The 144,179-nt window shown below is 37.6% G+C and overlaps 4 protein-coding genes across 7 annotated transcripts in view; 2 read left to right on the top strand and 2 right to left on the bottom strand.

The window, feature by feature from the left end:
- The first annotated feature begins 1,521 nt into the window (after positions 1 to 1,521).
- Positions 1,522 to 3,877, top strand: LOC149839755 (actin-depolymerizing factor 2). Of its 3 annotated transcripts, XM_090002806.1 has the most exons (4): positions 1,539 to 1,757; positions 1,856 to 2,149; positions 3,063 to 3,328; positions 3,500 to 3,877. In XM_090002806.1, exons 2-4 carry the CDS (start codon positions 2,147 to 2,149, stop codon positions 3,648 to 3,650), a joined length of 420 nt encoding a protein of 139 aa, XP_089858932.1. In that variant the 5' UTR covers positions 1,539 to 1,757; positions 1,856 to 2,146; the 3' UTR covers positions 3,651 to 3,877. The 3 variants fall into 3 exon arrangements, with proteins under 3 accessions (XP_089858931.1, XP_089858932.1, XP_089858933.1); XM_090002805.1 differs by lacking the exon at positions 1,856 to 2,149 and having other exon boundaries at positions 1,522 to 1,757; XM_090002807.1 differs by lacking the exons at positions 1,539 to 1,757; positions 1,856 to 2,149 and adding an exon at positions 2,617 to 2,696.
- A 10,047-nt stretch (positions 3,878 to 13,924) lies between these two features.
- On the bottom strand, positions 13,925 to 14,613 carry LOC149839754 (histone H2B). Its single transcript, XM_090002796.1, has one exon. It carries the CDS (start codon positions 14,516 to 14,518, stop codon positions 14,075 to 14,077), a length of 444 nt encoding a protein of 147 aa, XP_089858922.1. The 5' UTR covers positions 14,519 to 14,613; the 3' UTR covers positions 13,925 to 14,074.
- Positions 14,614 to 27,207: 12,594 nt separating this feature from the next.
- On the top strand, positions 27,208 to 140,268 carry LOC149839753 (Major facilitator superfamily protein). Of its 2 annotated transcripts, none has more exons than XM_090002803.1 (10): positions 27,208 to 27,498; positions 41,289 to 41,452; positions 63,278 to 63,341; positions 63,438 to 63,551; positions 64,122 to 64,166; positions 91,959 to 92,203; positions 92,355 to 92,445; positions 107,641 to 107,753; positions 107,905 to 108,028; positions 139,971 to 140,268. In XM_090002803.1, the coding sequence occupies exons 1-10, from the start codon at positions 27,325 to 27,327 to the stop codon at positions 140,151 to 140,153; spliced, it is 1,317 nt and encodes a 438-aa protein (XP_089858929.1). In that variant the 5' UTR covers positions 27,208 to 27,324; the 3' UTR covers positions 140,154 to 140,268. The 2 variants fall into 2 exon arrangements, with proteins under 2 accessions (XP_089858929.1, XP_089858930.1); XM_090002804.1 differs by having other exon boundaries at positions 139,930 to 140,124.
- A 1,606-nt stretch (positions 140,269 to 141,874) lies between these two features.
- Positions 141,875 to 144,179, bottom strand: part of LOC149839752 (short-chain dehydrogenase TIC 32 B, chloroplastic-like) — a 7,948-nt gene continuing 5,643 nt past the window's right edge. The window contains exons 4-8 of the mRNA XM_090002802.1: positions 143,896 to 144,049; positions 143,731 to 143,809; positions 143,349 to 143,433; positions 143,218 to 143,264; positions 141,875 to 142,225 (exon numbers count right to left, since the gene is read on the bottom strand). Of these exons, the coding sequence (XP_089858928.1) occupies positions 142,061 to 142,225; positions 143,218 to 143,264; positions 143,349 to 143,433; positions 143,731 to 143,809; positions 143,896 to 144,049 (530 nt within the window). The 3' untranslated portion in view covers positions 141,875 to 142,060. The remainder of the gene's footprint in view (positions 142,226 to 143,217; positions 143,265 to 143,348; positions 143,434 to 143,730; positions 143,810 to 143,895; positions 144,050 to 144,179) is intronic.

Here is a 144,179-nt window from a genome sequence, read left to right as displayed (position 1 = left end):
ATGTTGAAGTTTTATGTTAATGTTGGTAGTACGATTTCATATTGAGATTTGCAGAAAAAAAAGTATAATATGTATTTTTTTTTGTGTTTCTAATTGTGTTATTCGGGTTAGACAGGTTACTCGGGTCGGTTATCCTGTCTATGTTATCGGGTCGACCCGTTTAATAAACGGGTCACCGTGTCGTGTAATCGGGTCGTGTCAACCCAACCCGTTTATTAAACGGGTTAACCGTGTTGTGTCGGGTTACCCGTTTAATAAATGGGTCATGTTTGTGTTTGCCACATCTGACCAGTTTAATAAACGGGTCATGTCCGGGTTGAGGTATTCTGACCCGACCCGATTGCCATCCCTAGTCTCAAATCTTGCGAAATATTAAAACTTCTTTGTTTTCCGGGAAAATAGCAACAAGTGTCATAGTGACAAAACTTTTTTTTCTTTGGGGGGGGTTAAGTATCAATAGCCAAACTCTTGTGATAAATTGAAATATTTATTTTTCTCACTTTTTTGTAAAAAAATAGAAAAAAATTCAAAACTAATAAAAAACTAAATTTTCATATTTGTTATAAAGAAAAAAAATTTATGGGCCGCCAAATTCTCCCATTTATTTAAGGAAAAAACGAATATATTTGTCACTATGACAAGTATATACTTGAAACAATATAAATAATAGAAACGAAAATATAAGAAATTTAAAAGGTTTAACAAAAGTAGCTTAATTTGGAAAGATGTTTGACTGACATCATGATATTTTCAAAAAATAGATGTTATTTTGAAGCCTCTCTTTAATATCGTGATAACTTTAAAGTAGTGTTATTTTAAAATCGTCACGATACTATCAGCGTCTGGAAATATCACGATAAAAATATTGGCATTATTCGTGGCGTACCCACATACCGCGAGCCTTACGCAATCCCGGCGAAGAAAACTCACCCAAGATAAGGTGAGCACGAACCTCATACCATCGCTTCCCGCAATTCCCCGCCCAGTAAAATTACACCGTGTAGCGATGAGCGGTGACCGGTGGGAAAAAAATGTGGAGCGGTGGGAACACGCGGTGAGTTTATTAGGGATGGCAGTGGATCCGGAGGGAAATGGAGCTCCGCCTTGCCTTGTTTGGATCGGGGATAGAGGACATGATACGAGAATGAAGGTATGAACTTACGCTTTTTTCGCCTTGCCGCACTTCACCCCATCTCCGATACTACTCGTTAGTAAAACTTCTTCTTCTTCTTTAGGAATGGCAGTGGACTGAGGGGAAATGGGTCTCGCCCCGCTTCGCTCCGTATGAACAGGAACGGAGATGGAAACGGGTAGGGAGGTTAAAATCAAAATCCGTGAGTAGATGGAGGGTAGGATTTTGAGACTTCCCTGGCCCGGTCCACTGGTGTACCTCTCTCCACCACGTGGCAGGTTTTCATTCGTGGGCTTGTTGGCTGCGGGTCCTGCTCCAGAGTGGGGCATGAGATATTTTAAGAGAAGAAGACGTGTGAGCCCCATCCGCAGACTCTGGTATTTTAGAGATAGAGAGAGAGAGGGGAAAAGAGAGAAAAGGGAAGCCGGAAAAAATTATAAAAAATCTGGAGATTTTTTAGGGTTTGTTGTTGCCGTCGTGATCTCCGTTTCTGAGCCCTAGATTTTCTGCAGGAACGAGAGAGAGAGAGAGAGAGTCTCTCATTCTTCTTCACAATCTACGCCGGAAAATCACCGATCTTTCGTCCGGAAGACTATCTGAAGGACTGAGAAACGAGAACGAGATGGTGAGTTTCGCGGACTCGTTGTAAGGTTTCGATTTTCATTTTCTCCATTGGCCCCCCTCTCTCTCTCTCTCATTCCGTGTTTTTAAGTCGATCTGTAGATGATGATTTCGATTATGATCTTTGGGGGATCCGATTCATATGATCGATCGATCGCGTCGTCTTCATCGCGGCACGGTTTCGTGTGGATATGATTTGATCGGTTGGGGTTTTATGATGAGATCTCGCTGTTGATCCCTTGGCGGCGCTCGATTGAATGATGTTTTACGGATCGAATTTTCGTTTTTTTGTTGGTGATCTGTTTTCTAGGGTCAGGTTCTCGCGATATCAAAAGAGTTTTGTTGCTGTTGCCAGATCTAGTCGTACTGGATGTTGCTTTGGTCGAAATTGAAATGGTTTGCTCTCTCTTGGGTTTTTGCTCTTTGCATGGTTGGTTCATACAATCTTCGTCTTTCCATTATTTGGAGGGGATTTTGTTTTCCTTAGCTTCTGGCCCTGCTTTCACCGATGGCTGGTGCAGATCATTTCTTTTGTGTTTCGTGTCCTGTTATATTTTTGGAAGATAATTCGGATTGGTTCGTGATTATGTGGATGACGAAAATAATCGTGAAATGTCAACAATTTGTCTTCGTTTTATTTGACGGCCTAAACTTTCAGTGTGCTTATGTTTTAGTCCTTGCTTGAGGTTGAACGGGAGATTCTTTTGCGGATGACAAATTGTGTAAAAATTTATAGGATGTCTGTTCATTTTCTGTATGAGGAATGTCGTTGATTCGACATATCCCCACATTATGCATTTTTTGCACGCTTTCATTTCTCAATTTTGATCTTGCGTTGTTCAATCTGTCTCCCACTAGATGATGCAGGCTAGCACACTGCAAGATGCACGTACTTTTTGGACATTATTCTGGATCTTCTGTTGTATGTTTCCAGTGAATCTCGGTAATTTGATTAAACCTTGGTTTGTAGAGATGGTTATTTTGCTGTAAAAAAGGTGGGTCGGTTATGGTTTTTGTGTTCCTTCCTCGACTTTGTTTTTGTCCTTGGTGCATGGTTTATTGGTTTGTTCTGGAAATGGTTAAAGCTGCTTGCAACAATAAATTTGTCCTGAAGTAGGTTGGTGCCTTGGCATTCACATTGTCTTTTCACCATTGTTGTTCTTTCTCTGCCAAAATTAACTTATTGTATATATTTTGTGCTTGAGGATGCTTATGAATGCTTTCTCTTGATGCTATTAATTTATTTAGTAATTCTTCTTTCTATAAATACCGTGGTTCTCAATCTTGATTGTTCCTTTTTACAATGTAGGCCAATGCACCATCAGGAATGGCAGTCAGTGATGACTGCAAACTGAAATTCTTGGAATTGAAGGCTAAAAGAACTTACCGCTTCATAGTTTTCAAGATTGAGGAGAAACAAAAACAGGTTATTGTTGAAAAGCTTGGAGAGCCATCCCAAAGTTACGAGGATTTCACTGCAAGCCTCCCAGCAGATGAGTGTCGATATGCTGTTTATGATTTTGACTTTGTAACCGAAGAGAATTGCCAGAAGAGCAAGATATTCTTCATTGCGTGGTAATATAATTTTATTATTCTGAAAAAAATCCAAAATCAGACATGCATCTTTCTGCCAACAAATGCAACTTGAATAGCTGTTAATTGTTTTATGTTGAATGAGCTTAGCGTCTCAATTTGACATGTTCAGTGTTAAAATATGTTGTTGTGGTTTAACCATTTATTTTGCAGGTCTCCAGATACGTCGAGAGTAAGGAGTAAGATGCTGTATGCTAGCTCAAAGGAAAGATTCAAGAGAGAACTTGATGGGATCCAGGTTGAATTGCAAGCAACAGATCCCACTGAGATGGGCCTTGATGTTATTAGAGGTCGAGCCAATTAGACTTGTCGCAGTGGCTGCTCACTATGTACTGTAGGCCACGCAGTGGTGGCCTTCGTACATTTTGGATGTTTTAAGTGAAATGTCAATAGCTTTGTGGGACGTGGATTCACTGGATATGTTTTATTGTTGGTCAGATTTAAATTACAGTTCTTCTTGTGTATGTTTCTAAACTATGTTGACAATTCTCATACATCTTATGATTTAGTATTTGTGGCTCATACATGAAAGTCGGCCTCCCTTGTGAAATGCCACTTTTACTTGGTTGTTAGAACTTGATGGTCTGTAGTTCTTTGTGGACCTGGACGCACCTATAGTTTGTTTTTTCAGGGTTCAAATGGATGTTTGAGCGATTTATTCTTCTTTTATTTTGAATTTGGATTGGGAATCATATTTAAATTTTTCTATTTCTTTTTTGGATTATTTGCAGAGCTCTAAGTTGCAATTAGTAATTGCTATGGCACCCTGTTTTTTAGTTATGACACTTAAAATCTAGTTAGCATTGGAGTTCATGCTGAATCAAAAGGTTATGATGATGTGGATTCAAGGTTACCTACATTGTAAGCGACAAATGTTTCTTTTGTTTTCTTTGGTTATTACTGTGTGATGCTGACCTTTTACACGATGGTTAGTTGTCTGCAGCAACGATGTGCTCAGTTATATTTATTGTTCCAAGTCGCTTGCAATGAATCCTTCTTGTTTCCCACTGCCTTCTCTGAGTTAACATTCTCCTCTACACCTTATGAAAAATCCTGCATAAACTGTGTCACATAGAATTTGGGTGTATGGTATGCTTTCTACTTCTCAAGGCTAGCAGAATCTTTTCCTTTTAGGGCTTCTTATGTTGAATACCCTTTGTACATTCTGAACTTTTCTATTTATAATCGATTCCATTTAATTGAATCATCATCATTCCTACAAACATATTTTTAATCTGTAGTAGTGTGAAGTCACCCAAATTTTTATTTCCCCTTTTCTCTTCTTTTGTTAGCTCATAAATGTTTTGACAACTTCAGAATTCGTTAACTTGCAAACTTTATAATTCCACTAGTTTTGTAGGCAGCAACCACCTGCATGATATGCTGATACCGATACAGCAGAATCAAGGATACTTGGGAAGTTCAAGTGAAGGTTGAAATGATGGCTTTAACATCTATCCGATATCTTTACATTGGAAAACTTGTTAATTGTAGTCTCGTTGCATGATCCTTGGTTATTCGTCTAATGACTAACCTTTGCCATTTTATGTGCTTTCATCTTTTTATTCTTATGATCTGGTCATTTGGCAGTCTGTGTCAAGCTTTTTTGTTATGGAATTAGCCTTTTAGATGTTATAAGGTGTGCTTCCCACTTATGCAGGCACTTTAATGGGCGACTTATGCATTAACTTTATATACTTAGTATTATTTTCCCTCTAGGTTCTCCTAGCAATATATCTTCAGGTACATGAAGTCATCCTAACATGCATATATCTATGCATCCTTAGGAAAGGTGCCAACGTTCAAGGAAAGTGTTATTCTATATGAACAGGGGAAGGTGGGGAACTACAGACTAGTGGTTTGTTCTACAGCTAGTTAGTGTCAACACTATTCCTTGAGTACAAAGTGCAATTATGAGTTGGCCCAAATATCCTCTCCTATGATAATATGATCTCATCAAACTATTTCATCTAAATCACCTATAGGTAAATAGGGTTCTCTCTCCAGTCTGATCTGCATGGGAAAAGCATACTAGGTCACTATAGGGGCAAAAATTTATATAAATATGGTCACCAAGATCGCAAGCTCTAAGAGAGCAATAGGATTCTCTGTACGGATACATCTACACTAGAAAATCATCAAAAAGAACACGGGCTTAGGACAGAATTAGGAATTCTGGGAAGTAACCAGGAGATTACAAAGTTATAGCCTATTAGATAGCTATATAGAGGCTTTTCAGTTTCTTTTTGGAGGACGGTGGCATTTTAGTTTGTGTAGTGTGTGCAAGCAATCAGTGTTTTTTGGGACTCTTAGTGTGGAGTGTACAGGCTGGTTGGTATCAGAAAAATAATGTATACAGTCTGACCTGAATAAAATTGTTGCATGAATTTAGCAGCCATGGGACTGGGCTGTATTTTTGGCTAGGCACCTCTAAACTGAATTCATATTTGAAAAGCAACAATTGTACAACTGTCGTGGGAAGTACTCTGTTATTTGGACACAGAGTTTATCTGGCATTGGTCAGCCATTTTCCAAAAAAAATCTTAATTTTTATAAATTTAGACTTTGAGTACTCTATCCTATGATATAAATTTGGCTTTGAAGAACAACATAAATATGCTTCAGTACTATATTGGAAAGGTGTTTCTGTTGCTTAGTAGGTTTTCTGCATGTTAGGATTCTTGGCTTCACCCTCATGATTTAGTATTTGTCAAGGATTGGGTTCTTTGAATCTGTTGCTTAGTCGATAAGCATATTAAATTTGTTATAGTATCAAGTGTGTGCCTAGATATTTTAGTCCAGTGTGGTATCCATAGTATAGGAAGCATTGTGAATGTTTGTTCAGTTGCCATATGTGCAGATGTGGATAACATGTGTGGATTAGGAAGCAATCCAATCATTGTTTGGTGTCATTGCTGATAGGTATGTCTTGCACTACCTTGAATGCTCTTGGATTGGTGTTTGTTCCTTTTTTTGTTTTCTCTCTGTTCTGTAGTAATAGTCCTATGGCACAAGAATGATTAGCGCAGGCCTTATGGTGTCCATATTCAAGTTGATGATCATGATAATGGAACTGGAGCGTTTATAGATATAAGCATATTTAAAGTTTGCCAATGCGCAGAGAGGCTCTCTGCTTGAAGTGGTTGCGCTTTATTTCCAATTTTATTTGATCAGTTTCACACACACACACACACGCTCGCGCATGCCCACTCTACACACAATCCTGTACCCACTAAGCGTTTGATCAGCATTGTTGATGTTTATATTGGTCTCGATGTATTCAGGTTTATTTGCACTGGCTTTAGTACTGAAAGCAAAGGCCAGAGCTTTCCAGACTATTTACAGTTGCTTTTGTCTGCAAGTATATAATGCTAGATTCTTGTGGCCGCTCCTGACATCTTTATGGCATCCCTTGAGGCATCAAGATGATGGTTTTATGTTCATTACTGTGTGTAGTAGTGTATAGAAATTTTTGTGGCTTGCTTAAAGCATTAGAATAGATAACAAAAGAGTGTTCCCCAGCTAATTTTTCCAATGCGGCTCACTAATAACGAGCCTTTTGTTCCTACAGATTTTCCTTTTTCACTAAATGTTCAATCCAGTCAATGTATCAGCACTTGCAATAGGAGTAGGTGATAGGTATATTTAGCCTTTAGTGTCATTTATGGATGAATAAGCAATAAAGTGTAATTGGAAGTCTAAAGCAAACGATTGAGTAGGTGGTGAAGTTGATGCGGCCATTCGTGTGGCTGCTTATTTGCTTGCCTGACTTGTATGGTCAGAGGATCCATTATTTTCTTCTGTGGTTTCATTAATAGACCCACTACTCTCCTTTCACAACAAGTATTGATGTCTCCAAATTAATATTTTTGTCCAAGGCCTTTTTGTTTCATTCCACTTACATGGGAAAGTTCGGAGCTGGCAACCCTGATGTAATCCTTTTCGTCAATTGGCAATATGACGATGAAAAAAGGCATCCCAGTAGTATCCCCTCAACACATCAAATGCAGTCTACATGTGTGGCTAGGGTAGCACTGTGAATTGATAGGAGACGCCAAGCTTGAAGGAAAAACAATGGGTAACTTAACCATGTCTATGACTAGGGCTGCAGAACGAGGCTCGACTGGTTTAAACCCAGCTCGAACACGTCCGAGTATGTAAATGATCTGAGCTTAATCAGGTGTTCGAGCTTACCCAATTAAGCTCTAGCTAGTTTTAGGATAAGTAGAGAATGGGCCCAAATAAGAAAAAAAAGGAATGGAATTGACTTTATCATTGTGAAAGGAGTCAGGAAGGAAAGGAAGGACTAGAAGCCCAGCCCGAGTTATGGCTTTTTCCTGTACAGGCAGGAGAGCAATAAATTGCTAATCACAAAAACAGGTTTCAGCCAAATGGAAAGGGTTTTCAACTAGCAATTGGTGGGTCTCATTTACCTCATTATATGTGTAAAAGCATCAGCAGAGAGAAGAAAACGTCTTTTTCTTGTATTGCATTGGGAGATAGCCACGTGAGGCTATTTATAAGCTGAACAACGTACAGTAGTTTACATTCCTGAAAAACAGATAACTCTGTGATTTTGCTTTCTTTGTTGACCGGACTCTTTACACGTTAAACTGTGTTAGTTCATTATTGACCGGATTCTTAATATTCTGGATACAAGAGAGGTTCACTGTGTTTAGATGCTTATGGGCGTCGACTGTATCTTTATCATGCCCCTACGAGCTCAATGTGGGGTCAATGACGTTGAGCTTGTCAAGAAAAAAGATGAACCTTGTGAACGAAAGAGGCTTCCTGAGCCCATCAGCTAGTTGATCAGATGAAGAGAGAAATTGAACTTGAATATGACCTTTTTGCACATGATCTTATACGAAGTAAAAGTCAATATCAACATGTTTAGTGTGAGCATGAAAGACTAGATTTACAGCAAGGTAAAGTTCACAAATATTATCACACCAAAGTATGGGTGGCGAAGAGGGGGTGCGACCAAGATCAATCAGAAGACTGTATCCAGAGAAGCTCTGACGCAACACAAGCTAGCGACTTGTACTCGGCTTCAGTGTTGGAGCGGGCTATGATCCTTTGCTTGCCGGAAGACTAAGAGATCAGATCGGTGCCCAGAAACACATCAAAGCTACTTGTGGATTTGTGATCATCAAGACTCCCGGCCCAGTTGGCGTCTGAATAGGCTGTAAGTTAAAACGAGGAGGACCGAGAGAAAAAGAGATCATCTTGAATGGTACTTTTAACATACCGAAGAATACGTTTGACTGCCTACCAGTGAGTCACCGTGGGATGATGCATGAATTGACACACCTTGTTGACAGCAAAAGCAATACCAGGCTGAGTGATGGTGAGATATTGAAGGCCACCGACTATACTCCGGTATAGTGTCGGGTCATGAAACGTGGAGGCATCATCTTTAAGTAGCCGATTAGTGGAGCTCAAGGGAGTAGAGACGGGCTTTGCATCTACCATAAAAGCACGATTAAGGAGATTCACGGCATAAGTATGTTGGCACAAATGAAGACCTGAGGAAGCGTAAAGTACTTTAATGCCCCAAAAATAATTTAGACATCAAGGTCTTTGACGAAGAAGGCTTGGCTAAGTTGTTGAATTAATTGGTTGATGGCATTGTGTGAACTTTCTGTAATTATGATATCATCAACATAGACGAGAACATACATAATCAAAGCGCGGTCTCGAAAGACAAAGAAAGAAGCATCAGAGAGAAACATCCGGAATCCACATGACTGAAGATAAGAGTTGAGGCGATGATAACAGTTATGTGGAGCATGTTTGAGACCATACAAAGTATGGTCCAACTTACAAATATAATGAGGATGAGAATTGTCTTTAAAACTGAGAGGTTGTGCCATATAAACATCTTCTGAGAGAAGATCGTTGAAAAATGCATTGTTAAAATTCAATTGATGTAGAGGCCATGCGAACGAGACTGCAAGGGAAATAACCACTCGGATGGTGGTAGGTTTTACCACGAGGCTGAAAGTCTCAGAAAAATCAATACCTTCTTCTTGATGAAACCCCTTGGCAACAAATCAGGCTTTATATCGAGCAACGGAGCCATCGGTGTGGCGTTTAATTCGAAAGACCCATTTGGAGCCAACAACATTATATTGAGGAAGGGGAGGAACAAGGTGTCACCTATGATTGAGTTGTAAAGCATTAAACTCTTCTTGCATGAATGAGCGCCACTTAAGATCAGGATCGGCCTGTTTGAAGGTGGGTTCAAGTGTGAGTAAAATCAGGCTAAAGAGAGCAAGAGAAAACGGATAGCGAGAAGAATAGAAGGTATGCTGTTTAAGGGAGTTGGTCATGGACCGAGTAACCATAGGATGAACATGATCAGGGGGGCGATTTGGAACGAGTTCGGGAGAGTCAATGATAGGTAGAGAGGGAGGTGGTGAGACATGTTCAGAGAGGCCAGCAATAGGAACAGGACGCATATCATTAGTGGGGGACAAAGGGGGAAGAGAAGAATCGGGTGAAGGTGGTGGTTCAGAAACAGGCAAGGGTAGGAAAACTGGGGGAGGAAGAAGAACGAGTGGGGAGAGACCCGAAGCAGAGAAGGAAGGTGAAGGGGAGCAGGGTTCAGAACATATGGGTCCAAGAGTGGACTCATCAAAGTAAACGTGACAGGAGACATAGGTGTGATTACAAGACGGGTCAAGACATAGATAGCTCTTGTGGCGAGGGGCATATCCAAGAAAGATGCAGGGGATGGTCTTGGGATAAAATTTGGTGGAGAGATATGATGTTACAGGGGGTAGCAGCGGGCACCAAAAATGCGAAGATGATCATAGGTAGGTTGGTTATTAAAAAGTAGCTTGTAAGGTGTTTTACGATGAAGGACTAAGGTGGGGAGATAGATAATAATATAGACAGCAGTACAAAAAGCTTCGACCCAGAAATTGTGTGGTAAAAATGGGATAGAAAGCAGGCACAGGCCGATTTCAACATGTCGATGTTTCCGTTCAACGAGACCGTTTTGCTCAGGAGTGTGCAAGTATAAAAATCGATGTAGTATGTCATGATCTTGTAAGAAGTGTTCAAACTCACGATTGGTGAACTCTCCTCCATTATCAGATTGAAAAGTATGGATGGAGGTTTACAGTTGTTTTTTAATAACAAACTTAAAGGCTTTGAAGCATTCAAAAACTTGTGACTTAGTGCGCAAAGGAAAAAGCCATGAAAACCGAGAAAATTTATCTATAATAAGACGATACAGGCGAAAATCTTCACGTGAGTTGACTGGAGCGGGCCCCCAGACATCAGCGTAAAGAAGTTCAAGAGGAGAATTTGTGGATGAAGCCGAGTATCCAAAAGGCAGTTTATGAGCTTTGCCAATAAGACAACTTTCACACACCTTTGTTTTGTTATTGTTATTAACAAAAATAACATGACTAGAATGTAAATGAGAGATAATCTTCTTATTTGCATGACCGAGACGTTTGTGCCAAATGTCAAATAAAGCTATTGTGTTTGCATATGCCGCCACCTGTGTATGGTGATTCGGTTTAATTGGGTAGAGTCCCGCACGAGATTTTGGTTCTTGTAGACGAATCTTGCCTATTTGACGATCCTTGACAAAAAATTCAAAGTGAGTAAATTCAAAAATATAGTCATTATCTTCAGTATACTTTCCCACGAATAAGAAATTCTTCGTAATAGCTGAAACGTGAAGAACATTTTTTAGGCAAAAAGTGGAGCCTTGAGAATTTAAAATAAGATTACCAGTGTAGGAGATAAAGTGCATCTTACCATTACCCACCATAACCTGCTCACCACCATGATATGGCGATTTTTAGAAAATTGTTGGTCATCCATGGTTAGATGATTTGTAGCACCAGTATCAGGATATCAGTAATCATCATTGGATTGCTGAAGAGTCATGGCTGAAAAGGCTTTAGGAATGTCCCAACAGGTCTTAGCAGTGTGGCCTCGTTTTCTGCAAAACTGACAGGTTATGGTGTCACGCCCGCCTTGATAATCGGGGTTGTTATTATTTGTCGTGTTGGGAGAGGGATTTTTTCCTTGACCGCTCCCACGACCTCTATTAAAATTATAACAGCGTCCTCAGCCTCTGAAAGTGGTGAAGGTCGTTTGTTGAGATTCAGATGTTTTAGGAATCTTGATATGAGATAAGAGCACATGTTTTTCCTGATTGAGAAGAAGATCATATAAATTTGTAAAAGAGTATGGTATTGAATGGGTTGTGACAGATGTCACAAAGCTCTTTTATTCATGAGGTAGGTCATTCAGCGTAATTTGGATTAATTCTTCATTATTTACAGGTTGATTTGCGGCGGCGAGTGAGTTGGCTAAAAAATTGATGTAATCCAAATAGGACAACATATTCATATTTTCTTTCTTAATGAAAGTTAAGTCCTTCAAAATCATGAGCCTTAAAAGAGAATGAGACCCGTATAATTTTTCTAAAGTCAAGCCTCACGTGTTGTCTTGATTCTTATAATTTGACCAATAACAATTTCTGAAACGGTAGCTTTTATCCAACTAAGTGTCAATTGGTCGGAGTGAGTCCAAATAGGATAATTTGGATTCTATCTTACCTCCATCTGACGTGGTAATAAAAAGCTTTGGTTGAGGAGATGACCAATCAACAAATTTAAAAAGGTTCTGATTGATCATGATAGACTCAAGTTGAGATCTCCATAATAAATAGTTGTCTCGATTAAGCTTAATCGAGGCTTGCAATAGCGTTTCACTGGGTCATAGGGCTGAAAAGAGACAATGATGAAGCCATCTCAAGCTCGATAAAGAGTCGTAACTTTGATACCATGTAAAAGCTTCAGCAGAGAAAAGAGAACGTCTTTTTTTTGTATTGCATTGAAAGATATCCACGTGAGGCTATTTATAAGCTGAACAACTTTCAAAAGTTTACATTCTTAAAAAATGATAACTCTGTAATTATTGTTTTTTATAATGATTATCAAAAACAATAGTCAGCAACCTTTAATTGCATTCTTTGTTGATCAGACTCTTCACACGTTAAACTGTGTGAGTTCGTTATTGACCGGACTCTTGCTGTGCTGGAGTATTATGGACACAGGAGGGGATGTTTATGGGTGTGGATTGTATCATATCCCGCCTCTACACACTTTAACCCTTTTTATTAAGTGGTCGTCATTGCGGTTCGAGCTTAGCTGAGCCAGGCTCGAGATCTTGTACACGGTTCTTTCAAGCTCGACTCGTTTCAAGCTGAGCTTTTTGAGTCTGAGCCCGGCTCGTGTGCATCCCTATCTATGACTTCAAACGGTTATATGCCCATTAGGGTTATGATGTTTCTGTATTTTAGGGCACGTTTGCTTCACTGGACAAACGCCGCCTGGACATGCCAGGTGGCATTTCTCCAAAACCAGTGAACTCCATCCCATCCCTTTTAGTTACAAAAGGGGTGGGAAGCCACAGGTTCCAGCCGGACCAGTTGCTTCCCGCGTATCAAACATGAGATGCCACTCAGGCAGGAACCGGTCAGTCCCTGCTCAGGTGTATCCCGTGATTCAAACACATCCTCAGGTCACCGTCTTGCAGGGACCCTTTTAAATCCGCCATCAGTTGTTTCCCTTGGTGTCTGAGTATATCTGCTTCCACTGCCTTCTTCTTGACTTGGGCGATGAAATCATGTTGAGTACAGCCATGTCTGTTGGCATATGACTGAAGACCCGGTGGTAACCCATAAAACAACTTCAGCTAGGATCACCATGTTTAAGTTGAATAGGTTGGTTTGATATGTGAATTTTAGGGAGTGTGCATAATATGAAGACGATTTTGGGCTAGCCTTGTTGTCTTCCTTTCCCCCTTTCCACATGCAATGCAACATGGGTTACCAGTATGCTTTTGTAGCATGGCCCGCTATTGATTATGGTTTTGCATCGTTAGCATTAACGTTGATGGCAGGGCAACATGATCTTTGAAGTCTATGAAAATGTATAATGGGGTTTACTTTTTCGGCATTCAAAGCCTTTGAATTACATGTATTTTTTTTTTTTTTGAAAGGCAAGCTGGGGTCAGGCAGACTCCTACCCATTATATACAACGATACCATTGGGATTTGAACTTGCGATGATGAATAGGCAGCTTCTAAGATGAGTCCCACAACTATAGCTCAAGAAATGAACGGCTGAAACAAAAGAAACCAGATGGCGTTATGGCTGCCGTTCATCAAATGGAAGAACGGCATCCAAGGCAGCTCTGACAGTATACCGTCAGAACTGCCTGACTTGTTACCCGGATTTAATCAAGAGCGTGTTTTGAGCTTCATGTAGCTGAAAATTGAAGACCACTAACAAAACAGTTTTTTTTTCATTGACGGAAAAAAAAAACCTCCAATTTGAGGGGGTTCTATTCTGGCAAATCGCAAGAATTCAAAAATATTGCCCGCCAATTTGAAGGGAGGAATAAAAATAATCGTTTAAGCAATAGTTTGGGTCGTCTAACCAAGTATTGCTGAAGCAAGAACATAGATGATATTCGAACTCACTGCTAGTTGCATGTGCGAACCCAACCCACGTAAAAAGAAACATCAACACATGAACACAATTTCAGCAGATAACAAGGTCATTCCTTTACATTACTTCAAGACCAAATACGAAGACAAATTAACAAGAAAAGAAACAAGCCAAGGATGATATTCTCAATAAGTTCGAAAACCTAAAGAAAACTCTAGTCAAGAAGAAGCCCCAGGAAACCCTAAGAGCTCGTGAACTTGGTCACCGCCTTGGTGCCCTCGGAGACGGCGTGCTTGGCGAGCTCGCCGGGGAGGACCAGCCGGACGGAGGTCTGGATCTCCCGTGAAGTGATCGTAGGCTTTTTGTTGTAGCGAGCGAGACGAGAGGACTCCTGGGCGATCTTCTCGAAGATGTCGTTAATGAAAGAGTTCATGATCCCCATGGCCTTGCTCGATATGCCGATATCGGGGTGGACCTGCTTCAGCACCTTGAAGATGTAGATCTTGTAGGTCTCTCCGCTCTTTTTCACCCTCTTCTTCTTCTTCTTGTCACCGGCGGCACCGCCTTCCTTCGGGAGACGCTTCTCCGCCTTAGGCTTCTTCTCCGCCGGAGCCTTTTCCGCCACCGACTTCTTCTCCTCCGCCGGCTTCTTCTCCGCTGGCTTCTTCTCGGCCTTTGGTGCCATCGCTACGAACGAATAGAAAGAAAAGGTGGGGAACAAACAAAAACCCTAGACCGGTAACTAAAGAGGGATTGCAGAGTGGAAAATTGGAGGGAAACAGAATGATTTAGTGAGCTGGGAAGGAGGTTTGGAATCTTATTTATACGTATGAGAGGACGAATTTAATTGGAGGAGAAAGTTTCTGGCGCTGATCGATGACGTGGCAGATATATGACGGTTTATCGACAGAACCTTATCGACGGCTGCTGACGGTGACATCGTCATCGATCCGCGTCGTTCGAAGATGGAGACTCGCGAGGATTTCGGATGAGAACGGGACGTGGTAAAGCGATAAATTGCGGAGATGCCATTATAGATATTACGATGTTGCCATTTGAGGGTTTTTTGGGTTTAATGAATCGGGTTCGGACCACCGACTCTGAACTCGGATCTGAGGTCATGTGTTCCGATAATATGGACCATATGGGAGCTTAATAAAAGAACAAACGTATAAATTAGGGGTATCAACGGGTTGGGTTTACCGAGACCCGACCTGAACCAAACCCTATAGGATCTGGTTATGATGATAAATAATAAGACCTGGGTCTGAACTCAAAGGTTCTATTAATACATGGACCCGGGTATAGTTTGTGAAATTTTATACCAGACTCGGACTCAACCCGAGTTTCAATTAAGATCCACAATTTTTCAATGTAAAAATGATAAAAAAAATATGGTTTATCAGGTATGGTTCGGGTCTGGTTCACGTAGTTTTTATCAGGTTCGAGTATGGTTTTTCTTATAGTGGACCCGATTAACCCTAGCACATTTAACCCTTAAGAGGAGGTTGTTTTGACCAAATTTGACCTCATGGATGTGTTCAACGATCAAAATAGTAAGAAACAACCCTTGGATCATAGTTTTTCCATGTAAAAATATGTTTTTTCTAAGGATTGAAAATTTAGTACATTGTAGGCCGTTGAATTTACAACCCTTATAAAATCTGAAACACACATCAGAAAAACATGATCCAAGAGGTCAGCTTCCACTAAAGTTAATATGAAGAATAGTAGGTCACAACTGAAGGGTTAAATGTGCAAAAAAAATAAAAATATTACAATTTTTCACTAAGGGTTTCCCAATTGAATTCAGATTCACCCAATTGAATTTATGGACTTGGATATGGATTGGGGTTATAATTTTACTGTTGGCTCTATGTTGGGGGATCCATATCTAATCGAACATGTAAATAAGCTTGTTTCCAATCTTTTTTTCCTTGATCCAATATTATTATATAAAATTTGGATATGGACTCATTTCTTTCTTATTGGACCTTATTCAGATACATATTTAGAATTAAATTTATTGCTTTGGATTTGGATTTGGGTTGGGATTTATCGTGATTCTTATCGTGTAAGAATTCTTGAGTGTTTGGATTGATTTGTAAAGTAATCATACAAACTGGATCCACCAAAATGTGGTGTTGAGTGAGACTCAAGCTCGGGTTGGAATACCGATTACCATAATGCAATGTGATTAATTAGCTTCTGATTGTTAGCCATAATTGGATTTGAAGAACCTAATACATGGTTTTGTTCGTTGAGTCAGATCTAAACTAACATATTTCGAATTCGTCCGATATCCAACCATAATTTCTATAAACATCTTTTGTGGATCGGGTAAACTCACTACTTGACTCATCTATAGGCTGGTATGGGTCTGTGATTCACATTGGCTTATTGACCTAAAAATCTACTTGAATTTAGCCCAGTGGACCTCATGACAATTATTAGTGACAATTAGCCATGCACACGAGCCAGGTTTGAGCCGAGCTTGGGCTGGCTCAGCTCGGCTTGTGCAAGAATACAGCTTGTTCAAGTTCGGCTCGAGCTTGAACAACCAAGTTCCGGATCGGCTTGAGTCGAGCTGCGCAAGTTGAAAACCTTTAATTTAAAAATGTTATTAATTTTTTTGAAACTTGTGTAAAATATTATTTTGAAAGAGTTGCAAATAGTGAGATTTGAACTAGCGTCTCTTAAAAAGAGACAAATGTATTGTCTACTAAGGTAAGACACATATTTGGGTTAATAAAGTGAACAAAGGATATAAATATATAAATTTAATTTTTTCATATAACTATATGAATCGAGCCTAATCGAGCTTATTCGAGCTGGACTGCCGGTTCAAGCTGGTCTCGTTTATGTGTTTCGAGTTCAAGCTTGGCTCATTTATTTTTTAAATGTGTTCGAGTCAAGCCCGAGCTGAGCTCGAACTAGCTTGGCTCGTTGTGCATCCCCTAGTGACAATCTTGTTATGTAACCTGAGCATGCTTTGCTATGGGTCATCTTGTGAAACAAACATATCCCTGTAGCTGAAGTAAAATGTTACATTTGTATTTTACAGAAAACTAAACTAAAATACAAGTGGCTTTTTGTAATGAAAGAAAACCATAAAGATGGTGTACCTGAGACATTTCAAAAGCCAAAACTTAAATAAATATAAGATCAAAGAAAATTAACTCTTCCATAAAAACCTTCAAAACTTCAACCAAAAAACTTCAAATTGAACTGACAAATCATGTTGTTTTCTGTCAAATAAAAAACCAACTCAATAGATCTAACTTTTATTGAAAACAAGCATGACAAATCATGCATCAAAAATTATATAAGACAATTATACACAAAAAACTCTAGAGAGAGAGAGGGAAGGGGATGGGGATGGAAGAATCGCATAACAATAAAAAAAAAGACAGAATTTCTATATGCAAATCCATAAAGAGAGAAGAAAAAAGATAAGAGAAAAAAGTAGCAGCATGTTATAGAAGTTGTCTTTCTTTTTATAATAAATATATGGGGATATACATGGTGGTCAGTTATATGTAGACGAGTTGGAATCATAGTGACAAAAAGTTTTTTCGGCAAAATCTCAATTTTTAAAAACTCGTGAGAAATTGAAATTTTTTCCTAAATCTCATGTTTTTTTGGCAAAATCTCAGCAATAAAAAAATAATTTTTATAATAAAATATCAATATTTTAAAAAAAATAAAAATACATGGTCTTTCAAGATAAGTATCTTTTTAAAACATAAATATTACATTTAAATCATGGTATTTATGTTTTTTCATAAATCTTGTGATATTTTGAAAATCTTGTGAGAAATTACAAAGTTGTAAACTTTCAGGCAATTTCTCACGATATTATCACGAGATTTTCATAAATCTTGCAATATGTATCACTATGGTTTGAATTTCGACAAAACTAGGAAAAAAGAAACATGTATAAAATAATGAGTTTTTATTCGCTTTTTACAAATTAATGAAAAGATTACATAAAGAGATAAAGAGATGTTATCTAAATAGTAACTGTTCAATTTTGCCTAATAAATAAGGTAGAGCTTATCCATTTGAACGGTTACCTTGGTAAATGTTATTCAATTATTTTAAAATTAAGGCTTTTTTAAAAATAAAAGACATAAATGCCCAACAAAGTTTGTTATTACATCTCAAAACACATGGCATAAATGTTATTTAGGAAAAAAATAAGTCACATTTTTTGCTCTCATTTTCTTGTTTATGCGTTTAGAATGTTTATAATATGACATGTGGTCAAGTATAATAAAATATTTATGGGTAATCTATTATTACAAATGCTTTTATGTACAAACACCTCTTGATCTCTATGGTGCATGTTGTCTTGATCCATTCGAAACTCATAGATGGATTCAGCATGTCCAAAGTAATGGGGATCCACTTTTGAATCATTTGTTTTCAATGAAAAAAACACAAATATATGATCCGAGAAAGCATCACACATTTTAGGCTATTGATTTTTTAAGTCTTATAAAATCATATATATATATATATACACATGTCATGATCATGCCATCTAAGAGCTGATTCCTACTAATAGAAACATGTAAATCACATATATACACTTAGTTTCATAAATAACTATAAAAGATGAATATAAAAAGATGTTTATACTATAACATTTAATATGTTATATTCAAAATATCATGAATTTGTGGCCTAATTTACTTTATGAAGATTTCATTGATGTATTATGTTTGGTTTAGAGTATTTTTAATATTTGATTTTATTTATTTTGATGTGTTTTTTGGTTAATAGTTAAAAGAGAATATAAAATTCACTAAAAAACATTTATTGGATGCAATATAAGCATTTACTGTTGTGAGTCTAGCTTATGTATAATATTAAAATTTCACACCACTTAGACACATCTTGCCTGATGTCCAAGCATCATGTTTCAAAGTTTGTGGACTTAAGTTATATATTATTCTCTAAAGAGAAAATATAAATGAAAAATGGAGAAGTTTTTTCATTACTACAAAATATGCACAAATTTTGAGTCTTATTAAAGGCTATGAATGAAACGTGAAAAAGTTTGTTTTTAAAAAATATAACTCTTTTTTTTTTTTGTTATTAAGTAACATGTTGCATAGGTGACCTCAAATAACCACGAAATGTTTACATCTCAAGTAAAAGTTTCTAAAAATTTAAAGTCTTGTATATGGAATGCCATCTAGGCATAAGTCTTTTTTTATCCTCTCTCTCTCTCTCGGGATTGGTCTTTAAACATAAGTTTATCAAACTTAAAATAACAAACCCACCAATTCACACCTGACTCGTCACATGGACAATTATTTTTCATCATTCTGTTATTGTCAAATTTGTTGATGACTATTTAGTCAATTAAACAAGCTTTGTAATATTATAATTAATCGTTACTTTTGAAGGATTTATGGGTTGTGGTTTACTTTTCGTTCTTTATTGTTAGTTTGTGAAAACAAATCTTTAAAAGTTAGTAAAGATGATTGTTGCTATTTTGACTAAGCAAACCAAAGATCTTGACATAAGGATTCTTTTTAACATATTATATTATATTAGTCTTAGCCACTGTCAAGCAGTCATGTTGAAGTTTTTGCTCTAATATAATAGGATAGATTTAGGTTTGCCTCCTAGCTAAAAGTACTAAGTGACTCTTATTATTAATGTTACGTTCCACTACATGGTGCATTCCTTTATTTGTAATACTTAATTAACTATTAATTTTTCATTAAGTGTATGAACTATAATTGACGTCAATTTCAATTACTTGTTTTTTTGTGATAAGATACATTTATTGATGAATACATTCTTATTTAGAAGTTAATACATTTAATTCTGATTAGTATATATCAATTTTGGTTTAAAAATTTAGGATCTATAAAATCATATTCTAATAAATAAATAAATTATATATATATATAGAGAGAGAGAGAGAGAAAGAGAAAGAGAGGGTGGGTGTGCATGCCCTATGTGCACTAGTGTTAGACATTGTTTTTGAACAATTTGGCCATACAAATGTATTTGGCATGTTCAATTTGCTAGGAAACTAACCCTTGACTTATGTTTTTTTTAACAAAAAATATGATTTTATAACATTCTAACATTGAAAATTTTTGAGCCATTGATTTTTAACCCTTAAGATTCGGAACGAGGATATACGTAAGAAGGTAGGTGTTGCACCCATTGAAAATAAGATGCGAGAGAATCGTTTACGGTGGTTTGGACATATTCGGCGAAGGCCTAATGATGCTCCCGTTAGAAGGTTGGAGAAATGGGAAAATATATTAGTTAAAAGAGGTCGAGGTAGGCCTAGGAATACTTGGATGGAGATGATAGGAAAGGATATGAATGCTTTGAACCTCACCGAGGACATGGCATTGGATATAAATGATTGGAGGAAAAGGATTCATGTGGAAGACCCAAAATGAATTTCTTTTTTGGTTCATATCGCTGACCCCAGTTGTTTGGGATGAAGGCGTAGTTGTTGTTATATTTGTAAAATGATTTGCTTACCTGTTGGAATTGGACGATTCAAAAGATGACATTTACTAATTTGATTGTCAAGGAGAGATCTGTATGATCATAAATTTAAAGAAGAAAAAAACACGGTTTAAAAACTCGATGAGTCACCCCAATAACTCTGTTGATTCGGTTTGACTCGGTCATTTAATGGGTCAATCGAGTGAATGACCCGTAAATGAAGAAAACTCGCCCGAGTCACCCCAGTCATACATATATATTATATTTTGTATATAATTACATATTATAGATATTATATATAAAAAAAACATGGTTATACATATATTAATAAAATTATACATTGAACATATTATAAAAAAATCATATACAACACATTATTTACAATATATTATAACATGTTATAAAATATAAACTTAACATGACTCAAAAGAGTAACCATGTTGACCCGATCCGAGTCAATCAAGGATGAGCTAAGTGACAATTCATTGTATTTTAAAACTATGCAAAAAACATTGGTGAAAATTCGAGTGCATTTCCATGCTCATAAATGTTCGTGCACATTAGCTAATCATATTGAATTGAAAATAGTTAAATCAACTTTGATCACAAACAATTAAGCATGTCCATTGTTGGCCATAGGTCATTGTATTAAGTCAATGTCTTATAATACTCATTATAACAACTAGTGCAAGTTTTTACGTATTTAAAATATACATTATATATATATATATAGAGAGAGAGAGAGAGTGGTAGGTGCATGATCACAACTTCTGTTTAGCATCCATTGAGCACGCGATTGACGCTTAGCGAAAGGGTTTCCGTGCTAAGACTTTTATGAGGTTTAAAAGTTGCTGCTAAGGTCAATACCTTTAGCGGCGACTTTTGTCGCCTCTAAAGGTGTTGGTTGGCGAAACCTCATGTCGAGCGTCCATCATGTGCGTGATGGACGTTTCGCATGAATTCATTTTGGTCATGTTCGAAAAGTGATCACGTTGTTAAAGGTGTTGGTTGGCAGAACCTCGTGCGGAGCATCCATCATGTGCATGATGGACATTCAACGTGAATTCATTTTGGTCATGTTCAAAAAGTAATCTTGCAGCTACCACTTTTCCTATATATGTATATGAAAAAATTTAATGTGGTTTAGGAACATAATACTAAAAAATGGTACACATCTTTGTTTATATATATCTAGCTACCAATTACTTAATCTAATTATAAATATGTTTAGCATGCTTTATTTATTGTATTAGCATAGTTAATCATCTCATCAATATCATAAGATTTATCTTTCAAGATAATAAAAAGTTCACTTGCTCAAACTTCATGATGATCAAGATTACTTTAAAATAGCCCAAAAACATCATATTATCATAAAATATATAAAAGAATAAATAGGGGTATTGAGTGCAAAAAAATTGAGGCCTTGTTACTTTTTTCTAAATGACATTTATGCCATGTGTTTTGATAATGTAATTATAAATTTGTTTGGGTATTTGTATTTTTTTATTTTATAAAAAATATGTTACATTACATGGTACTTTTGTAAATTTGGCATAAGCTAATTACCATTTACCAACATCAGTGGACTCTTTCTCTCAAAAGGCATTTACCTATTATAACTAGTTCTCTCTCTTTATGTGTATCCCTCTTTCGACCCCTTATAATTAAGCCATATCTCTCTCCTTATATAGTTATCATGTACCAATATTAATTATCTTTTATCACCCCTTTTGTGTTACCTCTCTCCAGTTTAATTAGATAACGGATATGGTCCTCAGGGAGGCCATGGTCGTCTCAAGGAAGGAGGTGATCCAGGCGACAGCGTGATGCTCGATGAGAGAAACAATGAGGCCTATGAAGGATCTTGGATCAGGGTGTGTGCTAAGAAGACTCAAGGAGAAGAGGATTGAGGATTGATTAACGGCCTGCTTGAGGAGGATCCTCGATAGGAATATCGAGACCTATTTAGTTGTGTTGCAGAGGTAGAGATTGGAGAATTTAACCTTCCTTGGGTAGTCGTTATTCAGCTCTAACTGTTACATTGAATTCCTACACATGTTGGGAATCCAATGTGTAAAGGGTTCACCATAATCTAGGTGGTGCATATCTCAATGCCCACTTGAGAAGTGTGTCATTGGATTCTAAGTGAGACCTGTTTGGCCATACTGGATCCATACCAGAATCCAACATCTCTCACTTAACTATATGGGGCAAACACCCACATTTTATTAACCAATGCATTATGTATTGCACTCATGACATTATAAAGTTTTATATATGTTAATTGGATTTATCCTTCATGATATATCTCAATCATGAGGTTATTCGTAAACTAGGTTATTTTTTCATCATGTCACAAATTTTAAGTATTTATCATTCACTGCATACTATGTCATGCAGTCTATAGATGAATATGAATACATTATAATATGAGTTTCACATAGTCATGGGGTTCTAGTGGCTCTTTCATGACCATATTATGCACATTAGTGGAGTACTAAGGAATTCATAAAGGCAAATACTCTCATTTTTCAAAATTTTACCATAGCTTATACACCCACTTTCCATGTGCATTATCACATGTTGATCACTTTTTGATCATTTTAGATCAGTATATCTATATCCAAATAGTTATAAATATAACTGATCAACATCATTTAACATTTTATGCATGAAAATAAAGTATCTCTTCATGCATTTATACAAGCATACCACAGGGAGCATTTATAATAATTATTTATCATTATATCACGTGTAAAATTATAATTCAGCTTTCACTATTCCAATACATTGCACTTAAGTAATATTTGCAAGGCATCATAAGGTTTTACATACGCTAGCTGGATTTTTTCTTCATGATATATCACCATCACGAGGATACTCACAGACTAGATTGATTTTCCATCACGAAATTAAGTATAAATCTTTATATTAAAATCTAATTAGGATATACAATAAATCCAATGAAAGTTATCTCATTATCATTTGAATATGCCAAATATGATAAGTCAATTAGAAAGCTTTAACAAAACCATAAATTTTAACATTTAAGTTCAAATCCATTATCGGATCCACATATGTATATATCCAAATTTATTGAATTTGTAGGAGTCCATATCCAAATCCGACTTAAGATGCTATCTATCAAGTCCAACACGATCCATATTAAAATTGATCCCCATACAAGCTTAAATGAAACCATGGATCACTCAAGATTTGACCATAATCCAAAAATATATATTTCAAATGGCAATGGATCCATATTACACATCCATATTTCCCTTTTCACCCTTTCTAAGGTAAGGTGGGCGTCAATTTTGTCTTGGTAAGAAGCATTCTTGTTGAATGGTTCTTTTTCTTTTTCAATTTTGTATGGAATTGTTTTAAATACATGTTGGGTTTTTATTTCTTTCTTTATCTTTATGTTTTTGCATTTATCCAAACTCAAAAGAGGAGTCACTTTGTTGAGTTGCATCCTTGAATTTGTTGTCTCGAATATGAGATTTAGATGTGGTCATGTTCTGTAGATTTGATGAAAGCTAAGATTTTTTTAGTAGATTTCTCTTTTTTGGGTACCCAATAAAATATGAGATTTGTTTGATTTTCTATAGTATTTTTATTATTTTTTTGCATTTGTTTGATTTTCTATAGGGGCAGTTAGAGCAGGGAGTAAAACCCTGCATGTGATTTTTTTGGGGTATTTTGGATTTTCTGCAACAATTTTTTTTTGGGGGGTTTGTTTGAGTTTATGTAGAGGCAGTTAGCGCAAGGAACCAAACTCTACTCATGATTTTCTGGGGGCTTATTTGATTTTTTGTAATGTTTTTTTTTTTTTAAGGTTTGTTTGATTTTCTATAGGGGCGGTTAGAGTAGGGAACCAAAGCAACTCGTGTTTTTCTGCATCAAATTTTTTTTTGGGGGGGGGGGGGATTTTTTGCAGGGGCAATTATAGTAGGGAACCAAACCTTGCTTGTAATTTTTTAGGGGTTTGCTTGATTTTTTGCAATGTTTTTTTTCCTACAAGGTTGTTGGAATCAATTTGTGCTATGTTTAGCACTATATAACCTTGGACACAAATTGAAATAGTTTTCATTATAATAAAAACTAAAATTACTCAAAGAGAAATCAAAATAGATTGGGAACTTAAAATAAATATTGCATTTTTTGTTTTTTGGGTTTTCAGTTATAAGATTTCTAATGCCTAGTCTATGAAGTTTGTTAAAATTAGTTCATCAAATTTGCAACTTAATTTGACATGTTGTCGGGATTATCTAACTTTTATGTGTATCACATTGTAAGTTGATGTATTATGGTTTTAATTGTTTGAAGCATGTCTTCATCCAATTAACCATGTCCTAAGATACTCCATTATAGTATTGTCCCACATTATATTGCTTTTATTTTAGGTTGAAGAAGGAAAGATAACTCCTATACGGGAAGTCATAAAGACTTGGTTGGTCCCTTATTATCTTGTTCTATATATGAAGAAGTGAAGAACCGTGCTATGTTGGTGTGCTGATATCAACTATTGTGCAAAAAGGTTATCGTGTGGGTGATATTGCATAATGTTCTTGTTTTTTTTTATGTAACGTCCCAATTTTTGAAACAAAAAATTTTAAGTTTTTTTTTTAAACCCTTACACGATTTTTAAGAACACAATGGGAACTCTTTTTAGATTCAGTTCAAACCTTGGGTGGGTTACAATTACCAACACACACTTGAAAGGCTAGAAAAATAGAATCAAACTATTAATTAAATTACAATAAATCAAATACCAGACTTCTAAATATCAAAATAAGTCTAAGAAAAAATCATAAAGCAACTAAAATAATTTAGTTAATCCTATAACCTAAAGGAATGTGACGCTCTTGATGCCACCCAAGCCTCCTGTCATCGTCTTCTAGCTTATTTGTTACCTAAAATATTAAAATATTTGGGTATTAGCAACAATCCTAGTAGAAAAATACCATACACATAGGAATAGAAAGAATATAAGTAATAAAATATACATATTTTCAATGAAAATAAATCATAGCATATCATAGCATACAAACTCAACACAGTTAAAGATCACAACAATAATAATTTAATCATGTAGGATTACACAATAATTCATTCTTACCATCTAGTAACATACATTCATCATATCACTAGTAATCAAGATAATAATTAAACAAATCCACACATATATATATATATATATATCAACATATGCATGAACTGGAAATTATAGATTAGATGCATAAAATTTTAAGTCAACATTCAGTGAGTTATTTAACCACTTGTGAACCTAATCTGATGAATTATTTTTCTTTTCTTAACTGAAGGGTACACACTCAAAACCTAATCCTAACTCAACAACCAAATGGGGTTTATTATCCTATGTATTTCAATTAACCTATCGATTTGAAGAGACATGCCAAACATCCATTGAAATAAATTTTAACCGATATAGAAATTTAACAGTGGTCCAAAAAATCAATTCCTATTGTACATAGCCTGACAGTCTACCTAGGATAAATAGATATCTCCACCCCCCTACACCGCCGACTAAAGACCCAAAATGTGTTAATGCCCTAAAAAAGTGTCAGTCAGTGAGTGTACCTCTTACCCTCTCGAAAGTAGGTCATTGAAATAAATGAGATATTATGTGTTATTTACAATAAGTTCAACTACACATTATGTGTACTCTGCATCAGGCTCAACAACCCCAAGTTCCATTATGGGTAGCTCAAACACGACCTCACAAGTCAATAACCCACACCCAAAACAGTAATTGATGTGTCCTAACATAGCGCATTTGAACCCAACTAAAAGTATATACTCTCTAAGAAGGAGCACCCAAGAGTTCAGTTAAAGTGTGTGTGTATATGTGCATATTTAACAAAGCAAAATCAGGTACTCACAAGCACCCATTTGGTTTCACCGAACCTAACTCGCATTCAAGCCTGAGGTATGCATGACTCATATGACTTACAACATAGCACATGCCACGTACCACACTCCATGATGCATGAGACTCATTTCAATTTATCATGGATAATAAATTTTATAGAATAACACATGCATGATATGCACACAACTTGGCATAATTATCATGCTTAATTCTTATGTTTAACATGTAGTCTCATATGCCACCATGCACAAGTAATCCACATGCATACATACAATATATTCCTAACAAATTATACATCACATATACATAATTAGCATTTCATATCATAATCAAGCACATGATTTTAAAAAAATAAATTCATAAGTCAAGATATTATCTAAAATTAAGAATTATATAATATCATAATTTATATATTGTTCACGGGTCTGACAGACCATCAAAACAAATAGATATAACTCCATAAAAGTTCACAGTAATATCAAAGGCTATTAACTTTCAATTCAAAGTGGTAGATCTCATAAAAATTATTTCATTTGCCATAGAAATTCACGAACCCGAGACTTTTTTTTTTTGAGAGAACCTGCCAGAATCTGGCTTTCGAAAGAAGCAGTCACCAGATACAATCTAAGAGGATTTTCGTCCTTTCAATTTTTTTGCTAAAAGGTATGCTTGTTATATTTCATTAAGTGATGTCGACACACACGGGGATACGATCCCCACATGCTTATATACATGGTGCTCATTCGAACCCCCGCACGGCTTCTTCGAGGGAGAACACACAGCACCCTCCCACTTTTAATGGACCAAATACAATCGTTCGAAAAGAGTACAATGACCCAGCTTCACTCTATCGGATCATATGATATTCTCGGTGTCCAATTTGGATTCAGATTCGGATCCATTATGATTCTGGCCGTACCCGATCCATTCGCACGCCCACATCAAGCTCCAAAGTCCGCAACGTCCAATCCAACGACCTACACGTCGGCTCTGTTCCGTCGTCGTCTTCCGGCGACGCCTCGCCCTTTTCCTGCGACCAAATTAGGGTTTCGTACTGAAGAAAGTCTCTCTCTCTCTCTCTCTTCTGGTAGCCCCCTTCGTCGATGACGTCCATAGGCTCCCGCGAGGAGGAAGACATCCTCCTCGCCGTCGATCAGAGCTCGCCGGGCGCTCCTGCGAGACACCACGCCCGAGACGTTCACGTCCTGAGCGCCGCGTTCTTTCTCGTCTTCCTCGCGTATTCGGCCGCTCAGAATTTGCAGAGCACCTTGAATTCCGTAAGTTTTGCGCGTTTCTCCGAGGCATTCTTCTCCCGATTTCGTTGTTCTGGCAATCGATTGCGGATTTTGCTAGCGGTGTTTGTGAATTTGTGGAGTTGGGTGGAATTAGAAACCTGATTCCAAGAAACATTCTCTATTCCCCTGTTTGTGATGGGAGAATTTTGATGGATTTGAATGCCAATTCCTGCCCAGTTCCACCAATCCAGACGCACGCCCAGAGGGCATTAGTTTCTATTGATTCCGTGGTTGGGTTATATACTTATATCAATGAATCGCAAATCCCTTTTTTTTTTTTCCGTGGATTAGTTCGTTGTCTGCGTTATTTTCGTCGCTTCAATTTGGTCGGGCGGCTTGATGGTAATTGGCTTCTTGTGTGGGTTGAACTTCAGCATGTAATGTACTGGTTTGCTTAAGCGCTTCCTGCCCAGAATTATTGGTTCTTTTAGTCACACATTGAAGTAGGGTGTGGAAAAGAAGGGTTTAGATATGAATTTTCTCCTTTCCCGTGTATACTGCGATTTGTTCATTGATTTAAAGGTCGTGGAAATGAGAATTGTACTTATAGGGGGTGTTCCGAAGCTTCTGTTTAGTTGTTGGCTTGGTGTTTCATGTATCCGTTCATTGTTTCCTTTCTTTCCTTGCTTTGATTTGGTTGAGTGGCTTGATAGCAATCAGGTTGTTGTTGGGTTGAATTTTATCATGTAGTGTTCCGGCTTGCTTAAGTGCTGCCATTTAGGACTTCATTTGAAAATGGCTACTTGTTTAGCCAACACCGAAGAATCGCCGGAAAACAAGGGATTGGGTAGGACATTTATCCGTTCCGTATGTACTGTGATTTCTTCATTGATTTGGAAATCTTTGGAAAGGAGAAGTTTGTTTGTAAGTAATGTTTGAGAGCGTGTTGGATAAGCGGGATACACTCGTGCAGGGACCGACAGGTCACAGGTCCTTGCCTGAGCGTTGTCCCGTGTTTGACACGGGCATCACATGGAGTCCAAGACAGGACAAACAGCGTTCTGTATGATGCTTTATAAAGTGTCTGTACAGGACGCACCCTAACGGGGGTGCGACTGGAAAGTCCTGGACAAACGGCACACAAACTGCACACGTGCTTCCCTGGTGTTTGTCCTGGGATGCAAACGGCCTGAATGTTTGCACTTGTCTGGGACAATGTGATACTTTGGGATATTGCACTTTGGAGTGCAATGCAAGTTTCTTAGCTCATTTCACGTTTCTGGGTAATAGTGATCCACCTGCTTTTTATTATCAGGTTCAAGATATATGAGAGTCCAGTAAAAGTAAACCTAATCATATGGATTATTCATTTTTATATATTGATATTAGAAAAGGTGAACTTTTTAATGTTAAGAAATTACCTTTCCATGTTACCCCACTATACTCTTTGTTTTTCATAGTTAGCTTAGAACATAAGATTCAATAACAGTACTAAAAAGTATCCTATTGTAATATTAAATAAAATACTTAGCATTGTGTAAACCAGAGAATAACTAGTTCTACACTTTAAGGGTATGTTTGGTTGTTTTTTACAAAAGTGAAAACAAATCTCATGAGATTTGAAATCACATGAGAATCAAAATCATGTGATTTGGAATCTCATGTGATTCAAATCTCATGTTTGTTTAATGTGAGGAAAGGAATCCCATTTGCATGAGAATCAAAATTTTTTGTTTGTTTGGTTGACATGCGATTCATTTTCTCATGCCTGGGTGGAGCTCGCTGGCAGTGATTTCTGGCAAGCTCCACCCTAGCAAGGAGGGATGAAGCTCACTGGGGGTTCTAGTCAATGAGCTCCTCCTCACTTGGGTTCACTTGACTCTAGGTAAGAGAGGGGGTACCTTGGTGAGCCCCAATTGAGAGGGATGGAGTTGGCCGGCGGTTCCAGCTAGCAATCCCCTTCTCTATTGGGTCCACCAGAAAACCCATGGGAGGGGATGGGGCACCCCGACGAGCCCAACAGAAAGGGATGGAGCTCGCTGCTAGTTCCAACCAACGAGCTCATTCTCGTGTGGGTCCACCCAGAAAACCAGAGGGATGGGGCACCCAGGTGAGCCCCCCACAAAAGGAAAGGAGCTTAACGGCAGTTCCTTCCCTCTCTGCAGGCGAGCTCCTGCTCACCTGGGTCCACCCCAAAAAACAGGGGAGGGAGTGGTGGAGCTTGTCGGCGATGATTTCCAGCAAGCTCCACATGCTTGAACCTTGATATTTGGAACAACTTCAGCCAACAAACAAAAAGGAAGAAAGAGTGTACCTATTCCGCATCTCCCAGTCACCACGACTTTCAGCAGGCGAGCTCCACTATTTTCCGATGGCGATTTGTTGTTGATTCAAACGACACAGGGGCATAGTCCTCTTTTATGCACAGACCAGAGGTGTGAGAAGATAGACATTGGTTCAATCTTGAAAAGACTGCTATGTGATTTCAAATCGTATGATTCGAAATCACATGCCAACCTGTGAGATTCAAAATCTCATAGGCTGGTGAGAAATCAAATCAAAATGATTCGGTTTCTCACGACCCAAAACCAATATTGTTTGGTTGACCTGCAAAACCAAATCAAATGAGACTCAAACTCTCTTTTGGATGGGAATCTGAATCTCATGAGGCTGAACCAAACATGTCCTAAGTTTTCATGCAGGTCCTTATACGAAGCATTAATTAACAAGGGCCAAAATTAGAACAGTTTTCTTATTTGCAGACATCGTGATAGAGTTGGTTTAGGGAAGAATATTTTTATCTTATAGTTCATATTCCAAAGAGGGCTAGAGTAATACAGAGGAGGGAGGGGTTATGGTGAGTATGAAATAAGAATGACCTAAAAATTAGTTAAAGAATGATTTATGTTTAAGTCTAATAGATGTCCAGGAAAACACATTGGAAATTGTTTCTTGAAGAACTGTGTTTTGAAGGTTTCCTTTTGGAAGTGGGAACTTAGTTATGGTGTGAGAAGGTTAATATAGTTAAAACAGGGAAAAAAGAAAAGTAAACCGATAGTAAGGACAAAGTAAATTTTAATATTCCCCAAATATCACTTGAAGCAGGATGCTGTTTGAAAAAAGATGTAAAGAAAACAATTTTTTATAATGGCTTCCTTTGCTTTTGCTTTTATATAATTTTGGAAGTGGGTGTATCTGCATACCCTTAATGTGTGTGTGAAACTAACAGTGCACTAAATTAAGATTTTATTTTATTCATTTCTTTCTTTCTTTTCTCTATCATGCGAAGTAGAAAGTCTATACCCCATAGGCCATAGAATACAAGGAGAGGGTAATTTTTGGTGTTGGTCAAGGATACCATTTTATCACTTTTGTGGAAGGTGTGTGCTAAGTTCAAAGCAAAATTTTAATTCCATGGAATCGGCTTTCATTTCTTCAACGAAACATGCCCATTGGTATCTGCTTAAAGTGTGGAATCTGTGTGCAAATGAAGTTTTCAGTCTTATGTATGTATATATATGTATGAATGAGTGTATGCATGCATGTATGTATATGGTTAATATTTGGTGCTATTGAAGGCACTGAACTATTGAGTACAAATCACCTTCTTTTCAGATTTTTTTTGTAGATCAGACCTTATGGATGTGATCTACAAGGTTTGTTTAGTAGAAATGAGTTCTGAATCTTGTGATTGTGACATTTACGTAGTATTTTTAAGTTCTTCAAAAATCAACGGTCCACAATACACTAAAATTTCACGTCTCAATAAATCATATTTTTAGATTGAAATAACATGATCCAAAGTTTGATTCTTAGCAAACAAACCACACTGAACACATCTATATGGCCATATTGAGTCGATAAAGCTTGAACCTATGGCCTCCAGCTCAATAGTTCCATGCATTCAATAGCACCAAATATTAACCCATATATATATGTATATATGTATGTATATAAATTGTTAGTCCATAGAACTCTTTGATCTACATGACATGAAAGTATGCTGCCCTTATGGTGATGAGGTGTGAAATGTTGTAATATGTCTGCATGCAAATGGTGGATGTATGATGACACATGCAAATGGTGGATGTAAAATGATGCATGGTAGTGGAAGCTCATGCACATGGTGCATATAAGGGGATTTTGGTATGGGTGATTGAAGTAATTATGTTGACATATAAATGCACACACACACACACACGTATATGCATATGTGTAACAAGTTTATGGCATAATAGCGTAGTCACAAATATAGGCGATATTTTGAAAATATTAATATAAATTCATAAAACAATATTATAGGCAAAATATCATGATATTTTGAAAATATCACGATATTTATAGTCACAATTTTATTGCGATAATATCATGATATTATGAGTTACCTTATACTTTCTTACTTCTTTTCTATATCTTAAGTTCTTAACTATGTTTTTCTTCCTTCTTTTATATTGTTTACTTATTACTTTTATTGAATGTGTATGTTATTATCTTTATTATTTCTACTATTTTTATATTTTAAATTTTTTTAAGCTTCGAGTTTTCCCAAGATTTATCAACTGAACCCATATTATCGTGAGAAATTGCCTTGCCGAGATATAGCCAAGACCGATATTTGTGAATATGCCTTTTGGGATTTACCTCAGCCCCATAAGGATTTGAAAGAGGAAGCGAGTAAATATGTGATGGAAAAGAATGCTAAGGGACCACTTGTAGGTGGTCTGGTTGATAATGTGACCATGCTCAAGGAAGGACAAACTAGAAAGGAAGGACAAACAATGTTGGGGAGCCGTAACTTGTTTGTGTAATGAAATAAGCGAAAGTACAAGAGAGAACCCAATAAGGGTTTAAGAGAATACATAGAGAGTGCACACACACTAGTCCAGCAAGGGACAATACAATCACAAAGTGAGAATTAACTCAATAGCACAACACATGCATACAATAGCCACTAAGGGCCAAGACAAAAGATAAAAAATTGTAAATCAAATTCATAAAATGCTTAAAAAGCATTAAGAGAATACAAGAGAGAGAGTGCCTTTAAATGGGCACTCCAAGACATAAGGGGGCTGGCCCAACTAGCCATTGGATTAGCCCAACAACTATATAGTACAAGACAAAAAGAAGAAAAAACATAAAAATAAAATAAACAATTAAAAAAATAGAAAAGATAACTCAATCCCTAGAGGACTAACACCTATTACATAATTGAAATGATTGAAATACCCTTGATGGGCATTTTAGTTTACATACACTGTATATATATATGTATGTATATATGTACATCGATACATATAATTTAACACTTCCCCTCAAACTTGCGGTGTGATCACCGAAAGTTCGCTAACAAGTGATAAAGCCAGGCGAGACCAAAGATTTAGTGAAAAGATCCGCTAACTAACATTATGAAGTCACATAAGGTAATTCAATTTTTCCTCGCAAAAATTCCTCTCGGGCATAGTGTCAGTCCATCTCTATATGCTTGGTTCGTTCGTGGAAAGTATGGTTGCTGGCAATGTAGATAACACTTTTATTGTTGCAACACATCTTCGAAGGACTACAGATGACGCCCATATCTTTGAGTAAGCTCCTTAACTAAATAATCTACATAGTTTTTTGATAATATTTTTAATTTCACTGATTCCCTTTTTGTCACTCCCTGCATATAATAGAAGAACAACAATGTTAGTATGTGTATCTTTGACAAAAAGAGCAGTGTCTGCATAACAAGATTTATAACCCAAGTTTAACATAACTTTGCTAAACCTATCATTACCAAGCTTTGGGCGCTTGCTTAAACCCATATAAAGCTTCTCTTAACTAATTTTTTTTCCTTCTTGATCTCAAAACCGAGAGGAGGATCTATGTACTCTACCTCATTGAGGTCCTTATTCAAAAACTAACATCAAGTTGGTAAATAGAGCATTTTCTAATGGAAGCTAAGGCAATTAGTGTTTTGACACTAGTCATACGAGCTACGAGAGCAAAAGTTTCTTCATAGTCTATCCCATACTCTTGGGAATAACCTTTGCCCACTAACCTAGCCTTATATATTTCTAACGATTCATCCACTTTTGTTTTACTTTATAAACCCACCTATCTCCTATAGTCTTTTTTCCTATAGGTAGTGGTTGAATTTCCCAGGTTTTGGCTTTCTCAAGGGCTCATAATTCTAGGTTCATGGCATTAATCTATTTTGAATTTTCTTTAGCCTCATTGTAGGTTGAGGGTTTATGAAAGGAGTGAATAGACATAAGACATGCTCTATATCTAGGTGAAAAGGTTTCATATGATACAAACCTTTTAGGAAGTCTAGAGGTTCTACTAGATTTCTTAACACTAGTTTCTCCTAGATTTTGGTTTTCGGAGTACCTATCAAGTGCACATTGAGGGTGTTCAACAATTCTTCTAGAATATATTTGAGTATCACAATTCTGGGTATCCTCCATGGGAACACCAAAATCATCAATATGCATATTATTAAGATCATCATTAACATATATAAGTTGGTTAGAAACCTTCTTTGGCAATAAGTCAAATAAAAAGAAATACTCAAGATCATCTTTAGGCTCATCAAAACTTTTTTCATTTTTGAGAAAGTTTACATTTCTTGAAACATATAATTTGTCATTTTTCTTATCATAGCATCTATACCTTTTTTGGTTATTGGCATTACCAACACATTCAATGACTTTGGAGGATAATTTGTCTCTTTTTTCTAAAAACACAAAACATTTACATCCAAAAACTCTTAATCTACTTAAATATGGAGAAGATTGATAAAGATTTTCAATTGGAGATATATTTTGTAAAGAAGATGAGAGCATTTAATTGATAAGATAAACCACAATTAAGGTACCTTCAACCGAAAACCTTTTTGGGATATTTTTTGAGATAAGCAAAGTTTTCACAGTTTCAATAATGTGACGAAGCTTTCTTTCGGCTAAACCATTTTGTTGAGGGGTATTCAGATAAGATCTTTGATGTGAAATCCCACTTTTTTTTAAATATCTTTTGAAATCATTAGACAAGTATTTTTTTCCTAAGTCTGATCAAAAAATGATAATATTACTTTAAAATTGGTTTTGCACAATATTGTGAAATTCTTTGAAACATGAAAAAATATCAGATTTATGCCTAAGGAAATAGATCCAAGTATACCTAGTATAATCATCAATAAATATAACATAATAAGAGAGCCCTACTTTTGACATGACTGGAGCTAGTCCCCATACATCCGAATGCTCACGTTAAAAGGGTTTAGAAGAAATAAAAGTTCTTGATTCAAAAAGAATTTTATTCATTTTTCTAACAATACAATAATTACATATGAACTCTTTAATACAAGAGTCTTTCAAAAATGAAAAAAGAGACAAGTTAGATATATTAGGATGACCTAATCTTTGATGCCACAAAGAAATATCTTTTTCCTTAACAAAATTGCAAAATGATTATTTAGGAAAATGAAGAAAATCCATTTAGTAGAGGTTTCCCCTCTTATGGCCTTCTCCAATCAGCTTTCCTGATTGACAATCCTGCACCTAACATTTTTTTGATGAGAAGGAGATCTCATACCCATAATCCAAAATTTGAGAAACTGAAAACAAGTTTAAATTGAGTTTTGAAACAATTCTAACCTTAGGAACTTGTTTTTTTTTAAATGTTTGTGAATGTTCCAATACTTTTTATTTCTAAATTGGTTCCATCTATCATAGAAACACAAGGATTATAAAAGGGTTTTGTGCATTTAGATAAGAGGGACTCTAAAGTGGTCATGTGAAAGGAGGCACTGGAGTCAAGAATCCAAGAGAGCGTACCTGAAGGAGAATAAGTAGATACGGCGGTACCGGAAGTAGATGTGAAAAATGTCTTAAAGAAATGTTGAAATGTTTCTATTAGATGGTGAATAGAATCCTTAAGATCTCCTCCTTTTGTGATAGCTTCATCACCCTTTTTGGGTGACGTCTCTTCAACGGTTTCAATCTTCTTTTTGAGCTTGAGACACTTTGGTTTGATGTGTCCTGGCTATTGACAAAAATGACAAATAACTCTCCTCCCTCCTTCATTGTTATTCTTCAAAAAATGAGGAGGTTTGTACACTTTAACATTGTTGTCGGGTCTTGACATAACTAGAACCTCCTCACTTCCTTTAGTCATGCCAAGTCGGGTCTCGGTTCAAGAGCATCATCAAGAGAGGTGGTAGTAGTCCTATGTTATATATTGGACCTAACTTGCTCAAATTCTGGTCTTAACCCAAATGGGAACATAAATAAATGTTCCTCTGCAAGTTGCTTTTGCCTCATTTCAATAGCGGTGCCTTCCCACTTAGGTTCAAGCAAAGCTAATTCATCCCAAAGAGGTGAGAGAGAACCATAGTAATGTCTTAGAGTCTTATCTCCTTGTTTAATAACCCAAATTTTCTTTTGAAGAAAATATTTTCGTGCCAAATCTTTTTGCACGAACATATTCTTGAGAAAAACCGAAGCTTCACATGCTTTTTTGAATTTAACTATATTTGCTGCAATTTTGAGATCTATACTATTAAGAAACCAAGAAAGAATTTGAACATTCTTGGCTTCTCAATCTTTCACCTTAATGTGGTATTCTTTTAGAGCATTCTCTCTTTCTCCATCATTGAGGGCTTTAACTTGGTCACCATCCTTTTTGGTGAGTATGAGTTGTGGTTCATACATAGTACCACTCACATACCCATATAGCTTTTGGCCTTTAATATGATGCTCCATAGCGGCGGCTCACATTAAATAGTTGGAGTCGTTTAGCTTGAATGCGATCACTGTCATAGATTCTTTTTCGCCCATGTTGATAGAGAACAAACCAACGAATGTGCATCATTGACTATTATTCCCCTACTATGGAAGCCTATTCTCTTGAGTCTATATCCTTGGCGTCTTCTCCTTTGACTCCACCATCCACTCAAGGGCCTAGTGCATCTCGTCATAGTTGGGAAACTCGTGGCTTGGACTCGGATCACCCGACCCTTGACTCGCGAGTCAGTGGGTTGACTTAGTGACTCAGATGAGTTAGGACTCTAATTTTCAGTGTTATTACACAAATAAGACATGAAAATAATCAACTTGTGACTGCATAATCACTAAATTTAGCACCTGATATCAATGATTAAGTTGTACTAGCATACAACTCTGCATAATTGTTAACATTTATGATTTAACAATATTTAATTGTTTATAACAAGTACCCTTACGTGAGCATTGTGCATCAAAATCATGTGATGCATGACAAAAAATACATAAGGGCCATCCGGATGGGTGATCCTGAATCGGCGACCTAGCTGTGGGCTGATCCGGGTCGGCTAGGGTGATTCCGTAGTCGACTCGCAGGGTTTGCCAACTATGCATTTCATTCAGAATGGGACATGGGTACTTTTAGTAGGCCACCATACTCACGTCGTACAATGTCAATGCATGTACTGTACTAGGTACTTCTGGGTATGGATTCATGGAACCCGACCAAATTTATTCATTTTATGATTTCTTTAATGTGTGATCAACATACAGGGCCAAAAGTGTTCAATGTTACTTATATACGTTTGGCATGTTTTGGACTTGTTCATGATTTCCAGTCTATATAACTCATATGTAGAACACTTAGGATGCATGACATGTGACACACCTCATTCCCTTACCCCTAGCTTGAATATTTCGATGCTTATATTTCATATGGTGCGGGATCAGTCCTTTTTTTGGTGTGCTTTATGAGGATAACTGCTTTGTGCATGTTTTTGTGGATAGGTCAACCAGGATTGCACACTGACACTATAATGCTGAAGACAGAGAAATCAAGAAAGCATCTTTGGTCCACCATGTTAGATAAATATGATAAGTCAACTCTGGATGCTATTTTTGTTGAGCAATCTTACTCTATGGTGCCAGTTGAGGAGATTGCTTGTGTTCTTTCACCAATTCTATGTTCAGAATGCCTTCTTGTACCAATTATGCCAACTGCATCAAATCAATCCTAGAAGGTTCTAAGAAACCTAAGCCTAGGGATATGAAAACTATAGATAAACGTAATATGATAATGTAAATCCAAAGTAAGAAATCTCTGTAGATAAAGATAATTATCCTTCTAAATTGAAAATTAGAGATCCTTTCAAAAGATTGGATAGCCATAGGCATATGTTGAACCCTAAATTGAAAGAAATATTGAGAAATTCATCATGACATGTAATGTAAAAATAAAACAATGCACAAATTGATTGAAAATAATATGAACATCTGCCGAATGATCCATGTATTTCGTTCACTAGCAATGTTTTAAAATCCAGACTGGGGAATCAACTTAGCAAGCATTGACCCGTTACTTGGCTGGGTCGTAATAACTTTTAAATTTCTAGCTATATAGCTAATTATATATATATATATATATATATATATATATATATATATATATATATATATATATATATATATAATCCGTGCTAAATGAAACCTGTTAAATTGGTTTTTTTGAGCCTTTTTCATTTTATTTTTAAATTCTGACTGTACAGATGCGATCTATGCACTTGATTTTATAGGGATCAACTCTTGAAGCATTCTATTCCGACACATGGGTGGGTTTTTATAAGGTTCAAAACATCAACGGTCCAAAATCTTTGTAAAATTTTGAGGCTCCAAATATCAAAATTTTCATCTAAAACACATGATCCAAGTGTGATTCCTAGTCCATCGACCATGCCGAACACATTTATGGGGTTGGAACTACGAAAAAAACAACAGAAGAGCCGAAAAACCCATTTAGCATGTTTCATTTAACACAGATGTATAAAATTATATATACAATCGACCATGCCCAACACATTTATGGGGTTGGAACTACGAAAAAAAAACATTGGAGAAGCTGAAAAACCCATTTAGTATGTTTCATATAGCATATTTCATTTAGCACAAATGTTATCTCTCTCTCTCTCTCTCTCTCTCTATATATATATATATATATATATATATGGGATGGAAGTAAAAGACCACTTTCTAATGAGGTACGAACTTGTGCTTGTGTATAAACTTTTTAATGTACTTGTATACATTTTTTTTATAGGAAGGTTTTATTGTGGAAACGTACACACATACATCACTTGGCTGAGTCATAATCTGATCCAGCTGTCATATGAAAACTTGGCTGACTTGGCCAAGTCTTGTGCAAGTGCCGGGTCATTCACTGGGTTGACTGAGTGAATGAACGAGTCGACTGTCACCGAATGGACTCAGCGAGTTTTCAAACTATGCTCACTAAAAAATGGCCATTTTTATAATGAAAAAGCAAAATACATCAACCATAAAAAACAAGGGTTTTAACCCAAAACAGCCTACTACTGGATGGTATATATATATTTTCCAACTCATTTTAATATCAAAATTATGACAAATAAACAAATGGTAATAGTAGTAGTAGTAGTTAAACTTTGGATTTTCACTTGCATGGATAGAAACCGAAGTCTTCAACTCCTTTTTGAGTGAAACTTTAATTTAGATAGAAGAGGTTTATCCTTTCATTTTAGTTTATTTGGGTTGTCGTTTTTCATGATGGAAACAAGTGTGGTACACATTTTTAGAGTCCAAATATACATGCTAGGAAACTTTAAACTTTTATGGTTTCATTTTTTTTTTCGAATTTTAGATGTTTTAATATAATCTACCTTTTAAAGGCTTTTAATAATTAAATTGTTGGAAAATGTCACATGTTTTCACATTCTTTCCCTTTATAACTTTTTAAAAATGTCAAAATGGTGCTAAATGGTAAAATGGTCTCATGTTACCCAACTCTTGCCATCCAATAGTGTTTCTTTATTAAGAACTGATATGTATACAGATCAGATTGGAAAAAATTGATTGATCTGAGCTTTTTATAAGTATTAGGATACATTTGGATGTCAGTAGGCCAAAATATACTAATATTTTGAAGTTTTGATATTCAGCTCTTAACATGATTTTTCTATTTTTATTATATGTAATCAGAAATATCTTGGAGTTTTTAAGGATAATGGTGCGTTTGGAAAAAGAGAAAAATAGGGGATGGGTTGGATAAAGAACTGGTTTTCTATTTTCGAGAAGAAAAACAAAAAACAGGGTGGTTGGTTTCCTACTTTTAATTCCTTATTAATATTGTAGCCTTACATTTCAAATGTTCTGTTTTCACTTAAATATCTCTTCATGCTATAATGTATCGAAAAAATAGGCAAGGATGCTGAAATTGAGTAAACAATGTAAGATTGCAATATCACCTATTTTGCAAAATATTGCAATCTTAGGGTGTGCATCCTGTTAAAGTTGTATTGACATATATATATATATATATATATATATATATCTGTGTGTGTGTGTGTGTACTTAGTTATATACATATATAGTATTTAACTATGTATGTATATATAATATGTATGTGTATATATATACATTTATTTTTGTTATTCTGTATATGTAATAGGTTAATGCCCATTTGGGGCATTTTGGTCATTTCATTTGTTTGTAATAGGTTGTGCGGCTTGTGCCCATTAGGGGCACATTTGTATTTTTGCTTTTCTTTTTCTTTTGTTTTTTATTTTATTTGTTCTAGCTGTTGGGACTAGCCCAATAAGTTGACTAGCCCCTTATGTGTTGTATGCTGTCTATAAATATGGGTTCTTCCCATATCATGTTATGCTTGTTTCAAGCACTTTCTCAATCAATATATATTATTTTTTTTGTGTTGTTCTTGCCCATAAGTGGCTTTGTGATATTGTTTGTATTGGGCCATAAGAGGCTCTTTGGTTTTGTGCACACTCTTGTATTCTTTGTAAGCCCATAGTGGCATTTATTTGTGCACTTTTATATTTCATTACACATCCATATACAATCTTAATGTATGAAAATGAAGCATACATAATTATGAAGTGTATATGATTAAGTTTACTGTTACAGGATCCTCGTAACTCTTGATCCCTGCCTGGTAACAAAAACTCAGGTCATCCTGTTGTATAGTTGCATTTAAGAATGCGACAATGCGTCATTTGGTAAAGAATAAAAAAAGTTAGAAATTACAGTTTAAATAATTTATTTATTTTCATGTGCGATCTCACTACATTTTCTTAGAATAACTAAGAAGATACGAACATTGTACAATTTTAGGTTACAAATTATTTATTTATTTTTTCATGTTACCATCTTGTCAGTTAATGGAATGATCATATCCTATACTTAGGAACGAAAAATCACCCATCATTTGGTTAACTTCATTGTGTGGGGGTTAAAAAAGAAAAGACAAAAGATGAAGGAAAAAGAAGCAGCTAGTTGTTACATATACACTTATTTTTGTAGCTTTCTGTCATTAACATTTTACATTGAGTTTTGGATCTTTTTTCAGGGCTGCTGTTTTAATTTGGTGTTTATTCGTTGGTAATGGGTCTTGCTAATATCTTCTGGGTTTTTTTCTAGTACCCTGTGTTTATACCATTAACCATGATTTTTGGACTTTCTTTGTGGTTCTCAAGTTTGTTAACCGTATTGTATTATTAATCTTTTTATTACTAATTTCTTTACTGCTGCAATAACCTTTAAGATTTTATGTATTGCTTTTCACAACAACCAGTTGTGACTGCGGTCACTTTTTTTTAGCATTATCCATCTTTAAGACGAGGAATATGCACCAACTTTTGTATGAACCAGATTTATTTCACATGCTTCTTGTATATTGTGTTTTCATCTAGTTTTTTTTTTTTGATTGATTAGTGGCCATTTTTGTTGATAATCAGTGTTTCTCTCTAAAGTTATTTTACTGCACTTTGCCTTATTGTTAGTTGGGGTTGAAATTTGATTCAGGAGAATGATCTGGGTACAACATCAATGGGAATCTTGTATCTTTCATTTACTCTCTTTTCGTTGGTGGCATCTCCTGTAGTGAAGAAACTCGGTTCTAAGAATGCATTGGTTCTGGGAACAACTGGTTATTGGTTATTTATTGCATCAAATTTGGTGCCAAAGTGGTATGCCTACTTGCTTTTTCCTTTAATATGCATGTATGTTGTATGGTGGATGTATACATGTTCATATTTTTCATATTTATCAATCAATCACACATATTGCAATGCTTTCAAAATATCAGCCATTTAAAAGTATCATGGTATAATTGTGATCATATCATGATATTATCATTAATTTTCAGAATATTTTTTATTTTCTTATTTTTTTTATATTTTTAATATGCTTTTCTTATTCATTATTTTTTAAACTTTCCTATCTGTTCATTTTTGTATTATTTTATTTTAGATACTGAATAGTTTTCCAAGGTTTGCAGACAATCCTATAATATCACAAGAAATATATATATATATATATATATATATATATATATATATATATATATATATATATATATATATATATATATATATATATATATATATATAATGGGGGATAAGACTTTGGTGCAGGTCAGATGTGCATATGGTATCAATGAGTTGAACTTGAAACTCATAGGTGCAAATTGTTTTGACTCAATCTAGCCTTGCAGATGTGTTTAGCATAGTCAATGTGTTAGAGATCGACCCTTGGATCATGTTTTGCAGACAAAAATATACCTTTTTAAAGTCATGAAATTTTGATGCATTTATGGCCATTGATTTCTGATTCACCAAAAAAACCTGTACACAGCACCAGATTCCAGTGATTCAAAAGTCGATCCCACCAAACAGACCATGTAGATCATATATATAAGTTTAGATTCACTCAAGAAAACATGAGCAATAAAATATTTGCTCGTTTCAACTCATTGATACTGTATGCACATCGGCATCAGACTTATTTATATATATCATATGGATGGTAAATGCTTACTACTAATGAAGGTATGGAACTATTGAGCTAAAATTTATAGTGCAAATTGTAACAACTCAATCTTACCATATAAATGTGTTCAAGATGCTTTATTTGCTATGGAACATACATTAGATCGTGTTTTCCCAATGCAAGTACACAAAATGCTAAGTCATGAAGTTTTTGCACGTTGTAGGCTGTTGACTTTTGAAGGCCTTGAAGAGCCTGCTTACTTGTCACAATCACATGATTCAAATTTCAAAACTCATTTCCTAGTTCCTACTAAAAGAACCATGTAGATCACATCTGTAGGGTCTGATTTACAAAAAAATTATAAAATATGAAGCTGAGGTGTTTTTTACTCAACAGTTCCAGACCTTCATTAGTACCAAATGTTTACCTATATATACATATGTATGTATGATAAATATTTGCTACTGTTGGCTGTATGTACAATCTAGTTGGGAAATCATAGGTGCAAGTTCTGACCTCATAGGTGTGTTCAGCATGATTTTTTTGCCAAGGGTTGCACCTTGGATCATATTTTTTCAATGTATAAATATGATTTTCTGAGATGAAATTTTGGTGCCTTGTGAGCTGTTAATTTTTGAAGTACTTAAAAATCTTGCTTACGTATTGCAAGCATATAATCCAAAACCTATTTTTTTTACTAAACAAACCATATAGATGACATCTGTAAAGTTAGATCCACAAAAAAAAGGAAAGATAAAATGATGTTTTCTACAAGATTGTATGTACAAAGGGCTGTAACACACACACACATATTTGTATGTATGCATTTGCTACAATTTGATTATACCTACAGTGTAGTTGGGATCTCAAGATGCAAGTTGTTTTGTCTCAATTTAACCTCGTAGATGTGTTCAACATGGTTGATGTAGCGGGAATTGACAACCATCTAGATCACATCTGTAAGGTTATTTACACTTATTCTCATTCACTCCTAGTTCTGAATCTTCATAAAACAACCTTATAAGCAAACCATGTTCTCCGCTTTTTCAAGTTACATGCTCTTGCAACAATTGTCAGATTTGCCAGATTGTCTGCACCAGAGTTACCGGAAGCTTCTTAGGTAGGTGGGAAGCTCGCTTCCCAGAAACTTGCTTCGGAAGCACAATAATCCTTGCTTCCGAAACTTCATGTGAATCTCGATTCCTCCATGATTCTTCTGTGCTTCCTACATGCATGGTCTATGCTTCCTATATGGTTTTGTCACGTTTTTTTTCATGTTTTGCATGTATTTTCTCTCACGCTTCCACTCACTTCTCGTGTACTTTCTTTAAATTGGTAATCGTCATTGTTAGATTTTAACAAACATTTAACTCTTTTACTGAAAAATCATGAAATATAAGAATGATCAATTTCGTTTTAGTTTTTATTTGTTTCTTGTTCGATTCTTATTCAGTTACCATATTGCTTCATTTTTTATTCATATTTTGCTTTTAAATTGATACTTCGCTTCCCGCTTCCTATAAATTTTAAATGACTCGCTTCTCACTTCCGCTTCCCATCTCGTTTCCTGCTTTCTCTTCTTAGTTTGAAAACCTTGGTCTGAACCTGTCACATGGGTGCATGTGCGGGGGTGCGGCACTTTCAAAAAACCTGGGTGCGGTGGTGCGGCAAAAATATAAAAAATTATATATATATATATATAAAGTCTAAAAGTTGGACATAAATGACCTTGGGTGCGTTGACTGCACCCAGGGTCATGTTGACCGCATTGGGTGCGGGTGCGACACCCAGTTGGAGAATCCCTGTGACATATAGGGCAAAAAAATTATATTGGCAATTTTTTTTTGTAAGTCCGAGAATTGGACCAAAATGTCCCTAGATGCATTGACCGCACCCAGGGACGGGCTGACCGCACCCGCACCCGCACCCGCACCCGCGTCGCGTCGACTCAGGTGCGGCACCCTGCTAGCCGAATCCCTGTGACATAGGTCTGCACATTAAAATGTAAATTGTAACATATATAATAATAATAATATATTATTATTATTATTATATATATATATATATATTATATTTTATTATTATTTTTCTTTTTAGTATCTAGTTCAATAGGAACTAGATTCTTTATCCAGTCAAGTTCCTAGTTGGAACTTGATTAAGTTGTAGCTGTTGGACTCTAGTCCAACAGCTATAACAAGAGTCGTTGGACGTCCAACGACTCTTTTTGGGAGAGCTCAAAATGAGCTCTCTTCCCTTCCTCATCTTTGTATAAATAGGGGTGAACCCCTTCAATGGATGTATCAATGCTTCTTAAGCATTTTGGTTATAAATAAATATTTATTATTTCATTTGTCATCTTTCATTTATACCCTTTTATGGGTTTTGTTTGAAGTGTCTTTAATAAACACTCTTTTGAGAGATTCAAGTGCTTTTGTGGAAGACCACCATTTCATTACATGGTATCGAAATTTTTGCTACAAAAATTTTTATTATTTCTTATTCATTCTCTCTCTTATACTCTTTTCTCTTCTCTCGTCTATTCTTTTCTCACCCTTGTAAAAGATGGATGACAATGATAAGATCAACATCATACCCGTGAAACTAAATTATACTAATTATGTAATGTGGGCTTTGATTATGAAGCACCACATTTAGGGAAAAGGGTTATGGGGTATAGTAGATGGTTCTGATTCGAAACCTAAACTATCTTTCACTAAAATGGTGGGTGATAAAGAAGTTCCTCTAATGGAAGGGGAGAAGAGCAAGGCTTTAGACACTTATGAAAAGAAATGGAAAGGGTGGAAGATAGGAATGCAAAAATTATGTCATGGCTAATTAATAGCGTAGACATTAAGAAATGCTATAGTCTTGCTAAGTTCGAGCATGCCGATAAGGCTTGAGAATACCTTAAAAATATGTATTTCCTTAAAGATATTGCACATGTGTGCAATTTACAAGACAAAGTTCGAACAATGACTAAAAAAGATAAAACCATTCGGGAATATTACAATGACTTGTTCGAACTTTGGGAAGAGTTGACTCTTCTTGAGCCCAAATGGCATTGTGCCGAAGATATCGAGCTTTGCCAAAAGCAACTCGATATGGAACAATTCTATCGGTTTGAGGTCGGAGTTTGAATCCACCAAGTTGCCCCTTTTACATCGTGGAAAAGTTCTTTCTATTGGCGAAACTATAAAAAAAACTCACTATGGAGGAAAATAGACTTAGAAAGAACGCTTCAAAAGTTGATGATGAATCCATTCTAGTTGTGTCTAGACCGAGAAATCATACACGCACTTACAAACTACTTCATTTTGGTAGACAGGACAGTGACTTTGATAAAAGAAAAGTCATTTGTCATCATTGTCATGAACCGAGGCACTATAAGCCTCAATGTCAAAAGTTAAAAAGAAAAAATAGTTGCATCCTTTGAATCTGAATCAAAACATCAAGATGCGGTTGTATCTATGGCTCAATTGATGAAAATCCTTCAACCTCTTCTCAAAGGGGTATCCTCCTTAACTGAAGCTTCAACTGGAGTGGCTGTTGCATCTTTCTCCGATGCAGGTAACTTTCCTAGGCTTTTAGATTCTGGTGCTTCTTTTCACATGACCCCAAATGTCAATAACTTATCCGAATGTCTTAAAAATAACTCAAGTATGTCAAAGGTTTTTACAGTTGATGGTACATTTCTTGAAATAAAAGGAGTAGGATGTTTTGAAAATTTTCAAAAATCCAAAAAGTTTTTTATTCCAGAAGTTAGATATATCCCTAAACTAAATTTGAATATTTTATCTGTTTCTCAAATATCTGACTATGAGTGTAATATCTTCTTTTCTTCTCATGGTTGTTGGGTACAAGATTGCCCGTCACGAAAGCTGATTGGGGAAGTTCATAGAGAAGGACTCTATTAGATAGACTTTTTGGAATTGCCCAAGAATACATTTTGCTATAATGTTCAGAAATTAGAATTAGATTTATGGCAAAAAAACTTGGCCATCCTCGCATGTCTAAAATTCAACATTTTTCAAGTTTGGGAAAATTTTGTAATTCTAAAAGTTTTTTTTTTGTAAAGACTACATTCTTGGCAAAATGAAAAGATTAACGTTTCATAGTAGAACTTTTGTTTCTTCTAGACCACTTGAGTTAGTACATTCAGATGTTTGAGGACCCACACCAGTTGTTTCTAAAGGTGGTTATGATATTATGTCATTTTTATTGATGACTTCTCTAGATATACTTGGATTTATTTTCTTAAATATAAATATGAAGTTTTTGCTTACTTTCAAATATTTCATAAAATGGTTAAAAATAATTTTTAAAATGATATTTCCATCTTTTGCACTGATTCAGGAGGAGAGTTTATGTCCAAAGAATTCAAAGACTATATGAATTTACATGACATTACACATCAAAGATCATGTTTACACAGTCCACAACAAAATGGCCTAGCCGAACGTAAACATCGACACATTATGGAAATTGCTAGGACTTTGCTAATTGCAAATTAAGTTCCAAAAGGGTTTTGGGCTGAGGCTTCCTTAACTACTACCTATCTCATTAATCGAATGCCATCTTTCTCATTAAAGAATATAACTCCAATTGAAAAACTTGTCAATTTGTCTCCTAACTATTCTAGAGTAAGAGTCTTTGGATGCAAATGTTTTGTATTCACCAACAAAAATGACAAACTCTCTCCTCGTGCAATCCCATTTGCTTTTTTAGGATATGCTGATAATAAAAAAGGCTATAGGTGCTTTGATTTTCAAAATAAAAAATTGTATGGGTCAAAAAATGTGTCTTTTCTAGAAAAAGAAAGCTTATTTGAATTCAAAAAACCAAAGGATGTCACTGGATATTCCTTTTTAATTGATCTAACTTCAAAATCCAATGAATGAGATCGTGAATGTGACTTTGACAATGATCAAAGTCCTATCGATATTGAACATAATGTTGATAATAGAGAGCAAACCCATAGGGATGTTAGTTTACAATATTCAAGACGTAGAGAGCAAAATCTTCCATGTGCTTTAGAAAAATATTCCGAAGTTTCACCCAGAAGGACGTGTAGAATTTCTAGACCTCCTAGTAAATTTGTATCTTACGAATCTTTTTCACCCACATATAGGGCAACAACTACATTAATTCAATCATATGTTAAACCAACATCCCATTTTCAAGCCCAAAATCATGTAGAATGGATAAAAGAACAAAATTAGATGCATTAAAAAAGGCTAACACTTGACCATTCAAGATGTTCCTCTAGTTTAAAAACCTATAGGCTCTCGATGGGTTTACAAAGTCAAAACCAAAAGTGATGGAACTCTGAAAAGGTATAAGGCGCGTCTTGTGGCAAAAGGGTATGCCCAAGAGTATGGTATAGATTATGAAGAAACCTTTTCTCTCGTATAACTACTGTCAGAACTTTAATAACTTTGGCCTTAATTAGAAAATGACCTATATTCCAAATGGATGTCAAAAATGCTTTTCTAAATGAAAACTTATTGAAGAAGTATACATTGGAAGCCTCACCTGGTATTAGTATCCCTAAGGGTAAAACACTTCGTCTGAAAAAAGCTCTTTATGGTTTTAAACAGGCACCAAAAGCACGACAAATTTAGTCATGTTATGCTTGATATTTGTTTTCAATCTTGTTTAACTGACAGTCTTTGTTTATTAAGAAATCTGATGCATGCATAATTATTCTACTCCTCTATGTGGATGACATGATCATCACCGGAGGCGACAAACATGGAGTTGCAAATATCAAAACTGTTCTTAAAACTCATTTTGAAATGACTGACTTAGGTTTATTAAGATATTTTTTAGGCATTGAAGTTGCTTATTTCTCTTGTGGGTATTTGATATCTCAATCTAAATTTGCTTTTGATATTGTTTCCAAGTCTGAAATTACTGATGATAAGAAAGTGAACACTCCAGAAGTTGTCAACGTTAAAATGAGAATTGATGATGAAGAGCTTTTTGATGATCTTACTCCTTACAGACAGTTTATCAGAGCACTTTCTTATATTTTCATTACTAGGCCAGATATAACACATGCTGTTCACACAGCTAGATAGTTTTAGCATGCTACCATCTCTTTGCATATGAAAGCAATTTTGTGTATTATTAGATATTTAAAGTGTAACGACCCCAATCCAGACCCTTTTAAAAATGCGGAATTTTTTTTTTTCTAAAGAGTTGCAGAAACCTTCCCAGAGATCTGGGGTCCTCACAGTTCCACTTTCCATTGGATAGCCCATCCACCACAAACGAAGTTGCAATTATCATCCATATCAACCAACTAAAACTCTTTTATTAATGAGTAATAAAATTTCAAAGACAAGATTTTCTTCAACTGAAAGTAACGTAACAATTGCAGAATTTAAAAGAACTGAGACAAAAGAAAGAGCCACAATATCCTCTACTGAAGCTGACAAGTCCAAGTATAACTCATCCATCCCCAGATGCATGTCCAACTTCACTGTTCACCATTTCCTGTGAAAAACCAACAAAGTAGGGTGTCAGAACCGAAATTCTGAGCACAGCTACTTCTAAAGAAACCAGATGAGAGAAATAACATGGATAAGATTTCATGCAGTGATTTGAGTGAGTGCAGATATAAAAGTTTCAACATCTAAGTTTCCATAACTACCAATGATTTCATTTACTGACCAATCAATAACAGTAAACAGTGTCATATATCAACAACTAAATAACCAACCTTTCAGCATGATTTCACGAAGTAAAGCGTATGCTACCACCAAATGATGTCATGATATCAAGAATGATTCAAACATGCATGATCTAATGCATAACAGAAAAAAATGCATGATTATGTGCAATGCATGATTTCTTCTGTTATCTTTCATTTAAGTTCCATCTTTCCATATGCATGCCCTATTAGATGCACACATCTTTAAGTTCCTCTTTTTAATTACCGTGGCCCGCGGATACACCAAACGGGTACAAACCCCGAGGTCAAGTAGGTTCCCAGGGTGGCTTAACACACAATTTGTATTTTATTACTGGGTTCCAACTTAGCCCTCGACCGATATCAGGAAACAACACCATCCATCGGAACATTAGACCTCCACATCTAATGTCGGGGACACAAGGGACACCCCACGCCCACAAGTGCCACTTCCTTGGTACCATAAACTCACAGCTGTGACTAACACACCACTCCCGGGTAAAGTGGCGGTTTCTCCCTAAAATCGTGGCCAGGAGAAGAACCTCAATATCGGGTTCAGGGGCAACAACGCACACATAGTTTTTGTATCATCACAGTCTCCCCAAGACCGGATATCCAAGATTCTCATACTCCAGATGAGATATCCCAGAATGTATATTACACTGTTCTTATTCATTATATTTTTAATTAAGTCCATTTCTTTAGGTTTGCAACACAATATGCAAAAGTAAAGTGAAAAAGCTCGCATCAACCTCTGCGAGAATTCTTTCGGGACTCCAACCCGCAAAGACCACAAGAACCGTGTAGTAGTGTGCCATACCAACTTATGTGGTATAAGTGATGCAGTCAAATTATACGTGAAAAGAAAACAAACACACGGCTCTCCAGGCCGATGATGGTCCATTTAGTCCTTCGGTGCATCACATAATAAAACCAAGTAGTGTTTACCCATAACACTATGCCAATAATGCCAAAAGCATGTACACTCATGCAATCATAACCCAATCATATGCATGTCAATTATCAATCATATGCATTTTCACTATATGTGTGTTACCTACATCACCTACGGGTATTAACCAACCCATGTCTTCTTTTGAATGTGTAAGTGTACATGTACCATTACAGATTCTCATCAAGCATACATGCTCACAAAAATGTCAATAACCTATCCATGATCACATTCATGATTGTAAAATCAGTAAAATGATATGCTAAGATAATACTTCACATATTCACCAGGTAGAAGTGTAAGTTTATGTGTGTGCTAGAGAGGATGGTCGGGCTTACCAATCCCGGACCCGCCATCCTCCTAGCTAAAAATATAGACAATTCAGTCCAGCCAGCAATACTCTCGATGCCACCACGTATTGAACAACATATATGAAAAAGCATACATCCCCATCAGCTATTCACATAATAACCAAATGAATATACCTTAGTCAAATCATGCATTTAACATTAAATAACGAGAATTTTCACTAGAATTATACAGGTTACAACGAAATATCCATTTAAAACTGGGTTCAACGGCCACAGATGTTGATTTCAGATGAACAGGTTTACAACTAGGTATGACAGGTAAAGCATTCAGGTTTAGTTTCATTGACTCACTATATTATGTATTGTATTTGCTTGTCATTTACTCCTATATTCTGAAATTCGATTTACAGAAGGTGAGACCTTGATTTTCCGAACATCAGTTAATATAAGGCAGGTAAGATCATAACATAGCTACTTAGAGTTTACACTGAGAGGCATATCCACAAGGAAAGGACAGATTCAGTTTCTTTAACAGATCGAGTTTAAAGAGACAGTAAGAAAATATGCCATAAATGCACAGGTAGATAAATCGTGAATGGTTTCACACGAACTACAAGTTCGACCTAGTTGAGATACCCCTTTCATATATATATATATATATATATATATATATATAGGTTCATAACGTGAACAAAACCCTTCTGTTAGGAAAAATCCGAAATCCACCATTTTTTTTTATAGATGCAATCGGCCAACATATATATTAACACATGTATACTATGATTGTTCTGAATAAAACAATCATTATCAGCTCACCAATTCTGTAAAGAAAACCCCCAAACCTGAGTTTATCGAATCCAAGAACCGGAAACTCCCAATCTGGGATTACTTAATCAACAAGAATCTGAAACCCAATCTGGGTGAATCAACAACCGAAATAAAAACCCCAATCGGGTTATTCAACCATGAAAATCGGGATTCAAAACTGGGTTTACCCGATACTACAATCGAAGACCTCTCGATTTCAAGGGCCAGAGTCAAAAAAAAAAAAATCCCCAAATCTGGGGTTGACCGACACTAAGAGTCGAAAACCCCCAACTCTTGTCGATACACGATACTCAAAAATCAGAAAACTCCTGTGGATTTAACGCACACAGCCTATCAAAAATCTTTTTTTTTTTTTCTCATACAAGTCACGACCGACACCCAAAAGAAGTGAAGCACACAACATGCCATGCCGATAGCTCGGCTGGGCCTGCTATCATGGCTGAGGTCTGATCAATCAACCAGACCAAGCTTGGTTGGTCCATCAGCCAAGACCCCCAAAACCCAAATGACCTGACACGAATTCATTTTGTTGGAAAACAATAAAACACAGAACAAAAAATATACGCAGAACACCGGCAGTTCCTGTGTTACGCAATAGGGTTCCCATGGACCCTCATCGCCAAAGGATTTACACGAAATCGAAACCACATTCGATCCCTCGCCTAGAATCGTTAGAAGCACCGTACCTTTTTACGGTGGTTTTCCGGTGGTTGGAGGCTGCTGTCGTGAAGAAGGGAGTGTGGATGCTGCTTGCCGCGGCCTTCAATGGCAGCCGGTAGCCCACGCTGCCTGACGATGGTGGTTTTGCCCTCCGGCGTGCGCACACCGAGCGAGAGAGAGAGAGAGAGATAGGGAACGATGGGGAAGAGAGAGCCCGAGTGAAGAGGGCATAACCCCTTCTTCACCCCCCTTTTATCGACCCCAGGCCTCCTCCTTCCTCGCCGAGATGGGAGGGGGAGGTCGGTTACGCCTTGCGTAACACCCCCCCTTTCCTAACCTGTTAGGGTTTATCGGGCAACCCTTATCGGGTTGCCCTTTCTGTTTTAAAAGGGTTGTGAGTTGGGGTGGGGCTCGGGTCCGAACCCGGGACCCGCAACCCGGCCCCAAAACAAATGGGTCTACAAGTGGATCCAAATGGATCCACTGTGGATCCTCGAATTAACTTAAAATTTTAAATTAGGAAAATTTTCATTTATCTATTATTACCCTTTAAATCAAGATTTCAAAATAAATTAATCCTAAATACCCCCCTTTTATGGGTCCTGGATCCTTAATGTGGATCTAGGCCCAAATAAAAAAAATTTGAAATATTTTAAATTAAGAAATCTCGAGTTTTACATCCCTACCCCCTTAAAAGAATTTCGTCCGCGAAATTAGTACGTACCAAATAAAAGAGGATAGTGTTGACGCATATCCGCCTCAGGCTCCTAAGTGCATTCATCTAGCCCATGATGCTGCCAGCGCACCTTTACAAATGGAATCGTCCTACTGCGCAGTACCCTTTCCTGGCGTTCCACAATCTCTATCGGCTTCTCGTCCGTTGTTAAGTCAGGTTGTACCTCGATCGCCTCATAGTGAATTACGTGTGAGGGGTCAGGCACGTACTTTCTCAACATCGAGACATGAAAAACATCGTGAATCTGTGAAAACTGAGGAGGAAGGGCTACTCGATACGCAGTCTCTCCGACACGTCCAAGGACTTCGAAGGGTCCCACATACCTAGGACTCAACTTGCCTTTCTTCCCAAACCGGAAGATACTTTTCGTAGGCGAGATTCGAACAAACACGTGATCGCCTACCTCAAAACTGAGCTCTCTACGCCGCTGATCGGCATAACTCTTTTGCCTACTTTGAGCTGCAATCAACCTTTGTCGAATTAAACGTACCTGATCCGCATAGTGCTGGACGATTTCTGGAGACTCTACTGCTCTTACTCCAACCTCATCCCAACAAACCGGAGATCTACACGGTCGGCCATACAGTGCTTCATACGGGGCCATACCAATACTAGCATGAAAGCTATTGTTATAAGAAAACTCTGCAAGCTTCACATGTTTGTCCCAATCACCGGCCCAATCCAAAGCGCATGCCCTCAACATGTCCTCGAGCGTCTGAATCGTTCGCTCTGACTGCCCGTCTGTCTGCGGATGGAAAACAGTACTAAACTTCAAGGTAGTGCCAAGGGCTTTCTGAAGCTGGCGCCAAAATCGAGATGTGAACCTCGGATCCCGATCTGACACTATCGAACGAGGCACTCCGTGAAGCCTAACAATCTCTTCTACGTAGAGATCGACCAAACTCTCCAAGCTTTGACTGATCCTGATCGGAAGAAAATGAGCACTCTTTGTCAACCGATCCACAATCACCCATATGGCATCTCGTTGTCGTCGGGTCTTAGGCAGCCCTACGATGAAGTCCATTGAGATATCATCCCACTTCCATTCTGGAATCTCAAGAGGCTGCAAAAGTCCACCCGGTCTCTGGTGTTCAATCTTCACTTGTTGGCAAGTAAGACACCGAGATACGAACTTCGCGATGTCCCGTTTCATCCCATTCCACCAGTACGTCCTCTGAAGATCTTTGAACATCTTGGTGGAACCAGGGTGAACGGAATACTTTGACTTGTGAGCTTCACTCATTAGCTCTTCCCGTAACGCTTTTGGAACCCACCATCGGTCCCCGAACATAATGGTTCCGCCCTCCTCCCGGCGAAACTGCGCTTCTGGCTTCTGAGCACTTTCGCACAACTTTTCAAAGTCCGGATCTTCTGATTGGAGTTCCTCAATTCGATCTAAGATCTCTGGTCGGGCCTGCATCCCGGCACAAAGGATGCGTTCGGAGTCGTCAGAAAAAGGTTGCCATTATACGAACTCCTCGACTAGATTCCAACTGCGCCCAATTAAGCTAGCTGCTGTGATTGACGCCTTTCTACTAAGCGCATCAGCCACCACATTCGCCTTACCCGGATGGTAAGCGATGGAGAAGTCGTAATCCTTTAGGAATTCCAACCACCTACGTTGCCTCAAATTCAGGTCCCTCTGGGTGAAGATATACTTGAGGCTCTTGTGGTCAGACATGACCTCAAACGTTTCTCCATAAAGGTAGTGGCGCCAAATCTTCAGCGCGTACACTACTGCCGCTAACTCCAAGTCGTGTGTGGGATAATTCTTCTCATGCACCTTTAGCTGTCGGGAAGCGTATGCTATGACCTTTCCATGTTGCATAAGGACACAACCCAGTCCGGTCCCTGACGCATCACTATATACCACAAAACCACCCGCCCCGGAAGGCAATGTCAACACCGGCGCTGTGGTCAACCGTTTTTTTAACTCTTGGAAACTGTCTTCGAAGCGAGAGGACCATTCGAACTTCACTCCTTTCTGCAACAACCGAGTCATCGGAGCCGCTATACGCGAGAAATCTTGAATGAATCGACGATAATAACCCGCCAATCCCAAGAAACTCCTAATGTCTGTCACCGTCTTCGGTTGTTCCCATGACAAAACGGCTTCCACCTTTGCTGGATCAACCTCTACACCTCTCTCGGATATCACGTGACCAAGAAACATCACCCTATCGATCCAAAACTCACACTTTGAGAATTTAGCATAAAGCTGATGTTCTCTCAGTGTCTGCAGCACGAGTCGCAAATGCTCTCGGTGATCTTCCACACTCTCCGAATATATCAGAATGTCATCTATGAACACGATGACAAAAGAATCCAGCCACAACCTAAAAACCCGGTTCATCAGATCCATAAATGCCGCAGGGGCATTTGTAAGTCCAAATGACATCACTAGAAATTCATAATGCCCATATCTGGACCTGAACGCTGTCTTAGGAATATCTTCGGTTTTAATCCTCAGCTGATGATATCCTGAACGAAGATCGATTTTCGAGAACACCTTGGCCCTTCTTAACTGATCAAACAAATCATCGATCCTAGGCAAAGGGTATTTGTTCTTCACCGTCACTTGATTCAACATGCGGTAGTCAATACAAAGTCGCATTGAACCATCCTTCTTCTTAACAAAGATGACCGGGGCACCCCAAGGGGATACACTCGGTCTAATAAATCCTTTGTCAAGAAGCTCCTGCAACTGCTTTTTCAGTTCCCCTAACTCAGCAGGTGCCATGCGATACGGAGTGCGTGAAACTGGTGCTGTACCAGGCACTAGCTCGATCGAGAACTCAATTTCTCGATGCGGGGGCAAACCCGGCAAATCCTCAGGAAAAACATCCGGGAATTCGCGGACAACGTCTAACTGCTCCAATGATGGCGCCTGACTGTCTTGAGCAGAAACACTGGCCAAGAATACCATGCAACCCTTCTTGTGGTACTTGGAGACCTTCAAAGCTGACACGATCTTCACCCCATCGGTTGGTCTCGTCGAAGGGCACAACAATGCCGATAACTTGGGGTGCTCCAAGATTACCTTCCTGCCTCGACACTGGAGGGTCGCATTATGCTTGGACAACCAGTCCATGCCCAAGATGACATCATAGAATGTCATATCCAAAATGACCAAATCGGCCGACAACTCATGGCCTTCTATCACCACGCCTATGGACGGAAAATACTTCCCGCAGGAAGAGGATGCACCCATAGGTGACATCACATCAAGAGCCCTTTCGAGGCTAGATGGAACCAAATCAAGCAACTTTGCAAACGAAGAGGAAATAAAGCTGTGTGTTGCACCCGAATCAAACATAACACGTGCAAAGTGTTCGGCGACTAAGAATATACCTTCGATCAGATCAGCCTGATCATCCTGGGAGGTTGTTGTCGCTGCGTAGACCCGTCCATTGGTCTTGCGCTGACCCTGCTGCTGTTGAGGCCTCTGCTGCTGTGGTTGTTGCGGCTGTCCACCCGGAACCGCAAGCTTGTTCGGACAGAAGGGGGCAATATGCCCTGGCTGTTGGCACTCGTAGCATACCCCCTTAAACGATGGGCAAAAACCTAATGGATGATTCTTGCCACATCTGCGACATGCCGGTTGGGCCTTCCCTTGTTGCCTCCGCGGCTGAGGTCGGCCCTGTTGCGCGCCCTGCTGTCGCCCGTCCCAGGTCCGCTGCTTCTTCCCGTTCTGCACTCCCCCTCCTGCCGGAGGATTCTTCCTGGTCCCGCCTGAAGAACCTCCTCCGCTGCCACCCTTCTTCTGAAAACCACCTTTGGATCGTTCCCAATCCTCGGTCAATACGGTGGCCGACTCGATCGCCTCGGCCAGGGTAGAAGGACGACCCCCGAGCACACGAGTCCTTAACCCGTCTTTCAGTCCACGCACGAATCTAGCCGCCCGTGCCTTCTCATTCTTGAAGAGGTTTGGGCTATACTTCTCAAGACTCCGGAACTTAGTAGTGTATTCCACTAGACTCATGGTCCCCTGAGTCAGATCGAGGAACCTTTGTTGCATCTGCTCCTCGGCCTAAGGGGGAAAGTAGGCGTCCAGAAACTCCTCCCTGAACGTCTCCCAAGGAATCTCATCCCAATCAGCAAATTTCACCCTTCGCAGGGTGTCCCACCAGTTCATGGCATCGCCCTTTAAGCGGTACGTGCCAAAGGGTGTCTTTCTCTCCTCAGGGACAAGTAAGACGTCAAACACCCGCTCAATCTCCTCGACCCATCTCTCGGCAGCCTCCGGGTCTGCCTTTCCTGAAAAGGAAGGCGGATCCAACTTCAGAAACCTCTCGAACGAAACGCCACCTGCATTGGGAACGATGTTGACCGGAGGGTCACGAGTTGCTGCCTGCATGGCTGCCTATGCAGCTGCCTGTGCAGCCTGTGCGGCTTGGGCCGTTTGTGCAGTTTGTGCCTCCATAGTCTCTGTTAGGGTATGGATGGTCTCCATCATGAAATCTCTTTCCTCCTGCCAGTTCGTGGGAGCATCAGTAGAAGATGAAGCGCCTCTACGGGTATAGTGCGACATCTACAATGCACCACCTTTTCAAAATTAGACTATTATGGACACTACCCCTTTAGGGTTGATTACGTCCAATAATTGTTCACGAAATCATACCAAAACTTATTAAATGCATACCAATAGGATATTAAACTATAATTGCAATCAATCATACAAAGTTCACATACTTTAAGTAAAAGTATTAAATAACCTTACCAGTGAAGGAGACTGCTCTAGAGGACGAGTCACACTTGTCGACGCTTCAGGACAGGGCTCATAAACCAAAGTAAAAATTTTTAATACTCAAAAGATGATCAAAATTGCAAGTCTTTGTGGTGGGCTCTGATACCAAACCTGTAACGACCCCAATCCAGACCCTTTTAAAAATGTGGAAATTTTTTTTTGATGTAAAACCCGAGATTTCTTAATTTAAAATATTTCAATTTTTTTTATTTGGGCCTAGATCCACATTAAGGATCCAGGACCCATAAAAGGGGGGTATTTAGAATTAATTTATTTTGAAATCTTGATTTAAAGGGTAATAATAGATAAATTTTAAATTAGAAAATTTTTCATTTATCTATTATTACCCTTTAAATCAAGATTTCAAAATAAATTAATCCTAAATACCCCCCTTTTATGGGTCCTGGATCCTTAATGTGGATCTAGGCCCAAATAAAAAAAATTTGAAATATTTTAAATTAAGAAATCTCGGGTTTTACATAAAGTCTTCTATTTCACGAGGACTCTTCTTATCTTCGTTATTAAATTTAATTGCATATACTGATGCTGATTAAGGAGGCGATCCCAATAATAGACACTCAACCACTGGTTTTTGTGTGTTTTTAGGTGAATCCTTAATTTCGTGGAGATGCAAAAAGCAGCAGAATGTCTCTTTTTCCTCCACCGAAGCTGAATACAGAGCCATGACAACTACCACTATGGAAGTTGTTTGACTCAGACGATTGTTAGCGGATATGGAAGCTCGAAGCGATGCAAGCTTCAAAAAATGTGCTGTGATAACAAAAGTGCGATCTACATTGCAAGCAACCAGACATTCCACAAGCTCACCAAACACATCGAGATGGACTGTCACTATGTCAGAAAGGAATACTTACATGAAACCATTGATCTGCCATATGTTACATCATAGTATCAATTAACAAACTTCTTCACCAAGCTTCTCGTTGCTCCCAGATTTCACTTCCTCTTAGACAAACTTTCGCTCATTGTATCGTAAGTTTGAGGGGGAGTGCTAAATATAAATTGTATGTAAATTGTAACATATATATAATAATATTATTATATTATATTATTAATATATATATATATATATATATATATATATTTCTTTCTTTTATTTTTTTTAGTATCTAGTTCAATAAGAACTAGATTCTTTATCCAGTCAAGTTCCTAGTTGGAACTTGACTCAGTTGTAGCAGTTGGACTCTAGTCCAACGACTCTTTTTGGGAGAGCTCAAAATGAGCTCTCCTCCCTTCCTCTTCTTTGTATAAATAAGGGTGAACCCCTTCAATGGATGTATCAATGCTTCTTAAGAATTTTGGTTATAAATAAAGATTTATTATTTCATTTTTGTGATATTTCATTTATACCCTTTTATGGGTTTTGTTTGAATTGTTTTTAATAGACACTCTTTTGAGAGATTCAAGTGCTTTTGTGGAAGACCACCATTTTATTACACTAGCAAGTCCAATTTATCAATAAAATTATCATGGATTGTCTTCTCTGTTAGTGCTTTAAGATCCTCACTTACAATGTCTATGAGTAGTGGAGATAGAGGGTCGCTTTGGTGTAAACCTCTACCTAGGACAAAACTATTTTTCCCAAAACGTTGATTGTGAAGACATTTCTTCAAATGAAAATCATGATGAGTCTGAAAATGACAATGTCATTCAAAATGAAATTGAGGTTGAACCCGTTGAAAGTCAGACTCGCTCTATGATAACTCGAGGGATTACTGGAATTTTTAAGCTCAATCCTAAATATGCCAATTTACATCAGTTGTATAAAGCCATTCCCAGGAAACCTAAGAGCATTAGAGAGGCTCTACCTCATCCAGGCTGGAGACTCGCTATGGATGAAGAGATGGAAACTCTAGCTGCCAATGACATATGGGAGTTAGTCTAATGCCAAGCTCAACAATTCCATGATCCACCTTATTCATTTTCTCCCTAAAACTCATCCTAGTCATGCAATAAGCAAAATTCCCATCCTATGTCATACGGATTCAGCCAGCCGGGTGCCGCACCCGCGTCGACGTGATGCAATGCGGGTGCACGTGCGGCACCCGGTGCAGTCAAACCAATCCTATGCGATCAACACACCCAGGGTCATAAATGTCCAATTTTTGGACTTAAAAAAAATCACCCGCTGAAATGGGCTGGGAAGGGGATTAGGGGAAAATATTTTTCCCCCTCCTCCCGACCCTTCTTCTCCGTCTCCAACCCAGCAGCGATTCCGGCGTGACCTTTCCGGCATGAAGATTCCGGCAGGTATATCTCCATTCTCTCTCTCTCAATCTCCTTCAATCTCTCTCCCCTCATCTCTCTCGCTCTTCTTGGCTAAACCCTCTCAGTACCTCTCTCTCTCTCAATCTCTTTCCCCTCGTCTATAGAGTAGGGGCTAAGCCCTATGGAGCCTTGGATATGAATCCCCAAGTTGGCATACCTAACTTGATTTTAACAGAAAAATCTCTTTTGTTCTTTCTAATAATAAGAAAAACCTATTCAGTGTATCAAACTGTAACAAACATGTTCTAAACCAGATAGACCATCTCTTGCTTGGACACTAAGGGGGTGTTTGACTCTGCGTCCCGTGCATTGTGTAGGACGTCGTGGATGCGTGGGATGTTGTTGCAGTCAAACGCAGGATGCGCGAATGTGCTGTTTCACACCTCTGTGCATCTTGTGAAACAGTGTCTTTTTCGTTCCTAAAAAATAGTAACTCGAGACAGTGTGTCCTGGATAAGAACATGTCAGCTTGGACACACAGTTGAACAATCCCTAAAACCCTATGATCTCCCCCTCTTCTTATAACTCCATACTCATTAGACCGTTCCACACGATACCAGGGCAATATTGCGATTTGTGAGAGACCCAAGGGGTTTGGCCATATTGTTTTTTATTTCATTAGTGTTACTGTTAACTGTTAATATATATATATATACCCTCCCGCACCCCCGCACCCAAGTTTTATTAAAGTGCGGCACCGGCACCCGCACCCGCACCCGCACCCACACCTATGTGACATAGCTCCCATCTTACCAAGTCAATTGTTTTAGTCATGTCGATCTTAAAGGAAGGATGCCGGTATCCCACTTTGCCTAAGTTGAGTGCCTCATTTTCTAATATCCCACACTGGTGACTATCATTTGCACCTTACTCTTTGTGGCTGCAATTCGACAATGGGACATGTGGCAGCTAGATGTAAATAATACATTCCTCAATAGTCATTTGGAGGAGGATGTCTATATGCAATTGCCTCTAGGTATGACTGATCATAAGTGGAGAGCGTGCATGCATTGAAGAGTTTTTATGGTCTTAGCAGAACACCATTTAATGGTTGTGCAGTGAAAAATTGTGGTTTAAAGCAAAGTTAACATGATCATCTATGTCACATGGGTGCGGGTGCGGGGATTCGGCACTTCCAAAAAACCCGGGTGCGGGGGTGTGGCAGGGGCAAAAATGTAAATATATATATATATATATCATGTATAGTCTATATGTATGAATGTATGGTAGCTGTTAAGGTCCATGACATTTATGCCCAACTTACTTTTTACCATTTTTTTATCTTATATGGTTGTCCCCAAAGATGAAAGTGATGAGTTGTGGAGCCTGATTCATTGTTTTTGCCATTGCAGGAAGGGGGGTCCGGGGGCTCCCCCCGGCGCGGGTCTCGCTGCGCGGTCAGCGGGCGGGGGTCCAGGGGGGGCCGCTCCTGGCGGGGGGTTATAGGGGGGCAGCGCCCCCCCCCCCCCCCCCCCCAAAGATTTTTTTTTAAATTCTGCAGCCCATTTCATAGGGCAATTTTTAAAAAAAAAAAAATCCAAAAAAATGGACAAAAATGACCCTGGGTGCGGTCAACGCACCCAGGGTCAGGTTGACCGCACCCGGTGCCGCACCCGCACCCGCGTCGAGTTGCGTCGACACGGGTGCGGCACCCTGCTAACCGAATCCCTGTGACATAGATGATCATGTATATTTGTGCCAGATAAGCTTAAAGGTCGTTGTTTGCTTTTGCTCAATATGGATAATATGATCATTGATAATTGCAGGTGTTAAGAATAAACTTGCTTAGTAGTTTAAAATGAAAGATTTAGGAGTTTTGCATTATTTTTTGGGTTTGGAGATTGCTTATTCTTGGGGGGATATTTGCTATTTCAACATAAATATGCAATTAATTTGGTGGCTGATACGAGGATGGCTGATGATGTCAAGCATGTTGATACACCCGTATAAGCCCTTGCAAAGCATTGAGTTGTTGATGGAAAGCTACTTGGCGATCCTACTGTTTATCGTTAGCTAGTTGGTAGCTTGATTTATTTGACTATTTTTAGGCCAGATGTGTATCTAGTTTATGTGTTCAGTCAGTTTATGAGTGCACATTGTTCAGTGCATAGGGCAACAGAGTTGAAGGTTATTTGATATGTTCCTGATACCACGTGTTATGGTCTATTCTTTTCATTAATGTCTTCTCTTGAGCTCACAACTTACTGTGAATAGGACCTTGAGAGATGCGTTGGTAGTTGATGCACTACCATAGAGATTTGTATTTGTCTAGGAAGCTCCTTGATATCATAATGCAGTAAGAGGCAACAAAAGATTGCTTTGTTGACCATAGAAGCATAGCATAAAGCTATGTTTCTAACTATGATGGAGATTGTATAGTTACTTTGGCTTCTTAAAGACATGGGAGTAACCATGAGTTTTATGAGTGCAGAAAGCACATAGATTTGTTGTCATTATGTGAGTGAGCAATATCTCGATGGAATCATTTTATTACCTTATGCTAAGATTGGCTATCATTTTATGAGGGGAATATCTTTGATGCGGTCATTTCTTTACTTTATATTCAATTTATTCACCAGCTTGCCAAGTTCTTTACTACAGCACAATCTGTTGCAAAGTTTCTCACTGTTACTTTCAAACTTATCATAGTTTTCATATCACCATCTCGAGTTTGAGAGGGGGTGGGGTGGGAATAGTGGCATACTCATCATTTTTCTATGTAATATTTACATATTTGTAGTTTAGCACTATTATCGGTGTTTTTGTCTCTAATCACTTCTCATTATAACCCTAATAAAGGACATTCTTATGTATATTTTTGTTTCATTGAATGAGAACACAATACTTTAGCCTCAAATAGACTTTGCTCTTCTCTTTCTCACTCACCTAATCAATTTTGAGAAGGATTAGAATATTAAATGCAACTTACACATATAACCTTGAGTAATCAAATACTGGAAGATATTAAGAAGACACATGATGCAGTAGTTTTACTTTTTTATGAAGAATCTTTTGCAATAGGTCTGGCGACTGTATGAAATGGTCAGGTGGGGAATGGTATAAGCCATGTATTCTGTAGATCCTAGGCACTTTTGTTTGCATGTTCTCTACTTGTAGTTACCTTTCTTTCTTATTTTATTTTAATGTTTTTATGTGGTTGTCCTTCCTCCGCCCATGAGGGCCGTGATTATCTTGTCTTCATAAGGCCAATCCTTTTTGCGTTCATAGATTTTAAATGACTAGATGTGGCTTTTGGCATGCTGATTGGATTAGATTTAGGTTTGTCCCCCTGACAGGGTTTTTGAATGTCTCCCCCCCCCCCCCCCCCCCCCTTCATGCAGATATTTGAATTATTGGGAGTATGTGTCATGAATCCATTTGTACTTTGCATTAAGAGTTTTCTACCCTTCACATCTTGGAAAATAATCAAGAATAATTAAAGCTAAGTGTCAATTAATTTTATATGGTTTTAGGCATAACTTTCTATCCACTGCATCCAAATGGATAAAATGATGCTCCTTATTTATTTACTACCATGTATGCCTAATTGCTAATATATTTGATGAATCCTTGATCAATTGACATGTCTTTAATTCTCATTTAAAAAGCTTCCTAGGGGCATCTGAAGCTTCAGACCTTACTGGGGTATCAATCTCAAAACTATTATCTATTTTCTCAGTAGTGTTTGATGAGACTGTTGTACGAAGTTAAGTGGTATCTTTGGCGGCTCACATGTTTATGAAATATCCAGCATGCTCTTGCCAAGAGAAATTCTTTCTGGACCTAAATGTTTCCTTTGACTATAGGTATACAATGATTCCGGCTTCCATATACCTTGGCTTTGCTGCATCCATTATTTGGGTTGGGCAGGTAATCTCATGCATGCTTGGATCTCACAAGCCTCCTTTCTGACTATCTGTATTTAGCTAATGGAAGTACCTCATGCTTCTCCATTTTTGACATCAGGGAACATACCTCACATCTGCTGCTTGTAGCCATGCAAAAGAGTGCCATTTACATGAAGGAACTATTATTGGGCACTTCAATGGGGAATTTTGGGGGATATTTGCAAGCACACAGGTGTGTTTATGAGTTGTTACATACATTTCTTGGAATTGCAAATTGGTCACTAGATATAATTTTTCATTCCTGTGAATATCCTTTTGGATAGTTATGGCTTGAATACACAGCTTGCATACTGGACATCAAGAGTGTTGGAGTCAGTATCTGCAGATGTTTAGTTACTATGTCACATGGGTGCGGGTGCGGGGGTGCGGCACTTTCAAAAAACCTGGGTGCGGGGGTGCGGCAAAAATATAAAAAATTATATATATATATATATCTATATATATATATATAAAGTCCAAAAGTTGGACATAAATGACCCTGGGTGCGTTGACTGCACCCAGGGTCAGGTTAACCGCATCGGGTGCGGCACCTAGTTGGAGAATCCCTGTGACATATAGAGAATTGGACCAAAATGACCCTAGATGCGTTGACCACACCCAGGGTCGGGTTGACCGCACCCGGTGCCGCACCCGTGTCGAGTCGCGTCGACGCGGGTGCGGCACCCTGCTAGCCGAATCCCTGTGACATAGGTTATATCTTTACACTTGCTACTTACCTGTTTGTGTCAATGTGAATTTGCAGGTCATAGGTAATCTGCTTTCGTTCATGCTTTTGAGAAATGAAAAGGTTAGTAACTACGCTTTGTAAAATATTATGTTTCTGCTTGATTGTCGAATGTGCCCGTAAAATATAACAGTTATGCTGTGTTTGTTATGAAAATTGTATTCCATCATTGCAAGTAAAGAGCTTCTTTTGAGAATTCACACACACACACACACACACATATATATATATTGCATGTTCTTCATGATTATGTAAAAAAGGCTCGCTACCTAAGGGTACAAAGTCATTGTTAAATTTAGAGTTCCAGAATTCCCTGCAGAGAGAAGAGAAGAGAAGACAATAGGGTTTTGGGATGAACACACACGATTCCCAATATGGGAAAATAGTGCCTCTTGTAACTTATATTTGCTTTACAATTAAGATACATCAAAGACAAAAAATACCCTCATTTATATAGAATACAAAGGAGATTAATGAGGAGCATTTAAGGAAATATAATAGAAATACAATAACCACATTAGAAGCACAATTAGGTCTGATGTGATCTGGATCTGGACCGATCCAGATCTAACGTGATCACGCTGGGGTCTGATGTGATCTGGATCCTCACGTTTGGACCTCACGCTAATAGCCTCCCTCAAGTTGTACATGGTTATCAACCATGGACAACTTGTTTCTTAAGTACCAAAATCTATTCTTCGTGAGGCTTTTTGTGAGTAAATCAACAACTTGTTCTTCAGTCCGGACATATCTGGTCTCTATCTCTTGATCTTCTACTTTCTGACGAATAAAATGTTAATCAATTTCAATATGCTTCGTCTTCCCATGATGGATGAGATTTACTGAAATTTTGATAGCACCTTGGTTATCACATAACAATATACAATACTGATTTGGGAATAAGTTCTCCCAAATCATCCAACATATGTCTGATCCAAGTCATTTCAGTAGTGACTGTAGCCATGGAACGATATTCTGCCTTTGTACTGGACCTCACAACAACCTTCTATTTCCTACTACTCCATGAGACCAAATTTCTTCCAAGAAAAACACAATATCCAAAATCCAACCTTCTCTCATCATGATCACCTGCCCAATCAACATCTGAATAAGCCATGACCATTATCGTATCTTCTTGTGTTGCTCTTTTCCTGTAAAGCAAACCAGCTCCAACAGTTCCCTTTAAATATCTTAGAATTCTTTTCACACCCTCCATGTGTGGTAGTCGAGGCTGATGCATGAATTGTGAGAACCAGTTCACAACAAAAACAATATCTAGACGAGTAAACGTAAGATACTGTGGCAGCGCAACTATGCTTCTAAATTGTGTGGGATCATGATATAGTTCTCCTTCATTTGCTCCCAATCTCTGGTGAATAGGAACATGAGTTGCAGCCGATTTACAATCCTTCATGCCCATTTTATTTAAGAGATCCACTGTGTATTTGTGCTGAGTCAGAATAAGAGAGTCATCCTGTCGATCTACCTCTACTCCAAGAAAGTATCTCAACAGACTAACGTCTTTCATTTTGAACCTTTTATTTAAGAATCTCTTCACTTCTTCAACATGTTCATCACAACTACTAGTAACAATTATATCATCAACATAAATGAGTAACACTAATAAGATTGTTACTTTTGTAAATGAAGGGTGAATGATTTAATGGAGACCGAGTAAAACCATAACCTTGAATTGCATCAGAAATACTCTCAAACCAAGATTTTGAAATTTGCTTTAACCCATAGATAGCTCTTTTTAACCTGCAAATATAAGCCTTTGGATCATCCTCATTATATTCTGGTGGCTGCTCTATATAAACCTCTTAAGATGCCCATATAAAAAGACATTCTTCACATCCAATTGACTTAGTTTTCACCCGTGATCAACTGCTAGAGAAAGAATGATCCAAATGGTGCCTATCTTAACAACATGGTTGAAGGTTTCATCATAATCATGCCCGTACTTTTGAGTGAACCCTTTCGCTACTAGTCAAGCTTTATATCTCTCGATGGTGCCATCGGGCTTGTATTTTATTTTATACACCCATTTTGACCCAACCACATTTTTATCTGGTGGTCTTTTTACTGTCTTTCAAGTCTGATACTCATGTAAGGCCTGCATTTCTTTATTCATGGCTTCTATCCACCTATTGGACTACACTCCATGTTGAAATGTTTTGGGTTCCTGCTGTTTCCCTATCTAAGTGAGGAAACACTGAAAGTCAATGTTGAAATTTTCATAACTTACCTATCTTTCAATTGGATGTCTCACCCTGCTTGATTTTCTTATTGGTTCAAGCTGATTTTCTTGATCTAATGATTGCTGTTGATCTTGCAGGGCTGACTGGTGATGGCTTTGATTGCGTCTTGTGTAAACGCATCATTCTTTGAATCTACCTGATACGATCTCTGCATTATCTGAGTGAGCTTCTATGTCATGATCCGATTCAACAGGAGGATCTTCTAAAACATCATGAACTTGATCAGAATCATGATTTGGTTGTTGTACACATATGTTCATCGGTGTAAATAAACTGTCATCTAGCCAGGGCTGATATACTTCGACATTGCTCCTGTGCTGCAAAACATACTGGCTGCACTGATCATTAGAAAAATCGCACTCATCAAATACAACATTCTTAGATATTTTAATTTTTCCTGACTTGGGATAAAAAAACCTATAGCCTTTATAGTTATCAACATATCCAACAAAATGACAAACATGTGCTTTATCCTGAAATTTGTTTCTCAGTTGGCTGTCCACATGAACATAACATACACAACCAAAAGTTCTCAACTCATCATAATTCGGATGCTTACTGAACAACATAAAAAATAGAGAATTATTTTGCAAATGTTTCATGGGCAATCTGTTTATAATATAAACAACTATATGAATGCCTCAGTCCATAGCTTTATGGGAATTTTGCTTTCATGAATCATGGACATTGCGCTTTCCATAATATGACGATGCTTTTTTTCAGCAATGCCATTTTATTGAGGTGTTCGTGGGCATGAAACTCTTCGACTAATTCCATTACAACAATAACAACTACGCCTTCATCCCAAAACAATTGGGGTCGGCGATATGAACCAACAAAGAAAATCATTATGGGTCTTCCACATGAATCCTTCTCCTCCATTCATTTCTATCCAATGCCATGTCCTCGGTGAGGTTCAAAGCATTCCTATTCTTTCTTATCACCTCCATCCATGTCTTCCTAGGCCTACCCTGACCTCTTTTAACTAATATATTTTCCCATTTCTCCATCCTTCTAACTGGAGCATCATTAGGCCTTCGTCGAATATGTCCAAACCACCGTAAACGATTCTCTCTTATCTTATTTTCAATGGGTGCAACACCTACCTTCTTCGACTAATTCCATTATTCTGTAAAAATGCAATAAATTCTTTTGACGAATATTCACCACCACCATCATGCTGAAAATTGAGAATATTTAATGAAAATTGGGTACGAACATAGGCACAAAAATTCTTAAACACACCAAAGACTTCATATTTGTGCTTGAAGAAGAATATCCAAGAATAGTCGTCAATAAACGAAACATAATATTGGCTACCAGAAGAAGAGAGAAGTGTAGAATGAATAATATCAAAAGGTTTCGAAACCCTCTTATTATACGAATTGAAAGGCAAAACATGACTCTTACAAACTTGACAACTAGGACATAAAGTATCACGTGTGTATCATTTGGGTCTCCATGATATGAGTGATTCACCTTCAAAAATACAATAACTGGTGTATGTGTGTGTATCATTTGGGTCTCCTCTCTGATCAACATTAACATAACCGAACAAATCCAAAGATAAAGATGGAGGAAAAAATCCCTTTAGACATGCGATTTTTTATGTTTTTTGCAGTATGACACTCTTGTGCACAGAAGTAGGTGCATATTGATATTGGCTAGCTGGATGAATGACGTGCAATATTTGGTCTTGTAATCGTGAGATAGGTGGGTGCTCCAACAAGTTGCCCATACGGAGTAGGATTTTCTAATGGAATCCCATTATCAATCTTCATCTGTCACATGGGTCCGGGTCATGGTTGCCAGTTGAGGAAGCGGGAGCGGGAAGCGATACGGGAAGCGGGAGCGGGAAGCGAGGCAGTTTCAAAATTTTAGGAAGCGGGGAAGCGTGGGACCACTTAGGAGCGATTCGGGAAGTGTCTCGGAAGCGACCTAGGAAGCATCTCGGAAGCGACCTAGGAAGCGTCTCGGAAGCGAGGGGGAAGCGAAAAAATAAAAATAAAAAATACAAAAAATTTGAAAAAAACAGGGGAAGCGTGGGGGAAGCGAGGGGGAAGCGTGGGGGAAGCGTGATGGGAAGCGCGCTTCCCATTAAAGGGAAGCGCGTCCCCCATTAAAGGGAAACGCGCTTCCCAAAAAAGGGGGACGCTTCCCCCCACGCTTCGGGGAAGCGCGACGTTTCCCTTTTAGCTAGGCGCTTCCGGTAACCCTGGTCCGGGTGCAGAGCAATTTAAAAAATTTTGGACACAGGACACGGCTATATATATATATATATAACAATAATAAGACTCGGTCAAAGTTGTGCCCATTAGGGGACACAGCTATATATATATATATATATATATATAACAACAATAAGACTCGACTATATATATATATAAAGATCAATTTTTTTTAGTTTTTATACGTTTTTTGCCCTAAAAAATAAACAAAAATAGACTCGGTCAAAGTTTTTCGAGTCTAAAATGTGGACGGACTCGACCCTGGTGCGTTGACCGAGTCCAACGCTTGGTTGACCGTGTCCGCCCCGTGTCCGAAGCCGCACTCGTGTCGGGTACAGGCGACGCGGGTGCGTCGACCTTTTAGCCGAGTCTGTGTGACTTAGATCTTCATCTTTACATTAAGTGTGTCCCCAGTCTTCTTGTCACGAAATGACAGAATCTGAGACAAAGAACAAGATACAATAATATATTTTATTAACGAAGACTGAAATCATTTGCATAATATATTTAGCGAAAGACAAATACAAACAATAAAAGTAATACATAGATAATAACAAGATGAAATGAAAATAAATAATTTATTAATATTCAAATATTTACAATATTTACAAATGTAACCTCGCTATATAACATTCACATACATACACATTTACATCCATCACTCTCACTGTTCCCTTGCGACTTACAGTGTACAATTGCGCTAGAGTCTGTTTTGCTTTTGTTGAGTCTGATGTAAGCTGCCCGGTTCAGGTGAATCAATACCACGAAGGGGCAGCTCGTATACTTGAACTGTAATCGCCTGGGGGCAAAATTGTGAATGAATTAAATGCGTTGAGCTTTCTTTTGTTCACCCTCGTTGTGATTGCTTCTTGTGATTGCAATTTCTCTCCCTCTATTCTCTCTTGCTCTCTTGCACTCTGATTACAAGCTTCCGCGACCGGCAAGCGAGCTGACGAGTAGGCTTGCGGCGGTAAGGAAGGACCGTCGCGCCGCGCTGGCCCATTGAAGGAAATAGGCCCGTGACAAGTGGTACCAGAGCCCGTTCTCGTGCTGGGGAAGGGACTCCGGAGTCGGTGTCGACAGACACGCCGACAGGCTGCGATTTGTGAGCAAGACATCGTGGGGCCTTATCAACACTTGCGCAACACCAAAGGCAAGGCAGTTGCCGAAGCTGAGGAGATGGGTTCACCTCGGGGCCAAGAAGAGTTGGCTGCAACTGTTAACAGGCTGGTGGAAGATGTGACTTCGCATGATGAAGCGATTTCACGCGCATGTGAATCATTCAATGGATTGAATGATGTGGTGGCGAGCCTGCAAGAGCAGGTGAACTTACTAATGGGGCAGGTCACTTCGTTGACGACTACAGTGACCGATCTTGAGTTGAGGAACCGTACGTTGCAGCGGACGGTGACCCTAAATGGCGGGAATGGTGAGAGACCATCAAGGATTGATGTACCTAGACCCGCAAAATTCAATGGTTCTCGCGACAGCAAGGCCATTGAGAACTTCTTGTTCTAAGTAGAAGACTACTTGAATATCCAGAATGTGACCCTCGAAGATCTGAGGATCAAGGCTGCAGCGGCCTTACTTGATGGTGATGCTATCGCTTGGTGGAGGCGGAAACGCAATGACATTGAGAGGGGTCAATGTGTGATAGACATCTTTGACGACTTCAAAGTAGAGTTGCGCAACTACTTCATGCCAAGAAATGCGCAGAGACAGGCTTACCGGATGGTTCGTGAGCTCAAACATACTGGTTCGTTGCAAGACTATGTCAGAACGTTCAAGAAGCTTATGCTGGAGATACCTAACATGCCAGAAGACAACATGCTCAACTGGTTCATTGTGGGATTTCAACCATGGGCACAGTCTGAAGTGGAAAGGAGTAACCCCCGTATTTTGGAAGATGCATATGTGGCAGCTGAGCGCTTAGTTGACACTCAGCGCAAGCCTTTCACCCCATCAACCAAAGTTGGGAAGAAGCCTGACCACGGAGGCAAGAAGGATGAGCAGCGCAACGATAAAGGTGAGGCGTCGACACGCCATCAATCCGAAAAGAAACAGAACTACACAAAGCATAACAACAGCAACAAGGGTGCGGTTGTGACATGTTGGTTCTGTGGTGATAGACATATCGCCCGGTAATGCCCAAAGCGCCTTGTAAAGGACGACGGGCAAGCCAATGCTGCACATGAAGAATACAGCGATACTGAATGCAGCGACACTGAGACCATGCAACCGAGGATGGGCGCCATGCTATCGATTAATGCAGCCAGAAGTTGTGCAGCTAAAAACATGCAGGTCAGTAAGGAACTCATGTACGCTGAAGTTATTATGAATGGAAAGTCTACTTCAGCAATGATAGACTCCGGGGCCACACACAACTTTGTCTTGCGGGAAGAGGCAGAGCGGTTGGACTTGAAGCATGGGCCAAAGCAGAGGACCATTAAAACGGTAAACTCTGAGGCCAAGCCCATCCTTGGTGAAGCAAGGGATGTGGCTATTCAAGTGGGAAGTTGGGTCGGTAAAGCCAACTTCTCTGTGGTGCCCCTGGACGATTTCAAGATGATTTTGGGTATGGAGTTTCTGCGAAGCCAGAATGTTATGATGTTGCCAAAATTCAACACGCTGACGATCATGGAGTCAGACCTGTCCCACACAGTGCAGTGCCTTACGCAGAAATGCAAGTCTTCAGTGTTGTCGGCAATGCAACTAAAGAAGGGTGTCAAGCATGGGGAGCAAACATTCTTAGTGGCAGTGTGCGCAGAGGAAGGGAAGGTGGAAGCAGCAGTGCCACCGACCCTAGCCCCACTGTTGGAGGAGTTTCGGGGGGTGATGCCCCCGGAATTGCCAAAGCGTCTTCCGCCAAGACGCGAGGTCGACCATAAGATTGAGTTGACCCCGGGAGCAAAGCCTCCCGCAATGGTTCCGTATGGGGCCAGCAGAGTTGAAGGAGCTGCGCAGGCAGCTAGACGGGATGTTGGACGCAGGCATTGTTCGTCCATCAAAAGCCCCATTTGGTGCCCCGGTCCTTTTCCAGATGAAACATGATGCTCTAAACGGTTATGTGTGGATTACCGTGCTTTGAACAAGGTCACGGTGAAGAACAAATACCCATTGCCATTGATAGCGGACTTGTTCGATCAGCTAGGCAGTGCCCGTATCTTTTCCAAGTTAGATCTGCGATCGGGTTACTGGCAGGTGAGGATTGCTGAAGGTGATGAGCCGAAAACAACTTGTGTCACCCGCTATGGTGCTTACGAATTTCTAGTAATGCCATTCGGGTTGACAAATGCTCCAGCCACGTTCACGACTTTAATGAACCAGATCTTCTACCCTTAGACAAGTTTGTGGTAGTCTATCTGGATGATATCGTGATCTACAGCAGTAACATGGAGGAACATGTCGGGCACTTGCGAACAGTGTTTCAGGTGCTAAAGGAGAATGACCTCTGTGTTAAACGAGAGAAGTGTCTCTTCGGGCAGGAGGAGATCAACTTCCTTGGCCACGTTGTGGGGCGTGGTGTGCTGCGTATGGATGGGCAGAAGATAAGGGCCATCTAGGAATGGGTTCCGCCAAACAAAGTGCTAGAATTGCGGTCATTCCTCGGCTTGGCAAACTATTATCGGCGTTTCATCGAAGGTTATTCCCTCATTGCTGCGCCCCTCACAGATTTGTTGAAGAAGAATCAGGTATGGCTCTGGACAGGAGCGTGCCAAGATGCCTTCGATGGCTTCAAGAAAGCCTTAGTGAGAGAGCCAGTGCTGCGACTGCCTGATCATTCGAGACCCTTCGAAGTCCACACGGATGCCTCAGACTTTGCCATTGGTGGAGTTATTATGCAAGATGGTCATTCGATCACATATGAGAGTCGCAAGCTGAAGGATGCAGAGAGGCGTTACACAGTGCACGAACGTGAGATGACCGCCATTGTGTATTGCCTCAGGACCTGGCGGCACTACCTTTTGGGTGCCGAGTTCGTCGTCAAGACGGACAATGTGACTACGAGCTATTTTTAGACGCAAAAGAAGTTGACGCCCAAGCAAGCTCGATGGCAGATGTTTTTGACTGAGTTCGATTTTGCCTTAGAGTACAAGGTTGGAAAAACCAATGTTGTGGCGGATGCCCTGAGCCGTAGGGCTGAATTAGCTGCTGCGCGCGCAGAGTCTTCTGAAGTGCATTTTGAGGGTGCATTGCTGAGCCGCATCCGCGAGGGTACGCAGCAGGATCCGACCGCACAACACCTTGTTTCTTTGGCGCAGGCAGGGAAGACTCGGCGATTTTGGCTACAGGACGGCCTCCTCGTAACAAAAGGGGGACGCATCTTTGTACCACGGTGGGGAAGTCTTCGCCGAGAGCTACTCAAGGAGTGCCATGACACACTATGGGCCGGCCATCCTGGCCAGGAGCGGACCTTAGCACTCCTTGAGCGCGGCTACTATTGGCCGCAGATGAGAGACGACGTTGAGGGGTATGTGCGGACATGCCTCATCTGCCGGCAAGATAAGAGGACAAACCAGAAGGCTGCCGGTCTCCTTGAGCCTCTACCAATTCCAGAACGTCCTTGGGAAAGCATCTCTATGGACTTTATTGTTAGTCTGCCAAATGTAGATGGCCTCAGTTCTATTTTGGTCGTGGTGGATCGTTTCTCAAAGTATGCCACCTTCATCTCAGCTTCCAAGGAGTGCCCTGCAGAGTTGTTCGTAAAGCATGTGGTGAAGCACTGGGGCATACCAAAGAGCATTGTGAGCGATCGCGATGCTTGCTTCACGGGCAAGTTTTGGCGTGAAGTATTTCGGCTACTTGGCTCTGATTTGCTGTTTTCAACAAGCTTCCATCCGCAGACAGATGGGCAGACAGAGCGCATCAACGGGATACTGGAGCAGTACCTTAGGCACTTTGTTAGTGCCAATCAGAAAAATTGGGTGAAGCTCCTTGATGTGGCACAGTTTTGTTATAATTTACAGAAGAGCGAATCTTCAGGCCACAACCCGTTTGAGATAGCCACGGGGCAGCAGCCACTGACCCCGCACACTCTTGCCGCACAAGAAAAGGGAAGGCCATCCTTCGTCTATCAGTTTGTTCGCGACTGGCACGAGCAGAATGAGTTGGCGAAGGCATTCTTACACAAAGCGGCGAAGAGAATGAAGAAGTGGGCGGACAAACACCGTCGGCCCGCAGGGTTCCAAGTTGGGGACCAAGTGTTGGTGAAGCTATATCCTGGTCGCACAGGCATCTTCCGCGGGCGGCACCGCAGACTACTCAGAAAGTATGAGGGACCCTTCACCATCACAAAGAAGGTGGACAAGCTGGCATACAAGTTGGAGTTGCCCCCAGACTTCAAGGTGCACCCGGTGTTCTACGTGTGCAACCTCAAGCAGTTCCATCCAGATGATGGAGACCCGGAATGCAGTGTGCCACAACGCGCTCCCATCATGCAAAAGGCCCCGGCAGCACAACGGGCCGAGAAGCACCTCAGTCAGATCCTTCGCCACAAGGTCAACTACTTGGGGCAAGCGAAGAAATACTTGGTGCAGTGGGAGGAAACAACAGAACCAACGTGGGAGCCTGCATTTCGAATGAATAGCCGCTACCCGGCTGAAGTCAGGGCTTACCACGAAACAGATGGCGCCAAGGACGGTGCATGATTTGAAGGGGGGAGCATGTTCCCTTGCGACTTACAGTGTACAGTTGCGCTCAGTGTTGTGAGAGGCGTACGCCTCAGTACCTGAAGCGTACGCCTCAGAGGCGAGGCGCACGCTCAAGGTACTGAGGCGTGCTGTGATGCGCAAATTGCCGGTGGATCCACCTACTGAAGCCTTCCTTCATCCCCAAGTCTTCCTCCTCCGCCCGATTTGTCGGCTGTGCTAACCCCAAGTGCCGGTGGATCCACCGCCAGGTGCCGGCCAGCTGCTCCACCACCGCTCCCTGCCTCCCCTCCCACCGCTTCACTTTCATACCAGTTGTGAGAGGCGTACGCCTCAGTACCTGAAGCGTACGCCTCAGAGGCGAGGCGCAGGCTCAACGCCTCGCTTCGCCTCATCGCATTTAACAACCTTGGTTGCGCTAGAGTCTGTTTTGCTTTTGTTGAGTCTGATGTAAGCTGCCCGGTTCAGGTGAATCAATACCCCGAAGGGGCAGCCCGTATACTTGAACTGTAATCGCCTGCGGGCAAAATTGTGAATGAATTGAATGCGTTGAGCTTTCTTTTGTTCACCCTCGTTGTGATTGCTTCTTGTGATTGCAATTTCTCTCCCTCTATTCTCTTTTGCTCTCTTGCACTCTGATTACAAGCTTCCGCGACCGGCAAGCGAGCTGACGAGTAGGCTTGCGGCGGTAAGGAAGGACCGTCGCGCCGCACTGGCCCATTGAAGGAAATAGGCCCGTGACACTCACAACTATACAACAAAAAGAATGAACAATTTATAGAAGAGGGCATCTAACGGCTAATTTGACTAGTCAAATTAACCATTAGAGCAAAATCCAATGACTGGTTGGTCATATAAAAAATAGAATAAAAATACACAAATAAAATATTTAATGATTTCGATAGTGAGGAAAAAAGAAATAAAAATCCTAGTCTAACATAAAGTATATATTAAGTATATTTAACCTTAACCTGATAGGTGTACCTTTTGTATATCTTAACTAAAATACATGAATAATAGGTATACCTTTAGTATACCTTGAATACATTAAAAATACAAAAATAAATACATGCAAGAAGAAATACCTCTAAGTATACTTGTGGATACTTAGGTATATGCTAGACAACAAGAGACTAAAACAATATTATATATTTTTTAACATCCCCTCTCAAATTTAAGGTAAGTGTTATTAATATTATTCAAGGTATACCTTTAGTATACCTTGAATACATAGAAAACTATAAACATCAATACATGCAAGAAGAAATACCTCTTAAGTATACTTGAGTATACTTAAGGTATATGCTAGACAAAATACTAGAGACTAAATCAATATTATATATTTTTTAGCATCCCCTCTCAAACTTGGGGTTAGTGTTATTAATAGCATACTTTGAATCACAAAAAGCATTCCTCGCCTGTGGCGGGTCCCAAAAAGCTTGCCCTGACGTATGCACTTCAAAAGCTTTGATGCATGCACTTCGTTGATTGTCAAATCCTCCATTTGACCGAAACTTAAGAAAAAAAGGTTTAAGAGATTGTGAAGGGGAGGGGGCCTGATGATTAGGGCTCTATGGAACCCCCCAATTCTCTTCGCCCCTCTCCCTCCTTACCTGCCTTCCTCTTCCTCTCCCTTGTGGTGATTTTTCCGATGCGAGACCGAAGGCGGCAACCCTTCCTACAGTGACACCCCCCCTCTCACTCTCTCTCTCTCTCTCTGTGATTGTCAACTACTGAGAGTGATTTTCCCACCTTCCTCTTCCTTCAAACAAGAAAGTTATGGGATGCAAGTGGTGAAATGAAGTGAGGATCTTCCACAAAAGTACTTAGATCCGCAAGAGAAAGTGTCTAGAGAGACACTTGAGCATAACCCTTAAAAAGGGTATAATAGGAACAAAATAAAAATAAAAATAATCTTTGTTGAAAAAAAGATAAAATGCTTAAGAAGCATTGAGTACTAAACAAGTGGGGTCTCACCCCTATTTATACAAGAGAGTGGAGGGAATGGAGAGGACTCAAGAGAGAGCCGTTGGACCTAGTTCCAACCAAGGTTTTAAAACCCGTGACTCGGAACTCGACTCGTTCTTTATTGACTCGTGACTCGGCGGGTCAACTCAGTGACTCGGACCGGGTTTTGTTAACTTTTGATTTTAAAAGAAAAACAATATATAATTTGTCTGAAACCATGTTTTTGAGTAAACATAGTCTCCAAATGTCTGTAAGAATATAAAAACAACTGCAAAGAGCTATAGAGGTTTGCTTGAATAATTGAATTTGATATCTATACAAGCACTTTGACTAATTCATGACTTGAATTAGAGGATTTGGTCACCATGAGTTCAGTCTGCTACTACCTAAGGTTCCTAAAATGGGCAATCATATATGCTAGCTTGTTTTAAAAGTTTTAATTCCCTCTCTAACAAATCCATAAATGTAAAATAGGGATATATGTGCATATTGAAAGTTTACAGAATGCCCAATATCAACATAAATAAGCAATTTTCTCATGTATAAAACTATACAGGAAATATATTAATGGCACAACTATAAAAAGACTACTAATATTTGAATATGTACAATGCTTGTTCACATAACAAATGGATGATGAAACCTAAATGTGACTTCCCATAGGCACAATTGACTCTCCATATATAGTGAGAATCATTTCTTTAAAATATTTTGCTAGAATAAGTTGATAACACAGGGTGAACAGTAGTTCGAACAATATGGCAATTTTATTCTATGGATTTAAATGCTTTTTTTATCTTTAAATGATTTTTATTTTCTTTTTTATACAAAATCTGGGGGTAACCCTTGTTAAAATATATGTACTTATATATTTCGAAACTGTAATTTGAAACTCAAAAAACAAATTTCAAACATCCCAAAACTCGCCCGAGTCAGGCCGAGTCAAGCCGAGTCAAGCCCGAGTCAAGCCCGAGTTTTGGCAAACCGAGTTTGCCTTGCCGGGTTGACTCGCTGGAGGGCCGAGCCGAGCCGAGTCAGCCGAGTCAACGAGTTAACTCGGCGAGTTTTAAAACACTGGTTCCAACGACTCTATCTTGGATGTCCTTTTAGTCAAGTCTTGACTAAGACTTGACTAAAGGTGGTATTCTAGTTCAATGTGAATTAGATACCAAAAAAGTAAAAATTACATAAAGAAAAGAAAAAAGAAAAAAGAAAAGACAAAGATAAAAAAAATATAATAATAATATAATATAATTATTATGTATATATATAATTATATTACACTGTTTACATGTTTACATTTTAACACCACCCCTCAAACTTACAGTATAATGAGTGAAAGTTTGTCTAAGAGAAAGTGAAATTTAGGAGCAACAAGAGGCTTGGTGAAGAAATCTGCTAGCTGATATTCGGATGTAACATATGGCAGATCAATTGTTCCATGTAGATATTTCTCTCAAACGTAGTGGCACTCCATTTCAATATGTTTGGTGCGTTCATGAAATGTTCGGTTGCTCGCAGTACAGATCACACTTTTGTTGTCGCAGCACATACGTGAAGCTTGTGTTGCTTCAGCTCCCATGTCGGCAAGCAGGCGTCTGAGCCAAACTACTTTCATGGTCGTGGTAGCCATGACTCGGTATTCAGCTTCGGTGGATGAGAGAGAGACCTTCTGCTGCTTTTTGCATCTCCACGATATCAAAGATTCTCTTAAAAAGACACAAAAACCAGTGGTTGAGTGTCTATTATTGGGATCACCTTCCCAATCAGCATCAGTGTAGGCAATTAAATCAAGTGAGGAAGTAGAAGACAAGAAAAGTCCTCACGAAAGAGAGGTCTTAATGTATTTGATGATACTCATAACTGCTCCCATGTGAACATATATAGGAGCATGCTGAAACTAGCTTGTTATGTGTACAACATGTGCTATGTCTGGTCTGGTAATAGATAAATAGGAAAGTGCTCCAACTAGCTGTCTGTAAGGAGTAGGCTTTTCAAGAAGTTCTCCATCATCAATCTTCATTTTGACATTGACAACTTCTGGAGTGTCTACTTTCTTTTCATCTGTAATGCGAGACCTAAAAACAATGTCAAAAGCAAATTTAGTCTGAGACAATAAATAACCCCTAGGAGAATAAGCAATTTTAATGCCTAAAAAATATCTTAATAAATGTAAATCAGTCATTTCAAAATGAGATTTAAGAAGTTTTTTGATGTTTTCAACTCCCTGTTTATCGCTTCCGGTGATGATCATATCATCTACATATAGAAGAAGCGCAATAATTCCTGCATCAGAATTCTTAATAAACAAAGCAGTGTTAGTTAAACAAAATTGAAATCCAATATCCAACATAACTCGACTAAACCTATCATACCAAGCTTTTGGTGCTTGTTTAAGTCCATAAAGTGTTTTTTCTAATCGAAGGATTTTACCCTTGGGAATACTAAGACCTTGAGAAACTTTCATGTAGACTTCTTCATCCAAGTTTTCATTTAGAAATGCATTTTTCACATCCATCTGAAATATGAACCATTTTTTGATGGAAGGTAGGGCGATTAAAGTTCTGACAGTTGTCATACGAGCAACAAGGGCAAAGGTTTCTTCATAATCAATGCCATATTCTTGGGCATAACCTTTGGCTACTAAACAAACTTTATATCTCTCAAGAGTTTCATCACTCCTGGTTTTAACCTTGTAAACCTATCGACACCCTATAGGTTTCTTTCCTAGAGGAAGATCTTGGAAATCCAAGTAGAAGCCTTTTCAAGTACTTCTAATTCAACTTTTATGGCTTCTATCTATTCAACATGATTCTTTGTTTTGAAGTACGAAGAAGGTTCCTCATTGAAATAAATTAATGCAATGACTGCCCTATATGTGAGTGAAAAGGATTCGTATGACACAAACTTTCCTGGAGGCTTGGAGACTCGGGATGACCTTCTGGTTGGTATGTCAGAATATCTATCAAGTGCACATGGAAGATTAGGCTCGCGTTGTCTGGAATATTATATACTAGTGTCTCTATGAACTTCTTCATTGTCAACATTATGATCAAGATCAATATGTTAAAATGTAAAACTGTACATATATGTATATATAATAATATTATATTATTATATATATATATATAAATACATTTTTAATTTCTTTCTTTTCTGTATTTTTTTTCCTTTATTTTTATTTTTTTGTCTTTATGTCATCTAGTTCAGTTTGAACTAGAATGACTGTTGCTAGTCAAGTCCTGTCCAGACTTGACTAGCGATAGAGCTGTTGGACTGACACATTCCAACAGCTCTAAATAGAGCTGTTGGACTGTGCCCAACAACTCTATTGAGTCCTCTTTCAGCTGTGTATATAAAGGGGTGCAGCCCCTCTTATATTTTACCCCAATGCTTCTTAAGCAATTGGTTTTTCATATCAATAAAGAATACATTTTTATTTTTATTTTGTTTCCAGTTATACCCTTTTTAAGGGTTATGCTTTAGTGTCATTCTTGACACTTGCTCTTGTTAATCAAAGCACGTGTTTCGAAGATCCCCATTTCATTTCATGGTATCAGAGCCGCGGAAGTACTAAATCTTGAGGAAAAGCTGCCTCGGTTTCCGTGCCCGTTTGCAAAAGTGTTTGCCACTTGAAGAGAAGTGTTTTATCACTTCATTGGAGAAGATTTCACATCTTGTTGTATTGTTTTTTTTTCTTTCTTTCTCATTTTCCTTCTTGTTTCTCTTCTATCCCTATTCTTTCTCTCCTTGTAATCGATGGATGACAATGATAAAGTCACCATCATGCCTATGAAACTAAGCGATACGAACTATGTAACATGGGCTTCAATCGTGAAGCACCATATATGGGGAAAAGGCTTATGGGGGATTGTGGATGGTTCCGATTCGGAACCTAAGCTATCTCTTACTAAAAAGGAGGGAGATAAAGAGGTCCCTCTATCGGAAGAAGAGAAAATCAAGGCTATTGCCTCATACGAGAAGAAATGGAAAGAATGGAGAATATCTCATGCGAAGATAATGTCATGGCTTATCAATAGCGTTGACATTAAAAAATGCTCAAGTCTTGCCAAATTTGATCATGCCGATAAGGCATGGGAATACCTTAAGAATATGTATTCCCTTAAAGATATTGCACACGTGTGCAACCTCCAAGAAAAAGTTCGAATGATGACACAAGGAGACAAAACTATTCGTGAATATTACAATGGGTTGTCCGAACTTTGGGAAGAACTTTCCCTTTTAGAACCAAAGTGGCATTGTGCCGAAGACATCGAGCTTCGTCAGAAACAACTCGATGCTGAACATTTTTACCAGTTTATCACTGGATTAAGGCCGGAATTTGAAACCACTAAATCGGCCCTACTTCACCGGGGAAAAATTCCTTCTATTGTTGAAACTATTGAAGAGTTAACAATGGAAGAAAATCGTCTCCGGAAAGGTTCTTTAAAAATTGAAGATGATTCCGTTTTAGCCGTGTCTAGACCAGGGAATCATGTTCGATCATATAGGCCTCCTCACTTTAACCGACAAAATGGTGACTATGATAAGAAGAAAGTTATTTGTCATCACTGTCATGAACCGGGACACTACAGGCCACAATGTCCCAAACTTAAGGAGCTGAGAGAAAAAAGAGCTGCAATTGCTGGATCAGAGCCTAAAGATCAGGATGCACCAGTTTCCCTGGCCCAACTAATGGAGATTCTTCAGCCTCTCATCAAAGGTGCCTCTTCCTCATCTGAAGCTTCAACCGGTGCAGCAGCCTCATCTTTTTCTGACTTAGGTAAAATTTCTTGGCTTCTTGACTCTGGTGCATCTTTTCATATGACCCCAAATAATCAAAGTCTATCCAAATGTGTTAAAAATAAAACAAGTGTGTCAAAGGTCTTTACTGCTGATAGGACTTCTCTTGAAATAGAAGGAATAGGAAATTTTGAAAAAATTTATAAAACAAAAAATTTTTTTATTCCAGAAATTAGACATGTTCCCAAATTAAATTTAAATCTTTTATCTGTATCTCAAATTTCTGATTATGGGTGTAATATTTCTTTTTCTTCTCATGGTTGTTGGGTACAGGATCGCCAGTCAGGCAAGCTGATTGGGGAAGGCCATAGAGAAGGAGGACTCTATTACATGGATTTTTTGGAAATGCCGAAGAAAGCTTTTTGTTATAATATTCAAAAAATAGAGTTGGAGCTGTGGCATAAGAGACTTGGTCACCCACATATAGCCAAAATCCAACATTTTCCAAATCTAGGAAAATTTTGTAACTCTGAATCATTTGATTGTAAAGATTGTATTCTCGGCAAAATGAAAAGATTACCATTTCAGAACAGAACCTTTTTCTCTTCAAGACCACTTGAATTAATACACTCGGATGTTTGGGGTCCTGCACCAGTAATTTCTAAAGGAGGATTTGTTTACTATGTTATTTTTGTCGATGATTTCTCCCGACATACGTGGATGTACTTTCTCAAACATAAGTCTGAAGTATTTTCATACTTTCAAACTTTTCATAATATGGTTAAAAACAAATTTCAAAATGATATTATTACTATTTTTCGCACAGATTCAGGGGGAGAGTTTTTATCCACAGATTTTCAAAATTATCTTAAATTGCATGGCATCACACATCAAAGATCTTGTTCTTATACACCTCAACAAAATGGACTGACAGAACGAAAACATCGCCATATTATAGAAACCACTAGAACTTTATTAATAGCAAATCAAGTCCCTAAAGACTTTTGGGCAGAAGCTGCCTTAACTGCCACCTATCTCATTAATAGGATGCCATCTTCTTCGTTACAAAATATCACTCCCATTGAAAAACTAATGAACATTTCTCCAGACTACTCTAGATTAAGAATATTTGGGTGCAAATGTTTCATATTTACTGACAAAAATGATAAACTTTCCCCTCGTGCGATTCCCTGTGCCTTTTTAGGATATGCTGAAAACCAGAAAGGTTATAGATGTTTTGACTTCAAAAATAATAAACTATATGTGTCTAGAAATGTTTCCTTTCTTGAAAAGGAGAGCTTCTTTGATTTTAGAAAATTAAAAGACGTCACTGAGTACTCCTTTTTGCTAGATCTAACATCAACATCTGATGAATATGACCTTGATTGTAACTTTGATGATGATAAAAGAATTATTGATCTTAATGTTGAAAATGAAGAAGTTCATAGAGATACTAGTATTCAATATTCCAGGCGACAAGAGTCTAATACTCCATGTGCACTTGAGAAATATTCTAACATTCCAACTAGACAATCATCCCGAATCTCGAGGCCTCCAGAAAAGTTTGTATCATACGAGTCTTTCTCACCCACATATAGGGCAGTTATTGCATTAATTCACTCATATGAAGAACCATCCACATATTTTCAAGCAAAAAATGATATCAAATGGATAGAAGCCATGAAAGCTGAATTAGATGCACTTGAAAAGGCTTTTACATGGAATATTCAAGATCTTCCTTCAGGGAAGAAAACTATAGGATGTCGATGGGTTTATAAAATTAAAACCAAGAGTGATGGTACTCTTGAAAGATATAAAGCCCGTTTAGTAGCCAAAGGTTATGCCCAAGAATATGGGATTGATTATGAAGAAACCTTTGCTCCGGTGGCTCGTATGACTACTGTCCGAACCTTAATTGCCTTAGCTTCTATCAAAAAATGGTCTATTTTTCAAATGGATGTCAAAAATGCTTTTTTAAATGGAAAGCTAGTTGAAGAAGTATATATGGAACCCCCTCCTGGTCTAAGTATTCCTAAGGGTAAAGTCCTTCGCTTAGAAAAAGCTCTTTATGGACTTAAACAAGCACCAAAAGCTTGGTATGATAGGTTTAGTCGTGTTATGATTGATATTGGTTTTCAATTCTGTTTAACTGACACTGCTTTGTTTATTAAGAATTCTGATGCAGGGATCATTGTGCTTCTTCTCTATGTGGATGATATGATCATCACCGGAAGCGATAAACAGGGAGTTAAAACAATCAAAACACTTCTTAAATCTCATTTTGAAATGATTGATTTGGGCTTGTTGAGATATTTTTTAGGCATTGAAGTTGCTTATTCTCCTAGATGATATTTATTATCTCAGATTAAATTTGCTTTTGATATTGTTTTCAGGTCTGGTATTACTGATGATAAGAAAGTTGACACTCCAGAAGTTGTTAATGTTAAAATGAAGATTGATGATGGAGAACTTCTTGCAGACCCTACTCCTTACAGACAGCTTGTCGGGGCACTTTCCTATCTATCCATTACCAGACCAGATATAACACATGCTGTTCATACAGCAAGTCAATTTCAACATGCTCCTACTTCTGTTCATATGGGAGCAGTCATGCGTATTATCAGATACATCAAGTCCTCTCTTTCACGAGGACTTTTCTTATCTTCCTCCTCTTCTCTTGATTTAATTGCATATACTGATGCTGATTGGGGAGGTGATCCCAATAACAGACACTCAACCACTGGCTTTTGTGTCTTTTTAGGGGAATCATTAATCTCGTGGAGGTGTAAAAAGCAGCAGAAGGTATCTCTCTCATCCACCGAAGCTGAATACAGAGCCATGGCAACCACGACCATGGAAGTAGTTTGGCTCCGACGACTGCTTGCTGACATGGGAGTTGAAGCAACAAAGGCTTCACAAATGTGTTGTGACAACAAAAGTGCGATCTACATTGCCAGTAACAGAACATTCCACGAACGCACCAAACACATCGAAATGGATTGTCACTACGTCAGAGAGGAATATCTACACGGGATAATTGATCTGCCATATGTCACTTCAGAATATCAGTTAGCAGACTTCTTTACAAAGCCTCTCGCTGCTCCCCGATTTCACTTTCTCTTAGACAAACTTTCGCTCATTGTACCGTAAGTTTGAGGGGGAGTGTTAAAATGTAAAACTGTACATATATGTATATATAATAATATTATATTATTATTATTATATATAAATACATTTTTAATTTCTTTCTTTTCTGTATTTTTTTTCCTTTATTTTTATTTTTTTGCCTTTATGTCATCTAGTTCAGTTTGAACTAGAATGACTGTTGCTAGTCAAGTCCTGTCCAGACTTGACTAGCAATAGAGCTGTTGGACTGACACAGTCCAACAGCTCTTAATAGAGCTGTTGGACTGACACATTCCAACAGCTCTAAATAGAGCTGTTGGACTGTGCCCAACAGCTCTATTGAGTCCTCTTTCAGCTGTGTATATAAAGGGGTGCAGCCCCTCTTGTATTTTACCCCAATGCTTCTTAAGCAATTGGTTTTTCATATCAATAAAGAATACATTTTTATTTTTATTTTGTTTCCAGTTATACCCTTTTTAAGGGTTATGCTTTAGTGTTATTCTTGACACTTGCTCTTGTTAATCAAAGCACGTGTTTCGAAGATTCCCATTTCATTTCACAATAATACTTTGATCATTATCAACACTATAGTCAAGATCATATTCATCATATTTTTATGTCAGATCTAACAAAAAAGAGTACTCAGTGATATCCTTTGGTTTTTCAAAATCAAAGAAGCTTTCTTTTTCTAAAAAAGATACATTTCTTGATACATATAATCTATCATTCTTGAAATCAAAACACCTATAACCTTTTTTATTTTTAGCATATCCTAAAAAGACACATGAAATCGCACGAGGAGAAAGCTTATCATTTTTTGTCTGTAAATATAAAACACTTGCATCCAAATACTCTCAGTTTAGATTTATCTGGAGAAAGATTCACAAATTTTTCGATTGGAGTTATATTTTGCAAAGAAGATAATGTCATCCGATTAATCAGATAGGTGGCAGTTAGGGCAGCTTTTGCCCAAAAATCTTTTGGGACTTGATTTGCTATTAATAAAGTCCTAGTGATTTCCATAATATGACGATGTTTACGTTCTGCCAGCCCATTTTGTTAAGGTGTGTATGGACAAGACCTTTGGTGTGCGATGCCATGTAAGTTAGGTAATTTTTAAAATCTGTGGACAAAAATTCTCCCCCTGAATCTGTGCGAAAAATGAAAATATCATTTTGAAACTTGTTTTTAACTATATTATGAAATGTCTGAAAATATGAAAATGCTTCAGACTTATGTTTAAGAAAGTAAATCCAAGTATGTCTGGAAAAATTATCGACAAAGATAACATAATAGGCAAATCACCTTTAAAAATTATTGGTGCAGGACCCCAAACATCCGAGTGTACTAATTCAAGTGGTCTTAAAGAAACAAAAGTTCTGTTATGAAATGATAATATTTTCATTTTGCCAAGAATACAATCTTTACAAGTAAATGTTTCAGAATTACAAAATTTTCCTAGATTTGAAAAATATTAGATTTTGGCAATATGTGGATGACCAAGTCTTTTGTGCCACAACTCCAACTCAATTTTCTGAATGTTATAACAAAAAGCATTCTTCTGCATTTCCAAAAAATCCATGTAATAGAGCCCTCATTCTCTATGGCCTTCCCCAATCAGCTTTCCTGACTGACGATCCTGTACCCAACAACCATGAGAAGAAAATGAGATATTACAACTATGTTCAGATATTTGAGAAACAGATAAAAGATTTAAATTTAATTTGGAAATATATCTAACTTCCGGGATAAAATTTTTCTCACTTTTATGGATTTTTTCAAAATTTCCTATTCCGTCTATTTCAAGAGAGGTTCCATCAGTTGTAAATACTTTTGACACACTTGTTTTATTTTTAACACATTCGGATAAACTTTTATTATTTGGAGTCATATGGAATGAAGCACCAGAGTCAATAAGCCAAGGGAACTTACCTGGATCGGAAAAAGATGAGGCAGCTGCCCCAGTCGAAGCTTCAGATGAAGAGAAAGCTCCTTTGATGAGAGGTTTGAGAATCTCCATTAGTTGGGCCATAGAAACTGGTGCATCTTGATCTTTGGGCTCCGATCCAACAATCTCAACTCTCTTTTCTCTGAGCTCTTTAAGCTTGGGACACTAAGGCCTGTAGTATCCCGGTTAATGACAATGATGGCAAATAACCTTTTTTTTGTCATAGTCACCACTTTGTCGGTTAAAATGGGGATGGTCTATAAGATCGTATATGATTACCCGGTCTAGATACAACTAGAACAGAATCATCTTCAGACTTTGGAGTATTCTTCTTGATTCTGTGTTCCTCCATAATTAGTTCCTGTATAATATCGACAATAGAGGAAACTTTTCTCTGATGAAGAAGAGTCGATTTAGTCGACTCGAATTTCGGTCTTAGACCGTTTACAAATTGATAAAAATGCTCCATATCAAGTTGCTTTTGACAGAGCTCAATATCCTCAGGACAATGCCATTTTGCCTCTAAAATAGCCAATTCACCTTAAAGTTCGGACAATTCATTGTAGTATTCTCGTATAGTTTTGTCACCTTGGGTCATTGATCTAGACTTTTCTTGAAGATTGCACACATGTGCAATATCTTTGAGGAAATACATATTTTTGAGATATTTCTATGCCTTATCGGCATGCTCAAATTTGGCGAGACTCGAGCATTTCTTGATGTCTACCTATGTCACATGGGTGCGGGTGCGGGGATGCGTCACTTTAAAAAAACATGGGTGCGGGGTGCGGCAAAAACAAAAAAAAATCGGACTCAGGTCAGATTCGGATCCGACCCGAATCCAAACCCGTGCTTATTTAAAGCACGCAGGGAGAAACCCTCCCCCACGCGGAAGCAGATCAGGTCATGCTGAACATGAGCGTTTTTGCTCATGCACACATCGTGGCCGTCTGTTTGCATTTTGGATGAATGCCACGTGGTTTGTTGACTTTTTAGCTTTTTAAAATGCAAATCGGATGGCCAAGAGCAAAAACGCTCATGTTCAGCATGACCTGATCTGCTTCCCCCTCCCCACGTCTCTCTCTCTCTCTCTCTCCTCGCTCGCCTTCCCCCCCCCCCCCCACCCCCCCGTCGTAGGCTCCCTCTCTCCCGTTCATTTTTTGGCCACCTGACGCCGACAAGTCCCACGTCCGGCGAGCCACTCAACGCCGGTCCTTCCTGTGCCAGTGATGCACCCTCTTGCCCCCTTTCAGGTGAGCTCCCTCTCGCCTCTCTTCTTTTTCTTCTTCAAGCGAGCCTCCCTCGACGTCGTTTTTTTTACATAAATGACCCTGGGTGCGTTGACCGCACCCAAGGTCGGGTTGACCGCACCAGGTGCCGCACCCGCGTCGCGTCCTGTGGACGTGGGTGCGACACCTGGTTAGCCGAATCCCTGTGACATAGATGTCAATGCTATTGATTAGCCATGACATGATTTTAGCATGCCCTATTCTCCATTCCTTCCATGTCTTTTCATAGTTGGCTAAGGCTTTGCTTTTCTCTTCTTCGGTTAAAAGAACTTCTTTATCACCTTCCATTTTGGTGAGAACAAGTTTAGGTTCCGAATCAGAACCATCTACTATGCCCGATAACCCTTTTCCCCATATGTGGTGCTTCATTATTGAAGCCCACATCACATAATTTGTGTCGTTTAGCTTAATGGGTATGATGGTGATTTTATCATGATCATCCATCTCTTACAAGGGTGATAAAATTAAAGAGAGAGACAACAAAAAGAAAATAAAGAGAAGAAAGAGAGAGTAAAAGAAAACAAAGACAATATTTTTTGTTGTGACAAATCTTTCTTTTTCCCCTTCCTTCAAAAGAAGCTTCAAGAACCACAACCAAGGTGATAAAATACCTTTGCAAGCTTGGCACGGAAAATGAGGCAAGAAATCTTCACAATATAGGATGAACTTGGCTTTGATATCATGAAATGAAGTGAGGATCTTCCACAAAAGTACTTAGATCCGCAAGAGAGTGTCTAGAGAGACACTTGAGCATAACCCTTAAAAAGGGTATAATAGGAACAAAATAAAAATAGAAATAATCTTTATTGAAAAAAAGATAAAATGCTTAAGAAGCATCGAGTACTAAACAAGTGGGGTCTCACCCCTATTTATACAAGAGAGTGGAGGGAATGGAGAGGACTCAAGAGAGAGTCGTTGGACTCTATTTAGAGCCGTTGGACCTAGTTCCAACGATTCTATCTTGGATGTCCTTTTAGTCAAGTCTTGACTAAGACTTGACTAAAGGAGGTATTCTAGTTCAATGTGAACTAGATACCAAAAAAGTAAAAATTACATAAAGAAAAGAAAAAAGAAAAGACAAAGATAAAAATATATATAATAATATAATATAATATAATATGATATAATATTATTATATATATAATTATATTACACTGTTTACATTTTAACAAGTGGGTCTTCACTATCAAGTTTAAGCCAAATGGGTCAGTTGAGATACAAAGCAAGACTGGTAGCTAGGGGCTTCACTTAGACATATGGGACTGATTATCAGGAGACCTTCACACTTGTGGCCAAGCTAAATTTCACAACAGTAATAGTTTCATTAAATCTTGGCCATTTTGCTAGTTAGATATGAAGAATGCATTAAGCGTGTATGTCTGTAGACCTTAGTTTCTATTAAGAGAAGGACAAGGATATTGTATGCAAACTCAAGAATGCAATTTATGGACTCAAACAATTTCTTTGAGCATGATTTGAGCTATTGCTGGTTATGAATTCTCTTGATGCACATTTGATCATACTCCTTTTATTAAGAAAGCATCTTGTGTTGCAATACACATAGTCTATGTATATGATATTGTGGTGACAGGTAATGATGTGGAGGAGATTTCGAGGCTAAAAAACTATCTAAAGAATACCTTTGTATCAAAGATCTTGGAGCATTGAAATATTTCTTGGGATGTTAAGTTCTTAGATCATCCAAGTGAATCCTTCTTTCACAAAGGAAACATCTCTCTATTGGACAAAAATAGTTTTAGCATTCATTTAATCTTGATCCTTGTAGAGTGAAAAAAGGCACTAAACTGGATAGCCACACCAATTCAAGTCTCGGTTACCATCACAAGGCCGGATCTCTCTTATGCCATAGGAATCTTGACTTGATATGAATTCTCCTACCACTTCTCATATGCAAGCACTTTCAAGAGTGTTAAGGTATCTCAAAAGAAATCCTGGTAGGGGTCTATTGTAAACCAAAAACACTTTGATGTGCAGATTTACACCATGTAGATTGGGCTGGCTCGATTGATGATAGGTGATTTACTATAGGTCTGGAGGTAATCTCATATCATTAAAGAGCAAAAAGCAAGACTTGATGTCCAGGGCAAGTGCAAAATTTGAATATGGAGCTATGACACTAAGAGCATGTGAAGGGTTTGTTAAGGAATATCTAATATTGGTTTGGTTTTTTGTATTTTTCCTTGTATACTCCTAAGTATACTCAAGTATACTTAAAGGTATTTCTTCTTGTGTTTATTTTTTTTTTGTATTTTTCTATGTATTCAGGGTATACTAGAGGTATATTTATTGTTCATGTATTTTAGTTAAAGTATATATTAGGTTTAGGTTAAGTATACTTTAGGTTAAATTGGATTTTTATTTCTTTTTTGGTCATTATTGAAATGAGTAAATATTTTATTTTTGTATTTTTCATTTTCTATTTCTTTGTTATTTTTTTAATGACCAACTAACCGGTGGGATCTACTCTAACAGGCCGTTAGATGACCTCTATATATTGTTCTTTCTTTTTGTTGTATGGTTGAGAGATTGATGGATATCACTGTTAAAATATGTTGTAATTTAGTATATATATTTTATATATATAAGGTGATACATATACATATATTACATATGTATATGTATCTACCTATATATATATAAAATATATATATTGATAAGGGTAGTTTAGGTAAGGGTAGTTTAGGTATTTTACACACATTCATTTTCGTGAATATGGTTTTGTATTTTTACCTTTTTTATTTTTTACTTTTTCTTTTTTCATTTAATGCATTGTACTTGCATTGGGAGGGGCCCAACCCACTAGTCGTTGGACCCCTCCAACGGTCACATTTGTGACCGTTGGAGGGGCTCCAACGACTATGTGGAGCCCCTCTCAATGCCTCCTAAAAGCCCTATAAATATGGGCAGCTCCTCTTGTATTTTATTAAGGGTTTTGGGATTATAGCCCAACCTTTTAGTGGTTTATGAATCTTATGAGTGCAATTGCACATTTGTGATTCCGGTGTTGTGCTTGTTGTGCACAAGTGTTTCAAGTGTTCTTGTTGTGTGTATGTTCGCACATTTATTCTCAAAGTTATTGCGTTATCAACTAAAGTATCTTGTTGAAGATACTTTTACAATCACTGTGTGTACACAGATGTTTGTAGTGAGGTTTTATTTGTAAATATTGTGAATATTTGAATATTAATAAAATTAGTAATCGTTATCTCTTGTTTTTATTGTCTATATATTCTTCTTGTTGTTTGTGTTTATCTTTGGCTAAATACATTATGCAAATGTATTTGGCCTTAGTTGATAAAATAATTGTCTTTTTTGAATCTTGTTCTTTGTCTCGGATTCTGTGCCATTTCGTGATAGGGTTATGGATTATGGGAATACTTTGTGAACTGAGACTTGATATAGTACTTCCCATGATTCTCTTATGTGACAATAATCTGCTATTTACCTAGCTGATGATCCAATCCACCATGAGTGCGCCAAACATATCGATATTGATTGCATTCGAGAAAAGATTGAGAAGAAAATTTTCAAAGTGGTGTATAATCACACTGGAAAGCAATTGGTTGATATTTTAACTAAATCTTTAAGCAAATCCAACCATTATGACCTTGTTAGCTAGTAGGGAATGGTAGATGTCTTTCATCCCAACTTGAGGGGAAGTGTAATGAGATAGAGGCTCAATTTTTTCTCTGTTTACATTTTTTATGTTTGGTTGTGTACATTGGCTGCATATACTTCATGTACAGGAGGGTATTCTTGTCTTTTACCGACTTATAAAGTTAATAGAAAAGAAAGGAGGCCAACCATGACCTACTATTACTCTTTTCCCTCAATCTTTCTCTCCTCTTGTCTCCTTTTCTCCCTTTGTCTATCTTCTCCATTTCTTTGTTCTTCTTTCTCTCTTAATTCTCCTATTATTTGAATCTTTAATCAATGAACATGTAGACCAGTGTTGCTAACAGTGTTGAAAAGATAGTACAGGAAAAGGGCCTCGACACTCAGCATGATCCTAACTCTCTCCACTCATCTCTCTCATTTTTCTTCTTATTCTTCTTTTTCACCATTTTCTTTTCTTCTCCTCTTATTTTCAGCTCCTAACTGTCTCTGTCTTGCAGAAATATAGCGGTTATGGATTGCAAGAGAGAGAGAGAGAGAGAGAGAGAGAGAGAGAGAGAGAGCATATCACATGGCTGAGGGATGTTCCAACATGCTTGATGAAATAGGGGACTTTAAGGACACGCCTCACACACACTCCATGACAGAGAAAAAGGCCGATCCATTGGAGTGACATAGTGCTGTTGTATCTTCTTTTTTCCGTCCTAGTGCTGAATCCTTTCACAATCTCTGTTCTTGAAATTTAGCTGAGAAAACTTTTGGATTTGATATCTCATATTTTTGCATATATGGGTTTAGTTCATTTGAATCTATTATGAAGATCTCACATAAGGCCTTAGATATGTTTATTAGCTTGTAATCTGGTCTTAAAGATGTGCTTTGCTGAATATACACCTGGAAGCGTGCAAAATATGTAGCCGAGCTCTCCTCAATATTTTCTACATTCCTGAAGTCTCCATTCAGATCGTTGACCTTCAACATTGATCTCATGTTTGTGTATGATTACAGGAAGGGGGACAAGTCAGTGGCACAACATTGTTATTTATAGTTTTTCTTGGAAGCATGACAGTGGGGACCATATTGATGTGTTTTCTGCATAATGGGGATAAAAAAGAGGGTGCTTTAGATGAATCTAAAGGTCCCACCTCTTGTGCAGGAATAGTGAATGCAATTGTAGCTCCCCTTCTTGGCAAACAGATGCTTTTGCTTATTCCTCTTCTTGCATATTCAGGCCTACAGCAGGCATTCGTATGGTAAGAGGATTTCTTTTGTAAATGATTGGTATGAAAACCCTTCCTGTAAGAATCTGTGATATTTATATTAGTAAATTATAAAATAGGATAGATATGTCTTAATTTTTCTTCTGCATAGTCTTTCATTTACTTAAGTATTTGTGAATGTTAGGGCTGAATTCACCAAGTATATAGTAACGCCAGCGCTTGGTATATCTGGCGTGGGAGGTGCAATGGCATTGTATGGGGCATCTGATGCAATAGTAAGTAGAATTCGACATAGTGGATGGTTCCTTTGGCAAATTTATGAACTCAATGTTGATCAGTCATTAGATATATTAAGCTGTGAAGGAGTTGCATTAGATAATTGGGGTTTAGTGGTTCTTATTTCTATTTGGTGTATTATGTACATATCTGTTGGAATGGTTTGCATTCTTTGTCACATGGATATGACTGTAGATACAAGTATATGGTCAATTTTTATGAAGTTTTCCATAATGAGTACTGTGTAAGGGGATACAATATTGGAGTAAAAATATGAGTATCCATGTGACATAGGTTGCATTGGATGATTGGATTCAATTTTACTTATTTTCCTTTGATGTATTAGACACACACACATGCATGCAGGAAGTATTGACTACTCTGGTGGGTAAGGTACCCCTAGTTGGAACTCATATTGGGGGGTTTTCACCAAATCTGACCTCATGGATGTGTTAAACATAGTCAAAGTAGTAGGAATCTGTTAAAATATGTATATATATACATATACTTATATATATATATACATTGGTATATATGTATATAAGTATATATATACATATATGTATATATATATATATATATACTTATATACATTGGTATATATGTATATAAGTATATATATACATATATGTATATATATATACTTATATACTTCATCAAGAACTCTCTTTTCTTTATTGTACATCCAAAAACCAAATAGGGGTATTTTGGTAATTTTCCTGTACCATTTTATTTCTTAGGATTTTCTTTTATTTCTTTTTTTATTCTTTTTACTTTTTACTTTTTCCTTTTATTACATCATGTAAAAGGACTGCATGGGGCCCCACCCATCTAGTCGTTGGGGCCCCAACGGTCATTAATATGACTGTTGGGGCTCCCAAACGACTAGAAGGGAGCCCCATGTGGTCCCTCTCCTTTTTGTTTTTCATCTTCTATAAATAGAGGGCTCTCCCTCTTGTAACATATGGCTTTTCAAGCCCTTATTCAATAAAGATTCATATTTATTATGTGTTGCCTCTTTGAAGGCTTCTTGTGTTGTCCCTTAATGGACTATTTCTATATTTCCCATTGTGGGTTTGTGTTTGTCCATTCATTAGACCGTGTGAATGCATTAAGCATTCTTGTTATACCTTTCCACATACTTTCTAACATGGTATCAGAGCAAGGTTGTGATCGAGTTGCTCTTTGGTGCATCGGGAAGCATGTTATTCAAGAAATTTTAAGAAAAATGGTGAAGTATTCATTTTTCTCTCTTTTCTTTCTTAAAGTTATTTGATATATATTCTTTTTCTTTAAGTATCATGCATTATGAAGAAATATTTACTTCTTTGATCATTTATATGTATGTGTTTTCTTTATCATTATGTTTTTATTAAAAAATTAAATAAAAAAAGTGGGTATTTTGCACGTTTAGTGCTTGTGTTATTTGGTTCTTCATTGAACCTTTGCTTTTTCGTATATCACATTACACTTTTTCGTATGTTTTGAAAATTTTAAATGATAAATTCTTAAATTGGTGAACTTGTTTTTCGAAAAACTAGATATATGATTGCTCAAAACTTGCTTTAATGGGTCGTTAATCATGTTTTTCTTTCAAGCATAATTTGATGACAATCTCACTTGAACTTGTGTGTTTTTGAATTTATATTTTATGCTTAACTTTGTTTGTAAGCATGTCTTTCATATGACTGGTATGTCTTTAAAGAAAGTTATGTTGAGATTAAAATTTTTGTGATATATGTAGTGTAAAGCTATTGATCACATATTTTTCTACACTCTCATCATATTTGTTGTTTCGTGTTGAAGGTATATGCTTATCCACTAAAAAGTCTTATGTGTGGCTTCCTATAATATTGTGTGTTTTTTGGAAATTTTTTTGACATATATCATCTATGGAAATTCCTTATTAAGTTTTAATTCCTTTAACAAGGCTTACCTAATGCGTCATTTAGTATGAGCAATATTTGTTTGGAAAAGTTTTTTTTATGATGCATGTTGAATTAAGATTAGTTTTTATTAAAAGGAGTAGTCTTGTATTATTATCATATGAAATATGGTTATTTTTGCATCTTGATGCTCTTAAAGATTCTTCAATTTGATTGTCTTCAAGTGTTTGTCTCATTGTAAAACTTATGGTTTTTTTTAATGCTTGTTGAATTATGAGTTGGTTCTAACCTTTTAAGTCATGTTTTGATAAACTTATGAGTTTTGAATTTCTCCTCATCAACAAATATTTGATTTTCTAGTTTTGTGCCTTAGTGCATTTTGTTGTTGTTGTGCGGTTTTAACAAGTTCATAAACTTATTATCCTCTTGAGTGTGGGGTTCTCCCACTTGAATGAAAATTATTATTCTTCTTGTATACTCTTTTTGAGTATTTTTGTTAAACCTTAGTGGTTCTTGTGAGTATCTTTTGTAGATACATTTGTTGTGAACTTTTGTGGTTCTTTTACGAGTCGTTGTAAGCATCATTTGAAGTTCCAATCATGAACTTCATTTTTTTTCATGTTTTTTCACATGAGTTTTTCAAACTTCATAATCTTACTGCCTTAATTAAGAATGCCTATATTGGCCTAAATTTTTGCTCACTCAAGATTATTGTCATTCGACATCTTGTATTGCATAAAATTGCATCTATTATCATTTGGTATGTATATAATTGCGATATCATAGTTAAAGCTTGATTTGACTCTTGGATTATTTTAAATCGGTTCTTACACATGACATTGCTTAATATTTCATGTTGTGTTTGTTGCATAATAAGACTTTTTGGTATAAATGACTTCATTTTGAAGAATTGATTATGTTAAGCATGATCCGTGTTTATGTAGAATTGTTGTCATAAGGCATATTGTTGTGCATATGATTGATTATCTACCATTATTGGATCTTTGATTTGATCGGCTCTCTTTATAAAATCACCTATTTGGAAAATGATTTTCATGTGTTTGTTGCCTTCTTATGACATTTATATTGTCCATCACAAACTTTATTTGATGCATCAATTTTCGTGGCCTTGTTATTATTATAGAGAAGTTTGTTGGAGTGAGTTATGTACACCTTGAAAAGAAGTGTTTTCTCGGTTCCGGGTCATGGATCTGAAGATCCAGGACCCGTGACATCCACTTCTTCATTAATGGCATTATGTAATATTGTTTATTGTAATGAGGGGTATTTTAGTACCCTAAAATATTGTAATCACTTGTTAATATGAAGGAATACACAGCAGCCGACCCTATTGCTAAAGGGGTATCGACTTCTCCCATCTTCTCTCTCCCTTTCTCTCTCTCTGTTTTTCTGATCTCACGCGTGGAAGGACCTGGAGATTCAAAATCTAACATGGTATCAGAGCCACGCTTCAGTTGAAACTGGAATCGATCTCAAAGGTACGTCCGATAGATCTGTCCTTCTCGATTTCTTCTTCTAAGTTAAGAACATATCCATCCATTCCCTATTTTCATTTTTTTGGGTTCACGAACGACCCATTTTTGCCTCCCCACATTCATTTCTTCTATATCAGATCTGATATCAATCAGATCTGAAGATAATCAGATCTGACTCCTTCTTCCCACAGTCCTCTTTTCGCCTCTTTCTATTTTTCTTTTACTTCGGTGGTGGCTGAACCTCGGTTTCCCCACAATCTTCTTTCTATCCCCTGAATAACTCAATCCACAGCCTTCTACCTATCCCTTTCCTTTTCTCTTGTTTCAGCTTATTGATCTCTTTATTTCTTTCATATCAGCGTGATCTAATCACGCAGGGTCCTATTTCTCATTCTGTCACTCGCATACCTAGTTTATTGCTGTTGGTAGCAGCGTGATCTAATCACGCAGGGTCCTATTTTGATTCAGCTGCATCCTTGATCAAGCCGATACATTCATTTTCTGTTTCATTTATATCAAATATTCCATTTCATATACAAATTAAAAATCTGATTGACATTCAATTTCTGTTTCATATCAGCAATCTGAATTAGTTTCTGCAGTCTGATAGCATCGATCTGAGTTAGTTCCTGCAAAAAAAAAAAACTGCAGGTGTAAGCAGATTGTGCTGAATACATTCTTAATTCTGTGAAACATGAATTCACTTCCTAGTCAATCAGTTCTTTCTTCCAGTTTCCTCAGTCATCTCGTGTCTGAAAAATTAAATAATGGTAATTTCTTGACTTGGAAGAGGCAAATCATACCTTTCATTAGGAGTCAAGATCTTTTTGGACACCTGGATGGATCTATTCCAGTTCCTCCTGAGTTCCTATCACAAGAAGAAAGGGACAACAAAGGGGAAGCTACTACCGTATATGTTAGAAATCCTGAATTTGTGGCTTGGATGAAAAGAGACCAAGCGCTTGTTGCTTATATTACATCAACACTGTCACAAGAGGTGCTTGTAGCTATTCCAGATGACTGCACTGCCATGCAACTTTGGAACAGACTAGTTCAGACATACTCACAGGTTTCTCAGGCCAGGATTATGTTTCTTAAAAGAGAATTTCAAATGTTAAGAAAGGATTCCATGTCCATCATGGAATATTTGAACAAAATGAAGGTTATCACAGATCAGTTAGCAGTTGTTGGAAGTACAGTTTCTGATAAAGATTTGGTACAGCAAACCCTCAGTGGATTGGGACACGACTATCATATGATTGTCACTTCTCTATTATGTTTACCTGAGCTGCCCAACTTTGAAGATCTGCGCGCAAAATTGTTACAATATGAGATGAATCTAAAGGGATTTTCTGAAGAATCATCTATGCAAACTGGGGCACAAGAAGTTCTTGCTACAGGGGTTACTTATGCACGAGGACGAGGAAGCTATGATATCAAGGGAAAAGGAGCACAAGGGAGAAGTAGCCATGGCGGTCGTGGATTATTGCCTACACCCAACTCATATACCAACTCACAAAGACAGAGGCCAATCCCTACTTGCTTTCTGTGTAATAAAAAGGGGGCACATCAAAGCCAACTGCTGGTTCAATCCCTTAAATAAAGGAAAATCAACACAAACTGAAGCAAAAAGAGGCACAGACAATACAAGGACCAATGAAGAAGTAAAAGAGTTGTTGTTGTCAGCCTTAGCAGAATTGAATCTGAAACAGAATGAGCAAGGTACTTGGTATGTGGACTCTGGCGCAGCAACTCATGTTACTGGTGATGCAGGTAAGTTCCTAAAACTTGTTCCTTACATTGGTAGAAGTAGTATAGTTACTGGAGATGGATCACACCACTCTGTCTCGCATATTGGAAACTCCATCATACCCTTGCCCGAATCTTCCATCAATCTTTCAAATGTTCTTTATGCTCCTAATATCAAGAAAAACATTGTTTCAGTTTCTAAACTTGTTGATGATGTCAAAGCCTCAGTTGAATTTACTCCTTCTTCTGTTCTTGTTAAGGATCTCTACACGAAGGAGACGTTCGCTAGAGGAAAACGACAAGGCAACATGTATGTTTTTCAAGAAGATCCTTCAGCACATGTTAGCTCTGCAGATCCAAACTTGAAGCTCCAATCATCGTTGTCTTCTGAAAATCCTACCTGTGTTTTTAGTGTCTCTGAAATCAATAAGCCAAATCTTTGGCATGGTCGTCTAGGTCACTGCAGTAGTAGTTTCATTGAAAAGCTTGTTTCGAATAATCTTATTCCCAAGTCAAGTCTAGGAATAAATGTCAATGACAATAAATGTTCTAGTTGTCTCTTATGTAAGGGTCATGTTTTACCATTTCATTCTATCAATAAAAGAGCTTCAAGACCTTTTGAGACTATCTGTTCTGATGTTTGGGGGCCTGCTCCAGTTGCTTCCATGTCTGGAACTAGATATTATCTTTTATTTGTTGACAGTTATTCTCGATATTCCTGGATATTTTTCATGAAACATAAATCCGAGACTTTCAAGTTGTTCCGTAACTTCCATTCCTTTGTAAAAAACCAATTTTCTGAAAACATTCTAAGTTTCCAATGTGACGGAGGAGGTGAATTTTCTTCCATTGACTTTACTAACTTTCTTCAAAGTAATGGGATAAGAAAAAAGGTGTCTTGTCCACACACACCTCAGCAGAATGGGATTGCTGAAAGGAAGCATCGCCATATTGTTGAGAGTGCGATGAGTATGATGCATGACAGTAATCTTTCGATCACTTTATGGACAAAGGCTTTTCATTCTGCAGTTCATGTGATAAATCGATTGCCCATGACTATTTTGGAAAACAAGTCTCCTTACTTGTCTCTTTTTGGTATACACCCCAACTACTATGATTTGCATGTCTTTGGATGTTTATGCTATGTTCATGTTGACAGTTCAAGGAGACATAAGTTTCAGGACAAGGCTTTAAAGTGCAGGTTTGTGGGTTATGCTGATGACTATAAAGGGTACAGGTGCTATGATCCGGTGAGCAAGCACATCAAAATATCAAGAAATGTCATCTTCGATGAATTGAATTTTGATTGTCAATGTACTAGTTCTTCAGAATCAAAACATAGAGTTGAGGCTTATTATCCTTGGTTGAATTATGAACTTCTCTCAGGAGCTAGTGATGCTTGCTCAAATTGCATTCAAAAGGATAAGAAACTTATGTCTACTGATGGAATGATTGATCATGAAAATACAGACTCAACTTTGAATCCAGGAAGGTATAAAGGTCTTGTCTACACTCGACGAGAAAGAGAGTCACCCACCATAGTTGATTCAGATATGGACGCTTCCTCAACATCCAACATTGTTGATACTAGAAGATCCACACGTTCTCGCCATCCAATTGAAAGGTGGGTCAGTTATGAAAATTTCTCATTAGATTTTCAACTCTTTCTAACAGCCTTGAATAAAGAAGATGAACCCACAACGTTCTCTCAAGCATCAAATTCCAGAAGATGGATTGAAGCAATGAATGAGGAGATGGAAGCTCTACATGAATGTGGTACGTGGGATGTCGTATCAAGACCACCTGACAGAAACGTTGTTGGTTCGAAATGGGTGTACAAAATAAAGTATAAACCGGATGGGACTATAGAGAGATACAAGGCGAGACTTGTAGCCAAAGGTTTTACACAGGAGCAAGGACAGGATTATGATGAAACCTTTAGTCCAGTTGTGAGGATGGGGACAATCCGAGTCATACTTTCTTTAGCCATTGAACACCAATGGACCATTAGCCAACTTGATGTGAAGAATGCTTTTCTTCATGGAGATTTGAGAGAAGAAGTTTACATGGAACAACCCACTGGTTACGCAGAAGGTAATCCTACAAAATATGTCTGCAGACTAAAAAGGGCGATATATGGATTGAAGCAGGCATCTCGATCTTGGTTTGACAACTTTTCTCTTGAAATACAAAAGTATGGTTTTAAGAAATCTCTTCTTGACCACTCCCTATTTATATTTAAGAACCAAGGCACAATTACTCTGTTGTTGATATATGTGGATGATATTATCATCACTGGCAGTTCCAATGAGCACATTGAAGAAGTCAAACATCTCTTGAATCAGAGGTTCAAAATGAAGGACCTTGGCAAACTACGGTACTTTCTTGGAATTGAAGTTGACAGTTCCTCTGAAAAAATGAGTCTCACTCAACATAAGTATACCATTGATGTTCTCAATAAATCGGGTATGAAAGACTGCAAGCCCTTGAGTACTCCTAGCGTTCTTCATCAAAGGCTTAGCTCTCAAGATGGAGATCCTTTTGATAATCCCACACAGTACCGTAGCATAGTGGGTATGTTACAATACCTCACTTTTACTCGCCCTGATATAGTCTACTCGGTGAATCAAGTTTCTCAGTTTATGCATGCCCCATGTGAAGGGCATATGGAAGCAGTTAAACGGATACTACGATATCTGAAGGGAACGGTTGGGGATGGTCTCACATATAAGCGAAAGACAAATGGGCAAAGTGCACATGAGATCAGTATTTATTCTGACGCGGACTGGGCGGGAGATCCAGATGAACGCAGATCAGTATCAGGCTATTGTGTATTTGTTGGGATGAATTTGGTTTCTTGGAGTAGTAAGAAACAAAAGGTTGTTGCCGGATCCAGTACAGAGGCTGAATACAGGTCAATGGCAGCCGCCACTGCTGAGGCTACTTGGGTTAGACATCTACTGACAGAAGTCGGAGAATCGATATCTCGATCACTTCTTTTGTGTGACAACCAGAGCGCCATTAGTATGTCTTTTAATCCAATCCATCACAGTCGTGCCAAACATATTGAAATAGACCAGCATTTTGTGAGACAAAAGGTAGAAGAGAAAGAGATTGAGCCTGAATTTGTTCGAACTACAGATCAAGTGGCGGATATATTTACAAAAGGATCGACAAAAGACAGATTTTGGATGTTAAAAGGCAAGTTGTTCATGATTCAAGATCATGCACAACTTGAGGGAGGGTGAAAAGAAGTGTTTTCTCGGTTCCGGGTCATGGATCTGAAGATCCAGGACCCGTGACATCCACTTCTTCATTAATGGCATTATGTAATATTGTTTATTGTAATGAGGGGTATTTTAGTACCCTAAAATATTGTAATCACTTGTTAATATGAAGGAATACACAGCAGCCGACCCTATTGCTAAAGGGGTATCGGCTTCTCCCATCTTCTCTCTCCCTTTCTCTCTCTCTCTCTGTTTTTCAGATCTCACGCGTGGAAGGACCTGGAGATTCAAAATCTAACACACCTCGTGTTATGTCACTTTAGATTGTCAACTTGTAGTTTGACTCTAAATGACATGTTATGTGATCTCTGATTATGAGTATGTGGCATCACGCGTTTGTTCTTTGGCCATTGACTTTGTTATGGATGCTCTTAATTATGTATACTTGTGATGGATGTCTAACTTTTTGAAACCATAGTGTTTCTAGATATATTGAAAATTAATATTTGTTTTTAATTGTATTTCCATTACAAGTTTTCTTGCTTCAATTGTTTTTCTCCTTTTATGCCTCTTATCTAAGTGTCATTATATGTAGACAAGAAATGTTATTCACACCTTTGTGTGTGTTTTTAACCTATTATTGGCTTTGTGCTCTTGCTCTAGTAGCTGATACACTTGTTTTAAGTATTATTATATGTAGACAAGAGATGTTTAGTCACACATTCGTGTGTGTTTTTAGCCCATGGTTGGCTTTGTACTCTTGTTTTAGTCGCTGGACATACTTGATTTTGAGTGTCATTATATGTAGACAAGAGATGTTTGTTCATACCTTTGTGTGTGATTTTTAGCCCATGGTTGACTGTTGTACTCTTATTCTAGTCGCTGATACACTCGTTTCAAGTATCATTATATGTAGACAAGAGGTGTTTATACACACCTTCATGTGTGTATTTGGCCTTTTAGTGGCATTATATTTACGTTCTTGATCTAGTCGCTTATACACTTGATTTCTGGGTTTTGGAGGTCTAATGAGGGGATTGCTTGTAGTTGATGAACTATTGTTGAGATTTGCAAAATTCCATACAACAACAACAACAACAACAACAACTACGCCTTCATCCCAAAACAATTGGGGTCAGCGATATGAACCAAAAAAGAAATTCATTTTGGGTCTTCCACATGAATCCTTTTCCTCCAATCATTTCTATCCAACGCCATGTCCTCGGTGAGGTTCAAAGCATTCATATCCTTTCCTATCATCTCCATCCAAGTCTTCCTAGGCCTACCCCGACCTCTTTTAACTAATATATTTTCCCATTTCTCCAACCTTCTAACTGGAGCATCATTAGGCCTTCGCCGAATATGTCCAAACCACCGTAAACGATTCTCTCGCATCTTATTTTCAATGGGTGCAACACCTACCTTCTTACGTATCTCTTCGTTCCGAATCTTATCTTTTATTGTATTTCCACACATCCATCTAAGCATCCGCATCTCAGCTACACTCATTTTTTGAATATGATGTCTCTTGGCAGCCCAACATTCCGTACCATATAGTAAAGCGGGTCTAATAGTCGTCCTATAAAACTTTCCCTTCAACCGCAATGGCATTCTACGATCGCACAACACTCCAGTAGCACTTTTCCATTTCATCCACCCAACCTTTATCCTATGATTTACATCTCCATCAATTTCTCCATACTTTTGAATGATGGATCCCAAATTTATGAAAATTCTTAATTTGGTTTTGATTTTCATTTATCATATGAGATTTCTTTCTAAATGATTTTTTAATCTTTGCTACTTGTGTCTCCCTTGCATAGAAAAATATTTATCAATAAAAGTTTATATTGATATGCATATTTAAAAATCACTTTTTCCGTTTGGCCTCTTTGTGACGAATTAGTGTTTGTATGCACATTGTCTCTTTGAAGACATTTCTATCTTTTGGAGCTTATGCTTTCTAAATTTCTTCAATATAAATTTCTTATATTTTGTATGCCTTTGTGCATTTGAGTTTTTCTATTGTACCTTTGTGTACATTTGTTCTAAGTGTTCTTGTGCCTTTGTGCACATATCTCTTTGTGGTATTTGTGCTCATAGTGCACATTATCTCTTTTTGAGGTATTTTCACATGACATACCTCTTTGTGGAGTTAGCATCCCTCGTATGCATGATCTCTTTGTAGACATTTTCACATGTTTTCTCCTTTGTGTCTTGTGCCTGGGTGCACATATCTTTCTTTAAGAATATAATGAGTTTATCAAATTGTGTTTAAGTTTGATTCTTAGAAGACCACTATTTCTTCTAAAGACATTTTGTATGCATAAGTAATTATCTTGTCTTAATGGATCATGTTCTTTAAATAAGATAATTATGATTTTCTTCGTGATATTTTCACATAGTGCTCGATTAAAATGCAAAGATATTTTTTACTTGGAGCTCTTTTGTTTGTTCCACGAGATCTTAAAGATGAGATAAAAGAAGTACCTATGATACATCATGGAAGGTGCTTGAGGATGATCATTAAAGACAGTTAAATGTTGACATTTGCAAAATTCTTTCATGGGCTATAAAGATGACGACTTCCATTGAAGACTCTTGAAGACTTGGAATCCTTCCTTTGTATCTTCAAACTTTCCGTTATCCCCATGTAAAGTTTGAGGGAGAGTGTTAAAATATGTATATATATACATATACTTATATATATATACATTGGTATATATGTATATAAGTATATATATACATATATGTATATATATACTTATATACTTCATCAAGAACTCTCTTTTCTTTATTGTACATCCAAAAACCCGATAGGGGTATTTTGGTAATTTTCTTGTACCATTTTTATTCTTAAAATTTTATTTCTTTTTACTTTTATATTTTTCCTTTTATTACATCATGTAAAAGGACTGCATGGGGCTCCACCCATCTAGTTGTTGGGGGCCCCAACTGTCATTATATGACCGTTGGGGCTCGGGAGCCCCATGTGGTCCCTCTCCTTTTTGTTTTTCATCCTCTATAAATAGAGGGCTCTCCCTCTTGTAACATATGGCTTTTCAAACCCTCATTCAATAAAGATTTATATTTATTATGTGTTGCCTCTTTGAAGGCTTCTTGTGTTGTCCCTTAGTAGACTATTTCTATATTTTCCATTGTGAGTTTGTGTTTGTACATTCATTGGACAATGTGAATGCATTAAGCATTCTTGTTATACCTTTTCGCATACTTTCTAACAGAATCATCCCTTAGATCATGTTTTTTTGACATAAAAATATGATTTCGGAGAGTTGAAAATTCCGTATATTGTAAGCCGTTGATTTTTTGACCCCCCAAAAGCCTACATGTCAGAAAAATATGATCTAAGGGCTGATTTCTACTAAACTAAACATGTAGATCACGCTGGAGGGTTAGATGTGTAAAAAAAACAATTTTTTTTTTTTGAAATTTTCCACTTGTGGGTTCCTTACCCACTAGGGTAGTCTATCCATATTCCATATACACACATATCAAGGAGAAATGAGTGCTGTTGAATCCCATCACCTAACAAAGTTACACAGATGGTCATATTTTTTAGTCCCACACTGTATCCCCTTGCATAGCACTCATAATGGGAAACGTGTGTGTGTGTGTTTGTTCGCATTCATGTATGCGTGTTTATGTGCACATGTGCATATGTGTGTGCACGCCTGTGTTCGATGATAGCACTTTGTCGTCAAGCGGTACAAGGAGTAGGTGTCTTTGAGAGCAAAAATATTAGCATTTTTGTAAATTTTCATGTTACTGGATGCAACGAGTGGCACCTTGGGTCAACACAATGGATTGTTCTAAGTTGGTTAACTATGTTAGGGGAGATAGGATATACAAAGTGCAGTCAATAATATAGTCAAGACAAGAAGAATAAAAAGAAAAAATAGACCTAAAAAATAGACTTAATCTTCTCAACGATAATGGGCTGTTAGGATGTAAAGCAATAGCTATGCCAAATTTGTCAGTCTAAGGGTGCACCAGAATCCCTCAGATCTGAGATCCATGAAATTGAATTTGGCATGGGGACCACACCAAATCCAATTAGAACTCTGAAGCTCATATGCTTATTTTTGAGGGATCTGATATTCATTTTTGAACATTTATTCACAGATCTCTGGCCGGACCTAGGGCCAGAGATATGTGAATCTGAAATCTAATCCCTCAGATTTGAAAACCAAAGCATTCAAACACACCCTAATAGCCTATGGGCTAAAAAAATGAAGAATTCAATGACATGAGATTACTAATGGTTGGTGGAAATCTCATTTATTTAGCCACCACTAGACTTGACATAGCCTATGCAGTCAGTCTAGTAAGTTTATTCACCAGTGTAATAAAAAATGCGCCTTAAGGCGCAAAAGGCACACCTCGCCTTGAGGCGCGGCCCTCTGTGCCTCAAGGCGCAAGCCTGAGGCGCAATTTTCTTTTTTTTACAACAAGATTTCTGAGTCATAATCAACAAGATTTTTGTAGGTTAATTTCATATATTTTCCAGTTATTTCAGTTATGTAATCAGTTTCGTAGTATATTACTATATTTTAACTTTTGTTGGTTAATCTCGTATATTTTTCAGTTATTTCAGTTATGTAATTAGTTTCTTAATATATTTTAACTTTTGTTGGTTAATCTCATATATTTTCTGGTTATGTAATCAGTTTTTTAATTACTTTTATATGTTAATCTCATATTTTTTAGAATAATCTCATATATTTTAACTTTTGTAGGTTAACCGTTAATCTCATATATTTTTCAGTTATTTCAGTTATGTAATCGGTTTCTTCGTATATTTTAACTTTTGTTGGTTAATCTCATATATTTTCCAGTTATGTAATCAGTTTTTTAGTTACTTTTATATGCTAATCTCATATTTTTTAGAATAATCTCATATATTTTAACTTTTGTAGGTTAATCTCATATATTTTCCAGTTATTTCAGTTATGTAATCAATTTCTTAGTATATTTTATCTTTTGTTGGTTAATCTCATATATTTTCCAGTTATGTAATCTGTTTTTTAGTTACTTTTATATGTTAATCTCATATTTTTTAGAATAATCTCATATATTTTAACTTTTGTAGGTTAATCTCATATATTTTCCAGTCATTTCAGTTGTGTAATCAGTTTCTTAGTATATTTTAACTTTTGTTGGTTAATCTCATATATTTTCCAGTTATGTAATCAGTTTTTTAGTTACTTTTATATGTTAATCTCATATTTTTTAGAATAATCTCATATATTTTAACTTTTGTTGGTTAATCTCATATATTTTCCAGTTATGTAATCGGTTTCTTAGTATATTTTATCTTTTATTGGTTAATCTCATATATTTTCCAGTTATGTAATCATTTTTTTAGTTACTTTTATATGTTAATCTCATATTTTTTAGAATAATCTCATATATTTTAACTTTTGTAGGTTAATCTCATATATTTTACAGGTATGTAATAAGTTTTTTAGTTACTTGTATATGTTAATCTCATATTTTTTAGAATAATCTCATATATTTTAACTTTTGTTGGTTAATCTCATATATTTTCCAGTTATGTAATCAGTTTCTTAGTATATTTTATCTTTTGTTGGTTAATCTCATATATTTTCCAGTTATGTAATCATTTTTTTAGTTACCTTTATATGTTAATCTCATATTTTTTAGAATAATCTTATATATTTTAACTTTTGTAGGTTAATCTCATATATTTATCAGTTATTTCAGTTATATAATCAGTTTCTTAGTACATTTTAACTTTTGTTGGTTAATCTCATATATTTTCCAGTTATGTAATTAGTTTTTAGTTACTTTTATATGTTAATCTCGTATTTTTTAGTACTTATTTGAGATTTTCTATTTCTTATTGGTTGTTATTTAATCAATAAAGCATTTCTTTATTTATTTGTATTTTTAGATAATTTTTTTATAAATTTTTAAAGTTTTTTTAAAAAAAATTTGAGGCTTACGCTTTACACCTCGCCTCGGTTTTTGGTGGAGCGCCTCGCTACGCCTCAATGCTTTTCACAACACTGATTTGCACATGTTCGTCTTTCTTTTCATATCAAGGTTATGACTCACATTTTAAGACACTTCAAGGAAAGTCTAAGAAGTAATACTCCATGCTAATCATGGCAATTGCAATGTTGAAATTATAAGATAGGATGTCCAAGGTTTTTTTTTTTTAAATTTTGGAGTAAAAAAAATCATTAAAATAAAAGTGATAGGAATTCATCAAATTAAGAATTACAAGGAGAAAACAGTGTTAATCCATTTTTCCATGAAAAGGCACAAGCACATTCAAATGAATCATCACTTTCTTGGGCAAACTGCAAAGACTAGCTTCTTCTTCACCAAACATAAATTGTAATATAATGTTGTCAGTTGGATATCCTGTTCACTCTTTCCAAGACTCCAATGAGATGATGTGTATCTCTCTCTCTCTCTCTCTCTCTGTCTCCATCTTTGTACTGTTATTACTTTTCATTCAGCTAAGACATGAATATGTGGCAGTATGGCTGTCATGTGGATGTGGCTACAGGCTGCTGGTTGCTGCTATTTTGTAGAGTTTCCAGTAACAATATTGCATAAGAGAATAAGGTCAATTTGTTATAAACAGACTTTTGTGATACATATGTCATTCTTAGTTTCCATTTGCAACTCCTGTTGAATTTATGTGGCCTCTATCATTCAATTTCTTGGGCCTTTGATATTGTCTCACAGATGCTTTAGAACTAAACTTAGTTATGTTTACCGACTCTAAGACAATATGATATTATAAATAGATTGGACTGCTTATGATTGACTTCGTTTTACAGTGTTCGCTGGTTTCCGGGAGACTTACATCGAACCTTATTTCTATTACCCTGATCATTTCCATGGGGGCTTTTCTTCAGACCTTTATACTCTTCTGGATGTTACTAAAATACAGGTATTTTTTCCCAACATTTTCCTGTGCTATCTGAAGCAAGTTTAACTGTCTTTTCTCATGATCAAATTGTAGGGATCCTTTACATCAGATATGTTTATTCAATGATGACCTTGAGTTATTGAGTGTGTTGTACCATTTTGTACTGAAACAGCCTTACAACCGGAGCATCTGGAACCTTATATCCATTACTTATGGCAACCATATGGGGAATAGGTGATGGGGTTTATAATACTCAGATCAATGCACTTCTTGGCATGCTCTTCAAACATGACATGGTAATGATTTAATCTTAACATCATTGTTGAAGAACCTTTCTTATTGTCAAAAGCAGTGCATCTCTTTTCTGAATGCGTTGCATGTTTTCAATCCTTTTGCAGTAACTGAAGCATGCACATGTCAATCAATTCTATCATCCCTTTCCCAATATTTTTAAATCTGAAAATATGCAAAACCGAAACACCTCCTCCATTTTCTTTTTTGAAGAAGCGGATGTGCTCCTACTTTGACTATTTAGAGTTGCATTGCTGTTTCTCCCTTTACTGTGTAAAGATGTGAGGTCTTTTAGGAGTTTGGAATGTGTGTGTGTGTGTCTGTGCAAACATTCATGTGTCTGCATAGGAAAATGATTGACTGACTAGAAAGTCAGGCTGACGAAAGTTGCTGCAACATCATATGGCCACCTGTAAAGTTGTAGCACTTTTTCCAAAAATGACTCGTGTTTTGGTTAATCCCGCTGCTGTGTGCAAATGGGTGAACAATTTTAGTCTTGCCCATTTTTCAGAGTGAGCACACACACATATAAATATATATAATGAAGTGATGCTCCTGGAGCAGTTAGTCCCTCTTATAAACCGTTGCATGATTTTAAATCCAACAGTCAAGATGAGGGTTAAATGTTTGGTGCCTTTCCATAATTATTTGAAACTTAAAAAGTAAATGAGTTAAGAGGAACAGTTTCCAAAGCTTCATCAGTAAATAAATTTGTCTTTGGTCTCTCTCTCTCTCTCTATCTCTCAGCTACCGGCCTTGGACATTCTATTATTGCCAACCAGACTCCACCTCCATCATAATGGCATGCACATGACATGCATGTGTAAAGGAATTCCACATGGCATGCATGTGTGAGCATCATCCATCCATGTATGCATGAGAGAGAATTTTTTAGAAAAAAATGTGAGCATGTTATGCATTCTCCATGTATGCATGAGAGAGAGAAAGATGAATACATGTGTAATCGTGCCATGCATTCATGTTCATTATCCATTCATTATGCATGAGAGAGAGAGGCATGCACATTTAGCTCTCTATCTAAACGGTTGGAAACCGTCCTCCCAACTCATTTACTTTTAGGGTGTCACATACACATTTAATTCTCCATTTAAACTGTTGGATTGGAAATGATCCAACGGTTTATAAGAGGGTGTTGGTACTTGGTACTCCCGGAGAACCGTATCATTACTATATATATAGGATAAGTCTTTGGCACATATGTGCATACAATATCAATGAGTTGAAACCTGTCACATGGGTGCAGGTGCGGCACTTTCAAAAAACTTTGGTGCGGGGCTGCGGCAAAAAAAAAAAAAAAAAAAAAATATATATATATATATATATATATATATATATATATATATATATATATATATATATATAAAGTCCAAAAGTTGGACATAAATGATCCTGGGTGCATTGACCGCACCGGGTGCCTCACCCGCACGCCCACCCGCATTGCGTCGACGGGGTGCGGCACCTAGTTGGCCGAGTCCCTGTGACATAGGTTGAAACTCAAATTCAAGTTGTTTTGGCTCAAATCTGACTCTGCAGATGTGTTCGGCATAGTCAATTTATTAGAGATCGACCCTTGGATAATGTTTTTTTGACAAAAGCAAGACCCCTTTTTAAGTCATAAAATTTTGATGCATTTATGACCATGATTTTTGAATCACCAAAAAAAACTGTACACCAGATTCTGGTGATTTAAAGTTGATCCCCACCAAACAGACAATGTAGATCATATCTTTAAGGTTGGATTCACTTAAAAAGACATGAACAATAAGATATTACTTGTTTTAACTCATTGATACTGTATGCACATCCACCCAAATGACTTATATATATATATATATATATATATATATATATATATATATATGGATAATATATGGTGGTTATGTACCATGATACCTTACGGTGGTACACGCTCTTGTTTGCATAGATCTAGCTGCCAAATGGTAAATCTAACCATACATATGTGTTTAGCATGATTTATTTAGTACATTAGAAGGTTTTATCATGTTCACTACACCATAAGATTCCATTTTTGAGATGGTGAAAATAAACAACTCACAATTCATGAAAATAAGGGCGGTTTAAAAATGGTATAAAACATCATATATGCGTCAACTTTAACATATGAAAATAATAAATAGAATATGCTAAGCATGATCTAATGGTTAGATTTTGCTTTTGGAGCTTAGATCTATGTAAATCAAGCATGTACCTTAGAAAGCTATGGTGGTGCAATACCACCATAGAAGCACCCATATATATATACACACACACACACACGAAAGGTCAGATGCATGCTGCTCGTCAATTTGGCAGAAAAAAACATCATTTAGCGGTGGTCACGACCGCTGCTAAATGGTGTTTTGGTGGAAATTAGTTCAACCTTTTGTCAAACTTTTTATGTACAGCCGTCCCTAGGGAGTCATGCAATAGGGAGATGTTGAAAGGAGAAGGGAGAGACTGAAAGGACGTCCAACCTAAGGATTAGGGTTGGAACATCTCCTCCTTTATATTAAACATGGTGATAAATTACAATAATGTCATTACATAAGAGGGTTTTAACTTGAATGACGAATATACCCTCGATATAAATACAAACACTCAAATACAAAGTATGTTGTTCATAATTCCATTCCTTAGCACACCCCCTCAAGCTGTGCATGGGTAAGGACCCTGGACAGTGTTCCTTTTAAAAGCCAATGCTTGCTAATGGTGAGCGGTTTGGTGAATAATTCCGCAACCTGATCTCCCTGCGAATGAACTTAGGTTGTATCTCTTTGTCCTCAACCTTTTCTCTCATAAAGTGCTGGTCCAATTCTACATGCTTTATCTTCCCATGCTGAACCGGATTGGTAGATATTGCAACTGCAATCTTGTTGTCATAGTAGAGTATTGAGCATGTAATTTTTCGATGCAAACTGACCAAGAGATGCCGTATCTAAGACACCTCGGTTAGCCATGGTGATACTTTGCCTCCGTACTAGATCTAGCCACAATTCTTTGCCTCTTGCTCACCTAAGAAACCTTATGAGAGCGTGAGTAAACTCCATAGCCCGTAACTTATATTCGTGTGATTGGATCACCTCCCCAATATGTCTCTGAATAGGCCACAATAGTAACAAGAATATCTTTGACAATCTACAAAGGTTTTCTATAGACGAGGCCATCCAATATGATGCCTTTAATATATCTCAAAATTCTCTTTATGGCCTCCATATGTCTTTTATGTGGTGCATGCATGAACTGGGAAACTTCGTTTATAGTGTAAATGAGGTCTGGATGTGTGAATGTCAAATACTGAAGGGCACCAACTAAATTCTTGAATTTCTCAGGCTCTGTCAATGGTGAATCATTTTCTTCACTACATTGTCCCAATTGTGCATTGAAAGCAACAAGTGTGTATATGGGCATGCACCGCAACATTCCACTTCGTTTCAACAAATCCATAGCATTTTTTTTTAGTTAAAATAAGATAACCATCTTGCTGATCTACCTCTTCATGCAAAGAATATCCTTCAACTCAGCTGTCTTTGAGATGCTGTTGTAAGAAAATGAGTTCCTCCAAAGATGTTCACCAAATCATCAAAGTGGACACTCAAAAGAGTTTCACCAAAGCACCAAAAGAATACACAAAGGTCACGAAATGGACTCACACACGAAATCCACCAAAGGTGGTTAACACAAGAGTTAAAAAATAATAAATTTTGTTGATAATGAACCAATGCAAGAAGCATTACAAATGGTGGGGTGTTGCCTCGTATTTATACACAAAGATGGAGTTCTAACGGGTCTATTTAGAGCCGTTAGACCTCCAACGACTCTTAATGTTGACTAGTTAACTGGTGTTGACTAGTCTCATTTCAACCAAAAAAATAAAATCTCACCTAACCTAACTACATATAAATATATATATATATAATATATATATATATATAGTATATATATATATTTACATTTTTAATACTCCCCCTCAAACTTTTGGATAACCGAAAGTTTATTTAAGAGAAAGTGAAATCTAGGAGCAGCGAGAGGTTTGGTGAAAAATCTGCCAACTGATATTCTGAAGTAATATAAAGAAGATCAATAGTGCCATGTAAATACTTCTCTCGTACATGATGACAGTTCATCTCAATGTGTTTGGTTCGTTTGTGGAAAGTTCGGTTGCTGGCAATGTAGATGAAACTTTTGTTGTTACAGTACATTCGTGATGCTTTTTTAATATGAACGCCCATGTCAACCAACAATCTTCTTAGCTAAACCACCTCCATAGTGGTTGTAGCCATGACTTAGTATTTTACTTCAGTTGAAGAGAAAGACCTTTTACTGCTTCTTACACCACCATGAAATCAACGAGTCACATAAGAAAACACAAAAACCCGTGGTTGAGTGTCAGTTATTGGGATCACCTCCCCAATCAACTTCAGTATAAGCAGTTAAATCTAAAGACGAAGAAGCAAATAAGAAAATGCTTCGATAAATGAAAGTCTTGTTATATCTAATAATACGTCAAAGCGCTCCCATATGAACATAGGTGAGACCATGCTGAAACTGGCTAGCTGTGTGAACTGCATGTGTTATGTCAAGTCTCGTAATTGAAAGGTAAGATAGCGCCCTAATAAGCTGTCTGTGTGATATCAGGTTCTCAAGTGGTTCTCTATCATCAATTTTTATTTTGACATTAACAACTTCAGGAGTGTCAACCTTTTCGTCATTTGAAATTTCAGACCTCCGCAACAATATCTAGAGAAAATTTAAATTGAGTTAATAAATATCCTCTAGAATAATAAGCAACTTAAATACCAAGAAAATATTTTAAGAAACCCAAATCAGTAATTTCAAAATGTGTTTTTAGAAACTTCTTAATATGTTCAACTCCCTGCTTGTCCCCTCCGGTGATGATCATATCGTCTACATAGAGTAGAAGAATAATAATACCTAAATTAGAAATCTTAACAAACAAAGCTGTGTCAGTAAGACAAGATTGAAATTCAATATCAAGCATGACTTGACTAAACCGGTCATACCAAGCTTTTGGTTTTTGTTTAAGACCATACACGACTTTATCTAAACGAATACCCTTTCCTTTATGAATAATTATACCAGGTGGTGGTTCCATATAAACTTTTTCAACCAAATTTTCATTAAGAAATACATTCTTAACGTCCATTTGAAATATAAACCATCTCTTCACAAAGGCAAGGGCTACTAAAGTCTTGACTGTGGTTATCCTAGCAACTGGAGCAAATGTTTTTTATAATCTATTTCATATTTTTGGAAATATCCCTTGTCCATTAATCTGGCTTTGTATCTTTCAAGAGTTTCATCACTCTTGTTTTTTACCTTATATACCTATTGATAACCTATATGTTTCTTTCCTGGGGGAATATCTTGGAGAGTGCAAGTATTTGCTTTTTCTAAGACATCTAATTTTACCCTCATGGCTTCTACCCATTCATAATGTTTTTTTGCTTCAACGTAGTTCGAGGGTTCTATATAGGAATGTATTAACACAATGTAGGCTTGATACTTAGATAAAAATGACTCTTAAAACACAAAATTTCCATGGGGTTTTGATATTATAGATGACCTTCTAGTTTGCATTTTTATATGGTTTTCATTGGTATATTTTTCAAAGGCACATGGATGTTCAAAACTATTATGCATGAAATATTGGATACAACTTTGATCCTTATTTGATTGTTCTTCACTTATCTCATTATCATGAGATTCTTCTTCACTTACTATATTATTTCTGACTTCCCCATCTTCATTAAGATCAATATCATGATCACCAGACCTTAGAATTAGATCCAACAAGAAAGAATATTCATTTTTCTTAGGATTTTCAAATTAAAGAAACCTTTCTTTTTCTAAGAAAGACACATTTCCTGAGATATACAACTTTTATTTTTAAAATAAAAGCATCTATAGCCTTTTTGGTTATTTGCATGTCCTAAAAAGATATAAGGAATAGCATGGGGAGAAAGTTTATCATTTTTATCAGTGAAAACAAAACATTTACATCCAAAGACTCTTACTCTAGAATAATTAGGGATAAGTTTAAAAAGTTTTTCAACTGGTGATACATTTTTCAAGGAGGCAGATGTCATTCTGCTAATGAGATAAGCTACAGTTAATGTAGCTTCAACCCAAAAATCTTTAGGTACTTGTTTTGCAATAAGTTCTTGTAGTTTGTATGATATGCTTATGTTTCCTTTCGGCTAAACCATTTTGTTGTGGAGTGTAAGGACTAAATTTTTCATGTGTGTGATACCATTTAATTCCAGATAATCTTAAATTTTTTTTTGATAAAAATTCTCCCCTCTAATCAATGCGAAAATAGAGGTATCATTTTGAAACTTATTTTTGACTAAATTATGAAATATTTGAAAATGTAAAGAAACTTCATAGTTGTGTTTAAGGAAATAAATCCATGTCTAGTAAAATCATCAACAAAGATTATATAATACGCAAACTCACCCTTAGATATAACAGGTGCTAAGTCCCAAACATGCGAATGTATTAACTCAAGCAGTCGTGTGAAGACAAGGTTCTTTCTTGGAATGACAATCTTTTCATTTTGCAAAGAATACAATCTTCACATATAAAATTTTTAAGATTATAAAACTTTTTCATATTTGAAAAATGCTGAATTTTTGATACATTAGGATGGCCAAGCCTTTTATGCCATAAATCCAAATATTGTTTCTGAACATTATAACAAAAAATATTCTTGAGTATTTCTAAAAATCCATATAGTATAAACCTCCTTTTCTATATCTTTCTCCAATCAACCTCTCTAACTGGCGATCCAGCACTCAACAACCAATAGAGGAGAAGGAAACATTATACCCATGATCAGATAATTGAGAAACATATAAAAGATTTAAATTTAATTTAGAAATATATCTATTTTTTGGAATAAAAAATCTTTTTGAGTTTTGAGAGATATTTTCAAAATTTTGTATTCCCTTTATCTCAAAAGATGTTCCATCGGCAGTAAATGTATTTGACCTGCTTGAGTTATGACATTCGGATAAAATATCATCATTTGATGTCATATAAAATGAGACACCTGAGTCAAGAAGCCAAAGAGATTTATTGGGATCAAAGATGCCAACAAAAGAGACCACGACTCCGTTTGATGAAGCTCCTTTGAATAGGGGTTGAAGAGTTTCTACAAGTTAAGTCAAGGACGTGCTCCTAATGGTTGATTCTTGCCTAGTTCTGAATTTACTTGACTCTTGTGCAACTGAAACAACCTTCTTTTCATAAGGCCCCTTATATATATAAAATATATATATTTCCTTATCTTAGTCATAGGGGTAGTTTAGTCTTTTTCACACTTTTACACATTCATTTTCTTGAATGTGATTGTAATTTGCTTTTTCTTTTATTTCTTTTTTATTTTTTACTTTTTTGTATTTTCCCAAAAGATACCTTGAAGGGGCCCACTCAAATAGACGTTTCCAACGTCTATGAGTGGAGCCCCTCCAAGGCTCCTTTTTGGGTTTTATAAATAGGGGTTCTCCCCTTGTAATTCTTTATGGCTTTGGGTCAAAGCACAAATGATTAATAAAGTTTTCCTATTCTTTCATGCATTTGAGCATTTGTGAGATTTAGTGGGTTGTGCTTTTGTGCACAAGTGTTCTAAGAGTTCTTATTGTGCATGAGTGCACGTGTTTTTATTATCAAGAATATTAAAGTCTTGATCATAGTATCTTATTGAAGATACTTTCACATGGTATCCGAGCAAGGTTGGAGAAAGAAAGACCGTGTGGATTCTCCTTTTTTTGGTGCCTCAAAAAATGTGCTCTCAAATTTTTGGAGATTGGAGTGGATCCTCTTGTTCATCCAATATTTTAGAAGATTCTTCTATCAAGAAAGTGAAGGTTTTCTTCTGCACTGCACCTGCGTTGAGAAAGAGAAGAGAGAGAGAGAGAGGGGGAGAGAGAGCAATTACGGCTGTCACGATTTCAGTAAATGAAATTGTGACCTAACTTGTGTATTTAAGTTACATTATAGTATGGGTCCGGGTTTGGTGTATCCTGACCCGATAAATGTAAAAATAGTTACATGTTACGTTACATGTTACATGGATTGGGTACATGGATCGGGTCAGATCCTATGCACCTTTTTCACCCCTCCTCAAGTTGATTATGGTTTTGAACCATGAACAACTTGCTTTTAAGCATCCAAAAGCGGTCCTTGGTTAACCCTTTGGTAAATATGTCTGCAACCTGTCTTTCAGTGCTGACAAACTCAGGCTCAATCTCTTTTTCTTCAACCTTCTGTCTCACAAAGTGTTGGTCGATCTCAATCTGCTTGGCACGACTGTGATGTACTGGATTGAAAGACATCTTGATGACACTTTGATTGTCACAGAGCAAGGTAGTGTGGGAGATCTTTTCTCCTACTTCAGTTAGAAGATGCCTGATCCATGTGACTTCGGCAGTGGCAGCAACCATGGATCTATATTCAACTTCAGTGCTTGATCTAGCCATAGTTTTTTGTTTTCTACTGTTCCAAGAGACTAAATTTCTTCCAATGAAGGCACAATATCCTGATGTAGATCTTCGTTCGTCAGGATCCCCTGCCCAGTCTGCATCACAATATACAGTAATTTCGTGCTCGTCTTGGCCATATGACTGTGGTAAATATATCAATCCATCTCCAATAGTCCCTTTCAGATATCGAAGGATCCTCTTGACTGCTTCCATATGTCCAGTACGTGGCGCATGCATAAATTGAGACACTTGATTGACTGAATAAACAATATCAGGTCTAGTAAATGTGAGGTATTGTAACATTCCTATTATGCTACGATACCTGGTGGGGTCATCACACAGATCTCCATCATGAGCGCTAAGTTTTTGATGAAGTACACTCGGAGTTCCAAGAGGTTTGCAGTCTTTCATGCCTGCCTTGCTGAGAACGTCTACAATGTACTTGTGTTGAGTGAGTGTCAAGCCATGAGCCTGGTTATCAACTTCTACACCAAGAAAATAGCGTAGAATTCCAAGATCTTTCATTTTGAACCTTTGACCTAATAAGTCTTTTATTTCTTGGATGTGGTCCGCAGAGTTTCCTGTGATGATAATTGTGAAAATGTCTATGATAAGACAATACACATACAAACACAAATAATATAGAAAAGATGTGCACGAAGGCACTCTCACAACACATGAACAAAGTACGCAAAAGCGTAAAAATAATAAACATGCACTATGACATGTATTTCATAGAAAGAACCGAATGCTTGAGACTCTCAAGCTTTTGAAATACAAGGGGGGAACACCCCTATTTATACAAATGCAAGAAGGTGCAAAGGGGGGCTCCCAAAGGAGTCGTTGGGAGCCCCCAACGGTCACATTTGTGACCGTTGAGGGCCCCCAACGACTCTATTGGGGGACCCCCAATGCACATTAAAAAATGAAAAAAGAATTACAAAAATAAAAAATAAACAGAAAGTTACAACATATTCCAAAAGGGAATATGCGCAAAACAGGAAATGACGAAAATACCCTTTCGGGTAAAAGTATATAAATATATATATATATATATTTATATATATATAGAGATATATGTACATATAATATATTATATGTAAATATATCTCTATGTATATAAATATATATATTTATATTTACAATAATGATAATGATTTTTAGGAGATACATTTTAACAATAATATCATCGACATAAATTAATAATAGAGTGGTCATAGGCGGGCTTTTAAAAATAAATAATGAGTGGTCCAACATGGAACGTGAAAATCCATGTTTCTGAATCTCTAGCGAGAAGCTATCAAACCAAGAGCGAGATGCTTGCTTCAGGCCGTAGATGGTTTTTTTTAGCTTGCATACATGGGTTTTACAATTTTGTTCTTGATATCCAGGGGGTTGTTCCATGTATACTTCTTCCTTCAAATTCCCATGTAAGAATGCATTTTTTACATCAAGCTGACTCAACTTCTATCCATGTTCAACAACCAGGGAGATGATGATTCAAATCGTTCCCATTCTTACAACCGGACTAAAAGTCTCATCATAGTCTTGCCCTGCTTCTTGAGTGAATCCTTTTGCTACAAGCCTTGCCTTATATCGTTCAATGGTTCCATCTGGCTTGTACTTGATTTTGTAGACCCATTTGCATCCGACAACATTTTTATCAGGTGGTTTGGGAACAACTTCCCATGTTCCACATTCATGCAAGGCTTGCATTTCATCATTCATGGCTTCTACCCATTTCATAGAAGCGGCTGCCTGATAATACATGATGGGCTCTTCGTCCTTATTGATGGCAGTTAAAAACAATTGAAGATCCAAGGAGAAGTTTTATAACTGACCCACCTGTCAATAGGATGTCGTATGCGGTTTGATTTTCTGGCTGCAAGAGTATGAGAAGGCACATGATTGACGACTGAGACATGATCTGAATGGCTTGATGTTGTCGGTCTCTGTCTAGAATAGACAATACCTTTGTATCTGCCCGGTACTTCCTCTGCATTCTGTGACCCCGACGTCCCAGTGTTCTCAAACACCTCTTCTTCTTGTTGCACACAGTCTGAGGAACATGCTTCATTGGAGCCAGCAAAAAGTTCTGAGCTCAGCCAAGGATAATAAATTTCAGTTGGCATATTCGTTGTGTCAGCTCCGTGATCAAAATTTTGTTCATCAAAGACAACGTTTCTTGAGGTTCTGATGCGTTTGTTGGTGGGATCATAACACCTATATCCTTTGTAGTCATCTGCATATCCCACAAATCTGCACTTTTGGGCCTTGTCTTGAAACTTGTTTCTCAGGGACTGATCGATATGTACATAGCAGACACATCCAAAAACACGCAGATCATAATAACTAGGATGAGTTCCAAAAAGACAGTGATAAGGAGACTTATTTTCCAGAACAATCATAGGCAGTCTATTTATCACATGCACGACAGAATGAAAAGCTTCTGTCCATAGGTTGATGGGAAGATTGCTGTCATGAAGCATACTCATGGCACTTTCAACGATATGCTTGTGTTTTCGTTCAGCAATTCCATTTTGTTGAGGGGTTTGAGGACAGAACACCCTTCTTCCTATTCCGTTATTTTGAAGAAAAGAAATAAAATCACAGGATGAGAATTCCCCACCTCCATCACATTGAAAAAATTGAATGGACTCAGAAAATTGATTTTCGACAAGGGCAAGAAAATTTTGAAACAAAGAGAAGACTTCCGACTTATTTTTTATGAAATATATCCAAGTGTATCGAGAATAGTTATCAACAAATATTAGATAGTATTTGCTTCCAGATCCAGAGGCAATTGGAGCGAGTCCCCATACATCAGAACAAATTATCTCAAAAGGTTTTGAAGCTCTCTTATTAATGGAATGAAAAGACAATACATGACTCTTGCAGGAAAGACAACTGGAACATTTGTGACTTTTCTCATCCCTATTGAGACTTTCTTTTGGAATGAGATTATTAGATACAAGTTTCTCAATAAAATGACTCCCACAATGTGCTAACCGACTATGCCATAAGAATGACTTATTACATTCAGAAATACTAAAAACATTAGCAGAAGAGGATGAACACAACTCTAGTGAGGGCTTTGAATTCAGGTGGACAGGGCGAACAACATGACAAGGAGCTTCTTCAAAGACATACATATTGCCTCGTCTCTTTCCTTCAGCGAATGTTTCCCTCGTGCGTAGGTCCTTGACCTGCACAGAGAAGGGAGTGAATTCAACTGAAGCATTATTATCATCAATAAGTTTGGAAACAGAGACAATATTTTTCTTAATGTCAGGAGCATGAAGAACGTCTGAAAGAGTAAGAGTGGAATATGACATGGGAATGACAGTTTTTCCAACATAAGAAGCAGGATGGTGGGATCCATCTCCAGTGACAATCTTGTTAAAATGTATCTCCAAAATCTGTGTTGTAAGTATAAATATGTATACTTATATATATAGAGATACGTATACATATAATAATTATATGTATACGTATCTCCATATATATAAATATATATATTTATATACTTTTTTATTTTCTTTTTTACCCGAAAAGGGTATTCTTGTAATTTCCTATTTTGCGAATATTCCATTTTGGAATATGTTGTAATTTTTCTTCTTTATTTTTTGTATTTCTTTTTTCTTTATTTTTGTTTTTATTCTTTTCATAAAAGGTACATTGGGGGTCCCCCAATAGAGTCGTTGGGGGGCCCCCAACGGTCACAAATGTGACTGTTGGGGGCTCCCCAACGACTCCTTTGGGAGCTCCCCAACGACTCCTTTGGGAGCCCCCCTTTGCACCTCCCTCTTCTTGTATAAATAGGGGTGTTTCCCCTTGTTATTTTCGAAGCTTGAGAGTCTCAAGCATTTGCTTCTTTTTATGAAATACATGCATTGTTGCATGTTTATTACTTTTACGCTTTTCGCGTATTTTGTTCAAGTATTGTGAGAGTGTTTTCGTGCACTTCTTTTATAAAGTATTTATGCTTGTATGCGTATTGTCTCTTCGTAGACAATTTCACATGGTATCAGAGCTCGATTGGTGATTGAAGATTGTGGGATTCTCCTTTTTTTCGAGTGCCTCGAAAACCATACCTTCGGATTTTTAGAGGTTGAAGTGGTGGATCTCGCTTCTCAAATATTTTAGAAGGATCTTGTGCAAGCTAGAAGTTGAAACATTGTGTTGGTACGCCCTTTTTCTCATTTTCTTTACTCCTTAATGGGTGAGAAAGAGTCTCACTTTGCTCTTGGCTTCAAGTTAAATGGGTCCAACTATCATATTTGGGCCGGGAACATGGAGGCTCACATAAAAGGAAAATGATTATGGGGTTACGTGCAAGGCACAATTCCGGAACCGGAACCCAAAATAACTGTGACGGACGAAAGTGAAATCAAGATTCTTGAGGGAGAGGAAATGATCAAAGCTCTTGAAGAATACTCCAAGAAGCACGACAAATGGGAAATGAAGAACTTCAAGATTCTTTCTTGGTTCTTCGCATCCGTCGAAACAAAGATTAATGCCAACATTATCAAGTTCAAAAAAGCATCAGAAGCTTGGCATTATTTCGAGAAAATGTATACATCAAGAGATCTATCCCATAAGGATTACCTTCAAAAGAAGGCCCTCTCCCTTACTCAAGGTGAAATGTCTATTAGGGAATATTTTGCCGACCTTTCCTCCATTTGGGATGAGCTTTCCATGCTTGAACCAAAATGGAGTGGAGAGGCAATTGAACTTCGCCACAAGCAACTTGAAGAGGATCGGTTCTTCATTTTTTTGAATGGGTTAAGACCGAAATTTGAGCAAATAAGGTCATCACTTCTATCCTCATTTACTCCTCCCTCTCTTGAAGATGTTCTCACCAAATTAAGTGGTGAGGAGACTCGTATGAGTTTATGTAAACAAGGATCAAATGTTCTTGTAATGCCCCAAAATTTCGAACCTTATAATTTCCTTGAAATAGTTGAAAAATTCTTTTTCTTTACAGAGTTTATTTTTAAAATCAGCGGAAACGATTTCTTTAAAAGAAAAAGGACATGTTTGACAACCTTGGGCACGTTAGCGAGAGAACAAAGATTTACCATGGACGATCTGCAATAATACTTAGGAAACCATTTCTTCTATTTAAAGAGAGTATCAAGTTTGTACAAAATTTGGATTTCCTCTAGGGAAACCCGTATCAAAAACCAAAATGTTCAGGAGAAGAAATACGAGCAGAAACAATGGATCCTTAAATCATCTCGCAGTCGCGCCATCGCTTGATGCACCTATTCGTCACCTGTACCCATGAAATGGGTTAGTTTTGCGAAAAAACTAATAGGATAGCACAAAGACAGAAAGAACTAAATTAGGCATAGATAATTTATACAGCAGGTAGTAACGAGCAAACTAAGCAGATAGACCGGAGGAATAAGCTAAGTACAACAAACTGAAAAGTGAGCATGCTCAATTTAGTTATTACTTGTTAACCGGCCATGCGGGTACATACATGACACGAGCCGAAATAGTCGAGTCCAAGCCGAGTGTTCATTATGTTAAGTATTTTTAAATACCTAGGTTGTCTGACTGAATCCTATTCCTATAGAGACGACCGATGGTCGAGAGAGCAAGTCCTCAAGGCCTTATAGGGATGCATCCAACTTCTACAGAAGTGTTAGGCTAACTATTGTAGCCCCAATCCCACCTAACCTCCGATGACTGGGGAAGACGGGTCTTTTGCTCGTAAAAAGCCATAAATGGTCTGTCCATCGGAGTTGGTACCCTTCGTCCTCTCTCTTGACGAAGCCAGGTTGAATCGAGCGCGACGGGGTTTCTTAGCCGTTGCCTCATTCTTCATGCTCTGGTCCATTATACCAAAACGAGCATCTTGCCTATGAATGCGATCCCATTATTTTTTTATATGTGTTTTCAACAACGTGCACAAGGCACTAATCGAGGTCATAAGACTCTCTCATCCAATCATCGTAGTACTAACATGCCTCGCATGTTTAATAGTACACTTACGAGGAAAGGGATATAGGTCCTTAATAGGAGCCTCGGGAGTGTGTTTCGCAGAGATATAATGTTTTTTTAAAAAGCTATTTTAACATTTCAAATCTTTCGAAACGACACACAACTTGCCAACATATGACATGTGATTTTCTCGAATCTGACATCCGATGACGCAGTGTCTGGGTGCTATGTAAGTTACGACACTGGTTTTGGTAAATGGGCTTCACAAATGAACCCATCACCCAACAACTTGATCTTGCCCCAGATCAAGGGTTTTCCCAAAACATATCGGGTAAAAATAGAGGAATAGGTATTCCTTCCGAATACGTTGTGTCGATGGCAAGGCAAGAACGAAAGACAATAATGCGAAAAGCAAGAGCCTGGGCGCGAAGCGCGACGGCAACCGAAAACAGGAAATGCAAAAGCAAAGGACAAGGATCGCGAAACCGCGTCCTTGAATTAAAAGACAGTAAGTAGTAAATACGAAAGCAAAAGCCTGGGCGCAAAGCGCGACGATAAACTGAAATAGGAAATGCTAGAGCAAAGGACAAGGATCGCGAAACCGTGCCCTTGAATTAAAAGACAGTAAGTAGTAATTGCTAAAACAAAAGCCTTGGCGCAAAGCGCGACGACAAACAAAAACGGGAAATGTGAAAGCAAAGGACAAGGATCGCGAAACCGCGTCCTTGATTTAAAAGTGTACTTATATACATATATGTATATAAATATATCATTATGTCCTTTCAATCTTTAATTATTTAAGCTTGATTTAATTATTTAAGTCCTTGTGCAACTTCTCCTACCTTGGGGTGTTGCGAGAATGAAGTCGTCTACGAACGTAGGTGATCAACGGTTTAGTTTGTGGGGCGCGAACGGGCTCTGTTGCGTAACACTGCAAAAGTACGTTGTTTAGCATGCATAAAACGAATAAAGATAGAGAGAAAACTCGGTTTCTCCGCAACTCAATGCAGGGGTCATCGGCCCCTACCGTTACGAAAAGAACGGGGTAGGGTCCAATGACCCATGCCGTTAAAGGAGATAGGTGCAGGGGCTGTCGGCCCCTGCCGGATATCTAAAGGAGGGCAGGGGCCATCGACCCCTGCTGAGTCTTCAAAAGGAGGGGCAAGGGCCTTAGGAAGCCCTTGCTGGTTTTAAAGAAAGGAGGGGCAGGAGCCTTCGACTCGTGCCAGCTTTTCAAAAGAAAGGGGCAGGGGCCGATGGCCCCTGCCAAGGAAATGAATAGGGAGGGGCAGCGCAGGGGCCAAAGGCCCCTGTCGAGCCTTTGCTCGATAGAAAAAGAGACAGGGGCCAGAGGCCCCTGTCGGTTAAAAGAGGGGCAGGGGCCATTGGCCCCTGCTTGGTTTCCGAGAGATGAGGCAGGAGCCTGCCTCCTTTCTTAAGGAGAAGGGTAGGGGCCATCGGCCCCTACATGAAAAGGGAAGGGCAGTGGCCATGGCCCCTGCCAGAATGATGAAAAGCCCCCTGCCTGCTAAGAAGATGAGGGCAAGGGGGTAGAACCCCCTGCTTGCTGAAAAAGAGGAAGGCAAGGGGGGCGGAGCCCCTTGCCTGACTGAAAAAGGGAGGAGGAAGGCTCGGCAGGGGCCGCCGGCCACCTGCCGGCCTTCCGATGAATCAGAGGAGGAAACGAGGGGAAAAGGGGGGCTTACTTGGGCTGTTGAGGGAAGGGAGGTCGCCGGGAAGGTGACCGCCGTGAAGGGGGGCTCGCCGGAGATGCAAAGAGAGAGAGACCAGAGATAGAGTCGCGGGGAGAGAGCAGAGACAGAGGGGAGAGACGAGAGATGAGAGAGAGAGTCGGGGGGTCGGGGGAGGCTCGTAAGCCTTCCTCTCTCCCCTCTCGCCTTTTAATAAGGAGGGGGCACACACAGGGCCCGCCCCCTGTGTCGCTGGAGACCCCCCCCCCCCCCCCCTGCCGTGGGCTGCCAGCCCCTCTGAAAAGGGGTTTTCGAGGGACTGGGTACGGGTTGTATCCGGGTCGGGTCTGGACCCGTCCCGGGTCTGAGATTTTTTTTTGATAAAACTGGGTTTTACAGTTCTTGTGGTCCCTTGTAATTATGAAGAAAACAATGAGGTCAATGCCGTATCAAGACCCAGAAATAATGTAAAGACCTATCGTCCTCCTCATTTCAAATCCCAAAATCAAGGAGGAGATGGTGGACAAAGAGGAAAGAGGGACTATAACAAGATTATTTGTCATTTTTGTAAAGAACCGGGGCATATCAAGCCCATATGTCCCAAATGGAAGAAACTTCTCGCCATGGCTACCACCGGTGTACCACAAAAGGAAGAGGCATCATCAAGTGGGTCACTCTCTTTAAATCAAATAGTGGAAGCCCTTCAACCTCTTCTCAAGGGAGCTACATCCGGTACCACCGTGTCTACTTCTTCCATTCCAGGTAAAGTCTCTTGGCTTTTGGACTCAGGTTCATCTTTTCATATGTCTCCAAACATGTTTTCACTTTCCGATTACTCAAAAAATGTTTCTCCATCCTTTGTTTCCACTGCGGATGGAACCTCTCTTGAAATTAAAGGAATAACTAATTTTGAAACTCAAGATTTTTTCATTCCAAAAATTAGATTTATACCTAAACTAAATTTAAACCTTCTCTCTGTTTCTCAACTCTCGGACCATGGTTGCAATATTAAATTTTCATGTGATAAATGTTTAATACAGGATCGCCGGTTCGGGAAATTGATTGGGGAAGGCTTTAGAAAAAGAGACTTATACTATATGGAATCTCTTCAAGTTCCAAAATCTTTTTTGTAATGTTGCCCGAAACAAAGATATAAATATGTGGCACAAAAGACTTGGTCATCCTAATATCACCAAGTTATCTTATTTACATTTTGCGAAAGATCTATGTAAAAGTTCATTTTCCTGTAATGATTGTATTCTCGGAAAAATGCAAAGTTTACCTTTTGAGCAAACAACTATGTTCTCAACTAAAACCTTCGAAATTGTTCATTCTGATGTTTGGGGACCCTCACCTGTTGTTTCAAAAGGAGACTTTTCTTATTATGTTATTTTTGTGGATGATTTCTCCAGATATTCATGGATCTATTTTCTTAAGTTCAAACATGAAGTTTTTACGTGTTTTAAAACCTTCTATTCAATGATCAAGAATCAATTCAACAATAATATAAAGATTTTTAGAAGTGATTCTGGAGGAGAATATCTCTCCAACCAATTTAAAGCATAACTTGAGGATCACAGAATTATTCACCAAAGGTCTTGTCCTAAAACACCTCAACAGAATGGGTTGGCCGAAAGAAAACATAGGCACATCATTGAGACCACTAGGACCCTTCTTATTTCCCAAAACATTCCTAAATTTTTTTGGGCTGAAGCAGCCCTTGTTTCTGTTTATCTGATAAATTGCTTACCATCTAGGATATTAGGAAAAATATCCCCTTTTGAGATCGTATATAAGCTTGAACCTGATTATAATAGGTTACGAGTTTTTGGGTGTAAGTGTTTTATACTTACGGATAAAAATGACAAGCTCTCTCCCAAAGCTATCCCCTGTGCCTTTCTTGGGTATTTCGAAACTCAAAAAGGGTTTTGTTGCTATGATCTTCGAGATGATAAGTTATATGTCTCTAGAAATGTAACGTTTTTAGAAAATGAAAGTGGATTTGAAAAAAATGTTTCTCAACAAGAAAATTTTGATTACTCATTCCTTTTTGACTTATTGACTAGTAATGATGATATATCTAGTGATGATGATGTATCATCAAACCATGATGAGGAAAATGATGGTGATGTTGAAGAACATTACCCACTCAATGAATAAGAAAACATGATTTCAAGTGATCCAATAACCTACTCACGTAGAAACCAAGACACCTTTAGAACTGCCATTGACCAATATAGTGAGCTTGTTCCTGCTCTCGATCACCGAAGATTTGAGAGGAATAGGAGACCGCCAACTCGTTTTGTCTCTTTTGATTCCTTTTCACCTTGGTATAGGGCTTGTCTTAGTGCCATTCACTCTTATTTTGAGCCAAGAAATTTTAAAGAAGCTAAAAAATGTATAGAATGGCAAGAAGCCATGCAAAATGAACTCAATGCTCTTAAAAAGGCTAAAACCTGGGATTTCCAAACTCTATCCATAGGAAAGAAAACTATAGGTTGTCGATGGGTTTTTAAGGTTAAAACTAAGAGCGACGGATCCCTGGAAAGGTATAAAGCTCGCTTAGTTGCAAAAGGGTATGGGCAAGAGTATGAAATTGATTATGAAGAAACTTTTGCTCCTGTAGCCCGAATGGTTACAGTTAGATGCCTTATTACTATTACATCTATTAAAAATTGAAACATTTTTCAAATGGATGTAAAAAATGTTTTTTTAAATGGTGACCTTAACGAAGAAGTGTATATGGATGCTTCACCAGGCATGAAGATTCCTAAAGATAAAGTTCTTCGTCTTCGAAAGGCTCTCTATGGTTTGAAACAGGCTCCCAAAGCCTGGTATGACAGATTTACCAGTGTAATGCTGGAAAATGGTTTCTCCTCATGTTATACTGACACTGCTCTATTTACTAAAAAATCTAATGCAGGGATTGTGATATTATTACTCTATGTTGATGACATGTTAATTACAGGTGATGATGTTCAAGGAGTCAAGGGTATTAAGTCCGTCTTGACTTCAAAATTTGAGATGTCAGACTTAGGTTTTCTGACATATTTTCTTGGAATTGAGGTTGCCTATTCGCAACATGGTTATTTTCTATCCCAGTCTAAACTTGTGAGATTATTGATAGATCAGGGATTTCTGATGACAAAGTATGCGAAACTCCTGAAGTTGTGGGAGCAAAAATGAAGATTGACGATGGTGTTCATTTAACCGATCCTACTCCTTACAGGCAGTTGGTAGGTTCTTTAATGTATCTTAGCATTACTCGACCTGATTTGTCACATGCTGTACACATCGCGAGTCAGTTTCAGCACGCTCCCACAATCGTTCATATGAGTGTTGTTCTTCGCATCATCAGATACTTGAAGGGCACAATAAATAAGAGAGTATTTCTATCTTCTTCTTCTGACTTAAAATTACTTGCTTATACTGACTCAGATTGGGGAGGTGACCCTAGTAACCGTCACTCCACCACTGGTTTTTGTGTTTTCTTAGGTGAGTCTTTAATTTCATGGCGATGTAAAAAGCAACAGAAGGTCTCTCTGTCATCCACTGAAGCCGAATATAGAGCCATGACATCCACCACCATGAAAATTGTATGGATTCGATACCTTTTGGAAGATGTGGAAATATTTATCAGAGAACCAACAAAGTTGTGCTGTGACAATAAAAGTGCAATTTATATTGCCAAGAATCACACCTTTCACGAGCGAACAAAGCATATAGAAATGGACTGCCATTATGTCAGAGAAGAATACTTGAAGAAGGTCATTGATCTACCATACGTGACGTATGAGTATCAACTTGCATACTTCTTCACAAAAGCACTATGTTCGCCCGGATTTCATTTCCTTCTTGACAAACTTGCGGTTATCACACCGTAAGTTTGAGGGGGAGTGTTAAAATGTATCTCCAAAATCTGTATTGTAAGTATAAATATATATACTTATATACATAGAGATACATATATATATAATAATTATATGTATACGTATCTCCATATATATAAATATATATATTTATATACTTTTTTTATTTTCTTTTTTACCCGAAAAGGGTATTCTTGTAATTTCCTATTTTGCACATATTCCATTTTGGAATATGTTGTAATTTTTCTTCTTTATTTTTTGTATTTCTTTTTTCTTTATTTTTGTTTTTATTCTTTTCATAAAAGGTACATTGGGGGTCCCCCAATAGAGTCGTTGGAGGGCCCCCAACGGTCACAAATGTGACCGTTGGGGGCTCCCCAACGACTCCTTTGGGAGCCCCCTTTTGCACCTCCCTCTTCTTGTATAAATAGGGGTGTTTCCCCTTGTTATTTTCGAAGCTTGAGAGTCTCAAGCATTTGCTTCTTTTTATGAAATACATGCATTGTTGCATGTTTATTACTTTTACGCTTTTCGCGTATTTTGTTCAAGTATTGTGAGAGTGTTTTCGTGCACTTCTTTTATAAAGTATTTATGCTTGTATGCGTATTGTCTCTTCGTAGACAATTTCACAAATCTTACTTTTTCCAAAATAAGTTATGGGATTAGAAATCTTACCTGCATCACCTGTCACATGAGTCGCTGCCCCTGAGTCGCCAAACCAAGTACCTTCATCACTCTGCTTCAATTTCAACTCTGACAAGGCAGATATTAGCAGATCTTTAATCTCTCCACTATTTGATAACTTTCTTTTGCTTTCTGTCTGTGGACCCTTTCTTTTATTCTCTGGATTATGCCAACGATTCGACTTGATATGCCCCTTTTTGTTACAAAGGAAGCAAGTAGGAATGGTTCTTGATCCCTGCACATGAGTTGACATATTTGGAGTGGGAAGCAGACCACGCCCTCCGTGTCCACTGCGCCCTTGTCCTCCTCGTCCTCTACCATAAGTCACTCCTGTGGCAAAAACTTCCTGGGAATTTGTGTGAATGTGAGATTCCACAGAGAACCCTTTTAGAGTCATCTCATACTGAATCAATTTTGCTCGCAACTCATCAAAGGTAGGAAGGGCAGGGAGACACAATAGTGAAGTGACGATCATATTGTAGTCGGATCCCAATCCACTCAAAGTCTGTTGCACCATATCACTGTCACTCACCACGCATCCTATAACTGCAAGTTGGTCTGTGATAGTCTTCATCTTGTTCAAATATTCCATGATGATCATGTAATCTTTTCTCAGCATTTGAAATTCCCTCTTGAGAAAACCATTCGTGCCTGCGAAACTTGTGAATATGTTTGAACCAATTTTTCCCAAAGTTGCAGAGCACTACAATTGTCGGGAATTGCAACAAGGACCTCTTAGGACAAGGTGGAAGTGATATATGCAACCACCGACTGATCTTTCCTTTCCTAGTTGAGGTACTCTACATTCTTGACATACACAATTGAACTTACTCCTTTATCATCTTTTTCTTCTCTCGTAATAAATTCGAGTGGAGCGAGAGTGGTTCCATCAAGGTGACCTAAGAGACCTTGACTCCTTATAAAAGGAATGATTTGTCTCTTTCAAATCAAGAAGTTTAAGGTAGTTAACTTTTCAGAAACGAGTTGAGTGAGAAAACTTGAAGAAAGATTGGATGAAGAGGAATGAAGATCCATGAAGAAGAGTTTTAACAAGAAAAAGGAACTCCTTTTTGTGTTACCAGAGTACCCACAGAGTGCTCAGTCTGCAGCCAGAGAGGTTTGCTGACCTTTTTTTTTTACGACTGAGAAACTCGAAAATTGGCGAACAGAGGCTGTCAAAAGAAATGCAAACTGTATTCCAAGACTGAGTTTTCTCTTCTACTTTGGTAAGGTCGGATATTTAAGCAATGAAAAGAAATTCAGACTGTAATTTTAATGTGGAAGCAATGAGGAACGGAAGAAAAAGAAGAAAAAAAAATCCAGACTGTATTTTCAATGTGGATCCCACTCGTAACAGTCAAAAGGAATATAATACGAGAAAGGGGTTTGAGAGTCGACTCAAAAGAAGTTGTCACACAGCAGGCTGGACATCAAAGGGGTTTAGAATCCCAGATTTGATGTCGCAGGTCTGCCCCGAAAGCACGATCAGACTTGGATATCCAGCCCAGAAGAAGATGGAATATCGTGAACCAGGTTTCACGTGATATTGTGAACCAGAAGAAGGGATATCGTGAACCAGGTTTCACGTGATTCCCTTACGTGAACAACTTAGGGATTCACGCGAGGCGTGACTCCACTAAAAAAAGGAGAAGAAAAGACTGAAGAAAAACAAAAAAAAGAGAGAAAACCAGAGATGGAAATTGGGGATGGAGGTAGAGAAAAAAATCTGAAGAAAAGAGGATGGGAGATGAACGAAACCTCAAACCTTTGAACTGTCGCACCTTTGGAATCCTCTTCAACCCCTAGATGGATCTATGCTTTGATACCATGAAAGTTTTCTTCTGCAGTGCACCTGCGTTGAGAAAGAGAAGAGAGAGAGAGAGGGGGGGAGAGAGAGCAATTACAGTTGTCACGATTTCAGTAAATGAAACTGTGACCTAACTTGTGTATTTAAGTTACATTACAGTATGGGTCCGGGTGTGGTGTATCGAGACCCGATAAATGTAAAAATAGTTACATGTTACGTTACATGTTACATGGATTGGGTACATGGATCGGGTCAGATCCTATGCACCTTTTTCAGAAAGATCTAAAAATCCTTTGTGGTACGTATTCTTTTTCATCATCTCTCCTCTCTAATGGGTGAAAAAGACTCATTTCTCTCTCGGCTTCAAACTCAATGGGTTCAACTATCACGTTTGGGCCGGAAACATGAAGGCTCATATTAAAGGAAAAAGGCTTTGGGGCTATGTCGAAGGCTCGATTCCCGAACCGGAGCCAAAAATAACCTTGATGGAGAAATGAGAAATAAAAATTCTTGAAGGCGAAGAAAGAGCCAAGGCTCTTGAAGACTACACCAAAAAGCATGAAGAGTGGGAGATGAGGAATTTTAAAATCCTCTCATGGATTTTTTCATCCGTAGAAACAAGAATTAACGCCAATATTATAAAGTTTAAGAAGGCTTCTCAAGCGTGGGAATACCTTGAGAAGATGTACACCTCTGGGGACTTGTCCCATAAGTATTACCTCCAAAAGCGGACTCTTACTCTTCATCAAGGGGAGATGACTATAAGAGAGTATTTTGCCGAACTCTCTTCTATTTAGGACGAACTTGCTATGCTCGAACTCAAGTGGAGTGGAAATGCCATAGAGCTTCGTCATAAATAATTAGAAGAAGATAAAATTTTCAATTTTTTGAATGGGTTTAGGCCCGAATTCGAACAAATCTGGTCTTCTCTTTTATCCGCCTTCACTTCTCGCTCTCTTGAAGATGTAATTACTAAGCTAAGTAGGGAATAAACTCGTATGAGTATAAGCAAAAACAACCCAACTGTTCTAGTTACACCTTCCAATAATGAAGAAAATGAAGGTGTTAATGCCGTCTCAAGACCGGGAAGTAACTTAAGGACCTACAAGCCTCCTCACTTCAAGAATCAAAACTCAAATGGTCAAGGAGGGAAGAGGGATTATAGCAAGCTTTTATGCCACTTTTGTAAGGAACCGAGGCACATTAAGCCTATTTACCCAAAGTGGAAAAAGTTACTTGCCATGACTACTACATCCCAACCTCAAAAGGAAGAGTGCTCGTCATCTTCAAATGGAGCTCTCATTGCAACAAATCGTGGATGCACTTCAACCTCTTCTAAAAGGGGCTATTTCTGGAGCCGCCTTGTCAAACTCCTCTCCTCCCGGTAAGACCTCTTAGCTTTTAGATTCAGGTGCTTCTTTTCACATGACCCCAATTTTTAATTCTTTTTCCGAATATTCAAAAAATTCCTCTCCTTTCTTTGTTTCAACCGTGGATGGAACATCTCTTGAAGTAAAAGGAATAATTTTTTTTGAAAAACAGGGGTTCTTTATTTCAAAAATTAGATTTATACCAAAATTAAACTTAAATTTGTTTTCCGTTGCTCAATTCTCGGATCATGGGTGTGATATAAAGTTTTCATCTAACAAATGTTGGATACAGGATCGCTGGTCCGGGAGATTGATTGAGGAAGACTCTAGGAAGGGTGATCTATACTATATCGATTCCCTTCAAATTCTCAAAAACCCGTTTTATAATGTTGTCCAACAAAAGGATATTAATGTGTGGCACAAGAGACTTGGACACCCAAACATTGTAAAAATTTCTCGTTTACCTTTTGTTAAAAGTCTATGTAAAAGTGATTTCACTTGTAACGATTGTATACTTGGGAAAATGAAAAAATTGCCTTTTTGTCAAAGATCTATGTTTATAACAAGACCTTTTGAAATTGTTCATTAGGATGTATGGGGACCGACACTTGTTCTATCAAAAGGAGGCTTCACATATTATATCATTTTTGTTGACGATTACACGAGATATTGTTGGATTTATTTTCTTAAACACAAATATAAAGTTTTTTCGATTTTTAAAACCTATCATATGATGATTAAAAATCAATTTAATGGAAATCTAAATTTTTTTAGAACTGACTCTGGTGGAGAATATCTTTCAAGTGAATTCAAAAATTATCTTGAAAGTCATGGTATTCTTTACCAAAGATTTTGTCCGAAAATCCCTCAACAAAATGGATTAGCCAAAAGGAAGCATAAATATATAATAGAGACAACTCGAATATTACTGGTTTCTCAAAATATCCCAAAAGGTTTTTGGGCTGATTCGGCTTTAGCATTTGTCTATCTGATAAATCGGCTACCTTTTAAAAACTTGAACAATATCTCGCCTTTTGAAAAATTGTATACCAAAGAACCCGACTATAGTCGGTTGAGAATTTTTGGTTGTAAATGTTTCGTTCTTACTGACAAGAACGATAAGCTTTCACCTAAAGCCATTGCCTGTGCCTTTCTTGAATATTTTGAAACTCAAAAAGGGTTTCATTGTTATGATGTAAAGAATGATAAGCTATATGTTTCCAGAAATGTGAGTTTTCTGGAGAATGTTAATGGTTTTGAAAGGAGTGAACCCTTTGAAGAAAACATGAATTACTCTTTTTTATTTGAAATGTTATCATAGATAATGATAGTGATGACGATTTCATTCATAATGAAGTCAATGATAAAGAAGATGGTTCTTCTCAACCTCCTATCTCCCAACATAGTGATGAAGGAGCATTGAGAGATCCTATAACATATACCCATAGAGATAGAAACAATTTTAGGAGTGCAATTGAAAAATACAGTGAACCTAGTAGTTCCAACTCAACCAATGATGAAAACCTACGAAGGACTGAGAGAAGTAGAAAGATGCCTTCTAGGTTCATTTCATATGATTTCTTTACTCCTAAATATAGAGCCTGCCTTAGCGTCATTCATTCCTATATAAAACCCAGAAACTTCGAAGAAGCCAAAAAGAATGATGAATGACTGAAAGTAATGGAATGTGAGCTTTCAGCTCTGAAAAGGGCAAAGACTTGAGAGTTCCAAGATCTCCCTAAGGGTAAGAAAGCAATAGGGTAGATGGGTATTTAAGGTTAAAACTAAGAACGATGGATCTCTTGAGAGATATAAGGCTCGATTAGTAGCAAAGGGTTATAGTCAAGAATACGAGATTGACTATGGAGAAACTTTTGCCCCTATGGCTCGAATGGTCACTGTCTGATGTCTCATCACCGTTGCCTCAATCAATAAATAAAATATCTATCAAATGAATGTTAAAAATGTCTTCCTAAATGGTGATTTGAATGAAGAGGTATATATGGATGCTCCACCAGGAATGGAGACTCCCAAAGGGAAAGTGCTTCGCCTTCGCAAAGCATTTTATGGTTTAAAACAAGCCCTCAAGGCTTGGTATGATAGGTTTAACTCCGTAATGTTAGAAAATGGTTTTTTATCTTGTTTCATTGACACTGCCTTATTTGTTAGAAAAACCAATGCAGAGATTGTCATTATGCTTTTATATGTGGATGATATGCTTATAACCGGAAGTGATTCTAAGGGGGTTAAAAGCATAAAAACAATTTTGAAAGATAAATTTGAAATGTCTGATTTGGGATTTTTAACTTATTTTTTGGGTATTCAAGTAGCATACTCTCATAGAGGATATTTTTTTATCTCAAACTAAGCTTGCCTCTGAGATTATTGACAGGTCAGGTATTACAGATGATAAGGTTTGTGAAACTCCTGCTATAGTAGGAGCCAAAATAAAGATTGATGATGGTATTCCTCTCTTCGATCCCACCCCGTATAGACAACTTGTGAGATCATTAATGTATCAGAGTATTATTAGACCGGATATCTCTCATGCAGTTCATACTGCAAGTCAGTTTCAACATGCACCGACATCAATCCACATGAGTGTCATCTTGCAGATCGTAAGATACATAAAGGGTACTCTAAACAAGGGAGTGTTTTATCCTCTTCTTCTGAATTAAAATTAATTGCTTATACTGACTCTGATTGGGGAGGTGACCCAAATAACCGTCACTCCACCACTGGTTTTTGTGTGTTTTTAGGAGACTCGCTGATCTCATGAAGATGTAAGAAACAACAAAAAGTGTCTCTATCCTCGATCGAAGCTAAATATCGTGTCATGACGACTACTACCATGAAAATTGTATGGATTCATCAGCTATTAGAAGACATGAGGATCACAATAGAAGGGCCTACCAAGTTATGCTGTGATAACAAGAGTGTAATATACATTGCCAAAAATCTTACTTTTCATGAGCGGACTAAACACATTGAGATGGACTGTCACTATGTTCGGGAAGCGTATCTGAAAGGAGTTATAGATCTTCCATATGTAACTTCAGAATATCAGTTGGTAGATTTCTTCACCAAAGCTTTGTGTGTTCCGCGGTTCAATTTCTTCCTTGGCAAACTTTCGGTCATCTTGCCCTAAGTTTGAGGGGGGTGTTAAATTATGTACCGAAATCTTGTAATCATATATATTATATATATATGAAGGATGATACATATACATATATGATTCCCTAGATGTGGAGCCCTTCCAAGGCTCATTCAATGCCCTATAAATATGGGCTACTCCTTTTGTATTTAGCAAGGCTTTGAGACAAAGCCATTTTTTTTGTTCAATAAAGGTTTATCATATTCTTTTATGCCCTTGTGCATTTGTGAGCCATTGTGGGTGGTGCCTTTGTGCATAAGTGTTCTTATTGTGCCTTTGTGCACACTTCTTTCATCAAGAAATTAGTGTCTTGATCATAGTGTCTCTTTTGAAGACACTTTTACACCTTTGCAGAAGAAGGAACATTGGTTAGGGCTTGGAAATGCGCCAGAATGGGAACTGCAGGAGGACGGAAGGTAGGGACCAGTGTTGTGAAAAGCGTTGAGGCGTAGCGAGGCGCTCAACCAAAAACCGAGGCGAGGCGTAAGCCTTGAGGCGTAAAGCGTAAGCCTCAAAATTTTTTTTTGAAAACTTTTAAAAAATTATAAAAAAATATCTAAAAATACAAATAAATAAAGAAATGCGTTATTGATGAAATTGACAACCAATAAGAAATAGAAAATGTCAAATAAGTACTAAAAAATATAAGATTAACATATAAAAGTAACTAAAACCTGATTACATAACTAAAAAATATATGAGATTAGCCTACAAAAGTTAAAATATATGGGATTAACCTATAAAAGTTAAAATATATGAGATTATTCTAAAAAATATGAGATTAACATATAAAAGTAACTAAAAAATTGATTACATAACTGGAAAATATATGAGATTAACTAAAAGAAATTAAAATATATGAGATTATTCTAAAAATATGAGATTAACGTATAAAACCAAACATCAAACCATGACAGTATATCATACACCTAACATCAAACCATGGCAGTAGAAGTAAATTTAGCCACAAACAACTTAGTTATTGTATTGTGGAATAATTAAAGATTGATAAAATTGATTAAATACTTAGTATCAAGAGCATTTACATTATTATGCCATAAAATAAGTTTGTTTGCATGTGCACACAGTGTTCTGGCCAATGAATGGAAACTCTAAATAAAGTAAAGTAAAAGGGTAAAGAAGACATGAGAGGGATCCCCAACATGAAAAGAGATCTGATATTTTTTTATGGCATAAGAAGCGAACCAATACAATTAGCCAGAATCCTATATATTCCCAAACCTATACCATGTGCTTGAAGTTAGACTATTGGATTTGATTCCTGAATTAGTTATACTTGTCAAATTATGTGTTGAAAACTACGTTTCTATAAGCTAAGTAACCAGTGAAACTATGGTTCTCTTTACTGATCCAACTGTGATTTGCATCTTTTTATGAGACAGCGTGCAAAATACAACACTCCCAGTGTGGATGCTATTGAGAAAGCAAGAACAGTTCAACTGTTACAGTTGTATAAACTGCAGTGAAACAACCGTGACACTTTCATTAACGTGACACCCTTTTCTAAGATCTAGTTATTTAACTAATCCTAGGGATGATGTTTCTATATATATACCTATATATCCATTATTTTTGTAGAATAAGATTTAAGTCTGAGCAGCAAATTGGCCTATTGTTGGCCCATCTTTAAATTCTTGTATAATAGTCTACTGCACTTCTAATCTTACTAAAAGTGAATCTAACTTATTGCTTATGACTTGAATAGTAAATTCCAGGACAAACTAATTAAAGTTGAACGATTAAACCTATACAAAGATTCTCACAAAGCACATATGAACAGACACACCACAGGGAGCACTTTGGAGTGGAGATAATAATAGATCGATAAGAGAATCCTGGTATTAATTCTGTGTAAAAAGGTGAATGTGGATATGATGAACATATAAGTGATCACTTTATTGAAGGGGAAAAGTGGGCATGAAAATCAATTATATAATTTCCTTCTTCGATAGGCATGTATCTATGGATTATATATAGAGAGATTCAGATGGCATATGCTAGCTGTTGGAGAGTATAATTTGCTAATGACATAGGATAAAGTTAATTACCCACTTAGTTCTTAATTTCATAAGGGGGTTTACTGTTTTCATACAACTTGCAAAAGATTGGTGTTTGAGTTGGACTCCCACTGCATAAAAGTTAGAAAAAGTTGGAGAGAAAATTCAATAGGACAAAACCAGTGTTATTAAAAGCCTCACCTTGAGGCGCGTACGCCTCACCTTGAGGCGCGCCTCGCTCTGAGGCGTACGCCTCAAGGCGTATGAGGCGTGCGCCTCAGGGCTTTTGCGCCTTATGCCTGCGCCTCAAGGCACAAAGCCCCTCGCCTTGAGGCGAGGCGCGCTTTTTGCGCCTTGAGGCGCGTTTTTAATAACACTGGTAGGGACACACCTCCAATATATGAACTCGTGTGCCCCTTCTTCTCACATATTTGACACTGAATACCTGCCCCTCTACTGCCGGGAGGAGTTGGCAATAGACCGGCACCACGTCCTCCCCAATTGGACTTCCCACGTCCTCTATATTAACTGCCACCTTGGGAGAAATTTTGAGATGTGGTCAGCCACAAAAACTTCATGATTGTCCTGACTCTTTTGAGCTGGCGTCGAAATGTTGAACATGACCTCATGTTCCAGCAACATACTAAGGAACTCGTCAAACGGTGGACATTGTTTTAGACCAGCATACACAGTTGCAAATATATTGTATTCGCTGCCCAAGCCCTGAGTAATTTTCACACAGAAGTCCTCATCAGTTAAGGGGACACCAATGGCAGCTAGTTGGTCAGTTATCTGCTTGACCCGATTAAGATACCCCAAGACCTGAAGCAGTCTATCTCTCATTCAAGATCTTAAGGATTTTTTGCATGATTAGTTTCACATGAAAGATCTTGGCATTCTCAAGTATTTTCTTGTGTTCAGGTGGGACAACTACTTCATTGATTCTTACTCAAAGCAAATATACTCAGTTTTTGTTGCAGCATAGTGGAATGTTGGAATGTAAGCCAGATAAAACTCCAATAGCATTGAATACAAAGTTGCATGCAAAAGATGAGAATGATATATTGTAATGAGATATGCGGAAATACAAAGAGTGCTATAAGCACTTACAATGTCCACCAATGGACACACAAAAGAGATAATAGCCAAGTCCACAAGGGATAACACAATACAAAATATAAATGCCTCTTTATTGAAAGAGAGGGAGCTCTCAAGAGTGAAAATATACAAAGGGGTTCACCTCTATTTATACAAATAAAATGATAGAAGGGGGAGGCCAAATGGCCTCAAAAGAAGAGCCACAAAAAGGGGGCTCCGGCCCCCTTAAGTGGGTAAAAAAGAGGAAAATAAAAAAAGAAATATAAACAATAAAAAAGGTGAAAAACAAGTACCCCTAATGGGTACATGTGAAATGACTAAAATACCCCTGTCGGGTATTGAATATATATATATATATATATATATTGATTACATGTATTTTAACATATATTACTTGATTTCCTAGGGAGATCCAGAATCATTATACGAGTGCTACAATATCTCACATTCATGGCTCAGTTCTGGTATATACTGTCAACCAGGTATCTCAGTTTATGCATGCGCCTAGCCGTAGCCACATGGATGTGGTTAAGAGAATTGTCAAGTACATCAAAGACACGATCACTGATGGCTTGGTATATTATGAGCCCGTAAATAATTCTTATCATTTGAGTTTAGTAGTTGTGGCATATTCTGATGTGGATTGGGTAGGAGATCCCACAACAAGGTCAGTTACAAGATATGGTGTGTTTTTGGAAAAACATTTAGTTTCTTGGTCCAAAAAACGACAAGGAATTGTGGATAGATCAAGTAGCGTGGCTGAAATATAGGGCAATGGCAGCTGTTATAGCTGAAATCCTATGGATTTGACATCTTATTGCCATAAGGCAAAAAAATAGGTAGATCACTAATATATTATGATAATCGCAGTGTTATAGCCATCGCAACAATCCTGTCAGCATGAGAAAATGAAATATGTTGAACTGGATCAGCATTTCATTAGGGAAAAAGTTGAAGATAAAGAAATTTGTCCTTTGTTTGTTCCAGGAGAGAATCAAGTTGCAGACCTTTTCACTAAGCCATTGTCCTTATCTCAATATTATTTGCTGAAAAAAAAACTGTCCATGGTTTTTAACCATGTACAGTTTGAGGGGAGTGTTAAGTATGGGTCGGTCAGTTTGTATTTTTCACATTGTTAAGGGCACTTTAGTCCTTTGTCACATTGTATTTTCTTTGCATTTCTTTTACATTGTGAGGGATTTTCTGTACACATAAAGTTTAAATTTAATGATACTTGGGGTGTCCTCTCGTGAGAGATTGAGGAACGACCCAACTTGCTTACATCCTTCTCCTCCTTTATTCCTCACGCCATCTAGAGCACTACTCCCAAGGGTGCAACTCTGCACATCTTGACAATTCTTGCTTGTTCGTATGTCAAAAGTTCAAGAATGCCTGCTATTGAAGTTTGCATATTCCACAAATCCATAGGATTTCAGTTTCTTGTATTAGATTATGTAATTGAGAATGAAACATGTTCACTAATACATTCTGTAATGTTTTCTGTTTTTACTTTTCACCGCTGTAATATGTGCAGCTTGTCTCTTTGCACTGAATTAAAACCAGGCATGTGTAATCATCTTTTTTTTTCCTTAAATGTTTGTGACGTCTTTTGTTTTTGGCTTATGTTGTCTTTGATTTGTATTCTTTTTTATATTGTATCATATTTCACCTGTTTCTTCATAAAAATCTATGTTAATTTCCCACAAGAATTTTCTTGGGGTTGCTGTGAGAATTGCAGTATGAAGAAGATCACATTTTAACACATGAACTGTGGTACAGGAAGCAGCTTTTGCTCAGTTAAAGGTGTGGCAGAGTGCTTCAACGGCAATCGTTTTTTTTCTGAGTCCGTATATTTCTTTTCACACCATGTTGCTTATAACAGTTACTTCCTTATGTGTGTCCCTAGGTGGGCTTATGGTACTCACACTTAAGGTAGAAAAAGCTTTTTCTTTTGGAAAGTGACATTCAGTTCTTACTTCCATATCTCCAAGCAAGTGTGACTGTATGTAATATATTACTTGTATTCTTTCTGAATATTAAAGTGGATCTATGCAATCGAAAGTGTAAATAGGAGCAAGTTTGTTTTCTTACCCTGGCTAAAATAGTGCGACTTTATGAACCCAACTATTGGGCAAAAAATGTTTGTCCTGATTTGCTTGGGAGAACTGCAACTGTACTATATGAACTTTCCATGTTACAGTTCCACCTTGACATAGAGAGACACAACCAGTTCTCTAAAGCAGTGCCTCATTCTTTTTTCCCTAATGAGGAAACATGCTCTACAGAAGGTTATTATTATATCATGGTTTCTCATCATTCAAAATGCATTTGCTTGAGAATGCACTGATGAATGTTATAACCTGTTCTAGAGGTCCAAGTTCTGGTATCCTTTCTTATAATCCAGAGATTGCATGTTATTATTGTAATCATTATAATTCTAATAATAATGGTTATTTCTATCATTGTCTGAGCAGAGAAGGTTTAAATGTTTTGAGTGAAATACCAACATCGTTATCATGCATCATCTTTATCCATTGTGTTGTCATTATGATAAATTTATGATCCTAAACTAGTTTCCTGAGCTGTCTTCCCCCTAGTGCATTAAAACACTGATCAACAACTATTGATAGAATGCAATGTGTGGGGATATTTTGTATTTTTATTTTTATTTTTAAATTTGTGATACCAAATCAGAGGACAATGAATGAAGACAGATTCTCTCTCTCTCTCAGAAAGTAGGACGTACAAGAAATTTTTAGTAGGTCCTCAAAGATAGAAACTTTTACACCACCCTTTTGCATTTCACCTCTTGTAGCTTTTTGTTGATCCGAGACTTGAAATATTTCTTTCTTTTCAGAGAGAATTTGTCCTGGCAAAGTTTTAGCACTTGACAGCAATTAGCCACTTACAGACCAAGAGAACTCAATATCTGTCCTGAAATGGCTTCTTTTCCTCTCAACTCGGTTGGCACTTGACATACATCCCTTGCGCACATCACCGTTCTCACCCTTCTATCCTTATCTTTGTTTGTTTCATGTGATTCTATACATTCCTTAGCATTAGGCTCTTTTTTGAATTCTTTAGACTATTTTTGGTGTAGGTAGATGGAAAACCGGGATTGCAAAATGCTATGTCCAAAGATCTCTATTTTTCACATACCTTCGCTTGAAGCATTACTTTCCACCCAAGAACAACACTATGGTGGAAAAATTGCTGTGTTGCTAGTTTTATAGGCTCCACTTAAAAGCCGAGACTCTCTTGGTGTCTAAAAGGTTGGGTTTGTATGTAATCCCAGTTGGTTAAGAAGATTATTTCATCATCTTTATGTACTTGATAGGAGTGGGTTGGTATAACCCTAGTGTGTGAGACGCTCATTTTTGTTCATTTGGGATTTTGTCCATCTAAACATGTCTTAATATTTTGCTGCAATTTTTACTTACCCTCTCAATAAGTTTTCTATTGGGGCAAAATTCTCTGAGTTGAGATTATGACTTAACCTGATTTGATCCAGAATTACTGGAACATGGATGTTGCATAATATATTCCATTTTTTTGCGGCCTGTGTATTCTTCACCTTGATACCTCTTATATTGATGAATTTGTTTAGAGAACTTTCTAGGTTATTGTTTCACACGTTGTAGTGTGGTTGAACAAAGTTTGGGAAAAAGGTTGACCAAGACAAGGAGAGAAGTGGACAGATATTATTACTAAGAAGCTTACACTAAATAGCAACACATTTCACTGAAGAATGTCCAAGGATCCTGTGTTCTTCGATCTTCATGCTTCAGTCTCTGCAGTTCTAATTTTTTCTTGACTGGGCAAACACCACTACTTAACTTTCCGTACATGTGCTACTGGACTGGTTCAGTTTACTGTGACTTAACCAACTTATTGCTGAAATCCCACATTTTTTTGGCCAGTGTTTCATCTCTTGCAAAGGTACTTGGTAGCATCTCATTACAGTCTACGAAATACTTTCCTGTTACTCCTTTCAGGCTTGGATGCAATGCTGCATAGCATGTTGTGGCTGCTCCCTGACAACCATATAGAGAACTCCATCACCATTCATCCATGATAGCAGTTATACCAGGTCATTGTTCACAAGCAAACAGATTTCCAACATTTAAGCTTATCAGAAATTCTTTCCTTTCTGATAAAAATTACCCCATCGGATTAATCGATCAAGTAAAAGCATCATCCATTCAATAGGATGAAAGTTCAAATCAATTGTGACCAAGCAACAAAATAGTCCTGACTTTTAAAAGCTTTGCTTTTCAATGTCTATTTTCTGTCATAGATTAGTCGGTCAATTCTTAAAAATCAGATTGATTGTGACCCAGTATAGAGTTGGTGGCCTCTTAACTTTGAGCCTGTGGCTGTGGGAGGAAAAATCGGAAAAACAAATAATGACAAAAGCTTTCCTATGTCGACAGAAAGCAACAGTTGACTGAAAGCGACAGTTGATTCTGAACTAGAAGTAAGTTTTGGTTTCCTTTTCTCTTGGGAAAAAGGCTAGGAGTTTTGTGAGCTTCATTTTTTTTTAATTTATGAAGGCTTTTGCAAATTAATAATGTCTTTGATTTGATGACATAAATGATTCCTCATTTAAGCATCAATTGAACTTTTACATTTTTAGCAGAAGAAATGAGCAGATTGCCTGAGTCCTACCCGCCAGCTTCAGTTTTTCGTTCATTTGATGTTCAAATCTTCTTTTTAATTTGCCTTTAGGCTTTCCTGTTTTGCATTTAAACTTACTTTTTGTGGCTAATTTCTTTAACTTTGCATCAAATGACAAGCATCCTGATGACTTTGTATCAGCCATTTCTTCATTGTTGTATTTGAATCATCAAAGAAAGTATGAAATTAAATACTATTTTTATTTCTTTCGAGTCTCATACGTTACTAATTTGACACCCTTTCTTTGTGTAAGTTAACATATAGTCATGTTCATATTATCTAGTTTTGTAAGTATACATATAGTCATATATAGTCTTTTTTTTTGTGTTAACAAGTGAATGATAGATACCTGTGGCACATTCTTCCACCAGAGGAACGTGAATAATTTTACAAATTCTGCAAGTAAGATTGGTTGATCTTAGTAACCTGGTATGTCTCTTTGATTTATTGTATGAAGTTTCATAAGACTGGATAACATACTCATTAAAAGGGCAGAATGCCGCATCAAATTTGTCATTATCAGACCTGGATGGACAGTGTTTGCTGTAATATTTGCACCTTCCTCCTGCACATGAAAACAACCATTAAATAAAGCGTCTCCATCACAAAATAGTTCACTTTCAAGGATGTATAATGTTTCAAGGAAAGGATAAATCAAGTGAAGTCTGAAATCCAAATGCAGAATGAAATCTTCTGGTTCTTTTTGTACAAAATTGCTCTTAAATTTGTTTTTCATGTTAAACCGCTTGGCGACGTTCTTACCAATTTAAATATCCAGTTAGAAATATGCAGAAGAGACAACAAAGGATTCTAACTGCCACCAACCTATGATCAAGACAAATAGCAAGCCTTTGTTACTTACCTGTAAACGGCGTGATAGCTCTTTTGTGTGTAATATATTTGCTAATTTGGATTGCCCATATGCTTTCTTGTCAGAATATCTGATCCAGAAAAGAACACAGAAACCTAAATCCAAAAAAGTTCCATTTTCCTGATACATATCCAACAAATTTGGATCTAGAATTACCCCGACTGATCGTTGATCTGATCAAACCGTATCCCTTCCTCGTATGTATGAACATGTGCTATGGATGATAAGTTGACAATCCGCCCCTCAATGCCGCTTACCCTTGCAGTTTGCTTCATTTTGTCGAGAAGAAGATTTGTCAGCAGGAAATGACCTGATTTGAAACAAAAAAAGAACACATTCATCAGAAGGTTAATCAATCACATTCCTCACATGGATGCTCAGTTTTTTCAGTAATGTTGTTAATGATGTTAGTTCTTTGATATTCTTGCAATTCCAATTGA

Source organism: Nuphar pumila, chromosome 4 (assembly GCF_984573655.1).
Source record: "Nuphar pumila chromosome 4, dmNupPumi1.hap1.1, whole genome shotgun sequence".
NCBI classification, from domain to species: Eukaryota; Viridiplantae; Streptophyta; class Magnoliopsida; order Nymphaeales; family Nymphaeaceae; genus Nuphar; species Nuphar pumila.
Note: the sequence above shows the minus strand (reverse complement) of the source record. Positions and strands in the feature narration are given on the sequence as shown.

Bases quoted from the DNA above. Each gene is read 5' to 3' on its own strand.
- LOC149839754 (XM_090002796.1), bottom strand. From the start codon at position 14,518: ATGGCACCAAAGGCCGAGAAGAAGCCAGCGGAGAAGAAGCCGGCGGAG.
- LOC149839753 (XM_090002803.1), top strand. From the start codon at position 27,325: ATGACGTCCATAGGCTCCCGCGAGGAGGAAGACATCCTCCTCGCCGTC. The intron at 63,552-64,121 runs GTGTGTTTATGA...GTGAATTTGCAG, and splicing joins GGATATTTGCAAGCACACAG to GTCATAGGTAATCTGCTTTC. The intron at 64,167-91,958 runs GTTAGTAACTAC...GTATGATTACAG, and splicing joins TGCTTTTGAGAAATGAAAAG to GAAGGGGGACAAGTCAGTGG.
- LOC149839755 (XM_090002805.1), top strand. The intron at 3,329-3,499 runs GTAATATAATTT...TTTATTTTGCAG, and splicing joins AAGATATTCTTCATTGCGTG to GTCTCCAGATACGTCGAGAG.